General features: G+C 37.5%; 1 protein-coding gene and 1 pseudogene across 3 annotated transcripts; one reads left to right on the top strand and one right to left on the bottom strand.

Moving 5' to 3' along the window:
• Positions 1-16,933: 16,933 nt before the first annotated feature.
• On the bottom strand, positions 16,934-115,839 carry LOC118543178 (zinc finger X-linked protein ZXDB). Of its 3 annotated transcripts, none has more exons than XM_078064442.1 (2): positions 113,319-115,839; positions 16,934-17,288 (listed from the first exon to the last, which is right to left on the bottom strand). In XM_078064442.1, exons 1-2 carry the CDS (start codon positions 115,767-115,769, stop codon positions 17,208-17,210), a joined length of 2,532 nt encoding a protein of 843 aa, XP_077920568.1. In that variant the 5' UTR covers positions 115,770-115,839; the 3' UTR covers positions 16,934-17,207. The 3 variants fall into 3 exon arrangements, with proteins under 3 accessions (XP_077920568.1, XP_077920569.1, XP_035959846.2); XM_078064443.1 differs by lacking the exon at positions 16,934-17,288 and adding an exon at positions 96,942-97,788; XM_036103953.2 differs by lacking the exon at positions 16,934-17,288 and having other exon boundaries at positions 100,596-115,839.
• Positions 40,676-41,915, top strand: LOC118550888 (protein farnesyltransferase/geranylgeranyltransferase type-1 subunit alpha pseudogene; annotated as a pseudogene).
• Positions 115,840-144,179: the final 28,340 nt, after the last annotated feature.

A 144,179-nucleotide genomic window follows, 5' to 3' on the forward strand; every position in this document is an offset into this window, starting at 1 on the left:
AATCTTGTCAATTAAAAACACAGCAACTTGATGGCTTAAAAAGAAGTCTGCTTCTAGGGGTTCTGTTGATCATGTTGATTGTAAATTAAAATATATATTGGCATTGGCATTTTTACAAATTAGTATAATTAATATAACATAATGCTTGAGTAATGGGAGTAAAACATGGGTAGATTATGCAGTTTATTTGTCTCGGTGACCTAAACTCTTCATGTTCTTATCCAGGAAACATATAAGAAGGCAATTTGTCAGCTGAAGTCTCCATTGTATTTATTTCAAATTAACAAATACTTATTAAGCATCATTGTGCAAATACAACATAACATCTTGAGGATTCTATGATAAGAATAATATGCAACTCTGACCTTTAAGGAGATCAGTTTTTGTTTTGTTTTGTTTTGTTTTAAGATTTTATTTATTTGACACAGAGAGAGAGACAGCGAGAGAGGGAACACAAGCAGGGGGAGTGGGTGAGGGAGAATCAGGCTTCCTGCCGAGCAAGGAGCCCGATGCGGGGCTCGATTCCAGGACCTTGGGACCATGACCTAAGCCGAAGGCAGATGCTTAACGACTGAGCCACCCAGGCGCCCCTGAGAGACTGGATTTTTAATTAATTTAAATTTAAAAGCTGAAACAGTTTAAAATAGTTTCCTGTTAAGTATAATCTTATTGTTTTAGTAGGATTAATTTTCACTTTAACCACTGACAATTTTGCAACTGAATTAAGATATCCTGTCAAATACAAACCAGATTTTGAAGGCTTAGTTTAAAAAATTAAAACATTTCATGAGTATGTGTATACTGATTACATATTGAATAATATTTGAATTTATTCAGCTTTATTGAGGTATAATTGACAAAGTTGTAAGATATTTAAAATGTACGTTGTGGTGATATGTATACGTTGTGAAAGGATTCCCACCATCTACTTAACACATCCATCACCTCACATATTTATTTATTTATTTGTAGTGAAAAAATTTTATTTTAAATATATTTGCTCAAAGAAAATGTAATATTAAAATTAATTTTAGAAGTTTATTTTTAATTTTTATTTCTTATTTATTTCTTATTCTTTTTTATTATTATGTTCAATTAGCCAACATATAGTACATCATTAGTTTTTGATGTAGTGTTCAATGATTCATTAGTTGCCTATAACACCCAGTGCTCATCACCACACGTGCTCTCCTTAATACCCTTTAGAGGTGGGGGGCAAAGGGCAGAGGGAGAGGGAGAAAATCTTAAGCAGGTTCCATGCCCGATCTTTGACTTGAGATGTGCTAGAAGTGATCCTAGAGATTTTATACTTTCCTTTCTCATTTTATGAATGAGAAAAAAGTATTAAACCTATACTTTTGTATGTGAAGTTTATTTTCTTATTATAAGAATGAAGGCAAAATTTAATTTTCTGGAATAATAGGGACATTATTTTGAAAATAACTATTATATAGTCACACTAGCTGGAAGGAAGGAGATAGTAATTCATTTCATGTAATATTTGAGGCTGAGACCTAAACATGAAGGAATTTAAAAGTTCACCAGTACACTAGGGTGTGTGTGTGTGTGTGGAAGGGTTGTCCGGATAAATATGCATTTTTATTTCTAGGCAAAAACAGTAGTTTAACACTTTCAGTCTGTTCCAAATTAGCAAAGCTTTCTTTAATGATGAGCAACTTAAGTGTTCAAGATGTAAAACATGGACAAAAATTAACAAAAGCAGGATTTAAATGACATCCTACTTGTAGCATAAATGCAAAAGAATGTCATTTATTTTAAACAAGACTAACCTCCCTCTTCTGTTTATAATATAGAGTGGGGAGATAACTCTAGGGTGAGATTTGGCTCACTGACAGGAGGAAATTGGCCATATGTCTGCTTGGACATTGGCCAGGACAACCCTAGTGGAAATTCCAGTAAATGCAGTAGTAGCAGTTCATCCCAAGCTATTTCAAACTTTAGTTGATGCCACAATGAGTCGTTTCCTGTCCAAAGTGGCTGCATGACTTAGTTAACACGTACTGGAGTCAAACCTTAGTACTTGCTATTTCTAGTAAAATTTAACATGTCACCTTAAATTCACATATGTTGTGGCTTCCTGGAACTAATTATTAATTTTTATGTTATAATTTTGACAATAATTCAGATTCATGCCTTAATAGTAAAAAAAAAATGAATGTCAATATTTAATTATTTGACTCCATTTAAAAAATATTTTGACTAAAATCAAATTTTCTTTTATGTGGAGCATATTTTTCCACATTATTTGAGTATGTCTCAATCATTTTGTAAGCTGCAAGCAATAAAAATTAGAACTCTGTTAAAATAAATATTTAGAATTATAGTCTTAGAATATTGGGAACTTTATGGGGCGCCTGGGTGGCTCAGTTGGTTAAGCGACTGCCTTCGGCTCAGGTCATGATCCTGGAGTCCCTGGATCGAGTCCCGCATCGGGCTCCCTGCTCGGCAGGGAGTCTGCTTCTCCCTCTGACCCTCCCCCCTCTCATGTGCTCTCTCTCAAATAAATAAATAAAATCTTAAAAAAAAAAAAAAAGAATATTGGGAACTTTGAAAATGGAGAAAGTTAGGCGGGCTTCCCTCCATTTACAAATCAGTGATAGAGCTCTTGGAAAAATCTGAGTAAGACATTCAGTGAATCTTGTGGCTAAGATGAACTTTATAGAAAAAAGTCAGTTGATTTTATCATTTTAAATTATCCATTTATATTTATCAAGTTGGCCTCTGAAAATAATCTTACATGCTGTAAGAACATAGAGAATTCTGTTTTTTAAAACGTCATCTAAAATATCAGGTCATTTTTAAATTTTCAAGAAACCTCCATGCTATTTTCCAGAGTGGCTGCACCAGTTTGCATTCCTGCCAACAATATGAGGGTTCCCTTTTCTCTGCATCCACGCCAATACCTGTTGTTCCTTGTGTTCTTAATTTTAGCCATTCTGACTGGTGTGAGGTGATATCTCATTGTTCTTTTGATTTGTTATTTCCATGAAGATGAATGATGTTGAGTATCTTCTGATGTGTATGTTAGCCATCTGTATGTCTTCTTTGGAAACCTGTTGATTCATGTCTTCTGCCCATTTTTTTAACTGGATTCTTTCTCTTAATTTAAATTCAATTAGCCGACATATAGTACATTATTAGTTTCAGATGTAGAGTTCAGTTATTCATCCGTTGCATATTAACACCCAGTGCTCATCACATCATGTGCCCTCCTTAATTAAGCCCAGCACCCTTACTCCATCCCCCCACCTACCACCCCTCCAGCAACCCTCAGTTTGTTTCCTATAGTTAAGAGTCTCTCATGGTTTGTCTCCCTCCCTGATTTCTTCTCATTCAGTTTTCCCTCCCCTTTCCTATGATCCTCTGCACTATTCCTTATATTCCACATATGAGTGAAGCCATATGATAATTGTCTTTCTCTGATTGACTTATTTCACTCAGCATAATACCCACCAGTTCCATCCACGTTGATGTAAATGGTAAGTATTCATCCTTTTTGATGGCTGAGTAATATTCCATTGTGATATACCACATCTTCCTTATCCATTCATCTGTTGATGGACATCTGGGCTCTTTTCACAGTTTGAATATTGTGGACATTGCTGGATTATTTATTTTTTAAGTGTTGATTTTTATAAGTTCTTTATAAATTTTGGATACTAACCCTTTATCAGATACATCATTTGCAAATATATTCTCCCAGTTTGAAGGTTGCCTTTTAGTTTTGTTGATTGTTTCCTTTGCTGTGCAGATTTTTATTTTGATGAAGTCCCAGTAGGGTGTTTTTTTGTTTGTTTGTTTGTTTTTTGCTTTTGTTTCTCTTTTGTTAGGAGACATAACTAGTAAGAATTTACTACAGCAGATGTAAAAAAGGTTGCTGCCTGTGTTCTCCTCTAGGATTTTGATGGTTTTCTGTTTCACATTTAGGTCTTTCATCCATCTGGAATTGATTTTTGTGTATGGTGTAAGAAAGTGGTCCAGGTTCATTCCCTTGTGTGTTTCTGTCCAGTTTTCCCAGAACCATTTGTTGAAGAGACTGTATTTTTTCCATTGGATATTTGTTCTTGCTTTGTCAAAGATTAATTGACCATATAGTTATTGGTTCATTTCTGGCTTTTCTATTCTGTTCCCTTGAACTATGTGTCTATTTTTGTGCCAGTAGTATACTGTCTTGATGACTACAGCATTGTAATGTACCTTGAAGTGAGGAATTGTGATAACTCGAGCTTTGCTTTGCTTTTTCAAGATTGCTTGGGCTACCTAGGGTCTTTTGTGATTCCATACAAATTTTAGGATTGTTTGTTCTAGCTTGTAATACATGCTGGTGGTATTTTGATAGGGATTATATTAAACGTGTACATTGCTTTGGGTAATATAGTCATTTTAGCAATATTTGTTCTTCCAATCCATGAGCATGGAATGTTTTTCCAATTCTTTGTGTCACCTTCAGTTTCTTTTGTAAGTGTTCTGTGGTTTTCAGAGTACAGATCTTTTACCTCTTTGGTTAGGTTTATTCCTAGGTATCTTATGGGTTTTGGTGCAATTGTAAATGGGGTCAATTCCTTGATTTCTTTTTTGCTGCTTCATTATTGGTGTATAGAAATGCAAACAGTTTCTGTACATTGATTTTGTATCAGGCGACTTTACTGAATTCATGTATCAGTTTTATCAAGTTTTTGGTGGAGTCTTTTGGGTTTTCTGTATAGAGTATCATGCCATCACAAGTAGTGAAAGTTTGACTTCTACCTTGCCAGTTTGAATGCTTTTATTTCTTTTTGTTGCTGTTTTATTTCTTATTGCTAAGACTAGGGCTTCCAGTACTATGTTAAATAACAGTGTTGTGAGTGGATATCCCTGTCTTTTTCCTGACTGTAGAGGAAAAACTCTCAGTGTTTCTCCATTGAGAATGATATTAGTTGTGGGGTTTTCATATATGGCCTTTATTATGTTAAGGTATGTTCCCTCTATCCCTACGTTGTTGAGGGTTTTTATAAAGCATGGATGCTAAGGGCATCTGGGTGGCTCAGTCAGTTAAGCATCTGACTCTTGATTTTGGCTCAGGTCATAATCTTGGATTCTTGAGATCGAGCCCCGCATTTGGCTCTGCACTCAGTGAGGAGTCTGCTTGGGATTCTCTCTCTCCCTTTCTCTGCCCCCCCCACTCATGCTCTCTCTCTCTCTCTCTCTCAAATAATAAATAAATAAATTTTTAAAAAATGGATGCTGTATTTTGTCAAATACTTTTTCTGCATCAACTGAGAGAATCATATGGTTCTTATTTTTTCTTTTATTAATGTGGTGTATCACTTGATTGATTTGTGAACATTGAACTACCCTTGCAGCCCAGAAATAAATCCCACTTGATCATGGTGAATGATTCCTTAAATGTATTGTTGGATTTGATAGTATTTTGTTGAGAATTTTTGCATCCGTGTTCATCAGGGATATTGACCTGTAATTCTCCTTTTTATTAAGGTCTTTGGTTGGTTTGGGGATCGATGTAATGCTGGCCTCAGAAAATGAATTTGGAAGTTTTCCTTCCTTTTCTATTTATTGGAACAGTTTGAGAAGAACAGGTATTAACTCTTCTTTAAATGTTTGGTAGAGGGGCGCCTGGGTGGCTCAGTCGTTAAGTGTCTGCCTTCGCTCAGGTTATGATTCCAGGGTCCTGAGATCGAGTCCTGCATCGGACTCCCTGCTCTGCGGGAGGCCTGCTTCTCCCTCTCCTACTCCCCTGCTTGTGTTCCCTCTCTCGCTGTGTCTATCTCTGTCAAATAAATAAAATCTTAAAAATAAATAAATAAATAAATGTTTGGTAGAATTCCCCTGGGAAGCCATCTGGGCCTGAACTTTTATGTTGTCGTTGGGAGATTTTTGATTACTGATTCAATATCTTTGCTGATTATCAATCTGTTCAAGTTTTCTATTTCTTCCTGTTTCAGTTTTGGTACTTTTTATGTTTCTAGGAATTTATCCATTTCTTCCAGATCATTCAGTTTGTTGGCATATAATATTCTCATATAATAGTTTGTATTTTTGTGGTGTTGGTTGTTATTGCTACTCTCTCATTTGTGCTTTTATTTCTTTGGTTTCCGTCTCTTTTCTCTTTGATGAGTCTGGCTACGGATTTATCAATTTTATTAATGTTTTCAAAGAACCAACTCCTGCTTTCATTGACCTGTTCTAATTTTTTCCCTTTATTTTTGATTTTCTTTTGTTTTTAGTTTCTATATCATTTATGTCTACTGTAGTCTTTAGTAATTCCCTTCTTCTGCTGGTTTTAGGCTTCATTTGTTGTTCTTTTTCTAGCTCCTTTAGGTGTAAACTTAAGTTGTTTGAGATTTTTCTTCCTCCTTGAGGTAGGCCTGTATTGCTATATACTTCCCTTTTATGAACAGTTTTGCTGCATCGCTAAAGTTTTAGACAGTGATGTTTTCAGTTTCATTTGATTTCATGTATTTTTTTAAATTTCTTCTTTGATTTCTTTCTTGACCCATTCATTGTTTAGTAGCATGTTTTTTTTAATTTAAATTCAATTAGCCTGGGGCGCCTGGGTGGCTCAGTCAGTTAAGCATCTGCCTTCGGCTCAGATCATGATCCCAGGGTTCTGGGATCGCCCTGCATCCGGCTCTCTGTTCCGCGGGAAGCCTGCTTCTCCCTCTCCTACTCCCCCTGCTTGTGTTCCCTCTCTCGCTGTGTCTCTCTCTGTCAAATAAATAAATAAAATCTTTAAAAAAAGGGCGCCTGGGTGGCTCAGTTGGTTGAGCGACTGCCTTCGCTCAGGTCATGATCCTGGAGTCCCTGGATCGAGTCCGGCATCGGGCTCCGTGCTTGGCAGGGAGTCTGCTTCGCCCTCTGACCCTCCCCCCCTCATGTGCTCTCTCTCTCTCATTCTCTCTCTCTCAAATAAATAAATAAAATCTTTAAAAAAATAAATTCAATTAGCCAACATATAAAATACATCATTAATATTTGAGGGGTGCCTGGGTGGCTCAGTCGTTAAGTGTCTGCCTTCGGCTCAGGTCATGATCCCAGGGTCCTGGGATCGAGCCCCGCATCGGGCTCCCTGCTCGGCCAGGAGCCTGCTTCTCCCTCTCCCACTCCGCCTGCTTGTGTTCCCTCTCTAGCTGTCTCTCTCTCTCTGTGTCACATAAATAAAATAAAATCTTTAAAAAAAAAAATACATCATTAATATTTGATGTAATGTTCAATGATTCATTAGTTGCATATAACACCTAGTGCTCATCACATCATGTGCCCTCCTTAATGTCTATCACCTAGTCACCCCATCCCCCCACCTAATTCCCTTTCCACAACCCTCAGTTTATTTCCCAGAGTCAAGAGTCCCATATGGTTTATCTCCCTGCCTGATTTCCTCCTGTTCAGTTTTCTCTCCCTGTCCCTATGATCTTCTACGTTATTCCTTTTATTCCACATATGACTGAAACCATATGATAATTGTGTTTCTCTGATTGACATATTTCAATTAGCATAATACCCTCCAGTTCCATCCATGTTGATATAAAAGTTGGGTATTCATCCTTTCTGATGGCTGAGTAATATTCCATTGTATATATGAACCACATCTTCTTTATCCATTCATCTGTTGAAGGACATCTCAGTTCCTTCCAGTTTGGGTATTGTGGACATTGCTGCTATGAACTTTGGAGTGAAGGTGCCCCTTCTTTTCATTACATCTATATCTTTGAGGGTAAATACCCAGTAGTGCAGTTGCTGGGTCATAGGGTAGCTCTATTTTTAACATTTAAGGAGCCTCCAAACTGTTTTCCAGAGTGGCTGTACCAGCTTGCATTCCCACCAACAGTGTTGGACGGTTCCCCTTTCTCCACATCCTCACCAAATTTTGTTGTTCATATCTTATTAATTTTGGCCATTCTAACTGGTATAAGGTGGTATCTTATTATGGTTTTGATTTGTATTTCCCTGATGGCAAGTGATGTGGAGCACTTTATCATTTGTCTGTTGACCATTTGTATATCTTCTTTGGAGAAGTGTCTGTTCATGTCTTCTGCCCATTTCCTGACTTGATTATTTGTCTTTTGGGTGTTGAGTTTGAGAAGTTCTTTATGGATAGTGGATACCAGCCCTTTATATATTATGTCATTTGCAAATATCTTCTCCCATTCCAGAGGTTGCCTTTTAATTTTGTTGACTGTATCCTTTGCCGTGCAGAAGCTTTTAATCTTGATGAAGGCCCAAGTGTTCATTTTTGCTTTTGTTTCCCTTGCCTTTACAGATGTGTCTTGCAAGAAGTTGCTGTGGATGAGGTCAAAGAGGTTACTGTCTGTGTTCTCCTCTAGGATTTTGATGGATTCCTGTCTCATATTGAGTTCTTTCATCCATTTTGAGTTTATCTTTGTGTATGGTATAAGAGAATGGTCCAGTTTCATTCTTCTGCATGTGGCTGTCCAATTTTCCCAGCAGCATTTATTGAAGAGACTCTCTTTTTTCCATTGGATATTCTTTCCTGATTTGTGTAATATTAGTTGACCGTAGAGGTGAGAGTCCATTTCTGGGCTCTCTGTTCTGGTCCATTATCTATGTGTCTGTTTTTGTGCCAGTACTATGCTCTCTTGATGACCACAGCTTTGTAATATACCTTGGAGTCAGGCACTGTGAAACTCCCAGCTTTAGTTTTCTTTTTGAATATTCATCTGCAATTCAGGGTCTTTTCTCTTTCCATACAAATTTTAGGATTGTTTGTTCCAGCTCTGAAAAATGTTGATGGTATTTTGATAGGGATTGCATTGAATATGTAGGTTGCTCTAGGCAGCATAGACATTTTCACAATGTTTATTCTTCCAGTCCCTGAACATGGAATGTTTTTCCATCACTTGTGTCTTCCTCAATTACTTTCATAAGTGTTCTGTAGTTTCTAGAGTACAGAACCTTTACCTCTTTGGTTAGGTTTATTCCTAGGTATCTTATGGTTTTTGGTGCAATTGTAAATGGGATGGATTCCTTAATTTCTCTTTATTCTGTCTCGTTGTTGGTGTATAGAAATGCAACTGATTTCTGTGCATTGATTTTATATCCTGCCACACTGTTGAATTTCTGTACAAGTTCTAGCAATTTTGGGGTGGAGTCTTTTGCATCTGTGAAGAGAGTTTGACTTCTTGTTTGCCAGTTTGAATGCCTTTTATTTCTTTTTGTTGTCTGATTGCTGAGACTAGGACTTCTAGTACTATGTTGAACAGTAGTGGTGAGAGTTGGCATTCTTGTCGTGTTCCTGACCTTAAGGGAAAAGCTCTCAGTTTTTACCCCATTGAGAATGATATTCGCTGTGAGCTTTTCATAGGTGGCTTTTTATGATATGGAGGTATGTTCCCTCTATCCCTATACTTGCAGGTGTTTGAATCAAGAAAGTATGTTGTATTTTGTAAAATGCTTTTTCTGCATCAATTGAGAGAATCATGTGGTTCTTCTCTTTACTTTTATTAATGTAATCTATCACATTGATTGAATTTGAATGTTGAACCTCCCTTGCATCCCAGGAATAAATTGCACGTGGTCATGGTGAATAATCGTTTTAATGTTATTGGATCCTATTGGCTAGTATCTTGGTGAGTATTTTGGCATCCATGTTGATCAGGGATATTGGTCTGTAATTCTCCTTTTCGGTGGGGTCTTTGTCTGGTTTGGGGATCAAGGTAATGCTGGCCTCATAGAAAGAGTTTGGAAGTTTTCCTTCCATTTCTATTTTTTTGAAACAGCTTCAGGAGAATGGGTATTAGTTCTTCCTTAAATGTTTGGTAGAATTCCCCCTGGGAAACCAACTGGCCCTGGACTCTTGTTTTTTGGGAGGTTTTTTATTAGTGCTTCAATTTCCTTGCTGGTTATTGGTCTGTTCAGATTGTCTATTTCTTCTTGTTTCAGTGTTGGCACTTTATAAGTATCAGGAATGCATCCATTTCTTCCAGATTCCTTAATTTGTTGACATATTGTTGCTCATAATATGTTCTAACAGTTGTCTGTATTTCCTTGGTATTGGTCATCATCTCTCCCCCTTTCATTCATGATTTTATTAATTTGGGTCCTTTCTCTTTTCTTTTGGATAAGTCTGGCAAGAGGTTCATCGATTTTAATTCTTTCAAAGAACCAGCTTCTAGTTCATTGATCTGTTTAATGTTCTTCTGGTTTTTATTTCATTGATTTGTGCTCTAATCTTTATTATTTCTCTTCTCCTTCTTGGTTTAGGCTTTATTTGCTGTTCTTTCTCCAGCTCCTTTAGGTAGAAGTTAGCTTGTGCATTTGGAATTTTTCTAATTTTTTGAGAGAGGCTTGTATTGCTATGTACTTCCCTCTTAAGATGCCTTTGCTGTATCCCAGAGGTTTTGAATCGATGTGTTTTCATTCTCATTAGTTTCCATGAATTTTTAAGTTCTTCTTAATTTCTTGGTTGACCCATTCATTCTTTAGCAGGATGCTCTTTAACTTCCAAGTGTTTGAGTTCCTTCCAAATTTCTTGTGATTGAGTTCCAGTTTCAAAGCATTGTGGTCTTAAAATATGCAGGGAATAATCTCAGTCTTTTGGTATCTGTTAAGACCTGATTTGTGCCCCAGTGTGTGATATTTTCTAGAGAATGTTCCATGTGCACTCGAGAAGAGTGAGTGTTCTGTTGTTTTAGGATGGAATGTTCTTTTTTTTTTTTCCTTTAAAGATTGTATTTATTTATTTATTTATTTATTTATTTATTTATTTATTTATTTATTTTTCTTGTTTTTTTATTAACATATAATGTATTATTTGTTTCAGGTGTACAGGTCTGTGATTCATCAGTCTTACGCAATACACAGCACTCACCTTAACACATACCCTCCCCAACGTCCATCACCCAACCACCCCATCTCTCCCACCCCCCTCCACTCCAGCAACCTTCAGTTTGTTTCCTGAGATTAAGAGTCTTTTATGGTTTGTCTCCCTCTCTTGTTTTCTCTTGTTTCATTTTTTCCTCTCTTCCCCTATGATCCTCTGCCTTGTTTCTCAAATTCCACATATCAGTGAGATCATATGATAATTGTCTTTCTCTGATTGGCTTATTTCACTTAGCATAATACCCTGTATTTCCATCCACATCATTGCAAATGGCAAGATTTCAATTTTTTGATAGCTGCATAATTTTCCATTGTATATATATATACCACATCTTCTTTATCAATTCATCTGTCGATGAACATGTAGGCTCTTTCCATAGTTTGGCTATTGTGGACATTGCTGCTATAAACTTTGGGGTGCATGTGCCCCTTTGGATTACTACATTTGTATTTTGGGGTAAATACCCAGTAGGGCAATGGCTGGGTCGTAGGGTAGCTCTATTTTCAACTTTTTGAGGAACCTCCATACTGTTTTCCAGAGTGGCTGCACCAGCTTGCATCCCCACCAACAGTGTAGGATGGTTCCCTTTTCTCTGCATCCTTGCCAACATCTGTCGTTTCCTGACTTGTTAATTTTAGCCATCCTGACTGATGTGAGATGGTACCTCATTGTGGTTTTGATTTGTATTTCCCTGATGCCGAGTGATGTTGAGCACTTTTTCATGTGTCTGTTGGCCATTTGTATGTCTTCTTTGCAGAAATGTCTGTTCATGTCTTCTGCCCATTTCCTGATTGGATTATTTGTTCCTTGGGTGTTGAGTTTGATAGGTTATTTATAGATTTTGGGTACTAGCCCTTTATCTGATCTGTCATTTGCAAATATCTTCTCCCATTCTGTTGGTTGTCTTTTTTTTTTTTACATTTTTTAAAAAGATTTTATTTATTTATTTGACAGAGAGAGACACCGTGAGAGAGGGAACACAGCAGGGGGAGTGGGAGAGGGAGAAGCAGCCTTCCCACTGAGCAGGGAGCCCAATGCAGGGCTCAATCTCAGGACCCTGGGATCATGACCCGAGCCGAAGGCAGACGCTTAATGACTGAGCCACCCAGGCCCCTGTTGGTTGTCTTTTGGTTTTGTTGACTGTTTCCTTTGCTGTGCAAAAGCTTTTTATCTTGATGAAGTCCCAATAGTTCAAGCTCTATTACAAAGTTGTAATCATCAAGACAGCGTGGTACTGGCACAAAAAAGGACACATAGATCAATGGAAAAGAATAGAGATCCCAGAAATAGACCCTCAACTCTATGGTCAACTAATCTTTGACAAAGCAGGAAAGAATATCCTGTGGAAAAAAGACAGTCTATTCAATAAATGGTGCTGGGAACATTGGACAGCCACATGCAGAAGAATGAAACTGGACCATTTCTTTACACCATGCACAAAAATAGACTCAAGATGGATGAAAGACCTAAATGTGAGACAGGGATCCATCAAAATCCTTGAGGAGAACACATGCAGCAACCTCTTCAACCTCAGTCGCAGCAACTTCCTCCTAGACACATCGCCAAAGACAAGGGAAGCAATGGCAAAAATTGTGGTTGTCTTCTAGTTTCATTGCGTTGTGGTCAGAAAATATGCATGGTAAGATCTCCATCTTGTTGTACTTGTTGTGGCCTAATTTGTGACCTAGTATGTGATCTATTCTGGAGAATGTCCCCTGTGCACTTGACAAGAATGTATATTCTGCTGCTTTAAGATGAAATGTTCTGAATATATCTGTTAAGTCCATCTGGTCCAGTGTATCATTCAAAGCCAGTGCTTCCTTATTGGTTTTTTGCTTAGGTGATCTGCCTGTTGATGTAAGTGGGGTGTTAAAGTCGTCTACTATTATTGTATTATTATCAATGAGTTCCTTTATATTTGTTATTAATTGTTTTCTATATTTTGGTGCTCCCAACTTGGGGTCATAAGTACTTATAATTGTTAGATTTTCTTGCTGAGTTGTCCCCTTTATTATGATACAGTGACCTTCTTCTTGTCTTATTATAGTCTTTGGTTTAAAATCTAGAGTGTCTTATATATGTATTGCTACTTGGGCTTTCTATTGATGTACATTTGCATGTTATATGTTTCTCTATTCCCTCACTTTCAATCTGCAGGTGTCTTTAGGGTAAAATGAGTCTCTTGTAGGCAACCTACAGATTGTCTTTTTTTTTTTTTTAATCCATTCTGACACCCTATTTCTTTTGATTGGAGCATTTAGTCCATTTATATTCAGAGTAATTATTGATATGTATTTTGTGCCATTTTATTGCTTGTTTTGTCATTGTTATCTAGATATTTTCTCTGTTCCTTTCTAGTCTTTGTTGCTTTTGGTCTTTCTTTCCTATTCAGAGAGTTCCCTTTAATATTTCTTGGAGTGCTGGTTTAGTGGTCATGAACTCCTTTAGGTTTTGTTTGCCTGGGAAACTCTCTTTCTCTTCTGAATGATAGCCTTGCTGGATAGAGTATTCTTCACTGCAGAGTTTTCCCATTCAGCACATTGAATATATCATGTCACTTTCTTCTGGTTTGCCAAGTTTCTGTGGAGAGATCTGCAGTCGAGTTATGGGTCTTCCCTTGTAAGTTAGGAACTTCTTAGACTTGGTGTTTTTAGAATTGTTTTTCTTTATCACTATATTTTGTAAATTTTCATTATAATACGTCTTCTTGTTGGCCTGCTTTTGTTGACTTTAATGGAGGTCTCTGTGACTCCTGAATTTGGATGTCTTTTTCCTTCTTAAGATTGGGGAATTTTTCAGCTATTATTTCCTCAAATATACCTTCTGCCCCCCTTTCCCTCTCTTCTTCTTCTGGGATTCCAATGATACAAATGTTATTATGTATGATGGAGTCACTGAGTTCCCAAAGTATATTCTTGTGGTCCATAATTGTTCTTTCTTTTGTTCAGCCTCATTATTTTCCATTATTCTGTCTTCTGTATCACTTCTTTGTTCCTCTGCTTCTTCCATCCTGTGGTCAATACATCTAGTCTCTTTCAAATCTCAGTTATTGCATTTTTTTCATTTCTGAATTTTTTAAGCTCTTTTTTCTGTATGGTAAGGGCCTCCCTGATGTCTTCCATTCTTTTCTCAAACCTAGCGAGTATTCTTATGATTGTTGCTTTAAAATCTCTATAGGGCATGTTAGTTATATCTCTTTTGGTTAGATCTCTGGCCGTGACTTTTTCTTGTTCTTTCTTCTGGGATGAATTCCTCTATCTTGGCCTTTTGTGTAAGTCTCTGTCTTCTTCTGTGTTTTAGGAAAGTCTGTTGTTTCCTGCTCCTGAGAGTCATGGCTTATCTTTTTTTTCAAACATATTTATTTATTTGAGCGAGGGAGAGAGAGCACATGAGGTTTGGGGGATGGGCAGAGGGAGAAGGAGAGAAACTCAAGCAGACCCTGTGCTGAGCACAGAGCCCAATGTGGGGCTCGATCTCATGGCCCTGAGATCATGACCTGAGCCAAAATCAAGAGTCAGACACTTAGGGTGCCTGGGTGGCTCAGTCGTTAAGCGTCTGCCTTCGGCTCAGGTCACAGTCCCAGGGTCCTGAGATCGAGCCCCGCATCGGGTTCCCTGCTCCGCAGGAAGCTTGCTTCTCCGTCTGCCACTTCTCCTGCTTGTGTTCCCTCTCTCACTGTGTCTCTCTCTGTCAAATAAATGAATAAAATCTTAAAAAAAAAAGAGAGAGACACTTAACCAACTGAGCCACCCAGGCACCCCAAGAGTCACGGCTTTATGAAGAAGAGGTCATAAATTGTCCAGGGCCTGGTGCTTCAGGGATTGTCTCTGCTGTGTGCTGCATGGACTTTGCTGCTATGTTTTGGCTGCTGTATCCTTCAGGCCAGTCATCTGCAGATTCTCTCCTTGCCCGCAGTGAGCAGTGTTTGGAACTTGGCCAGAGTGTGGTGAGTTTTTTCTAGGTGTCCTGTGATCTGCTTATTAAATGAAGCCTGATGCTACTTACACTAGAACTGAAGTCTTGCAGAACTCTCTGTTCCTGAGACATAGTGTGTAAAAGGGTTTCTGCTGGTCTTCTGGGGAAGGGTGTGCTGCACTGAGACTTTGGCACACTTGCTTGAGGAAAGCAGTACCAGAAGAGTGCAGGGGGTCAGGACTTGGTGTCAGTAGGTTAGGGACCCAGTGTAGGTGCTGTGTTATTCACTGAGGCTGGTTTATGCTGAGGGGAGGAAAATGACACCAGCATGCTCCTTCTTCCCTGGAGAGGGGTCTCTGTTCATGCTGCTCTCAGGGAAGCCCTCCCAGAAGAGTGAATAATTTCCACTCATGTGTCCCAGGCATTTTTCAGGGCACTGTTTTCAAGCTGTGTATCTCTGGGTTCCTTGCCTGCCTGGAGCAGTGCACTGCACTTTGTGCTCTATCCCAGCCAAGCCTGCTGACTTTTAAAACTCCAAACATTAGGTATGTACTGTGGTGGCTGACTGTGCTTGGTTAGTGTCTTGCTGCAGTGGGATGGATGCAGGTTTGACCTAGAAGGGCAGTTGCACCAAGAATGCAGGGGCATGGGAATTGGAGCAAGTAGGCTAAACAACCAATGTTTAAGTGAGAAACACTCAGCAGGTTTGTCTGTGCCTATGCTGAAGGGTGGGGAAGGGAAATGGTGCCCACAGGCTCTTTTGTCCCCAGTCATCTCTGTGAAGGCCACTTTTCACAGATGCACTCCTAGAAGAGGGAACAGTCTTTCCCCTGTGCACCTTAGGTGCTCTGGGGTTGTTTGTCTGCCTTCTCTCCAGGATTAGGGCAGCACCCTCAGAGCTCTATCCCAGCCAAGCCCTCTAACCTTTAAAATTCCAGTCTTCAGGGGCACCTGGGTGGCTCCGTCAGTTGAGTGTCTGACTCTTGGTTTTGGCTCAGATCATAATCACAGGGCGGTGGGATAGAGCCCCAGGCGGGTTCCATGCTCAGTGTGGAGTCCGCTTGTCCCTCTCCCTCTGCTCCTCCCCTGCTCTCTCTCTCTCTCACTCTCTCTTTCTTAAATAAATAAATAAAATCTAAAAAAAAAAAAAATCCAGTCTTCGAGCCCTCCTGATTACAAAAAAAAAAAACTCAAGAAAATCACCCCCTCTTGTTATCCCAGCCAATAGCTTTGGGCAAATGTTCTCCTAGTGTGTTTCCCTGTGTGCTCCTCTGTCTCTCACCTTTCTCCATGACCAGGGCTCCCTCCCCTCTGCAGCACTCACAATCCGTTTCTCCCCCAAACCAAGTCTCTTCCTACCTTCCTCGATGTGGCCTCTTCTCTCCCTCTAGTTGTGCAGTTTGTTCTGTCAGTGCCCACATAGATTTCTTGGGTATTCAGAATGATTTGGTATTTATCTACTTGTATTCAAGGGACAAGACAAGCCTAGGGTCCTCCTTCTACACCACCATCTTAGCTCCTCTCAAGGGGAAAACTTGATACAAGTGAGTAGCACTCTCTGTCTTCACTGGGCCTGGAAATCCCTTCCCCCACCTAGAGATACACCCCCACCTAGAGATACAACACAACAAACACCCACCTAGGGAGCATCTCTGCACTGGCTAGAGGAGATGTTGCTCCATTCAGGAATCACTTAATAAAGCTAATTAGATCTTCCAAAGGAAAAAAAAAAATCCACTTGGGAAGAGTTCTTTGCTTCCATGGGCCCAAGAACCACCTTCCTACCTAGATAGACCAGGGGGCCTTACTGTAACAGTAAGGAGAATCCTTCCACAACAAGCAGTTTACCCAGGAAGTGCTCTCTTTGCCCCCACCAAACCAAGGCTCCCTTCCCCCATACAGAGACATCTGGCGTCATTGCACCAGCAGTGGTCTTCATTAAATAAGCAGCTAGGCAGAGCCTACAGGTAATCCCTATCTCATAAACCTGAGACTCCCTTCATAAACTTACAGGAAAAGAGGCAACCCAGGCTGAGGAAGTTCATTCTATTCTCTTAGGAAGTGCAAGCAGGGATTAGTGGGAAACATGATGGCACCAGATATACTAAGCAGAAAGAATAGCATGCCAAAAGCTCTTATTAATTTGTATTCAAAAGTCACTCTACAAAGCATGCCAGAATCTGCATGGTAAACCTAAACAGAGTAATTGTCTTCTAAAACAAAGGATTTAAATAAAACTCAGAATCTTCCAACACCCAAATATCCAGAATAAAATTGAAAATCACCTGTCATACCAAAACCTAAATGACAGAAACAATGAGATTAATCAGATATTGGAATTATCTGACAAAAATTTTAAAGAAGCAATCATAGGGGAGCCTGGGTGGCTCAGTCAGTTAAGCATCCAACTCTTGATTTCAGCTCAGTCATGATCTCAGGATTGTGGGATTGAGCCCTGCATCGGGCTCTGTGCTGGGTGTAGATCCTGCTTAAGCTTCTTGCTCTCCCTCTCTCTCTAAAAAAAAAAAAAAAAAAAAAAAAAGCAATCATAAAAATGCCTCAGAGAGCAATTATTAATCTTCATGAAACAAATAAAAAATGGAAATCTCAGCAAAGACATAGAAGTTGTTTAAAAAGAACCAAATGTAAATTATATAACTGAAAAATACAGTAACAAAAATCTCACAGCACAGGCTCAATGGTATAGTGCAGATAACAGGATAGATAAATAAACTTGAGAACAGATCAATAGAATTTAACCACCCAAACAATAGTGCGAAAATAATTGAAAATAAATGAAGATAGTTCAAGGCTCTGCCCAACAATAACAAAACGTCCTGTGTTAATAATCAGAATCCCAGAAGAGAAAATGAGAGGGGTTGAATGCATATTTGAAGAAATAACAACTGATAATGTCCCAAATTTTGCAAAAGATACCAAACAACAATTTCAAAAATAGTTTTTGAATGTAGGAAATAATACAGAGATTTCCCATATACTTTCACTCAGTTACCCCAGTGGCAAAGTATTACAAAAAAATAGGCCTATATTTCAACTGAAAAATTGACATTGATACAATCCACTAATATTATTTAGATTTCCCTGGTTTACATGAATTTATTGGTGTGTTTATGTGAACTTAGTTCTATGCAATTTTGTAACATATGTAGGTCCATATATCACCCAGTACAGTGAAGATACAGAACAGTTTCATCACCACAAGTATTCACCTCCCCCAGATCCTTAAACCCTGGAAATCACTAATATCTACTCCATTTCTCTAATTTTCTTTTTTCAAGAATGTTTTATAAGTTAAACCATACAGTATACAAACTTTGGGTGTTGGCTTTTTTCACTCAGCATAATTTCCTAGAAATTGATCCAAGTTGTGGCATGTACCAACATTTCATTCCTTATTATTGATGAGTACTATTCCATGGCATTGATGCTCCACAGTTTTTAACCATTTACCCATTGAAAGATGTATGTGTCATTTCTAGTTTTTGGCCAGTATGAATAAAGCTGCTATACACATTTGATTACAAGTTTTTGTATATACATAAGTTTTCATTTCTCTGGGATATATGCTCAAGAATGCAATTGCTGGATTATGTGGTAATTACATGCTTAGTTTTATAAGAAACTGCCGAAATGTTTTCCAGATTGGCTGTACATTTTACATCTTTAACAGCAATGAATGACTTATCAGGTTTTCTACATCCCTGTCAGTGTTTGGTGTTGCAACTTTTTATTTTAGCCATTCTGATGGGTGTGTAATAATATTCCATTTTTATTTTAAATTGTATTTCACTAATTGATGATGATAATAAATATTGTTCAAGTGTTTATTTGCCATCTGTATGTCCTCTCTGAACTGTTTCTTAATATATCTTGTTTATTTTCTAGTTATTTTTGTGGGGTTTTTTTGTTGAATTTTGAATTGTTTCTATATTTTGTATACACCTTGGATAATTAGTCTTTAACACATATGTGGTTTGTTGCCTAAACAGTAATCTGTATGATGTTTGTCTTTTCACCTTCTTTACGGTGTCTTCCAGATAGCAAAAGCTTTTGATTCTGATAAAGTATAATTTATCAATTTTCCCATTTATATATTTTGCTTTTGGTGTCAAGTCAAAGAACTCATCACCTAATCATAGATTCTGAATAGTTTCACTTAACCTTTCTTCCTTAAGTGGTTTATATTTCCAGTTTAGGTCAAGGTTCACAGTTTGTTGAAAGGGCTATCTTCCTCTGCTGAACCACTTTTGCACTTTCTTCAGAAATGAAGAAGAGAGGAAGATGGTGGTGGAGTAGGAAGACACTAGGCTTGTTTCATCCCACCAATACAACTAGATAACTATCAAATCATCCTAAACACACAGGAATTGACCTGAAGACTGACACAACAAACTCCACAACTAAAGGGAGAGAAGATGTGACATTGGAGAAGTTAAGAAGTGTGGAGAGGAGGTTTGGGGTAGAAACAGATCACAGGTGCTACTGAAGGGAGGGAGCTGTGGTTGAGGAGAAGGGTGAGAGAGAGGAGCACACAGGGGAATGCGTAAGGAGGTTTCTCCAAAAGCTATTGGCTTCAAAAACAAGAAGGGCTGATTTTTGTGAGTTGTTGCAACCAGTTGGGCTTAAATCCTGAATTTTTACAGGTCAGTAGGCTTGGCTAGGATGGAGCCTTGAGCACACTGCCCAGTACCCGGAGAGAAGGCAGGTAAACAACCCAGGGACAGACAGCGTGGAAACAGCTATTTGAAGAATGCCTGGAGCACACAGAGGTGAGATTATTCACTCTTCTAGGATCATGTCACTGAGCAGCAGCATTCAGGGAGATGCCTTTCTGGGAACATATACCACCCCAACTGCCTCATAAAAACAGAGACACCTGAGAAAGTATAAGAGCACAGATACTGGCTGTCTAACATGTTTACACCAAGGCACAGCCCCCTGTGCTCTGGCAGGACTGCCCTTCTCACTTAAGCTTGCCTCAGTCACAGCATGGAGAGCCCGTTCCCCAGAAGACCAGTATTCACCTTCTGGTAGAAGTGATGTCAGATTTCATGTCAAAAGGAGGCCAAAGCACACCTAGTTAAAACTCATGACATTCAGGCCTGGAAACACAAACTACCCACAGCAAGCAAGGAAAGCATCTGCATGAAGAAGCCCGAAGGATAGACAGAAAAGAAAAAAAAAAAAAACACAACAGCATAGCACATACACCACACACTGGAGATAATCCCGAAATCACCAGGCTTGGGATACTACATGACCTCTTCTTCATAAGGCCATTACTTTCAGGAGCAAGAGACATAACACTTTTCTAACACATAGAAGGAGGCAGAAACTCGGACAAAATGACAAGATAGAGTAATTTATGACAAATGAAAGAACAAAATGAGGCCATGGCCAAAGATCTAAGTGAAACAGATATAAGTAACATGCCTAATGGAGAATGTAAAGCAAAAATCGTAAGGATATTCAATGGGCTTGAGGAAAGAATAGAAGACATCAGGGAGACCCTTACCACAGAGATAAGAGAGTTAAAAATAAATTGATAAGAGATGGAAAGTGAAATAAATGATGCTGGAAACAGGTTTGATACAATGAAGAGTAGGCTGGAAGAAACAGAAGAACAAATTAGTGACATAAAAGAGAAAGTAATGGAAAATAATAAAGCTGAACAAAGGAGAGAAAGAAGAATTATGGAACATGAGAATGGACTTAGGAAAATCAGTGACTCCATGAAATGTAATAACATTTGTATCATAGGAGTCCAAGAAGAAGGAGAAAGAGAAAAGGGGACAGAAAATTTATTTGAGGAAGTAATAGCTTGTAAACTTCCCTAATCTGGAAAAGGAAACAGACATCCAATTCCAGGAGACACAGAGAACTCCCATCAAAATCAACAAAAGCAGGCCAACACCAAGACATATAGTCATTAAATTTGCAGAATACTGCTATAAAGAAAAATCTTAAAGGTAGCAGGACAAAGGAGTCCTTAACTTACAAAGGAAGACCAATAAGGTTAGTTGCAGTTTTCTCAATAGAAACTTGGCAAGCCAGAAGGGAGTTGCCTGATATATTCACAGTGCTGAATGGTAAAAATCTGCAGCCAAGAATACTTTACTAGCAAGGCTATCTATCAGAATAGAAGGAGAAATAAATAGTTTCCCAGACAAACAAAAACTAAAGGAGTTTTTGACCACTAAACCAGCCCTGCAAGAAATATGAAAGGGGACTCTTTGAGTGGGAAAGAAAGACCAAAAGCAACAAAGACTAGAAAGTAACACAGAAAATCTCTAGAAACACCGACTTTACAGGTAATACAATGGCACTTATTTCATATATATCAATAATCACTCTGTATGTAAATGGACTAAATGATGCAATCAAAAGACATAGGGTGTCAGAATGGATAAAAAAAAAAAACAAGACTCATATATTGCCTACAAGAGACTCATTTTAGACATAAAGTCACCTGCAGATTGATACTGAAGGGATGAAAGAATATTTATCATGCAAATGGACATCAAAAGAAAGCTGGAGTAACAATACTTATATCAGAAAAAAATAGATTTTAAAACAAAGACTGTAACAAGAGATGAAGAAGAGCACTATATCATAATAAAGGGGTCTATCCAACAAGAAGATCTAGCAATTGTCAATATTTATGCCCCCAACTTGGGAGCACCTATACATAAATCAATTAATAACAAGCATAAAGCAACTCATAGATAATAATACAATAATAGTAAGGAAGTTAAAACCCCAGTTACAGCAATGGGCAGATCATCTAAGTAGAAAATCAACAAGGAAACAATGGCTTTCAATGATTCACTGGACCAGAAGGACTTCAGATATGTTTGGAACATTTCACCCCAAATCAGGAGAATACACATTCTTCTTGAGTGCACATGGAACATTCTCCAGAATAGATCACATACTGGGACACAAATCATGCTTCAACAAATACAAAAAGATTGAGATCATATGATGCATATTTTCAGACCACAATGCTATGAAACTTGAATTCAGTCTCAGGAAAAAATTCGGAAAGACCACAAATAAATGGAGGTTAAAGAACATCCTACTAAAAAATGAATGGGTTAACCAGGAAATCAAGGAAGAATTTAAAAAATACATGGAAACAAATGAAAATGAAAACATGGCAGTCTAAAACCTTTGGGATGCAGCAAAAATGGTCCTAAGAGGGAAGCATATAGCAATACAGGCTTACCTCAAGAAGGAAGAAAAGTCTCAAATGCACAACCTAACCTTACATCTATCTCCTTGGCATAGGCCATAGCAGCTTCTTACTTGATATGTCTCTTGAGGCAAGGGAAACACAAACAAAAATAAACCATTGGGACTTCATCAAAGTAAAAAGTGTCTGCACAATGAAGGAAATATCAAGAAAACTAAAAGGCAACAGATGGAATGGGAGAAGATATTTGCAAATGATATATCCAAAATATATAAAGAACTTATAAAACTCAACACCTGCCAAAATGAGTAACCCAATTGAAAATGTGCAGAAGACATGAATTTTCCAAAGATAACAGATAGCCAGTAGACACATGCAAAGATGCTCAACATCACTGATAATCAGGGAAATCTACAATGAGCTATCATCTCACATCTGTCAGAATGGCTAAAATCTACAACACAGGAAACAATGAGGCTAGGACATGGAGAAACAGGAACCCTCCTGCACTGTTCCTGGGAACGCCAACTGGCACAGCCACTCTGGAAAACAGTATGGAGGTTCCTCAACAAGTTAAAAATAGAACTACCCTATGATCCAGCAATTGCACTACTATGTATTTATCCAAAGAATACAAAAATACTAGTTTTAAGGAATACATGCACCCTGATAATTAGAGCAGCATTATTTACAATAGCCAAACTATGGAAACAGTCAATTTGTCCATTGACTGATGAATGGATAAATAGTTGGCATATATATATGGGGATTAAGGAGTGCACTTTTGATGAGGACTGGGTGTTGTATGGAAGCTTTGCGTCACCAAATTTTACATGTGAAACTAATATTACACTGTATGTTAACTACCTGGAATTGAATAAAAACAAACAAACAAATAAAAAACCCAAATGGACCAATTGAATATCTATTTAAAGAGCATTTGGAGCCCCCGTTCCCCTCCTTTCCTCAGCTTGGTAGATGACTGCCATGTATATTCTCACCCCAGCAGAAATATGGGGTGTTTTTTCTGGAGAGTTCTCTGAACTTGAGGATTCCAGGCATGTACCTTAACCTCCAACCCTAACCCCAACAGAAGTCTGGGATTTTATTCTCTGGAGAGGTCTCTGACCTGCAAAATACCAGGCATAAACCCTAGTCCTAACCCCTACCCGAACCAAAAAAAGGAAAAAAAAAGAAAAAAATTGAAGCCCAACCTGGTTATCCTAAAACATACAAAAATTCAAGGGACCTGGATAGCAAAAACAATCTTCAAAAAGAAGAAAATCATAGGAGTCAGAATTCCTTATTATAAAACTAACCATAGAGCTGTAGTAACCAAGACAGTGTGGTACTGGCATAAAGGTAGACATCTGTATTTCAATGGAATAGAACTGAATTAAAAGTCCTGAAATAAACCCTAACATTTATAGTCAATTGATATTTGATAAGGGTGCACAGACAACCTTATGTGGAAATAATAGTCTTTGTAAACAATAATGCTTAGATAAATGTATACCCAGATGTAAAATAATGAATTTGGATCATTTCCTCACACCAGCCACACACAAAAAATTCACAATAAATCATAAACTTAAATATCAGAGCTAAAAGTATAATATTTTTAAAGGAAAACACCAGTGCAAATCTTCGTGACCTTGAAGTAGACAATGATTTCTTATATATGATGAAAAAACACAGCCAACAAAAGAAAAAGTGGATAAATTATATTTCATCAAAATTATAATCTTTTGTGTTTCAAAGGACACCGTGAGTTAAGTGAAGAGACTCCCCATAAATGGAAAAAAACAAACAAACTTTGGTAAATGATGTATTTGTTAAGGGACTAATGTTGAATATATTAAGAAATCTTGCAACTCAGTAATAATAAAACAAATATTCCAATTTAAAAATGGATAAAGGATTTGAATAGACATTTCTCCAAAAGAGATATATAAATGGCTAATAGGAATACTAAAAGATGTTCAACATCATTAACTATCAGAGAAATCAAAATCAAAATCATAATGAGATACCATGTCACACCTACTGGGGTGACTAAAATAAAAAGTACACACAATAACAAGCACTGATGAGGGTATTGAGAAATTACAGCCATCATATATTGCTGACAGGATTATATAATGGTGCATTTTGGAAAGTATAGCCATTTCTTCAAAATGTTAACCATAGAGTTGCCATATGACTGAGCATTACACTCTTAAGTATATACCTAATAAAAATATGTCCATACCAAAAATTGTACATAAATGTTTACAGCACTATTCATAATAGCCCAATTGTATAAATAACCAAAATATCCCTCAACTGATGAGTGGATAAACCAGAAATGGTATAGCCATACAATGGAAAATTATACAAAAATAAAAAGGTATAGATGAAACTCGAAATCATTATACTAAATGAAAAAGCCAGCCACAAAAGACTGCAATATTGTATGATTGTTTTCATATGAAATGTCCAGAGTAGACATATCCAAAGAGACAAGAGATATTTTAACAGTTGGCTAGGGCTGGGTGGTTTTGTTGGAAATAAAGAAAGACTACTGAACTATTCTGTATTTGTTTGAGTACTGCTGAAGATTTTAAGCAACAGACTGATGTGACAGGTTGGGTTTTTTGGCAAGAATACTACATTGACAGCACATAAGCTAAAGTGAAGAGAATTGTGCGGGGATAGTGAAATATGATTGGAAGCTATTGTAATAATTTTGATTACATTTGTTGAGGATCTGCTCTAAATCCTGCTGGTTCAGAAGGAAAATATTTAGGAAGTAACAGTAAATAGAAAATTGATGATAAACTGGAAGTAAGTAGATATGAAGATTCTGGAATGATTCCCAAATTGCTGGATTGAAGAGCAGCACAGAGGTTGGCTTCCTTCACCCAGGTAGAGGTTTGATTAGGAGCAACAAGTTTAAAGTCCAAGTGGCTGAGTGATCTGTAATATTTCCTTCAGTGGTCTTAGTTCCATTTCTTTTTATTTTTTTTCTATTCAATTAAAAGTGTCCAGCTCTACTTGTATCCTTATATTTCTATTTAAAGGTGTACATGATATTTCAAATTGTTCTAGAAGTTCTGGTTAAAGAAATAAAATATGAAATTGACAAAAAAGGAATGACTACTATTGGGTAGTTTTTTTTTTTTTTGGAGGTGAAGGAAACATTCTAAAGTTGATTGTGATGACAGTTGCACAATTCTGTAGATATACAAAAAAAACCCATTAAATTTATACTTTAAATGGTTGAATTACATGTTTTGTGAGTTCTATCTAAATAAAGCTGTTATAAAAAGATTATCAAGGTTTTTTGTCTATTTCAAAATAGCCTACTTACAAATTTTGTGTATTATCTGGTATTAAACAATACCCTTAATATTAAAAGCAATAGTCTGTTATATTAAAGACTTCTACATTTGCTGGAAAGAACATAATAGGCCAGAGAAAATCATAAATCTCATACTATATTATGTTTCACTCCTACCACTCAAGTTTGTCAATTATATCAGAATATAGTATACCAGCTGGTAGAAATGCCAAAACTTCTTTCTGATATATTTAACATAGCACTCTGGAGAGAGATTCTCATTGATATATTTTGAATTGGTACTATTTTAAATAAACTCATGACTAAAGAGTAGCAACAATAAAATGAGATAAATTTAAAATAGAAATCACTGTTTATAAAGACTGATGTCAAATTTATGCCACCAACCACAAGTGTAAGCATTTTTGCCCTCTAATCAACTTTCTGTTTGTAATGTTGTACCTTGAAAGCATGAAGCTATTCTCTGCCATCATGCAAGGAAACAGGATAGAAAAAAATAATTTGAACAAATTGGATAAGAGAAACCTTTTGAGCATTTTGGACAGATAAAAGCTTTATCTTTTTAAAATCATAGACTTCTTTTTAATTGAAGTATAGTTGATGCTCACCACAAGCATAGCACACCACAAGCATAGCTCACCAGAAGCATCTGTCACCATACAATACTGCTAGAAGATCATTGAGAACATTTCCTTATGCTGTGCCTATCCTTTATTCCCATGACTTATTCATTCCATAACTGGAAGACTGTACCTCCCACACGCCTTTACCTATTTTACCCATTACCACCTCGCCTCTGGCAAATAACAGTTTGTTCTCTGTTTTTATATGACTGTTTCTGAGAAGCTTTGTCTTTGAGATGAGTAATATTTGCCCTTTGAATATTCCATAAAGGAGTAGAAAAAGATTATAGCTTATGTTGGTTTTATTAGGAGAAATTGATTTGGGGGTTTACAAAAGGGAAGTAAAAAATGTTTGAAATACTTTTATGTTTAAATAATGTATTTGATACTTGTAACGTGTGTTCACTTCAGCATTCTACATACATATCTATAGGACCAAATTCATAATTGTCTATTTAAGATAATTTGGGCTAGTTGAGCTTGAGTCTAGGCTGTGGGGTAGGTTTACATCTCTTTTTTTCTCTTATCATGGTAGGATCTGCAGCAACCTTACATATATTCTCACAGGGTTGACAAAAATCCAAGAGGGCACAAGCCAAACTCCACAAACCTCTTCTCATGGCATGCCCACTAATATTTCATTGATCAAAGCAAGTCACATAACCAAACCCCACATCAGTGAAGCAGGACAGTATATTCTTCCCATTTCAGGAAGAGCAACAGACTGACAAAGGAGCATACATGTGTAATTTTAAACAGAGTAGGGGTGAGGAATTACAAACACTGAGACAGCCAACTACAGTGTAGCACCATCTAAGCTCAGAAAATAATTTCTTCCTTTTTTCTTTTTTAAAAATTTTAATTCAATTTAATTAATATATATTGTATTATTAATTTCAGAGGTAGAATTCAGTGATTCATCAGTTGCATACAACACCCAGTACTCATTATTTCAAGTGCCCTTCTTAATGTACACACAGACTTCAAAGAACACTCAATGTTATGACTGAAAGACTGCAACATATGGAGAATGGTTGAGGAATATTGGACATGAAAGGGACCTGTTAATCAAGGGAAACAACGGAAAAATATGGAAGAAAATAATATTCACATGGCAAGGTATGAGAATGGACACAAGAATGGAATAAGAAGAAACACAAAAATCCATTAATACGAAATAGAGCAATTATTTATGAATCAGGGATGAATCATGACTGTCAGAATCGAGAGAAAAGAGAGAAACAAAAGAATCTCTTTTCCCTTGTTTTCAGTCACATAGAAATTTCAGTCATTATACAAATCCAGAAGTAATGTAACAAATGTTATTATAGGTCATAGTGCTGAGTTTGTCACAACCACTTCACAGAGATGTTGGGAGGGTCAAATGAGATTAAAAATGTGAATATGTTTAATGAACAGTAAAATATTTTCCATCTAACTCAAGGAGAGTATGAACAATGAGCATTTCAGGGCACAGAGGAGAGTAAAAGTTTTTCTGCCCCATTCCCAGAATTTCTTGGAGCACTAGTCTTCATAGTAGCAACTCAGCCTTTATTTGAATGCAGAGCAAAGATGCCGCCAAACTGGGGTTAAGAAACAGAATGCCTATATATCTGCCAATGACCCCACCCCTGGATTGTCCCTATGGAACTTCCTGAGCAGAGATTATCTTCTCTTATTCCATGGAGGGAAGAAAGAGATTCCTAATTCTTTCCTTTAATCTCATATAAAGTTTATTATCTGCACCAGGAAGAGATTAAATGAACTCAATCTCTCCCCTTTGAGCTGGGGTAATTCCTCAGAATATGGCAGTTGTAATATTTTGTACTATTATAATTATTCCTACATACCTTCCTGTATTTAATGATCTGTTTAAATGTCTATTTGATTCTACAAGCTCTCATAATGAATTTGCTTGTACATTCTGACAATTAGACTCTTAAACTCTCCTAGCACCTTTTCATCTGATTGTCGTTCAAAGTATTTGCTGAATGACTGGCTGGCCAACAGGAAAAGTGGATGGATGAATGAGAGAAATTCTACTAGCTTAGATAAAATTGTGTATGTTAATATTAACCTCCTGGGATGTTAATATTTTTTAAAAATATATTTTTCTTCACATAGAGGGCAAGAGCCTCAGTTAATGTCTGTCCTGCTGATCTAGAGGAGAGGAAGGAGATTATTAGAGGATGGAGATAAAAAGTAAAATTAACATTCATTATCTGAAAATGCAAAGCCTGAGAGACATGACAAACCAAAAGTTTATATTGAAGTCTAGGAAATCTCAACCCATTCCTGGGATCGCCATATGTAGTACAAAATCTAGACATCTGTTTACATTAGCACTCTCAATTACACCCAGGGAAATTTTGTATCCAATATCATAGCTCCTTGGAAACACCCTTCAGGGTCTTTGGAATTAATTCCTAATGCACTGAATGGGACTCTTCGGAGAAGACTGAACAAATGATTGCCAAACAGCCAGGTATTGCCTGCTTTCATTTCAAAATGGCCTTCCAAGGGATTAAGCTTCTGCTTAGCGAGCTTATTCATTAGTATTTGAGGGAGGTGAGATGATGATGATGATACAGAAGGAGAAGAAGAAGAAGAAGAAGAAGAAGAAGAAGAAGAAGAAGAAGAAGAAGAAGAAGAAGAAGAAGAAGAAGAAGGAGGAGGAGGAGGAGGAGGAGGAGGAGGAGGAGGAGGAGGAGAGGAGGAGGAGGAGGAGGAGGAGGAGGAAGAGGGAGAAGGAGGAGGAGGAGGGGAAGGAGGAGGAGGGGAAGGAGGGGAGGAGGGGAGAGGAGGAGGGGAGGAGAAAAACAACCTTTTTGATTATCAGTGATTTTTGATCTTGGTGGATAAATGAAATAGGACTGCTCAAGAGGTAAAGTGCTAACTATATATATATATATATATATATATATATATATATATATATATATATATATTAAAGATTTTATTTATTTATTTGACAGAGAGAGACACAGCGAGAGAGGGAACACAAGCAGGGGGAGTGGGAGAGGGAGAAGCAGGCTTCCCGCTGAGCAGGGAGTCCGATGTGATGTGGGGCTCGATCCCAGGACCCTGGGATCATGACCCGAGCCAAAGGCAGACACTTAACCGACTGAGCCACCCAGGCGCCCCTAAAGTACTAACTATAAATCTAGATTATCTCTGACTTTGGTGAATTGGGTATTTATTATCTCTGTTTCAAATATAAGTAATTTGAGTGACAGAAGACTTAAAAATATGTTCAGTACCACTCAGCTTAGTAAGAAATGGCACCAGGGCAGTACAAGTCTGCCTGAATCCAGAGTTGAATCTGAATCCAGTTTTATTCTTCCGTAATAATTAACTTACTTCCACCCAAGGGCTTTTATAAAATTTCTGTTCCTTCTGCCTGTAATACTCTTGCCCTGTAAATATCATATAAATCATTTCATCACTTAATTCAGATCTCACCTCAAATTAACTTCCTCAGAGAGCACCCCCCACCATATTCACCCACACAAACATGCTCTCATTTTCTTCATCTTGATTTTTCCAAATAGCACTTAACTCTATCCAACAATATATTATGCAATTTTTTACTTTCTATCTTTCGCATCAGAAACTATTTGCCTTTCCTAGGTATTTTCCTTACCATTTTCATTAGAAGGTAGTGCACATTAAGAAGTTAATAAATTTTAAAATGAGGTGGATGAATCTTCCCTAAAGGACATCAAAAGTGAAGATCATGGTGACTGGAAAAGTTGAATTAAATGGATAGTGCACTTCTCATGGGAAAAAATTCAAATCTATCTTTTTTTTCAAGATATATATTTCCATATTTCTAAATAAAATTCTTACACTGCTATTTTTTGAATTTTCAGCCAAACATATTATCTATTGACTTTATACTATGAAAAAGAATAATTTAGCTGTCCTACACCAGCTATCACAGATACTTTAATAAAAAGACTAACCTCATTTTTGATGCTTGACAGCTGACAGGTTTCAGACCTTCACCACTCCTCCTTGACCTCTTGCTCCACATCTGGGATAGTCAATAAGAATGTCTGGGTTCTCTCTCCTTTGGCACTGGTGGGGAAGTTGCAAACCTACACAATCATCCCTGCAGGAACCCTTACTCCAGCCCATCCCTAATCTACTCACCTCTCCCTTCACTTAAGCCATTTCAGATCAGCTTGCTTGCCTTCCTATTCCTTTCAGAAATCTTCAATATGTACATAATACATATTTTCCTACCTTCTTGGTGTATGTGTGTGGCATCATCAGTCTTGACACCCAACCTGATTTTGGATGGGGCAGTGAGTTGCTCTTGCCCTCAGCAAAGCACAACAATTGGCACTGTAAACAGAAGGGTCTAGGAAATGACCATTACCATGTGGGAATCTTATTTTTATTGCTTTTGGCTTGTTAATTGGCTCTGCTGCCTGCTAACTAGCATGCACTTTGAATTGCTTGCTGGTGAGCATGTAATTTGAGCTTTGCCACTTTGTGGTCAATTTGCCAAATTCTCCAGAGCCTCTATTATATATTTAAGTGACCTAAGTCACAAGTTTCAATAACTGGTATTTATTGACAGAAATATATGGTACTGGCACAAAAACAGACATATAGACCAATGGAACAGAATAGAGAACCCAGATATGGACCCTCAACTCTATGGTCAAATAATCTTTGACAAAGCAGGAAAAAACATGCAATGGAAAAAAGACAGTCTCTTCCATAAATGGTGCTGGGAAAATTGGACAGCCACATGCAGAAGAATGAAACTCGACCATTCTCTAACACCATTCACAAAGATAAACTCAAAGTGGATGAAAGACCTCAATGTGAGACAGGAATCCATCAAAATCCTAGAGGAGAACATAGGCAGTAACCTCTTGGACATCGCCCATGGCAACTTCTTTCAAGATACATCTCCAAAAGCTAGTGAAACAAAAGCAAAAAAGAACTTTTGGGACTTCATCAAGATAAAAAGCTTCTGCACAGCAAAGGAAACAGTCAACAAAACAAAGAGGCAACCCACAGAATGGGAGAAGATATTTGCAAATAACACTACAGATAGAGGGCTGGTATCCAAGATCTATAAAGAACTTCTCAAACTCAACACCCAAAAAACAAATAATCAAGTCAAAAAGTGGGCAGAAGTTATGAAAAGACACTTCTCTGAAGAAGACATACAAATGGCTAACAGACACATGAAAAAATGTTCATCATCATTAGCCATCAGGGAAATCCAAATCAAAACCACATTGAGATACCACCTTATGTCAGTTAGAATGGCAAAAATGGACAGGGAAAGAAACAACAGATGTTGGAGAGGTTGTGAAGAAAGGGGAACCCTCTTACACTGTTGGTGGGAATGCAAGTTGGTATAGCCACTTTGGAAAACAGTGTGGAGGTTCCTCAAAAATTTAAAAATAGAGCTACCCTATGACCCAGCAATTGCATTCCTGGGTATTTACCCCAAAGACACAGATGTAGTGAAAAGAAGGGCCATATGCACCCCAATGTTCATAGCAGCAATGTCCGCAATAGCCAAACTGTGGAAAGAGCCGAGATGCCCTTCAACAGATGAATGGATAAAGAAGATGTGGTCCATATATACAATGGAATATTACTCAGCCATCAGAAAGGATGAATACCCAACTTTTACATCAACATGGATGGGACTGGAGATTATGCTAAGTGAAATAAGTCAAGCAGAGAAAGTCAACTATCATATGGTTTCACTTATTTGTGGAACATAAGGAATAGCATGGAGGACATTACGAGAAGGAAGGGAAAAATGAGGGGGGGGGGAATTGGAGGGAGAGATGAACCATGAGAGACTATGGACTCTGAGAAACAAACAGGGTTTTAGAGGGGAGGGGGGGAGGGAGGATTGGTTAGCCTGGTGATGGGTATTAAGGAGGGCACGTACTGCATGGAGCCCTGGGTGTTATACGAAAACAATGGATCGTGGATCACCACATCAAAAACCAATGATGTATTGTATGGTGACTAACATAACATAATAAAATAAAATTAAAAAAAAGAAAAATAGAATTGGGGCCCTTCCTAAAATGGCCCTGTGCTGTATGTCTTGGCTGGGCCTTGTCTGTGTGTCTCAAACTGGATCATGTCTATCAATTCCAGCAAAAGCTGTGACTGACTCTAAGAGAAATGACTTGTACCCTGTGGCCATTGGCTGTGTGTCTCAAGAAGGCATTGATCTTGTTTTGTAGAGTGCTCAGGAGAAATATGATATCCTGTGTAACATACAGACCACATCAGGTGGTTACTCCTGTGAGGAGGAGCCATCAAAGGAATGCTGATGCCCACATTTCTGTAAACAGATGATTTAGTAGGACTCTATGAAATGACTTTGCGGCTATTGCTCATGCCTCTGTTGCCAGTAAACAACTTGATCCTCAGAATTATAGGGCAAAACATCCATAATATCTCACTGAACAGCCACATGATTAGTTATATAAAGATTTAAGCCCAGGGTTCTTAAACCCAATAAGACAACAATCACTATGGGGGATGCCACTAACCCTGACAATATTGATTTGGCACTCTGAAGGAAGAAACATATGAATGAGTAGGGTAGAGAAGAATCCTCCATATCCATTAACACCTCCCTCTCACACACACATAATAGCTTCGTACAGGGGAGGAACTAAAATAAAGGTCTGCAATTTGACCCCTATTAATATAGGACAATATGGATTAAAACAAAGCCTACAGGAATTAAGACTCTTACAAAAGTTACAAAAAAAGACACCATTGTCTACTGTCTTCACTTTTAATAGACAAATTTGGCCAATGTTCAATGTCAATGGAAAATGAATGACACCTAACAGTAAACCACCACAACCTTATTGCCAATGAATGCCTACTTAAACAATATTAAAATTGCTGACTCAATGCAATCAACGTTCAAAAATATTTTGCTATTATAGATTTAGCTAATGTGCTCTATTCAGGTCCTATTTCAAAAAGTTCTCAGCTGCAATTTGTCTTCACCTTCAAAGGCACACAGGTGTCTTTACCTGGCTACACATGAGATGCACGGTCATTGAACAAAATCTTTGCAGACAAGACCTTAACAGCGTCCAGCTTTCTCCAGTAGCATAAGTATGACATCACATTGATGACATCTTCCTCTACGAATATTAATTTGACACATTCACTCAAGTCATCTGAATATTGACAGTGGAACTCACAAAAAAGACTTGGGACATTACCCCACACACATTGAAAGACCCTGACATCTCAATAGAATACTTGGGTTTTATTTGGGCATTTGAGGTATGTCCCACTGCTGACACTGTCAAGAAATAATTGTTGATCTCTGCAGTCACAATATTAAAACAAGTACAACATGTCTTAGGTATTTTTGGGTTCTGGAGGCAACATATTTCTTAATTACAAATTTTACTTAAACCCATTTATGCTGTTATTTTTCAAATCATCCCAATTTGAATAAAGCTGCTCAGAAACAAGTGGCTCTAGAATCTCTCTATATTGCAATACAACAGATACCTCCATTAGTTCCTGTCAGAGATTCCTTTACTATAGAGACTTTAGCAATGTCTTTTAATGCATCATAGATTTTCTGGACCAATAATGATGACCATAAGTTACACTTGGAGCTCTGGTGAGATAACATGCTTGCCACAGCCCTACAGCCCTACATTATTAGAGTGACAACTGCTGCCTGCATACTGTGTCCTTCTGGAAATAGAAGTTCTCACAAGCCCTCAGCCTGTGATTTCTCTATTCCCAGTTCTCCAATGTGCCTTGGGTCAGGAAGGCAGCACTATGTAGGCTTGGCCACACCACAGAAGACTCCTTATTGAAATGAAAATGGTACTTATAAGATAGGGCCAAACTTGGGCATCTGTAGGGTCACCAGAAGAGAAAATATCTTTCCCTGTCCTCCTTTCCTTGCCAAATGTGATGGTGCTGGAGGTCACTTCTATTCCAGACTGACTGACCACCTGGGGAGTTTCTTGGGATCAACTGAGATTATAAACAGTTTATGGATGGCAGCATCACTGTCTCATGTAATAGAGACTGTTGGAGACTGTTGCTGTCTATTCCTTAATTGGAATTTACCTGATTAGGGACAGAACTCAAGGATCAGTAAAACTGGCAGAATTTCAGGCAGTCATCTTAGTGCTAGAGAACTACAATAGTCTCCCCATGTAGTGAGAACTACACACAGTTCCACTATCCATAGTTTCAGTTACCTGTTGTCAACCAAAGTCCTAAAGCAGATGATCCTCCCTCCGACATATTATGAAAAGGTCAAGAGTAGCCTAACACTACATCACAATACCTACATCATTCACGACACTTCATCTCATCACACAGGCATTTTAACTTCTGACATCATCACAAGAAGGGTACATACAGTACTATTTTGGGAATGAGACTACATTCACAAAACTTTTATTGCAGGATATTATTATAATTGTTCTATTTAACTATTAGTTATCATTATTAATCTCTTACTTTGCCTATTTTATAAATTAAACTATCATAGGTATTTATGTATAGGAAAAAAACAATATATATAGGGTTAAGAGCTAACTGCTTTCAGGCATCCACTGGGGGTCTTGGAATGTATCACCTGCAGATAAGGTGGGACTACTGTACCTAGCCACTAATCAACCCTATTTGCACATTTATTTATTTATCTCTCCAAGTTATTTAAATTCCAGTTAGTTAACATACAGTGTAATATTAATTTCACGTGTAGAATTTAGAGATTCATCACTTACATAAAACACCTGATGCTCATCACAAGTGCCCTCCTTAATACACATCACCTATTTAACCCACCTTCCCCACCTTTCCTCCAGTAACCATCAGTTTGGTTACTATAGTTGAGAGTCTGTTTCTTGGTTTGAATCTCTTTTTTCTCCCACTATGTTCATTCGTTTTGTTTCTTAAATTCCACATATGAGTAAAATAATAGGGTATTTACCTTTCTCTGACTGACTTATTTCACTTAGCGTAATAAATACACTCTAGCTCAATACATGTTGCAAATGACAAGATTTCATTCTTTTTTATGGCTAAGTAATATTTCATTATGTGTATATGTATACATACATAACATATTTTCTTTATGCATTCATCAGTTGATGGACATTTGAGTTCTTTCCATAATTTGGCTATTGTTGATAATGCTGCTATAAACATCATGGTGCATGTATCCCTTAGAATTAGAATTTTTGTATTCTTTCAGAAATACTTAGTAGTGCAATTGCTGGATAATGGGGTAATTCTATTTTCAACTTTTTGAGGAATGTCCATACTGTATTCCAGAGGGGCCACACCAGTTTGCATTCCCACCAACAGTGCAAGAGGGTTCCCCTTTCTCCACATCCTCACAAACACCTGTTGTTTCTTGTGTTGCTGATTTAACTATTCTGACAGGTATGAGGTGATAGTGCACTGTAGCTTTGATTTGGATTTCCCTGATGAAGAGTGATGTTGAGCATCTTGTCATATGTCTGTTAGCCATCTTTATGTCTCCTTTGGCAAAACATCTATTCATGTCTTCTGCCCATTTTTAACTGGATTATTTGGTTTTGGGTATTCAGCTTTGTAAGTTTTTATATATTTTGGATACTAAGCCTTCTTCAGATAAGTCATTTGCAAATATCTTCTCCAATTCAATAGATTGACTTTTAGTTTTGTTGATTGTTTCCTTCACTGTGCAGAAGCTTTTTATCTTGACGAAGTCCCAATAGTTTATTTTTTCTATTGTTTTCCTTTCCTCGGGAGACATATCTAGTAAGAAGTTGCTATGGCCAATATCAAAGAGGTTACTGCCTGTGTTTTCCTCTAGGATTTTGATGGCTTCTTGTCTCACATTTAGATCTGTAATTCATTTTGAATTTATTTTTTTCTTCCAATCCATGAGCATGGAATGTTTTTCCATTTCTTTGTATCATCTTCAATTTGTTTCAACAGTGTTTTATAGTTTTCAGAGTACAGATATTTTACCTCTTTGGTTAGGTTTATTCCTAGGTATCTTACCGTTTTTGTTCAATTGTAAATGGGATTAATTCCTTGGTTTCTTCTTCTGCTGCTTCATTATTGGTGTATAGAAATGCAACAGATTCTGCATGTGGATTCTGTATCCTGTGACTTTACTGAATTTGTTTGTCAGTACTAGCAGTTTTTGGGTGGAGTATTTCAGGTTTTCTATATAGAGTATCATGTCATCTACAAATAGTGAAAGTTTGACTTCTTCCTTGCCAATTTGGATGTTTTATTTCTTTCTGTTGTCTAAGAGCTGTGGCTATGACTTCCAACACTATGGAAAATAACAGTGGTGAGAATGGACATCCCTGTCTTGTTCTTTTCATTTTATTTTATTTCATTTATTTTATTTTTTATTATGTTCAGTTAGCCACTGTATAGTACATCATTAGTATTTGATGTAGTGTTCAATGATTCATTAGTTCCGTATAACACCCAGTGCTCATCACAACACGTGCCCTCCTCAATACCCATCACCCGGCTACCCCATCCCCCACCTTCCTCCCTTCTGAAACCCTCAGTTTGTTTCCCGGAGTCCATAGTCTCATGGTTGTTCCTACCCACAGTGCAAAACCTGTCAGTATTTCCCCATTGAGGATGATATTAGCTGTGGGGTTTTTGTATGTGGCCTTTATGATGTTGAGGTATGTTTCCTCTATTCCTACTTTGCTGAGGATTTTTATCATGAATGGATGTTGTTCTTTGTCAAATGCTTCTTCTGCTTCTATTGAGAGGATCATATGTTTCTTATCCTTTCTTTTATTAATGTGGTGTATCATGTTGATTGATTTGTGAATATTGAACCAGACTTGCAGCCCAGGAATAAATCCCACTGACTGTGGTGAATGATTCTTTTAATATACTGTTGTATTTGATTTGCTAGTATTTTCTAGAGAATTTTTTTGCATCCATGCTCATTAGGGATAATGGCCTATAGTTCACATTTTTAGTGGAGTCTTTGTTTTTGGTATCAGGGTAATGCTGGCCTCATAGAATGAATTTGGAAGTTTTCCTTCCATTTCTTTTTTTTTTTTTTTTTAATAGTTTGAGAAGAATAGGTATTAACTCTTCTTTGAATGTTTGGTAGAATTCACGTGTGAAGCCATTTGGTCCTGGACTTTTGTTTGTTAGGAGTTTTGATTACTGATTTAATTTCTTTGTTGAGTATCAGTCTGCTTAAATTTTCTATTCCTTCCTCTTTCAGTTTTGGTAGTTTATATGTTTCTAGGCATTTATCCACTTCTTCAGATTGTCCAATTTGTTGGCATATAATTTTTCATAATATTCTCTTAGAATTGATTGTATTTCTGTGGTGTTGATTGTGATCTTTCTTCTTTCATTCACGATTATATGTATTTGGGTCCTTTCTTTTCTCTTTTTTATAAGTCTGGCTAGAGGTTTATCCATTTTATTAATTTTTTTCAAAGACCAGCTCCTGGTATCATTGATCTGATCATTTATACCTGCTCTAATCTTTATTATTTCCCTTTTTCTGGCTTTAGGCTTCATTTGTTTTTCTTTTTTCTAGCTCCTTCAGGTGTAAAGTTAGGTTGTTTATTTGAGATTTTTCTTGCTCCTTGAAGTAGGCCTTTATTGATATATACTTCCCTCTTATGACCACTTTTGCTACATCCTAAAGGTTTGGAGTCATTGTGTTTTCACTTTCATTTTTTCCTTGTGATTTTTTTCTTATTTCTTCTTTCATTTCCTTGTTGACCTATTCATTATTTAGTAGCAAATTTTTTAAACTCCATGTATTTGTGGCCTTTCCAAATTTTTTCTTGTGGTTGGCTTCAAGTTTGATAGTGTTGTGGTCAGAAAATATGCATAGTATAATATCAATTATTTTTTTTTTTTTTACTTATTGAGGTCTGTCTTGTGATCTAGTATGTGATCTACTCTGAAGAATGTCTCATGTGCACTTTAAAAGAATGTGCATTCTGCTGCTTTAAGATGAAATGTTCTGAATGTAACTGTTAAGACCATCTGGTAGAGTGTGTATTTCAAAGCCATTGGTTCTTTGTTGATTTTCTGCTTAGATCATCTTTCCACGCTATAAGGGGGGGGGGGTATTAAAGTCCCTTACTATTATTGTATTATTATCAGTGAGGTCCTTTATATTTATTATTAATTGTTTTCTATATTTGGGTGCTCTCATGTTGTAGGCAAAAATAGTTACAATAGTTAGACCTTCCTGTTGGATTGTCCCCTTTGTTATGGTATAGTGCCCTTCTTCATCTCCTGTTATGGTCTTTGGTTTAAAATCTAGTTTGTCTAAGTATTGCTACTTGGGCTTTCCTTTGATGCCATTTGCATGATAAATGTTTCTCCATCCCTTCACATTCAATCTGCACGTCTTTAGGTCTAAAATTAGTCTCTTGTAGGCAGCATATAGATGGGTCTTGTTCTTTTTATCCATTCTAACACCCTATGTCTTTTGATTGGAGAATTTAGTACATTTATATTCAATGCAATTATTGATATATATGAATTTAATGCCATTTTATTACTTGTTTTGTCATTGTTTCTGGAGACTTTCTCTGTTCCTTTCTTGTCTTTTTCAGTTTGGTCCTCCCTTTCTTAGTCAAAGAGTTCCCAAAGAAATATTAATATTTATTGCATTGCTGGTTTAGTGGTCACTAACTTTTTTTAGGTTTTGTTTGTCTGGGAAACTTTTTATCTCTCCTATTCTGAATGATATTCTTGCCGGAAAAATATTCTTGGATGCATGTTTTTCTCATTAGCACTTTGAATGGTGTATAGAATGGGACTCTCTTCTGGCTTGTCAAGTTTCTGTTGAGAAATCTCCAGCTAACCTCATGAGTCTTGCCTTATAAGTTAAGGGCTTTGAGGGGGGGCGGTTGGTGCTTTTAAGATTTTTTTATCACTATATTTTGCAAATTTAACTACAAAATGTCTTGGTGTTGGCCTGCTTTAGTTGATCTGGATGGGAGTTCTCTGTGCCTCCCAGATCTGGATGTCTATTTCTTTCCCAGGAGTAGGGAAATTTTCAGGTATTATTCCTTCAAATACATTTTCTTCCCCCTTTTCTCTCTATTCTTCTTCTTCTGGGGCTCCTATAATACAAATGTTATTACGTTTGATGGTCTCACTGAGTTCCCTAAGTCTTCTTGTGTTGCATAATTGTTGTTTCTGTCCTTTGTTCTATGTCATTATTTTCAATTATTTTTACTTCTATGGCACTAATTCATTCTGCTTCTTCCAGCCTGCTGTTCATTGCACCAGGCTTGTTTCCAATCTTGTTTATTGTACTCTTCATCTCGGATTGATTCTTTTTTAACTCTTTTATCTCTGTGGTAAGGATCTCCCTAATGTCTTGTATTCTTTACTCAAGCCCATTGTGTATCCTTATGATTTTTGTTCTAAATTATCCATCAGGCATGTTATTTATGTCTTTTTTGCTTAGATCTCTGGTCATGGCCTTATGTTGTTCTTTCATTTAGGAAGAATACCTCTGTCTGGGTATTTTGTCTAAGTCTCTGCCTTCTTTTTTGTGTTAGAAAAGCCTGTTATGTTTCCTGATCCTGAAAGTAATGGCTTTATGAAGAAGAGGCCATGTACTGTCCAGGGCCTAGTGCTTCAATGAACATTTCTGGTGTGTGTATATGTGTTTTGCTGTTGTGTTTTGGCTGTTCTATCCTTCATGCCTGTCATGTGCAGAGACTTTCCTTGCTTGCTGTGGGTAGTGTTTCATCCCTGGCCTTAATATGGTGAGTTTTAACTAAGTGTGCTCTGGTCTGCTTCTGAAATGAGACCTGATCATAGTTTCACAAGAACAGAGGCCCTGTAGAACACTCTAGTTGGGAGAAGTGGTGTGGGCAGGGGTTTGTGCTGGTTTTGGGGGGAGGCGCCTGCCATGCTGGGACTGAGGCATGTTTGACTGAGAAGGGAAGTCCCACTAGAGCACAGGGGTGTGTGGGTTGCTATAAGCAAGTTAAGTATCCGGTGTGGGTGCTGCAGTGCTTCCCACAGGTGGTTCTGCATTTATGCTGAGGGTGGGGGGAAACATGGCACCAGCCAGCTCCTTTCTTCATGGAGAGGCATCTCTCTGAAGGGTGCCTCTCAGGAAAGAGATCCCAGAAGAGTGAATAATCTCCACCTTGTGTGTCTCAGGCATTCATCAGATTGCTGTCACCACACTGTCTGCCTTTATGTTGTTTGCAGGGCCTTTTCTCTAAGAGCAGGGCGATGCCCTCAGGGTTTTAACACAGCCAAGCCTGCTGACCCCTTCAACAGATGAATGGATAAAGAAGATGTGGTTCATATATACAATGGAATATTACTCAGCCATCAGAAAGGATGAATACTCAGCTTTTACATCAACATGGATGGGACTGGAGGAGATTATGCTAAGTGAAATAAGTCAAGCAGAGAAAGTCAATTATCATATGGTTTCACTTATTTGTGGAACATAAGGAATAGCATAGAGGACATTAGGAGAAGGAAGGGAAAAATGAAGCGGGGTAATTGGAGGGAGAGAGGAACCATGAGAGACTATGGACTCTGAGAAACAAACTGAGGGTTTTAGAGGGGAAGCGGGTATGGGATGGGTTAGCCCGGTGATGGGTATTAAGGAAGGCACATACTGCATGGAGCACTGAGTGTTATACAAAAACAATGAATCGTGGGTCACTACATCAAAAACTAATGATGTATTGTATGGTGACCAACATAACATAAGAAAATAAAATTTAAAAAAACTTCTAAATTTCTAAAAAAAATAAAATAAAATAAGCTCCGTTGCAGACTGAGGCGAGATGGCGGCCACTGAGGGGGTTGGGGAGGCTGCGCAGGGCAGCGAGTCTGGTCAACCAGAGCCGCCACCGCCCCAGCCACACCCTCTGCCGCCCCAGCAGCAGCAGGAAGAAGCTATGGCAGCTGAGCCCGGAGAAGCAGTGGCGTCCCCTATGGAGGACGGGTTCTTGAGCCTGGACTCGCCCACCTAAGTCCTGTATAAGGACAGAGCAGAATGGGCTGATATAGATCCAGTGCCGCAGAATGATGGCCCCAATCCAGTGATCCAGATCATTTATAGTGAAAAATTTAGAGATGTTTATAGTTATTTCCGGGCTGTCCTGCAGCATGATGAAAGAAGTGAACGAGTTTTTAAACTAACCAGAGATGTTATTGAGTTAAATGCAGCCAATTATACAGTGTGGCATTTTCAGAGTTCTCTTAAAGTCACTTCAAAAGGATCTACATGAGGAAATGAACTACATCACTGCAATAATTGAGGAACAGCCCAAAACTATCAAGTTTGGCATCATAGGCAAGTATTAGTGGAATGGCTAAAAGATCCATCTCAGGAGCTTGAGTTTATTGCTGATATTCTTAATCAGGATGCAAAGAATTATCATGCCTGGCAACATCGACAATGGGTTATTCAGGAATTTAAACTTTGGAATAAAGAGTTGCAGTATGTAGACCAACTTCTTAAAGAGGATGTGAGAAATAACTCTGTCTGGAACCAAAGATGCTTCGTAATTTCTAACACCACTGGCTACAATGATCGTGCTATATTGGAGAGAGAAGTCCAGTACATTCTAGAAATGATCAAACTAGTACCACATAATGAAAGTGCATGGAACTGTTTGAAAGGCATTTTACAGGATCGTGGTCTTTCCAAATATCCAAATCTGTTAAATCAGTTACTTGATTTACAACCAAGTCACAGTTTCCCCTACCTAATTGCCTTTCTCGTGGAGATCTATGAAGACGTACTAGAAAACCAACAAGGACATTCTTAATAAAGGATTAGAGTTGTGTGAAATTCTATTTAAAGAAAAGGACACTGTAAGAAAGGAATATTGGAAATATATTGGAAGATCCCTTCAAAGCTAACACAGCACAGAGAGTGACCCACCAACAAATGTACAGCAATAACACCATCTGGAAGAACTCGATGGAATGCTTTTATTTTTTTTAAGAGACTCTAATGCGGGAGTTTAAAACTAAAGCGATCATTCCCTTTGCCTGTGGTGTAAAACGTGCATTGCACAGGTACTGCTTTTTAACAAGAACTAAGTGTGATGCTCCTTGGGTGCTGCTGCTATTCAGACTAGTAATTTGACTCTTTTAAAGCAAAGTAATTTGGGGGGAGGGTGAAGAAACAGATATTCCCATGAAGGAACTTTTGTAGATTTATCATTTACTCTAATCCCTTAGCATCATCTCCTCCCTAAAGGGAATATCCGTCAGGATTTGCAGCATTAATGAACGCTGGTAACTTGTATGTAATGGGTATAAGGTAACAAAAATTTGGGTTCAGGAAGCAGGGAATGCAGTGTTACATTAGAGCTGCTATGCCACACTCACAGTATCTTGCTATCACTGTAACCAACTAATGCCAAAAGAATGGTTTTGTAATAAAATTATAGATGTACCCTAAAAAAATAAAAATAAAAAATAAATAAAATAAATTAAACAGATAAAATTTAAATTTAAATTTAAAAAGTGTAAAAAACAACAATAACAAAAAAAACTCTAGGCATTCAGCTATCTGGTTGCATGAACTCATGAAATTCAGCCCATCTCATTTTCAAAGACAATGGCTTTGGGGAAATGTTTTCGTTATGCTTTCCCCTGTGTGCTCCTCTCTGTCTCACCCTTCCCTTGGACCATGACTCCCTCCCCTCTGTAGCACCTTCTCTCTTTTTTCCCCTAAACCATGTCTCACTTCTTACCTTCTTCACTGTGGCCTCTGCTCTCCCTATAGTTGTGCGGTTTGTTCTGTCAGTCTTCAAGTCGATTTCTCTGGTATTTAGGTTGATTTTATAGTTATCTAGTTGTGTACCCGGGATGAGATGAACCTACAGTACCCTTACTGTGATGCCATCTTCCCTCCTATCTTTCCAGGTTTATTAAAGAATAATTGCCAAATAAAGTTGCATATGCTTAAAATAAACAATACAATTTGATACACATATACATTGTAAAATGTGTGAAATGATTACCAAAATCAAGTTATTTGACCCATCCATCATCTCACATAATTAATTTTTTGTTGTTGTTATAGTGACAAAATTTACCATTACTCCCAGCAAATTTCAAGTACACAAAACTATATTATTAAATGTGGTCACCATGTTGTACATTAGGTACTCAGAAATTATTAATTTTATAACTGATATTTTCTACCTTTTGACCTACATCTCCTGTTTCCCCAACCCTTAAGCCCTGGCAACCATCATTCTACCCTCTGTTTCTGTGAGTTGTTTTTTTTGTTGTTGTTGTTGGTGGTGGTGGTGGTTTTTTGTTTGTTTGTTTGTTTTAGATTCCTTATCTGCATGATACCATTAGATTTTGTTTCAAATTTTTATTTAAATTCTAGTTAACATATAGTGTAATATAGGTATAAGTAGTACAATTTAGTGATTCATCATTTACATATAACACCAAGTGCATATCATAATAAGTCACCTCCTTAATACTCATCATCCATTAAGCTTATCCCCCACCCACCTCTCTTCACCAACCTTCAGCTTGTTCTCCATCATTAAGAGTCTCTTATGGTCTGGTTCCCTCTCTCTTTTGCTTTACTTCCCATATGTTCATCTGTTTTCTGTCTTAAATTCCACATATGAATGAAATCATATGGTATTTGTCTTTCTCTGACTTATTTCACTTAGCATACTACATTCTACCTCCATCCATGGCATTGCAAATGGCAAGATATCATTCTTTTTAATGGCTAAGTAATATGCCATTGTATATATGTACCGCATCTTCTTTATCCACTCATCATGATGGATATTTGGGCTCTTTCCATAGTTTGACTATTGTTGATAATGCCCCTATAAACATTAGTTTTGGATATTAGCCCTTTATCTGATAAGACATTTGCAAATATCTTCTCCCATTCTGTAGGTTTTTTAGTTTTGTTGTTTCCTTTCCTGTGCAAAAGTGTTCTACCTTGGAGTCCCAATAGTTAATTTTTGCTTTCATTCCCCTTGCCTTTGAAGATGTGTCTAGCAAGAACTTGCTGTGGCCGAGGTCAAGAGGTTGCTGCCTATATTCTCCTATAGGATTTTGATGATTTCTTATCTCACATATAGCTCTGTCATTATTTTGAATTTATCATTTTGTATGGTGTAAGAAAGTGGTCCAGTTTCATTCTTCTGCATGTTGCTCTCAAGTTTCCCCTACACCATTGTTGAGGTGACTTTGTTCTATTGGATATTCTTTCCTGCTTTATCAAAGATTACTTGAACATATAGTGTTGGGTCCATTTCTGGGTTTTCTATTCTGTTCCATTGATCTATGTGTCTGTTTTAATGGCAGTACCATACTGTCTTGATGAATACAGCTTTGTAATATGACTTGAAGTCTAGAATTTTGATGCCTCCAGTTTTTCTTTTCTTTATCAGGACTCCTTTGGTGCTTTGGTGTCTTTGTGGGTCCATACAAATTTTGAGATGGTTTGTTCTCACTCTGTGAAAATGCTGTTGGTATTCTAATAGGGATTGCACTAAATGTGCTGATTGCTTTGGATAGTACAAACATTTTAACAACGTTTGTTCTTCCAATCCATGAATATGGAATGCTTTTTCATTTCTTTGTATCCTCTTCAATTCCTTTCAAACATGTTCTATAATTTTTGGATTACAGATCTTTTATCTCATTGGTTAGGTTTATTCCTAGGTATCATTGTTTTTTTGGTACAATTGTAAATTGGATCAATTCCTTGATTTCATTTACTGCTGCTGTGTTATTGGTGTAAAAAATGCAACAGATTTCTGTACATTGATTTTATATCTTGCAACTTTGCTGAATTCATGTGATAGTTCTAACAATTTTTAGGTGGAGCCTTTTGGGTTTGCCACATAGAGTATCATGTCGTCCAGAAATAGGGAAAGTTTGACGTCTTCCTTGCTGATTTGGATGCTTATTATTTCTTTTTGTTGTCTGATTTCTGAGGCTAAGACTTCCAGTAACATGTTAAATACCAATGGTGAGAGTAGTCATCCCTGTCCTGTTCCCAACCATAGAGGAAAAGCTCTCAGTTTTTCCCCATTGAGGATGATATTAGCTGTGGATCTTTTGTATATGGCCTTTATGATGTTGAGGTATGTTCCATCTTTCCCTATTTTGTTGAATGTTTTTATCAACAACAGATGTTGTATTTTCACAGATGCCTTTTCAGCATCTATTGAGAGGATCATATGATTCCTATCCTTTCTTTTACTAATGTAGTGTATAATGTTGATTGATTTGTGAATATTGAACCACCCCTTGCAACCCAGGAATAAATCCCACTTAATCATCGTGAATAATTCTTTTAATGCAGTGTTGGATTCTATTTGCTAATGTTTTATTGAGAATTTTTGCACCTGTGTTCACGATCGATGTTGACCTGTAATTCCCCTTTTTAGTGGAGTCTTTGTCTGGTACTGGAATCAAAGTAATGCTAGTCTCATAAAATGAGTTTGGAAGTTTGCCTTCCATTTCTATTTTGTGGAACAGTTTGTGGATAGGTTTAAACTCTTCTTTAAATGTCTGGTAGAATTCCCTTGGGAATCCAGCTGGCCCTGGACTTTTTTTTTTGTTGGGAGATTTGTGATGACTGATTCCATTTCTTTGCTGGTTATGAGTTTGTTCAAATTTTCTATTTCTTCCTGTTTCACTTTTGGTAGTTTTTATGTTTCTAGGAATTTATCCATTTCTTCCAGGTTGCCCAGTTTGTTGACATATAATTTTTCATATACTTTCTTATTATTTTTATTTCCGTGGTGTTGTTTGGGATCTCTCCTCTTCCATTCGTGATTTTACATAATCGGGTCATTTCTCTTTTCTTTTTGATATATTTGGCTAGGAGTTTATCAATTTTATTAATTCTTTCAAAGAACCAGCTCTTAGATTCATGATCTATTCTACTGGTTTTTTGTCTGTTTGTTTCTGTATTGTTTACTTCTGCTCTAATCTTTATTATTTCCCTTCTGCTGGCTTTATACTTTATTTGCTACTCTTTTTCTAGCTCCTTTAGGTGTAAGTTTAGGTTGTGTATTGGAGACTTCTCTTACTTCTTGAGGTAGGCCTGGATTGCAACATACTTCCCTCTTAGGAATGTGTTTTCTGCATCCCAAAGGTCTTGGGCTGTCATGTTTTCATTTTCATTTGCTTTCATATATATATATATATATATATATATATATATATATATATATATATATATATATTTAATTTCCTGGTTAAAACTGGATACTCTGAGAACCAGGGTAAAGGAGGCAGAAGAGCGAATTAGTGAGATAAAGGATAAAATAATAGAAAGGAGGGAAATCAAGGTAGTATGGAAAAAACAAATTAAAACCCAAGGAATCAAACTGCGAGAGATTAGTGACTCAATGAAACATTCCAATGTCAGAATTATTTGGATCCCTGAGGGGTTGGAGAGAGAGAGAAGACAAGAAGATATATTTGAGCAAATCGTAGCTGAGAACTTCCCTAATCTGGGGAAGGAAACAAGCATTTGTGTCCAAGAGGCAGATAGGACCCCTCCCAAGATCAAGGAAAACAGACCAATGCCAAGACATATAATAGTAAAATTCGCAAATCCTAGAACCAAGGAAACAATCTTGAAGGCAGTGAGGGGGAAGAGATTTCTTACATACAGAAGGAGTAACATCACAATAACATCAGACCTGTCCACAGAGACCTGGAAAGCCAGAAAGGGCTGGCAAGACATATCCAGGGTACTAAATGAGAAGAACATGCAGCCAAAGATACTTTACCTGGCAAGATTATCATTCAGAATGGATGAAGAGACAAGGAGGTTCCAAGACTGGCAGAAACTGAAAGAATATGTACCACCAAGCTGGCCCTGCAAGAAATATTAAGGGGGTTCTATAAAAGGAGAAAGACCACAAGAGTGATATAGAGCAGAAATTTACAGAAAAAAATCTATATAAACAAGAACTTCACAGGCAACATGATGACAATAATATCATATTTTTCAAAAATCACTCTCATGTGAATAGCCTAAATGCTCCCATGACATGGCACAGGGTTGCAGATTGGATAAAAAGACAGGACCCATCCATATGCTGTCTACAAGAGACTCATTTTGAAACTAAAGATACATCCAGACTGAAAGTGAAGGGATGGAGATCCATCTTCCATGCCAGTGGACCACAAAAGAAAGCTTGGGTAACAATTCTCATATCAGACAAATTAGATTTTAAGCTAAAGTCTCTAGTTAGAGACACAGAAGGACACAATATCATTCTTAAAGGGTCTATCCAACAAGATCTAACAATTGTAAATATCTACGCCCCCAACATAGGAGCAGCCATCTACATAAGCGAACTGTTAACCAAAAAAGAGTCATATTGATAATAATACATTAATTGTAGGAGACTTCAATACTCCACTCTCAACAATAGATAGCTCATCTAAGCAGTAAATCAACAAAGAAACAGAGCTTTGAATGATACACTGCACCAGATGGACCTCTTTTAGATATATACAGAACATTCAACCCTAAAACAACAGAATACTCATTCTTCTCAAGCGCACATGGAATTTTCTCCAGAATAGACCACACACTGGGCCACAAATCAGGTCTCAATGGATACCAAAAGACTGAGATTATTCCCTGCATATTTTCAGACCATAATGCTTTAAAACTGGAACTCAATCACAAGAAAAATTTTGGAAGAAATTCAAACACTTGGAAGCTAAAGCCCACTCTGCTCAAGACTGTTTGGGTCAACCAGGAAATCAAAGAAGAACTTAAACAATTCATGGAAACCAATGAGAAAGAAAACACATCAGTCTAAAATCTATGGGATACTGCAAAGGCGGTCCAAAGGGGGAAATACATAGTCATCCAAACCTCACTCAAAAAAATAGAAAAATCCCAAATTCACCAACTACCATTACACCTTAAAGAACTGGAGAAAGAACAACAAATAAAGTGTAAACCACCCATCAGAAGAGAAAAAATTAACATTAGAACAGAGATCAATGAATGAGAAACCAGAAAAACAGTAGATCAGATCAACAAAACTAGAAGCTTGTTCTTTGAAAGAATTAATAAGATCGATAAACCACTGGCTAGACATATCCAAAAGAAAAGAGAAAGGACCCAAATTAATAAAATTATGAATGAAAGGGGAGAGATCACGACTAACACCAAGGAAATAGACAAAATATTAGAAATTATTATCTACAACTATATGCCAATAAATTAAACATCCTGGAAGTAATGGGTGCCTTCCTGGAAAGCTATAAACTGCCGAGACTGAAACAGGAAGAAATTAAAAACCTGAATAAACCAATAACCAGTAATGAGATTGAAGCAGTGATGAAAAACCTCCCCAAAAACAAGAGTCCAGGGCCTGATGGATTCCCTGGGGAATTCTACCAAACATTTAAAAAATAAATAATACCTATTCTTCTGAAGCTGTTTCAAAAAACAGAAACAGAAGGAAAACTTCCAGACTCTTTCTGTGAGGCCAGCACTACCTTGACCCCAAAACAAGGCAAAGACCCCATCAAAAAGGAGAATTTCAGACCGATATCCCTGATGAATATGGATTCCAAAATTCTTAACAAAATCCGAGCTATAGGATCCAGCATTACATTAAAAGGATTATCCATCACAACCAGGTGGCAGTTATCCCTGGGATGCAAGGGTGATTCAATATTAACAAATCAATCAATGTGATAGAACACATAAATAAGAGAAAAGAGAAGAAACACATGGTCCTCTTAATTGATGCAGAAAAAGCATTTGACAAAATACAGCATCCTTTCCTGATTAAAACTCTTCAGAATGTAGGGATAGAGGGAATATTTTTGAATTTCATAAAAACCATCTATGAAAAGCCCACAGTGAATATCATCCTCAATGGGGAAAAAGATGAGAGACTTTTCCTTATGATGAGGAACACGAAAAGGATACCCAGTCTCACCACTATTGTTCAACATAGTACTAGAAGTCCTAGCAACAGCAATCAGACAACAAAAAGAAATTAAAGGTATTCAAATTGGCAAAGAAGAAGTCAAACTCTCTTTTCACAGATGGCATGATACTTTATGTGGAAAACCCAAAAGACTCCACTCCCAAATTCCTAGAACTCATACAGCAATTCAGTAATGTGGCAGGATACAGAATCAATGCACAGAAATCAGTTGCTTTCTTATACACTAGCAATGTAACTGTAGAAAGAGAAATTAGAGAAATGATTCCATTTACAATAGCACCAAAAAAATAAGATACCTTGGAATAAACCTAACCAAAGAGGTAAAGGATCTATACTCTAGAAACTACATAACATTTACGAATGAAATTGAGGAAAAGAATTCCACAAAAAGATGGAAAAATATTCCATGCTCATGGATCGGAAGAATTAACAATGTTAAAATGTCTATGCTGTCCAGACCAATCTATACCTTCAACGCCATCCCGATCAAAATAACAATGACATTTTTCAAAGTTCTGGAGCAAACAATCCTAAAATTTGTATGGAATCAGGAAAGACCCCAAATCACCAAGGAAATGTTGAAAAAGAAAACAAAGCTGGGGGCTATATTACAAAGCTGTGATAACCAAGACACCATGGTACTTGCACAAAAACAGACATATAGACCAATGGAACAGAATAGAGAGCCCAGATATGGACCCTCCACTCTGTGGTCAAATAATCGTCAACAAAGCAGGAAACAATATCCAATGGAAAAAAAGACAGTCTCTTCAATAAATGGTGCTGGGAAAATTTGACAGCTATATACAGAAGAATGAAACTTGGCCATTCTCTTACACCATACACAAAGATTAAATGGATGAAAGACCTCAGTGTGAGACAGGAATCCATCAAAATCCTAGAGGAGAACACTGGCAGTAGCCTCATCAACATCGGCCACAGCAACTTCTTTCAAAACACGTCTCTAAAGGCAAGGGAAACAAAAGCAAAAATGAATTTTTGGGACTTAATCAAAATAAAAAGCTTCTGCACAGCAAAGGAAACAGTCAACAAAACAAAGAGAAAACTCACGGAATTGGAGAAGATATTTGCAAATGACACTACAGACAAAGGGCTGGTATCCAAGATCTATAAAAACTTCTCAACTCAGCACCCAAAAAACAAATAATCAAGTCAAAAACTGGGCAGAAGTCATGATCAGATATTTCTCCAACTTAGACATACAAATGGCTAACAGACACATGAAAAAATGTTCATCATCATTAGCCATCAGGGAAATTTTAATCAAAACCACATTATGGTCCCACTTTACACCAGTTAGAATGGCAAATTTTGACATGGCAAGAAACAACAAATGTTGGAGAGGTTGTGGAGAAAGGGGAACCCTCTTACACTGTTGGTGGGAATGGAAGTTGGTACAGCCACTTTGGAAAACAGTGTGGAGATGCCTCAGAAAATTAAAAATAGAGCTACCCAGCATTTGCACTCCTAGGTATTTATCCCAAAGACACATATGTAGTGAAAAGAAGGGCCATACGCACCCCAATGTGCTTAGCAGCAATGTCCATAATAGTCAAACTGTGGGAAGAGCTGAGATGCCCTTCAACGGATGAATGGATAAAGCAGATGTCCTTATATACAATGGAATATTACTCAGCCATTGGAAAGGATGAATACTCAACTTTTACATCAACATGGATGGGACTGGAGAAGATTATGTTAAGTGAAATTCAAGCAGAGAAAGACAATTGTCATATGGTTTCACTTATCTGTGGAACATAAGGAATAGCATGGAGGACGTTAGGAGAAGGAAGGGGAAAAGGAAGCGGGGTGAAATCAGAAGGGGAGACGAACTATGAGAGATTATGGACTCCCGGAATCAAACTGAGGGTTTTAGAAGGGAGGGGTGTGGGGGGATGGGTGAGCCCGGTGATGGGTATTAAGGTGAGTTGTTTTGGGCAAACAATGAATCATGGAACACTACTTCAAAAACTAATGATGTACTGTATGGTGACTAACACAACATAATAAAAAAAATAATAATTTCCTGGTTAACCTATTCATTCTTTTGTAGTGTGTTCTTTACCTCCCTGTATATGTGATCTTTCCAAATATTTTTATTGTGATTGACTTCAAGTTTCATAGTGCTGTTGTCTGAAAATGTGCATGGCATGATCTCAATCTTTTTATCCTTGTTGAAGCCTGATTTGTGACCCAATATGTGTTCTATTGTGGAGAATATTCCATGTGCACTCAGAAAGAATGTGTATTCTCCTGTTTTGGGATGAAATGCTCCAAATATATCTGTTAAGTCCATCTGATCCAGTGTCATTGAAAGCCATTGTTTCTTTGTTGATTTTCTGCTTAGATGATCTACTGCCATAAGTGAAAGGTTAAGTTCCCTACTATTATTGTATTATTATCCATGGGCTTCTATGTTTGTTATTGATTTACATATTTAGGTGCTACCACGATGGGTGTATAAATATCTACAATTAGATCTTTTTGATGAATAGACCCCTTACTTATGATATAGTGTCCTTCTTCATCTTTTGTTGCAGTATTTGGTTCAAAATCTAATTTGTCTGATATGAGTATGGGTACCCCAGGTTTCTTTTTTTTTTTTTTTATGTTATGTTAGTCACCATACAGTACATCATTAGTTTTTGATGTAGTGTTCCATGATTCATTGTTTTTGTATAACACCCAGTGCTCCATACAATACATGCCCTCCTTAATACCCATCATGGGGCTAACCCATCCCCCACCCCCCTCCCTCTAAAACCCTCAGTTTCTTTCTTGGAATCCATAGTCTCTCATGGTTTGTCTCCCCCTCTGATGCCCCCCCCATTCATTTTTCACATCCGTTAGCATGATAGATGGTTCTTCTTCCCCTCGCTTTCAACCTGCAGGTGTCATTAGGTATAGAATGAGTCTCTTGTAGGCAGCATATACATGGGTTTTGATTTTCTTATCAATTTTGATACCCTATGTCTTTTGATTGGAGCTTTAGTCCATTTGAATTAAGAGTAATTATTGTTAGATATGAATTTAATGTTATTGTGTGACCTTTGAAGTTGGTGTTTCTGGTGATGTTCTCTGTTCCTTTCTAGTCTCTCTTACTTTTGGTCTTTTTTTTCCCACTCAAAGAATCCCCGTCCATATTTCTTAAGGGCTGCTTTAGTGGTCATGATCTCCTTTAGTTTTTGTTTGTTTGGGAAACACTTTATCTCTCCTTCTATTCTGAATGACAGCCTTGCTGGATAACAAATTCTTGGCTGCATTTTTCCCCATTCAGCACGTGAATATATCATGCCACTTTCTTCTAGTCTGTCAAGTTTCTGGCTACAGATCTGCTGTGAATCTATTCTGTCTTCCCTTGTTAATTAAGGACTTTTTCCCTTGCTGCTTTCAGGATTCTTTCCTTGTCTGTGTATTTTGTGAATTTGAATATAATAAGTCTTGATGTTGGCCTGCTTTTATTGAGTTTGATAAGAGTTCTCTGTGCATCTTGGATTTCAATGTCTCTTTCTTTTCCCAGATTAGGGAAGTTTCCAGATATAATATGCTGAAGTAAATCTTCTGCCCTCTTTTCCCTCTCTTCTTCTTCTGGGATCCCTATGATACAAATGTTATTACACTTTAAGGATTCGCTGAGTTCCCTAAGTCTACATTCATGATACAATTCTTTTCTTTCCCTCTTCTTTTCAGTGTCATTATATTCCATTACTTTAGCTTGTATATCACTGATTCATTCCTCCACTTCATTCATCCTCATTGTCATTGCATCCAACTGGTGTTGTATCTTGGTTATAGCATTTTTATTTTGGCCTGACTAGTTTTTGCTGGTCTTCTTGGGGAGTTGTTCTTTCATTTTAAGGGATTCTCTAGGGTCTTCTATGTTTATCTCAAGCCCAGCTAGTATCCTTATGATTGTTGTTTTAAATTATGGTTCACGTGCTTTACTTATATCTGTTTTGATTAAATCCCTGGCTGTGACTTCTTCTTGTTCTTTCTTTTTCGGTGAATTCCTCCATCTTGTCATTTTGTTTTGGTCACTGTTACTTTGTGTGTTCAGAAAACCTGTTATATTCCTCCTCCTAAGAGTAATGGTTATATTAAGAAGAGGTCCTATACTCTTTTGGCCTAGTGCTTCAGGAAGTGTTTCAGTGTTCACTCTGCTGCTGTGTTTTGGCTGCTCCTTCCCTCAGGTCAGTCCTCTACAGAATTTCTCCTTGCCAGCATTGGGGAGTGTTTGGAGTTTGTCCACTCTGTGGCAAGTTTTAATTGTGTATGTTTTGGTCTGCTTGATAAAAGAGGCTACATCTTATTTCCCCTAGAACTGAACCTTTGAAGCACTCTATGATCAGTAGACTTGGTCCTTGTTAAGAGTTTGTGCTGGCCTTCTTGGGGAGGGTTCTGTTGTGCTGGTTCTCAGGTGGACTTGCCTAGGAAAGATGCATCTGCAGGGACATGGGGGCAGGGCTTGGTGTAAGCTGCTCCAGCCTCCACTGTGGGTGCTGTGTTGCTCATTGAAGTTGGTCATCGCTGATGGGTGGGAGTGAAAATGGTGTTGACACACTCTCTCATCTCTGAAAGGGGGAGTTTGTGTCTTCCACTCTTCAGAAATCTCTCACAGAAAAGCAAACAATCTCTTCTCCTGTGTCCCAAGTTTCCATCAGTTCCCTGCTTTCATCCTGTCTGTGTCCGAGCTGTCTGACTACCAGGCAGCACAGTACTCCTGTATTTTGTTATCAGGCACACAGCTGGATTTCAAAACTTTAAATTTTGGGGACACAGCATGGCACATACCCAGACTGATCCTCTAGGGAAGAGTCTCGCCATGCTGTGGCTGGTGCCAGTTTGTCCCAGAAAAGCAGCTGCAAAACTTCACAACAGTTCAGCATTTATGTTAAAGTTTAGCAAAAAGCCAGCACCAAGATCTGCTGCCCTCAGCAGGTGTCTCTGTTTATATGCTAATGAACAGGTCAGTACATTGGTGCCAGTCAGCTCTTTTGTCCCTGGAGAGGCTGTCCCATCTCTCCCAAATGCATTCAAAGAAGGGGAACTGTTTCTCCCCTGTGATCTATGGGATCCTCAGACCATGCTCCCTGCTCCCAGGCCTCCACCCTCCTTCCCCACAGAAGCAGTGCTAAGCCCAGCAGACATGACCCTGGTGATGGCATCCACTTCTAAGACTTTAGTTTTTGAAGTCCACTGCTTATATAAACTTGTGGTACTCAGCCCCTGTCCTTTTCTCATTCAGTGGTTTTGGGGAAGAGTTTTTCTTGTGCAATCCCTTGTGTGCTGCTTTCTGTCTCTCCATCTCTCTGTGTCTTTCACTCCCTCAGTCCTCTCTCTGTGATCAGTGCTCCTTCCCATCTGCAGCACCCACAATTCTCTTTTCCCCCAAATCAACTCTCCACAGCTCATACCTTCCACAATGTGACCATTTTTCTCCCTGTAGATGTGCAGTTTCTTCTCTCAGTCTTCAGATCAATTTCTTCAGTGTTCAGAATGATTTGATATTTATCTGGCTATGTTTGAGGGATGAGGCAAGCATAAAGTCCCCTACTACTCTGCCATCTTAACTCTTCCTCTAAGTGATAACATTTAGTACTTGGTTTTCTCTGTCTATATGTATACAACATTTTTATCCAATCTTCTGTTGATAGACATGTAACTTGTTTCCATATCTTGGCTATTGTGTCATATGCTGCAATGAACCTGCTGATTTCATTTCCTATGGATATATACCCAGAAGTGGGATTGTTGGATGATATAGTAGTTCTATTTTTAACTTTTTGAATAACTTCAAAACTGTTTTCTATAGTGGCCATGATAATTTACATGGCTACCAACAGTGTATAGGACTTCTCTTTTCTCTATGTTCACTAGCATTTTTCTCTTGTCTTTTTGATAGTGGACACCCCAAGAGGTATTGGGTGATATCCCATTGTAGTTTTGATTTGCATTTTGCTGACAATTGGGGATATTGAAATACAGTGATTATTCATATAGAAGTATTTGTATTTCTCAAACTATAAAATTGTATGACTCCATTTATTATGATCCTCAATTAGGTTTTCACCAGTGTTTTGTATTTTGCAAGATCAGCTCTAACAGAGATTTTGATACATTTATATCTAGTCTGGTTTTTTTTCTTTTCAGGAGTGATTGTAAATGGTATGCTTATATATATTTTCTCTTTTTTCATTACTATAATATGGAAATAAGACTGAATTTTCATATAGTAACTTTTTTTTCTGGCAACCTCACTAACTTAATTATTAGTTCTAGCAGTGTTTCTGTGAATTACTTGGGATTTTTTTTCTTTACAATCATGTTATCTATAAATAAATATTTACATCTACTTTTCTTGTCTGTATGCATTTTTTTGGCTTTTAAAATTTATTACCAAGTATAATTGACATATAATGTTATATTAGTTTCTGGAATACAACATGCTGATTTGAAAAGTCTATATATTACTGAATGCTCACAAAGTATAGTCACCATATGACAACATATAATGTTATTACAATATTATTGATTATTCCCTATGTTGTACAATGTATTCTATAACTGGAAATTTATACTCTTAATCTCCTTCATCTATTTTGCTCATTCCCACAACAATCTCTCCTTTGTAATGACCAGATTGTTCTCTGTATTTAAGGCTTTGTTTTCCTGTGGTTGCTTCTGACCACTCCACATTTTGCTAGGGTGCATCTTGCTTGGTCATGGTTGATATTTTGGACTCTGTTCATTTGCCCATCCATCATTCTCTGGACAGAATGACAAAAAGGAGGGACCCACACAAAAAAAGAATCCAAGGCAGTGTTCTTTGCCACAGAGCTAATCAATATGGATATAAGTAAGATGTAAGAGGTAGAATTCAGGATAGCAATCATAAAGTTAATAGCTAGGCTTGAAAAAAGCATAAGTGACAATATACAATCACTAAAGGCAGAAATGTGATCTAATAAGGCCAAACTTAAAAATGCTATGAATGAGATGCAGTCTAAACTGAATACTTAACAGCTAGGATCAATGAGACAGAAGAGAGAAAAAATGATCTAGAAGATAAGCTGATGGAAAGGAAGGAAACCAGAGATAGGCAGCTAGTAGCCCATGAAAAAAATTTTTAGAGAGATTAAGGATGCCATGAAATGTTCCAGTGTCAAAATTATTGGGATCCCTGAGGAGGTGGAGAGAGAGAGGGGGCTAGAAGGTTATATGAGGAAATCGTAACTGAGACCTTCCTTAATCTGGGGAAGGAAACAAGCATTCACATCCAAGAGGAAGAGAGGAACCCTCCCAAAATAATTAAAAATAGATCAACATCCTGACAAATAATAGTGAAGCTTTCAAATCTTACAGCCCAAGAAACAATCCTGAGAGTAATTAGTGAGAGGAGGTTCCTTACCTATAGAGGGAGGAACATCAAATACCATCACACCTATCCACAGAAACCTGGCAGGCCAGAAAGGGCTGGAAGACATATTCAGGGTACTAAATGAGAAGAACATTCATCCAAGAATATTTTATCCAGCAAAGCTGTCATCCAGAACAGATGGAGAGATAAAGAGCTTCCAGAACAGGCAGAAACTGAAAGAATATGTGACCATCAAGCCAGACCTGCAAGAAATATTAAGAGTGATTCTATAAGCAAAGAGAGACCCCAAGAGTAATATAAACCAAAAAGTAACAGACAATCTAAAGAAACAGGGACTTTACATGCAATAAAATGGCACAAAATGCATATCTTTCAATAGTTACTCTCAATGTAAATGGGCTGAATTCTCCCATCAAAAGACACACGGTTCAGATTGGATAAAAAGCAGGACACATCCATATGCTGTCTACAAGAGACACATTTTGAACCTAAAGTCACCTCCAGATTGAACGTGAGGGGATGGAGAACAATTTGCAACACGAAAGGACCTCAAAAGAAAGATGGGGTAGCAATCCTCATATCAGACAAATTAGATTTTAAACCAAAGACTATAGTAAGAGATGTAGAGGGACAATATATCATACTTAAATGGTCTATCCAACAAGAAAATCCAACAAATGTAACTATCTATGCCCCCAACATGGGAGCAGCCAACTATATAATCCAATTAAGAACCAAAATAAAGAACCATATGGATAATAAAACATTAATAGTAGGAGACTTCCACACTCCCCTCATAGCAATGGACAGATGATCTAAGCAGATCAACAAAGAAACATGAGCATTGAATGACACATTGGACCAAATGGACTTCTTAGATATATACAGAACATTCCATCCTAAAACAGCAAAATACTCATTCTTCTCGAGTACACATAGAATTTTCTCCAGAATAGGTCACATACTGGGGCAAAAATCAGGTCTCAACTGATACCAAAGGTTTGAGATTTTTCCCTGCATATTTTCAGACTGCAATGATTTGAATCTGGAACTCAATCACAGGAATAAATTTAGAAGGAACTCAAACAGATGGAGGTAAAAGACCATTCTGCTAAAGAATGAATGGGTCAATCAGGAAATTAAAGAAGGACTTAAACAATTCATTGAAACCAATGAAAATGAAAACACATTGGTTCAAAACCTATGTGATATTTCAAAGTCCTTAGAAGGAAGTACATAGCCATCCAAGCCTCTCTCAAATATTAGAAAAATCCCAAATGCACAAACTAACCTTACATCTAAAGGACCTGGAGAAAGAACAGTGATAAGGCCTATACCAAGCAGGATAAGAGAAATAATAAAGATTAGAGCACAGATCAATGAAATACAAACCAGAAGAAGAGTAGAACACATCAAAAAAAAAAAAAAAAAAAAACCTAGAAGCTGGTTCTTTGAAAGAATTAATAAAATCGATACACCTCTGGCCAGACTTATCCAAAAGAAAAGAGAAAGGACCCAAATTAATAAAATCATGAATGAAAGGGGAGAGATCATGACTAACACCAAGGCAATAGAAACAATTATTAGAAATTATTACCAGCAACAATATGCCAACAAATTAAGGAATTTGGAAGAAATGGATGACTTCCTGGAAACTTATAAACTACCAAGATTGAAACAGGAAGAAATAGACAATCTGAATAGACCAATAACCAGGAATGAAATTGAAGCAATAATCAATAAACACCCAAAACACAAGAGTCCAGGGCCAGATGGCCTCCCAGGGGAATGCTACCAAACATTTAAAGAAGAATTTATACCTATTCCACTCAAGTTGTTCCAAAAAATAGAAACAGAAGGCAAACTTACAAACTCTTTCTATGAGGCCAACATTACTGTGATCCCCAAATCAGGCAAAGACCCCAGCAAAAGCAGAGTTATGGGCCAATCTCCCTGATGAACTTGGATGCCACGATACTCAGCAAGATCCTAACCAAGAGGATCCAACAGTACACTGAAAGGATTATTCTGCACAACAGGTGGGATTTATTTCTGGGATACAAGGGTGGTGGTTCAACATTCACAAATCAATCAACATGATAAAGCACATTAATAAAAGAAAAGATAAGAACCATATGATCCTCTCAATTGATGCAGAAAAAGCATTTGACAAACTACATCATCCTTTCCTGATTAAAATTCTTCAGAGTGTAGGGATAGAGGGAACATACCTCAATATAAATAAAGCCATCTATGAAAAGCCCACAGGGAATATCGTTCTCAATGGGGAAAAACTGAGAGCTTTTCCCTTAAGGTCAGGAATATGACAGGGATGCGAACTCTCACCACTGTTGTTCAACATATTACTAGAAGTCCTAACATCAACAGTCAGAACAAAAAGAAATAAAAGACAGTCAAGTTGGCAAAGAAGAAGTCAAACTCTCTCTCTTCACAGATGACATGATACTTTATGTGGAAAACTCAAAAGACTACACCCCAAAATTTCTAGAACTCACACAGCAATTCAGCAATGTGGCAGGATACAAAATCAATGAACAGAAGTCTGGTGCATTTCCATACATTAACAATTTGAGTGAAAAAAGAGAAATTAAGGAATCAATCCCATTCACAACTGCACCAAAAACCATTAGATACCTAGGAATAAACATAACCAAGGAGGTAAAGGATCAGTACTCTAGAAACTACAGAACACTTATGAAAGAAATTGTGGAAGACACAAAGAGATGGAAAAACATTTCATGCTCATGGATTGGAAGAATAAACATTGTGAAAATATCAATGCTACCCAGCGCAATCTACACATTCAATGCAATCCTTATCAAAATTCTGTTGACAATTTTCACGGAGCTGGAACAAGGAATCCTAAAATTTGTATGGTACTAGAAAAGATCCTGAATTGCCAGATGAATGTGGAAGAAGAAAACCAAAGCTGGTGGCATCAGAATACCTGAATTCAAGCTGTATTGCAAAGCTGTGATCATCAAGACAGCATGGTACCGGCACAAAAACAGACACATAGATCTATGGAACAAAATAGAGAGCCCAGATATGGACCCTCAACTCTATGGTCAACTATTCTTTGACAAAGCAGGAAAAAATATCCAATGGAAAAAAGACAGTCTCTTCAATAAATAGTGCTGGGAAAATTGGACAGCTATATACCGAAGAATGAAACTCGACCATTCCCTTACACCATACACAAAGATAAACTCAAAATGGATGAAAGACTTCAATGTGAGTCAGGAATCCATCAAAATCCTAGAGGAAAACATAGGCAGTAACTTCTTTAACACCAGCCACAGCAACTTTGTTCAAGACACGTCTCCAAAGGGAAGGGAAACAAAAGTAAAAATGAACTTTTGGTACTTTAACAAGATAAAAAGCTTCTGCACAACAAAGAAACAGTAAAAAAAAATAAAAAAAAAACTAAGAGGCAACCCACGGAATGGTAGAAGATATTTGCAAATGACATTACAGATAAAGGGCTAGTATCTAAGATCTATAAAGAATTCTCAAACTCAACACCCCCCAAAAAATAATCTAGTCAAGAAATGGGCAGATGACATGAACAGACACTTCTCCAAAGAAGACATACAAATGGCTTACAGACACATGAAAAAATGTTCAATATCACTTGCCATCAGGGAATTACAAATCAAAACCACAATAAGATACCACCTTACACCAGTTAGAATGGCAAAAATCAACAAGGCAGGAAACAACAAATGTTGGCAAGTATGTGGGGAAAGGACAATCCTCTTTCTCTGTTGGTGGGAATGCAAGCTAATACAGCCACTCTGGAAAACAGTATGGAGTTTCCTCAAGACGTTAAAAATAGAGCTACCCTATAACCCAGCAATTGCATGACTAGGTATTTACCCCAAAGGTACAGATGTAGTGAAAAGAAGGGGTAACTGCACCCCAATGTTCATAGCAGCAATGTCCACAATAGCCAAACTGTGGAAGAAGAGGAGGAGATGCCCTTCCAGATGAATGGATAAAGAAGATGTGGTTCATATATACAATGGACTATTACTCAGTGATCAGAAAGGATGAATATCTACCATTTTCATCGACATGGTTGGAACTGGAGGGTACGCTAAGTCAAATAAGTCAATTGGAGAAAGACAGTTGTCATGGTTTCACTCATGTGGAATATAAGAAATCGCACAGAGGATCATAGGGGAAGGGAGGAAAACCTGAATGGGAAGAATTTAGAAATGGAGCCAAACCATGAGAGACTCTGAACTCCTGGAAACAAACTGAGGGTTACAGAAGGGAGGAGGGTGGGGTATGGGGTAACTGGGCAATGGGTATTGAGGGCACGTGTTATGATGAGCACTGGGTTTTATATGCAACTAATAATTGAACACTACATCAAAAACTAATGACGTCCTATATGTTGGCTAATTGAACATCATCATCATCATCATCATCATCATAACAATAAAAGGGTCTGTTTCTTTTTTTGGGTTTTATATTCCATAAATAAGTGAAATCATATGGTACTTATCTTTCTCTGTTGAACTTATTTCACTTAGCACAGTACCCTCCAGATCCATCCATGTCATTCCAAATGGTAAACTTTTATTAACTTTTTATGCCCGAGTAACATTCCATTGTGTGTGTGTGTGTGCATGTGTGTGCATCACGTGTTTTTTTAAAAAAATTTATTTATCTATCTATCTATCTATCATCTGTCTGTCTGTCTATCTATCATCTTTCATCTACTTACTTATTTATTTACTTTAGAGATGGAGTGGTTGGAGGAACAGAGGGGGAAGGACAAGCAGACTCCTCTCTGAGTGTGGAGCCTGACGTGGGGCTTGATCCCAGGAACCTGTGATCTTGACCTGAGCCAAAATTGAGAGTCAAATGCTCTACCGCCTGAGCCACCCAGGCACCCCTGTCTGTCACATTATTATCCATTCATCTTTTCGTAGATATTTAGGTTGCCCTCATATCTTGGCTATTGTAAATAATGTTGCAATAAACATAAGGGTGTATATATCTTTTTAAATTACTTTTTTCATATTGGGGGGATACCCAAAAGTGGAATTACTGGATCATTAACTTTTGGAGGAACCTCCATAAAGTTTCCAAAGTCGTTGTACTAATTGAATTTCACACCAACAGTATATGATGGTTCCCTTTTCTCCACATCCTCAGCAATCCTTGATATTTCTTTTGTTTTTCATTTTAGTCATTCTGATAGATGCAAAGTAGAATCTTACTGTGGTTTTAATTTGTATTTTTCTGATAATTAGTGATATTCAGCATTTCTTCATGTGTCTGTTGGCCCTTTGAATGCCTTTTTTGGAAAAATATCTATTCAGGTACTCTGCCCAATTTTTAGTTGGATTATTGTTTTTTGTGTGTGTGCTGAGTTGTATAAGTTCTTTATATGTTTTGATATTAACCCCCTATCAAGTATTTCATTTGCAAACATCTCCCATTCATTAGGTTGCTTTTTTGTTTTCTTGATGATTTCTTTTTCTGTACATAAACTTTTGATTTTGGTGTGGATATTATATATTTATTTAATATATCATATATAAATATGTAAAATATATTTTATATATATGAAAATATAAATATATATTTAAATAAGTATATATTTAAGTATTATACATAATACTTATATATTACATTTACATATGTAATGATTTTGCCTTTGGTTCCCTTGCCTGGGGATATATGTGTATTTTATATTTACATATTTTTAAGTTATATTTATATATACAACATGTGTATAAGAATATACAATGGGAACATATATAATTAATATAATATAATATAATTAATATAATATAATACAATACAATACATAATATATATTTTCATTGTATATTCTTGCCTCCTTTGTCATAGATTACCTGACTATATAGTCATGGGTTTATTTCTGAGCTCTCTACCCCATTCCACTGATCTATATGTCTATTTTCTGCCAGTACCATACTGTCTTGATTACTACACCTTTGTGGTATATTTTGAAATCTGGGATTATGATATCTCCTTCTTTGTTCTTTCTCAAAATGTCTTTGATTATTTAAGATCTTTTGTGGTTCCATACAAATTTTAGGATTATTTATTATAGTTCTGTGAAAAATACTATTGGTATTTTAATAGGGATTTCACTGAGTCTGAAGATTGCTTGTGTAGTATGATTATTTTAACAATATTAATTCTTCCAATCTATGAGCATAGAAGATCTTTTCATTTGTGTCATCTTCAATTTCTTAAATCAATGTCACAGTTTTCAGTGTTTAAGTCTGTCACCTCCTTGGTTAAATTTATTCCTGGGTGTTTTATTCTTTTCACTGCAATTGCAAATTTAGCTGTTTAATTTTGCTTTCTGTTACTTTGTTATTACTGTATAGAAATGCAACATATTTCTGTATATTAGATTTCTATCTGGAGACTTTACTGAATTCATTAATCCATTCTAGAGGCTATTGGGTGTACTCTTTAGGACTTTCTCTCTATATTATATTATCTTCCAATGGTGACTGATTTACTTCTTCTTTACTAATTTGGATGCATCATTTATTTTTCTTGTGTAATTACTGTTGCTAAGACTTTCTTTACTATGTTGAATAAAAGTGGTGAGAATGGACAACCTTGTCTTATTCTGATCCTAGAGGAAAAGCTTTTTGTTTTTACCTTTGAGAATATTGTTAGCTGTGGCTTCTCATATGTGGCCTTTATCATGTTCACATATGTTTGGTTTAACCCCCATTGTTAAGAGATTTTATCATGAATGGATGTTGTATTTTGTCAAATGATTTTTCTGAATCTACAGAGATGATTTTATGGTATCTTTTGATCCTCTTGTTAATATGATGTATGATGGTGGTTGATTTATGAATATTTTTTAATTTAATTTAATTTAATTGTGTTATGTTAGTCACCAAACAATACATCATTAGTTTTTGATGTAGTGATTCATGATTCATTGTTTTCATAAAACACCCAATGCTCCATGCAATACTTGCCCTCCTTAATACCCATCACCAGGCTAACCCATCCTCCCACCCCCCTCCCCTGTAAAACCGTCAGTCTGTTTCTCAGAGTCCATAGTCTCTCATGGTTAGTCTCCCCCTACAATTTCCCCCCTTCTTTTTCCCTTCCTTCTCCTAATATCCTCCATGGTATTCTTTATGTTCCACAAAGAAGTGAAAATATGATAATTGACTTTCTCTGCTTTTCTCACTTCACTTAGCATAATCTCCTCCAGTCCCATGCATGTTGATGTAAAAGTAGGGTATTCCTCTTCTCTGATGGCTGAGTAGTATTCCATTGTATATATGGACCATATCTTCTTTATCCTTTCATCTGTGGAAGGGCATCTCAGCTCTTTCCACGTTGGGAAATTGTAGACATTGCTGCTATGAACATTGGGGTGCATATGGCCCTCTTTGTCACTACATCAGTGTCTTTGGGGTAAATACCCAGGAATGCAATTGCTGGGTCATAGGGTAGCCATGTTTTTAATTTTTTGAGTCACCTCCACATTGTTTTCCAAAGTGGCTATACCAACTTGCATTCCCACCAACAGTGTAAGAGGGTTCCCCTTTCTCCACAACCTCTCCAACATTTGTTGTTTCTTGCCTTGTCAATTATTGCCATTCTAACTGGTGTAAAGTGATACTCGATGTGGTTTTGATTTGGATTTCCCTGATGGCTAATGATGATGAACATTTTTTCATGTATCTGTTAGCGATTTGTACATATTCTTTGGAGAAGTGTCTGTTCATGGCTTCTGCCCAGTTTTTGACTTGATTGTTTGTTTTCAGGGTGTTGAGTTTGAGAAATTCTTTATAGATCTTGAAAATTAGCGCTAAGTGTGTAGTGTCATTTGCAAATATCTTCCCCCAATCTGTGGGTTGCCTGTTTGTTTTGTTGTTTCCTTTGCTGTGCAGAAGCTTTTTATCTTGATGAAGTCCCAAAAATTCATTTTTGTTTTTTTTTCACTAGTCTTTGGAGATGTATCTTGAAAGAAGCTGCTGTGGCCGATGTCCAAGAGGTTACTGCTTATGTTCTCCTCTAGGATTTTGATGGATTCCTGTCTCACATTGAGGTCTTTCATCCACTTTGAGTTTATCTTTGTGAATGGTGTTAGAGAATGGTCGAGTTTCATTCTTCTGCATGTGGCTGTCCAATTTTCCCAGCACCATTTACTGAAGAGACTGTCTTTTTTCCATTGCATGTTTTTTCCTGCTTTGTCAAAGATTATTTGACCATAGAGTTGAGAGTCCATATCTGGGCTCTCTATTCTGTTCCATTGGTCTATATGTCGGTTTTTGTGCCAGTACCATGCTGTCTTGGTGATCATTGGTTTGTAATATAACTTGAAATTGGGCAACGTGATGCCCCCAGCTTTGTTTTTCTTTTTCAACATTTCCTTGGTGATTCAGGGTCTTTTCTGTTTCCATACAAATTTTAGGATTGTTTGTTCCAGCACTTTGAAATATGTCATTGGAATTTTGATCAGGATGCCATTGAAGGTATAGATTGCTCTGGGTAGCATAGACATTTCAACAATGTTTATTCTTCTGATCCATGAGCATGGAAAGTTTTTCCATCTTTTTGCGTCTTCTTCACTTGCTTTCATGAGTGTTCTGTAGTTCTTATAGATCCTTTACCTCTTTGCTTAGGTTTATTCTGAGGTATCTTATGTTTTTTGGTGCTATCGTAAATGGAATCATTTCTCTAATTTCTCTTTCTACAGTTGCAGGGTTAGTGTATAATAAAACAACTGAATTCTGTGCATTGATTTTGTATCCTGCCACATTACTGATGCTGTGAGTTCTAGAAATTCGGGGGTGGAGTCTGTTGGATGTTCCACATAAAGTATCATGTCATCTGCGAAAAGAGAGAGTTTGGCTTCTTCTTTGCCAATTTGAATACATTTTATTTCTTTTTGTTGTCTGATTGCTGTTGCTAGGACTTCTGGTATTATGTTGAACAATAGCATGAGAGTGGGCATCCTTGCCGTGTTCCTGATCTTAAGAGAAAGGCTCTCAGCTTTTCCCCAATGAGGATGATATTTGCTGTGGGTTTTTCAAATATGGATTTTATGAATTTGAGGAATGTTCCCTCTATCCCTATACTCTGAAGAGTTTTAATCAGGAAATGATGTCGTATTGTGTCAAATGCTTTTTCTGCATCAATTGAGAGGACCATATGGTTTTTCTCTCTCCTCTTATTAATATGTTCTAGCACATTTCTTTACTGGTTATTGGCCTATTCAGGTTGTCAGTTTCTTCCTGTTTCAGTCTTGGGAGTTTATATGTTTCCAGGAGGGCATCCATTTCATCCAGGTTGCTCAATTTATTGGCATACAGTTGTTGATAATAATTTTTAATATTTTTTTCTATTTCTTTAGTGTTAGTCGTGATCTCTCCCCTTTCATTCATCATTTTATTAATTTGGGTCCTTTCTCTTTTCTTTTGGATAAGTCTGGCCAGTGGTTTATTGATCTTATTAATTCTTTTAAAGAACCAGCTTCTACTTTCCTTGATCTGATCTACTGTTTTTCTGGTTTTTAATTCATTGATCTCTGCTCTAATCTTAATTATTTCTCTTCTAATACATGGCTTAGGCATCATTTGTTGCTTTTTCTCTATCCTTAAGGTGTAGAGTTATTTGGTGGATTTGGGATTTTTCTATTTTTGAGTGAGGCTTGGATGGCTTAGGACCACAGTTGCAGTATCCCATAGGTTTTGGACCAATGTGTTTTCGTTCTCATTGGTTTCCATGATTTTTTAATTTCTTTGATTTCCTGGTTGACCCAAACATTCTTGAGCAGGATGGTCTTTAGTTTCCAAGTGTTTGAATTTCTTCCTAATTTTTTCTTGTGATTGAGTTCCAGTTTTAAAGCATTGTAGTCTGAGAATATGCAGGGAATAATCTCAATCTTTTGGTATCAGTTGAGACCTGATTTGTGACTCAGTATGTCATCTATTCTGGAGAAAGTTCTATGTGCGTTCAAGAAGAATGAGTGTTCTGTTGTTTTAGGGTGGAATATTCTGTATATATCTATGAGGTCCATCTGGTCCAGTGTATCATTCAAAGCTCTTGTTTCTTTTTTGATTTTCCGCTTAAATGATTAGTCAATTGCTGAGAGTGGAGTATTGAGGTTTCCTACAATTAATGTATTGTTATCAATATGACTCTATTTTGGTGAACAGTTGGCTTATGTAGATGGCTGCTCCCATGTTGGGGGCGTAGATATTTACAACTGATAGATCATCTTGTTGGATAGACCCTTTAAGAATGACATACTATTCTTCTGTGTCTCTACACAGTCTTTGGTTTAAATCTAATTTGTCTGATATAAGTATTGCTCCCCCAGCTTTCCTTTGTGGTCCATTGGCATGGAAGATGGATCTCCAAACCTTCACTTTCAGTCTGAATGTATGTTTAGGTTGAAAATGAGTCTCTTGTGGACAAAATATAGATGGGTCCTGTCTTTTTATCCAGTCCTGTGCCATTTTATGGGAGCATTTAGGCTGTTCACGTTGAGAGTGATTATTGAACGATATGGATTAATTGTCATCATGTTGCCTGTGAAGACCATGTTTTTATAGATTGTCCCTGTACATTCCTGTTCTATATTATTCTTGGTATCTTTCTCCTTTTATAGAACCTGCCCTTACTATTTTTTGCAGGGCTGGGTTAGTGGTCACATATTCTTTCAGTTTTTGGAAGGTCTTCATCTCTCCATCCATTCTAAATGATAGCCTTGCCAGATAAAGGATTCTTGGCTGCATGCTCTTCTCGTTTAGTACCCTGAATATGTCTTGTGAGGCCTTCCTGGCTTGCCAGGTCTCTGTGGATAGGTCTGATGTTATTCTGATGTTCCTCCCTCTGTACATAAGGAATCTCTTCCCCCTAACTGCCCTTAATAGGGTTTCCCTGGTTCTAAGATTTGGGAGTTTTACTATTACATGCCGGGATGTTGGCCTGTTTTCCTTGATCTTGGGAGGGGTCTTCTCTGCCTCTAGGACACGAATGTTTGTTTCATTCCCCAGATTAGGGAAGTTCTCAGCTACGATTTGCTCAAATATATCTTCTAGTCCTCTTTCTCTCTCCACCCCTGCAGTGATACCAATAATTCTGACATTGGAACGTTTCACAGTGTCACTTATTTCTCTGATTGTATTTTCATGGATTCTGGGTTGTTTTCCCCTGGCTTCCTCTTTTCCTTTCATGTCTATTAATTGGTCTTCTAAATCACTAGTTCGTTCCTCTGCCTTGTTTACCCTAGCTGTTCGATTATCTAGATTAGATTGGATCTCATTGATACCATATTTAAGTTCTGCCAATTCAGCTTTCATTTCTGTCCTTAGGGACTCTATGTTGCCATTAATCGATTTTTCCATTCTAACTATCGTCCTCACAATTGCTACCTTGAATTCCATCTCCAACATCTTGGTTATATCTGAATCCATTTGTAAATCTGTGGCAGAAGTCACATTCTCTGAGTCTTTCCTTTTTTGGGGGTTCCTCCTCCTAGTCATTCTGTGGAGGGGTGGTTGAGGGAATGTATAGAGTCCAAATTATTGACCACAACCCAAGCAAGTTGCACTTGTTTTATAGGAACCTTAGGGTTGCTGGCCTCTTTTTTTCCCAGCCTGTCTTCTGGGGGAGGGGCTTGCCGCAGTGTTACTCAGGCAAGCCTGTTTGGGCAGAGTTGCCCTCTCCCTGTGGCATGGGATGGGCTCAGTGAAAACTGTTTTATGGGGGGCTTTTGTTCTCTGGCAGCTTTATGTGTCTCTTCCGAGAATCAGGGCTAAAGAGATCGTTTCCAACCCTCTACCTCAGAGCAGAGAGATTGCAGTCTGTTCTTCAGTGAGCTCTCCAGGCCACACTATCTCCATTCTCTGTCTATGCTGCTAAAAACTGCAGCATCCTGGGTTGTGCACTGCTCAGCAGTGCTCCCAGTCCTCACCTCCAGGTTGGGGCATGTCTCTGCCTTTTGTGCTTCTAAAACTGCCAGCAGTCCCCGGTTTGCATGTGCGGCCCTGTGGCTCCGGTTTCCACCCCATTGGCTACCCTTAAGTCCGTTCCCTGCTGCTACCGATCTGCGAGTCTGTGCCCGGTCCCCAGCACGGGAGGCTATTGCTCACTGGAGGTGTAGGGTCCCAATGGCTCAGCTCCCTCCTCTTGTCGTTTATCCTCCAATATCTGCCTGTGGGATCATGTCTCCCTGCTTTGTACCTCAAAACCAACCGCCTCTGATATTCTGTTTGTACAGATCCAGATCTATCTTCTTACGTCTCAGGCTGATTTCGTGGGTGTTCAGTGTGGTCTGGTAGATATCCAGCTCAATTCCAGGTACTGGTTGGAATATGGTCCCCTACTTCTCCATAATCTTTTCCCTCCCTCAGCCAAATCGATCTTGAAAAAGAAAAGCAATGATGGAAGCATCACCATTCTGGACTTCAAGCTACACTACAAACCTGTAGTGATCAAAACAACATGGTACTGTCACAAAAAGCAGACATATAGTTCAACAGAATAGAACAGAAACCCAAAAAAAGCCCACAACTATATGGTCAACTAATCTTTGACAAAGCAGGAAATAAACCCAATGGGAAAAAGACAGTCTCCTCAACAAATAGTGTTGGGAAAACTGGACAGTTAGATGCAAAAGAATGAAACTGGACCACTTTCTTACACCACATAGAAACAGAAATTCAAAATGGATTAAAGACCTAAATGTGAGACTTGAAACATTATAAAATCTTAGAACACAGGCAGTAAGCTCTTTGACAAAGGCCATAACAACTGTTTCCTAGATATGTCTTCTGAAGCAAGGAAAACTAAAGCAAAAATAAACTATTGGGACTACATCAAAATAAAAAGCTCTGCACAGTGAAGGAAACAATCAACAAAATTAAAGGCCACCTACAGAATGGGAGGAGATACTTGCAAAGGATATATTTGATAAAGGGTTAGTATCCAAAATATATGAAGAATTTATAAAACTCAACACCCCCAAAAAACAAACAATCCAATTAAAAATGGGCAGAAGAAGTGAACAGACATTTCTCCAAAGAAGACATCGAGATGGCTGATAGACACATGAGAAGATGTTCATCATCACTTAGCAACAGGGAAATGAAAATCAAAACTACAGTGAGCTATCACATCACACCTGTGAGAATAGCTAATAACAACACAAGAAACAACAGGTGTTGGAAAGGATGTGGAGAAAAAAGAACATTCCTGCAATGTGGGTGGGAATGCACAATGGTATAGCCACTGTGGAAAGCAGTTTGGAGGTTACTCAAAGAGTTACAAAATAGAACTAACCTACAATCCAGCAGTCACACTACTGGATTCTTTATTTACCTAAAGAATACAAAAGCACTAGTTCAAAGAGATGCATGCACCTCTATGTTTATAGCAGCATTATTTATAATAGCAAGGTTGGGAAGCAGCCCAAGTGTCCACCTGTTGATGAATAGATAAAGAGGATATAGTGCATATGTGTGTATATATATATAATAATAATCATTCAGCCATAAAAACAATGAAATCTTGTTATTTGCAATGACATGGATAGAGCTAGACAGAATAATGCTAAGCACAATGTGTTAATCAGAGAAAGACAAATACATGATTTCTCTCATTTGTGGAATTTAAGAAACAAAACAAATGAACTAAGGGAAAAAAGAAAGAGAAACAAACCAAGAAAGAGACTCTTAATTATGGAGAACCAACTGATGAGTACTAGTGGGGAAGGGGATGGGGGATGGGTTAAACAGGTGATAGGGAGAGGAGGAGCAAGATGGTGGAAAAATAGGAGAACTAAACTTCGTCTGGTCCCAGGAATTCAGCTAGATAGGTATCAAACCACTCTGAATACCTACAAACTCAACAGGAGATTGAAGAAAAGAATAGCAGCAACTCTCTGAACAGAAAAACAACCACTTTCTGGAAGGTAGGATGTATGGAGAAGTGAATCCGAGGTGATATTCAGGAAGATAGATGGCCCAGCTACCAGCAAGTGATAGAGCAATGGAGCACAAAATCAGAACTTTTAGAAGTCTGCTCCACTGAGGGAAGTCACTGCAGTGGCTAAGCAGGGGGTGGAACCCTCGCTGGGACAGTGTGGTCTCAGGACCCTCACAGTCACAGATAGACCAGGGGTTCCTGAGTGAGGCAGAGCTCCCAGGTATTGAGCAGGGAAGCCGGCTGCATAGACGAAGCCAAGGAGTGGGTCTCAGCTCAGGGTTGCCATAAACTGTGATCCGCAGCACATTTGGGCCACTACTCCTCCAACAGGGACCCAAAAAGCAGCTGATCCGGAGAGACTCCCTTTCCTTTCCCATGAGGAGCGGTGCGGGAGCACATTGCAGAATCTGTTGGGATTGGAGACTCCAAACAGGGTCGTGTGCAAGAGATAGAAATGCTTGGTGGCAGGCCGGGTGAGCACAGAGAGACTGGGGAGACAGGAGTGATTCACTGATTTTTCTGGGGGGCTCACTGAGGAGTGGGGCCCCGAGTTCTCAGCTTCTCTGGGGTGCAGATTGGAAGGTCGCCATTTTATTTCCCATCCTCCAAAGCTGTAGGGAAAGCTTCCAGGGAACAAAAGCTACCCAGAGCAAACCCGAGCAGATTACTTAGCCCGGCCCCTGGCAAGGGCGGTACAATTTCGCCTCAGGCAAAGACATTTGAGAATCACTGCAACAGCCCCTCCCCTAGAATAACAGCAAAAACAGCCAGCCAAGACCAAGTTTACCGATCAATGAGAACGGCAGAACTCCAGCACTAGAGGAACACAGCAAATAGAATTCATGGCTTTTTTTCCCATGATTCTTTAGATGTTCAGAGTTAATTTTTTTTAATTTTCTTTTTTTTCTTTTTCTATTTTTTTAAATTTTTCTTTTCCCTTTTTCAACAAACATCTTATCAATCCCTTTTTTAAAAATATTTTTTATTTTTCATTTTTAGAGCCATATTCTATCCCTTCATTGTAGTTAACCTTACTTTTTGTATATATATAAGTTGTTCTCTCTTTAAAATTTTGGGATACAGTTTCTTGTAACAGACCAAAATATACCCTAAATCTCTAGTGTATGGCTTTGTTCTAGTTCCCTGCCTGATCACATTCGCTCCATTTTTTTTTTTTAATTTCTCTTCTTTCTTTTCTCAACTAAATTCTTATCAATTCCTTTTATAAAATCTTTTATAAGTTTCATCTTTACAGTCATATTCCATCCCTTCATTGTATTTACCCTTATTTTTGTGCATATATAAGTTTTTCCTTCTTTAAAATTTTGGGAGGCAGTTTCTTCTAACAGACCAAAATATGCCCAAAATGTAGTGTGTGGCACTGATCTATTCATGAGCCCAAACATATTCTTGTTTCTTTCTTTTTTTTTTCTTTTTTTTTTCTTTCCCTTTCTTTTCCCCCTGGTTTTGGATCTTTTCTGTCTTCTTTAATGTATTTTTTCTGAGGTTGTTGTTACCCTGTTAGCATTTTCTTCTCATTCATCTATTCTCCTCTGGACAAAATGACAAGATGGAAAAAATCACCTCAAAAAAAAGAACAAGAGAAGTACCGACTGCCAGGGACCTAATCAATACAGACATTAGGAAAGTGTCAGAGCTAGAGTTCAGAATGATGATTATAAAGATACTAGCTGGGCTGAAAAAAGCATAGAAGATACTAGAGAATCTCCTTCTGGAGAAGTAAAAGAACTAAAATCTAATCAATTTGAAATCAAAAAGGCTAATAATGAGGTGCAATCAAAACTGGAGGCTCTCGGGCACCTGGGTGGCTCAGTTGGTTAAGCAACTGCCTTCGGCTCAGGTCATGATCCTGGAGTCCCGGGATCGAGTCCCGCATCGGGCTCCCTGCTCAGCGGGGAGCCTGCTTCTCCCTCTGACCCTCCCCCCTCTCATGTACTCTCTCTCATTCTCGCTCTCTCAAATAAATAAATAAATCTTTAAAAAAAAAAACTGGAGGCTCTAACTGCTAGGATAAATGAGGCAGAAGAGAGAATTAATGATATAGAAGACCAAATGATGGAGAATAAAGAAGCTGAGAGAAAGAGAGATAAACAACTACTGGATCACGAGAGCAGAATTCGAGAGATTAGTGATATCATAAAGTGAAATAACATCAGAATAATTGGGATCCCAGAAGAAGAAGAAAGAGAGAGAGGGGCAGAAGGTATATTGGAGCAAATTATCCCTAATTTGGGGAAGGAAACAGGCATCAAAATCCAGGAGGCACAGAGAACCCCCCTCAAAATCAATAAAAATAGGTCAGCACTCCGGCATCTAATAGTAAAACTCACAAGTCTCAGGGACAAAAAGAAAATCCTGGAAGCAACTCGAGACAAGAGGTCTGTAACCTACAATGGTAGAAACATTAAATTGGCAGCAGACCTATCCACAGAGGCCTGGCAGGACAAAAAGGACTGGCATGATATATTCAGAGCACTAAACAAAAAAAATATCCTGCAAAGAATACTATATCCAGCTAGGCTATCATTGAAAATAGAAGGAGAGATAAAAAGCTTCCAGGACAAACAAAAACTAAAAGAATTTGCAAACACCAAACAGCCCTACAAGAAATATTGAACGGGATCCTCTAAGCAAAGAGAGAGCCTAAAATAACATCGACCAGAAAGGAACAGAGACAATCTACAGTAATAGTCAGCTTACAGGCAATATAACGGCACTAAATTCATATCTTTCAATAGTTACCCTGAATGGAAATGGGCTAAATGCTTCAATCAAAAGACACAGGGTATAAGATTGGATAAAAAAAGAAGACCCATCGATATGCTGCCTGCAAGAGACTCATTTTAGAACCAAAGACACCTCCAGATTGAAATTGAGGGGTTGGAAAACTATTTACCATGCTAATGCACAACAAAAGAAAGCTGGGGTGGCAATCCTTATATCAGACAAATTAGATTTTAAACCAAAGACTATAATAAGAGATGAGGAAGGACACTATATCATACTTAAAGGGTCTATCCAACAAGAAGATCTAACAATTGTAAATATCTATGTCCCTAATATGGGAGCAGGCAATTATATAAGCCAATTAATAACAAAATCAAAGAAACATATCGACAATACAATAATAGTAGGGGAATTTAACACCCCCTTCACTGAAATGGACAGATCACCTAAGCAAAAGATCAACAAGGAAATAAAGGCTTTAAATGACACACTGGACCAAATGGACTTCACAGATATATTCAGAACATTCCATCCCAAAGCAACAGAATACACATTCTTCTCTACTGCCCATGGAACATTCTCCAAAATAGATCACATCCTAGGTCACAAATCAGGTCTCAACTGGTACCAAAAGACTGGGATCATTCCCTGCATATTTTCAGACCACAATGTTTTGAAACTTGAACTCAGTCATAAGAGGAAATTTGCAAGGAACTAAAAAACTTGGAGGTTAAAGAGCAACCTACTAAATAATGAATGGGTCAACCAGGAAATGAAAGAAGAATTAAAAAAAATTCACGGAAACAAATGAAAATGAAAACACTAAAGTTCAATCTCTTTGGGATGCAGTAAAGGCAGTTGTAAGTGGAAAGTATATAGCAATACAAGACTTTCTCAAGAAACAAGAAAGGTCTCAAATACACAACCTAATCCTACACCTAAAGGAGCTGGAGAAAGAACAGCAAATAAAGCCTAAACCCAGCAGGAGAAGAGAAATAATAAAGAGCAGAGCAGAAATCAATGAAATAGAAACCAAAAGAACAGTAGAACAGATCAACAAAATTAGGAGCTGGTTCTTTGAAAGTAGTAATAGGATTGATAAACCTCTGGCCAGACTTATCAAAAAGAAAAGAGAAATGACCCAAATAATAAAATCATGAATGAAAGAGGAGAGATTACAACCAACACCAAAGAAATACAAACAATTATAAGAACATATTATGAGCAACTATATGCCTGCAAATTAGATAATCTGGAAGAAATGGATGCATTCCTAGAGACATATAAACTACCAAACTGAACCAGGAAGAAATAAAAAACCTGAACAGACCCATAACCAGTAAGGAAATTGAAGCAGTAAACAAAAATCTCCCAACAAACAAGAGCCCAGAGCCAGATAGCTTCCCAGGGGAATTCTACCAAACATTTAACGAAGAATTAATACCTTTTCTTCTGAAAATGTTCCAAAAAATAGAAATGGAAGGAAAACTTTCAAATTAATTTTAAGAGGCCTGCATTACCTTGATCCCAAAACCAGATGAAGATTCCATCAAAAAAGAGAACTACAGACCAATATCCCTGATAAACATGGATGCAAAAATTCTCACGAAATACTAGCCAATAGGATCCAAAAGTACATGAAAAGGATTATTCACCATGACCACTTGGGATTTATTCCTGGGCTGCAAATTTGGTTCAACATCTGCAAATCAATCAGTGTGAAACAATACATTTATAAAAGAAAGAACAAGAACGATATGATCCTCTCAATCAATGAAGAAAAAGCATTTGACAATGTACAGCATCCATTCTTGATTAAACTCTCCACAGTGTAGAGATAGAGCGTACATACCTGAATATCATAAAACCCATCTATGAGAAACCCAGAGCAAATATCATACTCAATGGAGAAAAACTGAAACTTTTACCCTAAGGTCAGGAACATGGAAGGGATGTCCACTATCACCACTGCTATTAAACATAGTACTAGAAGCCCTAACCTCAGCAATCAGACAACAAAAAGAAAGAAATTAAACTCTCAATTTTAGCAGATGATATGCTACTTTATGTAGAAAACCCAAAAGACTTCACGCCAAAACTGCTAGAACTCATACGGGAATTCAGTAAAGTGGCAGTATACAAAATCAATGCACAGAAATCAGTTGCATTTCTATACACCAACAACAAGACAGAAGAAAGAGAAATTAAGGAGTTGATCCCTTTTACAATTGCACCCAAAACCATAAGATACCTAGGAATAAATCTAACCAAAGAGGCAAAGGATCTATACTCAGAAAAGTATAGAATATTCATGAAAGAAATTGAGGAAGACACAAAGAAATGGAAAAACGTTCCATGCTCATGGATTGGAAGAAAAAATATTATGAAAATATCAATGCTACCTAGAGCAATCTACACATTCAATGCAATCCCTATCAAAATACCATCAACTTTTTCAAAGAAATGGAACAAATAATCCTAAAATTTGTATGGAACCAGAAAAGACCCCCAATAGCCAGGAATGCTGAAAAAGAAAAGCAAAGCTGGTGGCATCACAATTCCAGACTTAAGCTCTATTAAAAAGCTGTAATCATCAAGACAGTATGATACTGGCATAAAAACAGACACATAGATCAATGGAACAGAATGGAGAGCCCAGAAATGGACCCTCAACTCTATGGTCAACTCATCTTCAACAAAGCAGGAAAGAATGTCCAATGGAAAAAAGACAGTCTCTTCAACAAATGGTGTTGGAAAAATTGGACAGCCACATGCACAAGAATGAAACTGGACCATTTCCTTACACCACACACAAAATAGACTCAAAATGGATGAAAGTCCTCAATGTGAGACAGGAATCCATCAAAACCCTTGAGGAGAACACAGGCAACAATCTCGTCGACCTCAGCCACAGCAACTTCTTCCTAGAAACATCAGCAAAGGCAAGGGAAGCAAGGGTAAAAATGAATTACTAGGACTTCATCAAGATAAAAAGCTTTTGCACAGCAAAGGAAACAGTCAACAAAACCAAAAGACAAATGACTGAATGGGAGAAGATGTTTGCAAATGACATATCAGATAAAGGCTAGTATCCAAAATCTATAAAGAATGTATCAAACTCAATACCCAAAAACAAATAATCCAATCAAGAAATGGGCAGAAGACATGAACAGACATTTCTGCAAAGAAGACATTCAAATGGCCAACAGACACATGACAAACTGCTCAACATCATTCGGCATCAGGATAATACTAATCAAAACGTCAATGAGATACCACCTCACACCAGTCAGAATAGCTAAAATAACACGTCAGGAAACAACAGATGTTAGCGAGGATGTGGAGAAAGGGGAACCCTCCTACACTTTTGGTGCGAATGCAAGCTGGTGCAGCCACTCTGGAAAACAGTATGGAGGTTCCTCAAAAAGTTCAAAATAGAGCTACCCTATGACCCAGCAACTGCACTACTGGGTATTTACCCCAAAGATACAAATGTAGTGATCCGAAGGGGCATGTGCACCCCAATGTTTATAGCAGCAATGCCCACAATAACCAAACTATGGAAAGAGCCCAGATGTCCATCAACTGATGAATGGATAAAGAAGATGTGGTATATATACACAATGAAATATTTTGCAGCTGTCAATAAAGTGAAATCTTGTCATTTGCAATGACGTGGATTAACTAGAGGTTATTATGCTAAGCGAAAAAAGTCAATCAGAGAAAGACAATTATCATATGATCTCACTGATATGAGGTATTTGAGAAAGAAGACAGAGGATCATAGGGGAAAGGAGGAAAAAATGGAACAAGACAATGCCAGAGGGGGGGGGCAAACCATAAGAGACTCAATCTCAGGAAACAAACTGAAGGTTGTTGGAGTGGAGGTGGGTGGGAGGGATGGGGTGGCTGGGTGATGGACATTGGGGAGGGTATGTGCTATGGTGTCCACTGTGACTTGTGTAAGACTGATGAATCACAGATCTGTACCCCCAAAACAAATAATACATTATGTTAATAAAACATTAATTAATTAATTAAAAAAGAGAAATATGTGCTCCTAGAACTCCAAAAAAATAAAAAGAATAAGTGAATTTAAGAAAGGTCTTTTAAAATTATCCAGAGAGGGAAAATGTGAAAAGGAATGATGGAGGCCCATTGACCTTATAGGACACCATCAATTGAGGAGACATTTTCATTATGGGAATCTCAGAAGAAAAGAAAGAGAAAATGGGTCAGAAAACTTAGTTAAAGAAATAACAGCTGAAAATATCCCAAAAAGATTTCAACATCCAAGTACATTAAGTTCAATGTTCCCAAACAACATTAACCCAAAGAATAGTTTATCAAGGTCCATTATAATAAAACTGTCAAAAGACAAATACAAGAATTTTGAGAGTGGCAAGATAAAAATGGCCTTGTAGGTGAACTACGAAGGAATCCAAATAAGACAAGGAGCCGATTTCTTAGCAGAAAATTTGCCATCCTGTATGGTGTGTTTACTGGCCTTGTTACTGGTTAATGGCCTCTTCAGGTTGTCAATTTCTTCCTGTTTCAGTCTTGGCAGTTTATAGGTTTCCGGGAAGGCATCCATTTCATTCCGGTTGCTTAATTTATTGGCATATAATTGTTGATAACAATTTCTAACTTCCTTGGTTTCTATTTCCTTGGTGTTAGTCGTGATCTCTCCCCTTTCATTCATAATTTTATTAATTTGGGTCCTTTCTCTCTTCTTTTGGATAAGTCTGGCCAGTGGTTTATCGATCTTATTAATTCTTTCAAAGAACCAGCTTCTAGTTTTGTTGATCTGATCTACAGTTTCTGGTTTCTAATTCATTGATCTCTGCTCTAATCTTAATTATTTCTCTTCTAATGCATGGCTTAGGCATCGTTTGCTGCTTTTTCTCTAGTTCTTTAAGGTGAAAAGTTAGTTGGTGAATTCGGGATTTTTCTATTTTTTTGAGTGAGGCTTGAATGCCTATATTTTCCCCTTAGGACTGCCTTTGCAGTATCCCATAGGTTTTGGACCAATGAGTTTTCGTTCTCATTGGTTTCCATGAATTGTTTAAGTTCTTCTTTGATTTCCTGGTTGACCCAAACATTCTCGAGCAGAGAGGTCTTTAGCTTCCAAGTATTTGAAATTTTTCCAAAATTTTTCTTGTGATTGGGTTCCAGTTTTAAAGCATTATGGTCTGAGAATATGCAGGGAATAATTTCAATCTTTTGGTATTGGTTGAGACCTGATTTATGACCCAGTATGTGATCTTTTCTGGAGAAAGTTCCATGTGCGCTCGAGAAGAATGAGTATTCTGTTGTTTTAGGGTGGAATGTTCTGTAAATATCTATGAGGTCCATCTGGTCCAGTGTGTTATTCAAAGCTCTGATTTCTTTGTTGATTTTCTGCTTAGATGATCTGTCTATTGCTGAGAGTGGAGTGTTGAGGTCTCCTTTAATTAACGTATTGTTATCAATATGACTCTTTATTTTGGTGAAGAGTTCACTTATGTAGATGGCTGCTCCTATGTTGAGGGCGTAGATATTTACAATTGTTAGATCTTCTTGTTGAATAGACCCTTTAAGAATGATAGAGTGTCCTTCTGTGTCTCTAACTAAAGACTTTAGCTTAAAATCTAATTTGTCTGATATGAGAATTGCTACCCCAGCTTTCTTTTGAGGTCCATTGGCATGGAAGATGGATCTCCATCCCTTCACTTTCAGTCTGGATGTATCTTTAGGTTCAAATTGAGTGTCTTGTAGACAGCAATTGGATGGGTCCTGTCTTTTTATCCAATCTGCAACTCTGTGCCATTTTATGGGAGCATTTAGACCGTTCACATTGAAAGTGATTATTGAAAGATATGAATGTGTTGTCATCATGTTGCCTCTGAGACCTTGTTTTTATAGATTCTCTCTGTAAGTTTCTGTTCTATATCACTCTTGGTGTCTTTCTCTTTTTATAGACCCCCCCCTTAATATTTCTTGCAGTGCTGGCTTAGTGGTCACATATTCTTTCAGTTTCTGCCAGTCATGGATGCTCTACATCTCTCCATCCATTCTAAATGACAGCTTTGATGGATAAAGTATTCTTGGCTGCATGTTCTTCTCATTTAGTACCCTGAATATGTCTTGGCTCTCCTTTCTGGCTTGCCAGGTCTCTGTGGATAGGTCTGACATTATTTGGATGGTCCTCCCTCAGAACGTAAGGAATCTCTTCTCCCTAACTGCCATTAAGATGGTTTCCTTGGTTCTAAGACTTGCGAGTTTTACTATTACATGTTGGGGCATTGCCTGCTTTCCTTGATCTTGGGAGGGGTCCTCTCTGCCTCTAGGACACGAATGTTTGTATTATTCCCCAGATTAGGGAAGTTATCAGCTATGCTCTGCTCAAATATATCTTCCAGTCCTCTCTCTCTCTCTCTAACCACTCAGGGATCCCAGTAATTCTGACATTGGAATATTTCATGGTGTCACTTATTTCTCTGTTTCTATTTTCATGGATTTTGAGTTGTTTTTCCATTGCCTCCTCTTTTTCCTTTTTATCTATTAAATTGTCTTCCAGGTCACTGATCATTCTGCCTCAGTGACCCTAGCTGTTAGATTATCTAGTTTAGATTGGATCTCATTGATAGCATTTTTAAGTTTGGCCAGTTCAGCTTTTATTTCTGCCCTTAGGGACTCCTTGTGGTTATATCTGTATCCATTTGTAATCCTCTGGTGGAAGTTACAGTCTCTGAGTCTTTCTTATTTTGGGGGTTCCTCCTTCTTGTCATTCTGTTGAGGGGTGGTTGAGGGATTATACACGGTCCAAATTATTGAACACAACCAAAGCAAGATGCACCTGTTTTATAGGGACCTTACAGTTGCTGGCCTCTTGTTCTCTCATCCTGTCTTCTGGGGGAGGAGCCTGCCACTCTGTTACTCAGGCAACCCTGTTTGTGCAGAGTTCCCCTGCCCCCTGTGGGGGTGGTGGGCTCAGTGGAAGCCAGTTTTTGGGGCTTTTGTTCTCTGGCCTCTTTGCTTGGTGGTTTTCTGCATCTCTTCTGAGAGCCAGAGCAGAAGAGATCGTTTCCATCCCTCTGCCTCAGAACAGAGAGATCGCAGTCTGTTCTTTAGTGAGGTCTCCAGGCCACACTATCTCTGTTTCTGTCTGTGCTGCTATAAACTGAAGTGTCCTGGGATGTTAGCCCCTCAGCAGGGCTCCCTGTCCTTGTCTCCAAGTCAGGGCATGTCTCTGTCCTTTGTGCTTCTAAAACTGCCAGCTGCCCCCAGTTCACACACGTGGCCCTGCTGCTCTGTGTTTCACTCCTGGGGGCTGCCCTAAAGTCCTTTCCCCATTGCTGCCGATCTTTGAGTCTGTGCCCAGTCTCTATCACAGGAGGCTATCACTCACCAGTGGTGCTGGATCCCCATGGCTACCTCCCCCTTCCTTTTATATTTGGATATGTGCCCACAGAATCACGGCTCACTTCTTCATACCTCAAAAGCAACCACCTGCAATATTCTGTTTGTAGAGATCCAGATCTATCTTCTTACATCTCAGGCTGATTTGGTGGGTGTTCTGAGTGGTCTGGTAGATATCCAACCTAAATCCAGGGACTGATTGGAATAGGGTCCCCTACTACTCTGCCATCTTTTCCTCCAGAATACATATTCTTTTAGAGTGCACATCTAATATTCTCCAGAATAGATCACACATTGGGTCACAAATCAGCCCTCAGCAAATACGAAAATATCACGATCATACCATGCATATTTTCAGACCACCATGATGTGAAATTTGAAGTCAACCACAACCTTCCAAGAAATTTGGAAGGACCACAAATACATGGAGGTTAAAGAACATGCTACTAAAGAATGATGGGTCAAGCAGGATATTTAAGAAGAAATTTAAAAAAATACATGTAAATAAATGAAAATGGAAACACAATGGTCCAAAGCCTTTGGATGCAGGAAAAGCAATCATAAGAGGGACGTATTGTGCAATACAGGCCTACCTCAAGAAGCAAGGAAAATCTCGAACAACTTAACCTTACATCTAAAGGAGCTAGAAATGGAACAAAAAATGAAGCCTAGCACCAGCAGAAGAAGGGAAATAAAAAGGATTAGAGCAGAAATAAATGAATAAAACTAGGAACTTGTTCCTTACAAAAAATAACAAAATTGTTAAAACCCTACTCAGACTTATAAAAATGAAAAGAGAAAGGACCTAAATAAATAAAATCACAAACGAAAGAGGAGAAATAACACCCCGAACCTCAGAAATACAATTATATGAGAATATTATGAAAAATTATATGACACCAAATTGGAAAACCTGAAAGAAATGGAAAAATTCCTAGAAACATATAAACTACCAAAACTTAAACAGGAAAAAATAGAAAACTTGAACAGACTGATAACCAGCAAAGAAACTGTATCAGTAATAAAAACTTTCCCAAGAAACAAAACTTCAGGGCCAGATGGTTTCACAGGTGAATTCTCCCAAACAATTAAAGAAGAGTTAATACCTATTCTTCTCAAACCATTTCAAAAATAGAAATGGAAGGACAACTTCAAAACTCCTTCTTTGAAGCCAACATTACCCTAATTCTAAAACAAGACAAAGACTTCACTAAAAAAGAAAACTACAGGACAATATTCCTGATGAACATGGGTGCAAAAATTCTCAACAAAATACTACAAATTGAATCCAACAGTATATTAAGAGAATCATGCTCCACAATCAAGTGGGAAATATTCCTGGTCTACAAGGGTGGTTCAATATTCACAAATCAATCAATAATCTTCTCAGTAGATACAGAAAAATTATTTGACAAAGTACAGCATCCATTCATGACAAAAACCCTCAACAACATAGGGATAGAGGGAACATACCTCAACATAATAAAGGCCATATACAAAAAATACACAGCTAATATCATCCTCAATTGGGAAAAAGAGAGATTTTCCTCTAGGGTCAGGAACAAGAAAGGGATATTCACTTTCACCACTGTTGTTTAACATAGTACTGGAAGTCCAAGCATCAGCAATCAGACAACAAAAATAAATAAAAGGCATCCAAATTAACAAGGAAGAAGTCAAACTTTCACTATTTGCAGATAACATGATTCTCTATGTAGAAAAGACCTGAGAGACTCTACCAAAAAATTGCTAGAACTGATACATGAATTCAGTAAATTGGTAGAATAGAAAATCAATGTACAGAAATCTGTTGCATTTCTATACACTAATAATGAAGCAGCAGAAAGAGAAATCAAGGAATCTTTCCCATTTACAATTGCATCAAAAACCTTAAGATACCCAGGAATAAACATAACCAAAAAAGTAAAAGGTCTATACTCTATAACAATAAAATACTGATGAAAGAAATGGAAGATGACACAAGAAATGGAAAAACATTCCATGCTCATGGATTGGAAGAGCAAATATTGTTAAAATGTCTATACTACCCAAAGCAATCTACACATTAATTCAATCTGCATCTAAATACCAACAGCATTTTTCACAGAAATAAAACAATCCTAAAATTTGTATGGAACCACAAAAGACCCTGAATAGCCAAAGCCACCTTGAATAAGAAAAGCAAAGTTGGAGGCATCACATTTGTGGAATTCAAGTTATATGACAAAGTTTTAGTGATCAACACAGTATGGTACTGGCACAAAAACACACATCGATCAATGGAACAGAATCGACAACCCAGAAATGGACCCACAACTGTATGGTGAATTAATCTTCAATGAAGCAGGAAAGAATATCCAATGAGAAAAAGTATCTTCAACAAATGGTATTGGGGAAACTGGACAGCAACATGCAAAAGAGAGAAACTGGACTGCTTTCTTACACCAAACACAAAAAGGAACTCAAATGGATCAAGGACCTAACTGTGAGATCTGAAGCCATAAAAATCCTAGAGGAGAACATAGGCAGTAACCTATTTGATTTTGGCCACAGCAATTTCTTATTAGATTCATCTCCTGAGGCAAGGGAAACAAAAGCAAAAATGAACAATTGGGGCCTCATCAAGATAAAAAGTTTCTACACAGGGGCGCCTGCATGGCTCAGTCAGTTAAGCAGTTGACTCCTGATTTCGGTTCAGGTCATGGTGTCAGGATCCTGGGATCAAGCCCCACATTAGGCTCTGTGCTCAGCAGGAAGTCTGCTTGAGGATTCTCTCTCTCCCTCTCTTTCTGCCCCTGCCCAGCTCACTCTCTCTCTCAAAATAAATAAACAAAATCTTTTTTTTTAAAGGCTTGCACACAGTGGAGACAATCAACAAAAATAAAAGGCAACTTTTAGAATGTAAGAAGATATTTGCAAATGATATATCTGATAGAGGTTAGTATCTAAAGTATAAAGAAGTGGGAAAAGGAAAGATGGTGGAGGAGTAGGGGACACTATTTCAACTCGTCCCCAGAATTGAGCTGGATATGTACCATACCACTCTGAGCACCCACGAAACCAGCCTGAGATGTAAGAAGATCTGGATCTCTACAAACAGAATATCGCAGGCGGTTGGTTTTGAGGTAGGAAGCGGGGATCCCTGATTCCCTGGGCAAATATCGGAGGATAAACAGCAGCGGGAGGGAGCCTGTCCATGGGGATCCTACACCTCCAGTGAGCGAAAGCCTCCCACGCTGGGGACGGGGCACAGACTCGCAGACCGGTAGTGGCAGGGAAAGGACTTTAGGGCAGCCCCCGGGGCAGAAACCCAGAGCGGCAGTGTCACGCGTGTGAACTGGGAGCAGCTGGCGGTTTTAGAACCACAAAGGGCAGAGACGTGCTACAACCTGGAAGCAGGACTGGGAGCACTGCAGAGGGGCACACAACCCAGGGCGCTGCAGTTTATAGCAGCACAGACAGAAATGGAGACAGTGTGGCCTGGAGAGCTCACTGAAGAACAGACTGCGGTCTCTCTGCTCTGAGGCAGAGGGTTGGAAATGGTCTCTTCTGCTCTGACTTGTGGAAGAGATGGGGAAAGCCACCAGGGAAAGCCGCCAGAGAACAAAAGCCCCCAAAACCAATACCCACTGAGCCCAGCCCCCGCCACAAGGTTGCCTGAATAACAGCATGGCAAGTCACTCCCCCAGAAGACAGGCTGGGAAAACAAGAGGCCAGCAACCCTAAGGTCCCAAGAAAACAGGTGCATCTTGCTTGGGTTCTGGTCAATAATTTGGACTCTATACATGCCCTCAAACACCCATCCACAGAATGACTAGGAGGAGGAATCCCCCAAATAGAAAAGACTCAGAGATTATGACTTTTGCAGCAGATTTACAAATGGATGCAAATATAACCAAGATGTCGGAGATGGAATTCAGGCTAGCAATTCTGAAGACAACACCTAAAATGGAGAAATCAATTAATGGCAACAGAGAGTCTCTAAGGGCAGAAATGAAAGCTGAATTAGCAGAACTTAAAAATGCTATCAATGAGAGCCAAACCAACCTAGATAATCTAATAGCTAGGGTAACTGAGGCAGAAGAACGAATAAGCGACATGGAAGACAATATAATAGATAAAAAGGGAAAATAGGAGGCCAGGGAAAAGCAACTCAGAATCCATGAAAATAGAATCAGAGAAATAAGTGACACCATGAAGCATTCCAATGTCAGAATAATTGGAATCCCGGAGACAGTGGAGAGACAGAGAGGACTAGAAGATGTATTTGAGCAAATAGTAGCTGAGAACTTCCCTAATCTGGGGAATGAAACAAACATTTGTGTCTTTGCGTCCTAGAGGCAGAGAGGACCCCTCCCAAGATCAAGGAAAACAGGCCAACACCCTGGCATGTAATAGTAAAACTCCCAAATCTTAGAACCAAGGAAACTATCTTAAGGGCAGTTAGGGGGAAGATATTCCTTATGTACAGAGGGAAGAATATCAGAATAACATCAGACCTATCCACAGAGACCTGGCAAGCCAGAAATGCCTGGCCAGACATATTCAGGGTACTAAATGAGAAGAACATGCAGCCAAGAATACTTTATCCATCAAAGCTGTCATTTAGAAGGGATGGAGAGATGCAGAGCTTCCAAGACTGGCAGAAACTGAAAGAATATGTGACCACTAAGCCGGCCCTGCAAGAAATATTAAGGGGGGTTCTATAAAAGGAGAAAGACCCCAAGAGTCATATACAATAGAAATTTACAGGAACAATCTATAAAAACAATGTCTTCACAGGCAACATGTTGACAATTAATTCATATCTTTCAATAATCACTCTCAATGTGAATGGCCTAAACGCTCCCATAAAATGGCACAGGGTTGCAGATTGGATAAAAAGACAGGACCCATCCATATGCTGTCTACAAGAGACTCGTTTCGAACCTAAAGATACATCCAGACTGAAAGTGAAGGGATACAGATCCATCTTCCATGCCAGCGGACCTCAAAAGAAAGCTGCAGTAGCAATTCTCTTATCAGAGAAATTAGATTTTAAACTAAAGTCTCTAGTTAGAGACACAGAAGGACACTATGTCATTCTTAAAGGGTCTATCCAACAAGATGATCTAACAATTGTAAATATCTATGCCCCCAACACGGAAGCAGCCATCTACATAAGCCAACTGTTCACCAAAATAAAGAATCATATTGATAACAATACGTTAATTGCAGGAGACCTCAATACTCCACTCTCAGCAATGGACAGATCATCTAAGCAGAAAATCAACAAGGAAACCAGAGCTTTGAATGATACATTGGACCAGATGGACCTCATAGATATTTACAGAACATTCCACCCTAAAACAACACAATACTCATTCTTCTCAAGTGCACATGGAACTTTCTCCAGAATAGACCACATACTGGGTCACAAACCAAGTCTCAAAAGATTGAGATTACTCTCTGCATATTCTCAGACCACAATGCTTTAAAACTAGAACTCAATCACAAGAAAAAAATTGGCAGAAATTCAAACACTTGGAAGCTAAAGACCACTCTGCTCAAGAATGTTTGGGTCAACCAGGAAATCAAAGAAGAACTTAAACAATTCATGGAAATCAATGAGAACGGAAAGACCTTTGTCAAAAACCTATGGGACACTGCAAAGGCAGTCCTAAGGGGGGAAATACATAGCCATCCAAGCCTCACTCAAAAAAAAATACAAAAATCCCAAATTCACCAACTAACTCTACACCTTAAAGAACTAGAGAAAAAGCAGCAAACGATATCTAAGCCATGCATTAGAAGAGAAATAATTAAAATTAGAGCAGAAATCAATGAATTAGAAACCAGAAACACAAATCAGATGAACGAAACTAGAAGTTGGATCTTTGAAAGAATTAATAAAATCGATAAAACACTGGCCAGACTTATCCAAGAGAAAAGAGAAAGGACCCAAATTAATAAAATTATGGATGAAAGGGGAGAGATCACGACTAACACCAAGGAAATAGAAACAATTATTAAAAATTATTATCAACAACTATATACCAATAAACTGAGCAATCTGGAAGACATGGATGCCTTCCTGGAAATGTATAAGCTGCCAAGACTGAAACAGGAAGAAATTGACAACCTGAATAGGCCAATAACCACTAATGAGATTAAAGCAGTGATCCAAAACCTCCCAAAAAACAAGAGTCCAAGGCCTGATGGATTCCTGGGTGAATTCTACCAAACATTCAAAGAAGAAATAATGCCTATTCTCCTGAAGCTGTTTCAAAAAATAGAAACAGAAGGAAAACTTCCAAACTCATTCTATGAGGCCAGCATTACCTTAATCCCCAAACCAGGCAAAGACCCCATCAAAAAGGAGAATTTCAGACCGATATCCCTGATGAATATGGATTGCAAAATCCTCAACGAAATCCTAGCTAATAGGATCAAAGAGTACATCAAAAGGATCATCCACCACGACCAAGTGGGATTTATCCCCGGGATGCAAGGGTGGTTCAACATTCGAAAATCAATCAATGTGATAGAACACATTAATAAGAGGAGGGAGAAGAACCATATGTTCCTCTCAATTGATGCAGAAAAAGCATTTGACAAAATACAACATCCTTTCCTGACTAAAACTCTTCAGAGTATAGGGATAGAGGGAACATTCCTCAAGCTCATAAAATCCATCTATGAAAAACCCACAGCGAATATCATCCTCAATGGGGAAAAGCTGAGAGACTTTCCCTTAAGATCAGGAACACGTCAAAGGTGCCCACTCTCGCCACTATTGTTCAACATAGTACTAGAAGTCCTAGCAACAGCCATCGGACAACAAAATGAAATAAAAGTATTCAAATTGGCAAAGAAGTCAAACTCTCTCTTTTCGCAGACGACATGATACTTTATGTGGAAAACCCAAAAGACTGCACCCCCAAATTACTAGAATTCATCCAGCAATTCAGTTATGTAGCAGGATACAAAATCAATACACAGAAATCAGTTGCTTTCTCATACATTAACAACGCAACTGTAGAAAGAGAAATTAGAGAAACTATTCCATTTGCAATAGCACCAAAAACCATAAGATACCTCGGAATAAACCTAACCAAAGAGGTAAAGGATCTATACTCTAGGAACTACAGAACACTCATGAAAGAAATTGAAGAAGACACAAAAAGATGAAAAATATTCCATGCTCATGGATCGGAAGAATAAACTTTGTTAAAATGTCTATGCTACCCAGAGCAATCTATACCTTCAATGCCATCCTGATCAAAATTCCAATGACATTTTTCAAAGTGCTGGAACAGACAATCCTAAAATTTGTATGGAATCAGAAAAGACCCCGAATCACCAAGGAGATGTTGAAAAAGAAAAACAAAGCTGGGGGCATCACGTTGCCCGATTTCAAGCTATATTACAAAGCTGTGATCACCAAGACAGCATGGTACTGGCACAAAAACAGACATATAGACCAATGGAAGAGAATAGAAAACCCAGACATGGACCCTCAACTCTATGGTCAAATAATCTTTGACAAAGCAGGAAAAAAGATGCAATGGAAAAAAAGACAGTCTCTTCAATAAATGGTGCTGGGAAAATTGGACAGCCACATGCAGAAGAATGAAACTCGACCATTCTCTAACACCATTCACAATGATAAAGTCAAAGTGGATGAAAGACCTCAATGTGAGACAGGAATCCATCAAAATCCTAGAGGAGAACATAGGCAGTAACCTCTTTAACATCGGCCACAGCAACTTCTTTCAAGATACATCTCCAACAGCTAGTGAAAGAAAAGCAAAAATGAACTTTTGGGACTTCATCAAGATAAAAAGCTTCTGCACAGGGAAGGAAACAGTGAACAAAACAAACAGGCAACCCACAGAATGGGAGAAGATATTTGTAAATGACACTACAGATAAAGGGCTGGTATCCAAGATCTATAAAGAACTTCTCAAACTCAACACCCAAAAAACAAATAATCAAGTCAAAAAGTGGGCAGAAGAGATGAACAGACACTTCTCTGAAGAAGACATACAAATGGCTAACAGACACATGAAAAAATGTTCATCATCATTCGCCATCAGGGAAATTCAAATCAAAACTTCATTGAGATACCACCTTACACCGGATAGAATGGCAAAAATGGACAGGGAAAGAAACAACAAATGTTGGAGAGGTTGTGGAGAAAGGGGAACCCTCTTACACTGTTGGTGCAAATGCAAGTTGGTACAGCCACTTTGGAAAACAGTGTGGAGGTGCCTCAAAAATTTAAAAATAGAGCTACCCTATGACCCAGCAATTGCACTTCTGGTTATTTACCCCAAAGACACAGATGTAGTGAAAAGAAGGGCCATATGCACCCCAATGTTCATAGCAGCAATGTCTGCAATAGCCAAACCGTGGAAAGAGCTGAGATGCCCTTCAACAGATGAATGGATAAAGAAGATGTGGTCCATATATACAATGGAATATTACTCAGCCATCAGAAAGGATGAATACCCAACTTTTACATCAACATGGATGGGACTGGAGGAGATTTTGCTAAGTGAAATATGCAGAGAAAGTAAATTATCATATGGTTTCACTTATTTGTGGAACATAAGGCATTGCATGGAGGACATTAGGAGAAGGAAGGGAAAAATGGGGCGGGGGAGAATTGGAGGGAGAGATGAACCATGAGAGACTATGGACTCTGAGAGGCAAACAAGGTTTTAGATGGCAGAGGGGAGGGGGGATTTGTTAGCCCAGTGATGAGTATTAAGGCGGGCACGTACTGCAGGGAGCACTGGGTGTTATATGAAAACAATGGATCGTGGATCACCACATCAAAAACTAATGATGTATTGTATGGTGACTAACATATCATAATGAAATAAAAAAAAAAAATGAACGAACACACCAAAAAATAAAGTATAAGGAACTTATAAAATTCAACTACTGATAAACAAATACTCCAATTATTAATGGGAAGAAGAGATGAACAGACATTTCTCTAAAGAAGACATACAGATGGCCAACACACACATGAAAAAATGCTCAACCTCACCTATCATCAGGGATATGAAAATTGAAACTGCAATGAGATATCATGTCACACCAGTTAGAATGGCTAAAATTAACAACAGAGGAAAAAGAGTTGTTGTTGAGGATGGGAAGAAAGGGGAACCCTCTTGCAATTTTGGTGGGAATGCAAACTGTTGCATCCACTCTGGGAAACAGTATGGGAAGGTGGATGTGTTAAATATTTGATGGGGATTAAGGAGAGAATTTGTGAGTGCACTGGGTGATGTATGGAATTGTCAAATCACTATATTTTACAACTGAAACTAATATAATACTGTATATTAATTATGCTGTAATAAAAAATTAAAAAGCAAAGGAAAAGGAGTATATAACCAGCAATCAAAACTAGGGCTGTGAGATTGTTCTGTGAGTTGAGTGAAGGAATCACATAGATTTTGAGATTCTTGCAGGGAGAAAGAAATCATTAAATGGAGAACAGCTTGGAGTGAAAAATATATAATATGAAATAAGTCTTATCACGGATGCCTACAGTTGCAATAGAGTAAGTTCTGTGGATAGCAAAGTTGATGCTGGGGGAAATTGAGGAGAAGTATACAGCAAAGAAAGATAATATAAATGGTGAGGATGGAAGTAGTGCTCCAATGTCTTGGGGAGAAACTATCTCACCATGCCATCTGCTTGACCTGAAGTTCTTCAGAAAACTGTCTACCTCATGGTGCCTTCTTCTTCCGAGGGCTTTTCCAAGAACCACAGTTTAATGTGTTCAATTTAGGTGACTTTCATTCAGAGTAGCTTTTTTACTTTTTTTTAGTTGAGAGACATGAATTCACCATTGACTCCTTTGAGGTTTGGTAGCAATGTCAGTGGTAGGTGGGATGATGTGAGGCACTTTCAATGGGGTTCAAGATTAGTTCTCTGGTGATGTAATTTCCTGAGAATTACACCTTGAGGAAAAGCAGCTTCAGTTTGTTGATAACTGTGGGTATAATTAATGAGTCCCTTAAAGTATTTTAAAATTAATTAATTGGCTGGGTCATAATCTTCAAGAGTCCAGGAAAAAATATGCCATTCTTAGTCATTATATCATATGGGATGGTTAGTATGTCACAATAGAAGAGGACTAATGCTAAATTCCTGGGCCATGAGAGATTGAGGTATTATTTTTGTTTTGGTTTAGCAAATTTTAGTTTTAATAGTTTTCTCTATTATTTAAGGTTACTTTGTATAAAAAGGACAACATAATTTGGGTATAAAGAAAGAACTGGATTCCAGGGAAGATGGCGGAAGAATAGAGGACCTGTGTTTCATCTAGTCCCAAGAATTCAGGTAGTTATCTATCAAAACATTCTGAACACCTGTGAATTCAACCTGATATCTAAGAAAATATTTGTTGCAATTCTACAAATAGAAAAGTGACCACTTCTTGCAAGCAGCACAAAAATCCCTCAGGGAACAAAAACCACAAGGAGCAATCTGCAGCAGCTTACACTGAGTCAGGAACCCTGGCAAGGGGTGATGCAACTCCGCCCAGGCAAAGACGCCTGAGAATCAGTGGTCCAGAAGACCAGCAGGAAAATCAATCGAATACCAAGTTTATGGATCACTCAGAACTGAAAAACACCTGTGCTAGGTGAAAACAGTATATAGAATTCGAGGTTGATTCTCAGGAGTCTTTAGTCTTTCAGTTTAAATTTTTCTTTTTCTCTTTTCTTTTTTTTTTTTCCTTTTCAACTAGTTTCTTATTTTATCAACCCTTTATTTTTAAGTCTTTTTTAATTTTTATTTTTATATTTACATTTTGTAAATATACTCTTCATTTTCTGCTTCCTTTCACTGTATTCAATTTTATTTTTTAATACATAGAAGTTTTTTTTCTTTACAATTTTGGGATTTAATGTCTTCTAACAAACAGACCAAAATATATCCAGGAAAAAGTGGATCACCCTGTTTTGTCCACCAGTGAGATTATGTCCTCTTTTTTTCCCGTTTCTTTTTCTTTTCTTTTTTGGTTTCTGATCTCTTGAGATTAGTCTAGTGTGTATTTTGCTGGGGTCATTGTTGATATTTTTGGTTTTGTTCTCTCATTCATCTATTCTTCACTGGACAAAATGACTAGAAGGAGAAATTCAGAACAAAAGAAAGAACCAGAGGTAATACTCTCTTCCATAGATCTAATTAATATGTATATAAGTAAAATGTTGGAGCTGGAATTCAGGATAACAATGATAATGTTACTAGCTGGGCTTGAAAAAAGCATAAAAGACACTGGAGAATATCTTAGTGCAGAAATGAAATCTAATCAGGCAGAGATTAAAAATGCTTTAACTGAGATGCAGTCTAAAATGGATGTTCGAATAGCTATGGTAAATGAAGCAGAAGGGAGAGTCACTGACACAGAAGACAAAATGATGGAAAAGAAGAAAGCTGAAGAAAAGAGAGAAAAACAACTAATGGACAATGAGGGGAGGCTTCGAGAAATCAGGGATTCCAAAAAGCAAAACACTAATAGAATTATTGGAGTCAGAAGAAGAAAGAGTGAGAGGGACAGAAGGTATATTTGAGCAAATCATAGCTGAGAAGTTCCCTAATCTGGGGAAGGAAATGGGCATTCAAGTACAAGAGGTAGAGAACAGCCTTCAAAATCAATAAATATAGAACAACACCATAACACATAATAAAGAAGATTTCAAATTTCATAGATGAAGAGAAAATCCTGAAAGCAGCTTGAGACAAGAGGTCCTTAAACTACAGGGGTAGGAACATTAGACTGGTAGGAGACCTATCCACAGAGACCTGGCAGGGCAGAAAGGGCTGGCATGATATATTCAGGGTACTAAATGAGAAAAACATGCTGCAAGAATACTTTATCCAGCAACGGTGTCACTCAAAATGGAAGGAGAGATAAAGAGCTCCCAGGACAAAAGGAAACTAAAAGAATTTGTGATCACTAAGCCAGTCCTGCAAGAAATATTAAAGGGGATACTGTAAGCAAAGAGAGAGCCCAAAAGTAACATAGACCAGGAAAAAACAGAGACAATATATAGAAACAGGGACTTTATACATAATACAATGGCACTAAATTCATATCTTTAAATAGTTACTCTGAATGTAATTGGGCTAAATGCTGCAACCAAAAGATGCAGGGTAACAGATTAGATAAAAAAGCAAGACCCATCCATATGCTGTCTACAAGAGGCTCATTTTAGACCCAAAGAAACATCCACATTGAAAGTGAGGGGGTCGAGAATAATTTATCAGGCTAATGGACATCAAAACAAAGTTGGGGTAGCAATCCTTATATCAGACAAATTAGATTTTAAACCAAAGACAGTAGTAAGGGATGAAGAGGGACACTATATCATAGTTAAAGGGTCTGTCCAACAAGAAGAGCTAACAATTATAAATATTTATGCTCCTAACTTGGGAGCAGCCAATTATATAAACCAATTAATAAGCAAATAAAAGAAACACATTGATAATAATACAATAATAGTAGGGGACTTTAACACCCCACTCATGGCAATGGACAGATCATTTAAGCAAAAGATCAACCAGGAAACAAGGGCTTTGACTGACAAAACAGACCACATGGACTTCACAGATATATACAGAACATTCCATCCTAAAGCAATAGAAAACGCATTCTTCTCGAGTGCACATGGAACATTCTCCATAATAGATCATAGGCTGAGGCACAAACCAGGTCTCGACTGGTACCAAAAGATAGGGATTATTCCTTGCATATTTTGAGATTGCAATGAATTGAAACTTTAACTCAATCACAAGAGGACATTTGGAAGGAACTAAAATATTTGGTGGTTAAAGAGCATCCTACTAAAGAATGAATGTGTCAACCATGAAAAAAAAAAAAGAACTTTAAAGAATCATGGAAACAAATCAAAATGAAAACACAACAGTACAAAATTGTTGGGATGTAGCAAAGGTGGCCCTAAGAGTGAAGTTACATAGCAATATAAGTCTTTCTCAAGAAACAAGAAGTCTCAAATACAAAAGCTAACGTTACACCAAAAGGAGATGGAGAAAGAACAGCAAATGAAACCCAAACAAAACAGGAGAAGAGAAATAATAAAGATTAGAGCAGAAATTAAGGAAACAGAAGCCAAAAGAACAAAAGGACAGATCAATGAAATTAGAAGCTGGTTCCTTAAAAGAATTAATAAAATTGATATACCCCTATCCAACCTTATCAAAAAGAAAAGAGAAAGGACCCAAATTAATAAAATCATTAATGAAAGAAGAGAGATCATGACCAACGCCAAGGAAATACAAACTAAGAATATATTATGAACAAGTATATGACAGCAAATTAGACAATCTGGAAGAAATGGATGCATTCCTGGAAACTTATAAAATACCAAAACTGGAACAGGAAGAAATAGAAAACCTGAACAGATCAATAAACAGTAAGGAAATTGAAGCAGTAATCAAAAATCTCCCAGCAAACTAGAGTCCAGGGCCGGATAGTTCCCAGGGGAATTCTAACAAATATTTAAAGAAGGATTAATACCTATTCTACCGAAGCTGTTTCAAAAAATAGAAATGGAAGGAAAACTTCCAAACTCTTTCTACGAGGTCAGCATTACCTTGATCCCAAAACCAGACAAAGACCCCACCGAAAAGAATTACACACCAGTATCCCTGATGGACATGGATGCTAAAATACTCAAGGAGATCCTAGCCAATAGGATCCAACAGTACATTAAATGGATTATTCACCACGACCAGGTGGGATTTATTCCTCTGCTGCATGGGCGGTTCAACATTCGCAAATCAATTAATGTGATAGATCGCATTAAAAAAAGAAAAGACAAAAACCATATGATCCTCTCAATTGATGCAGAAAAAAGCATTTGACAAAATCCAGCATCCTCTTTGATTAAAACTCTTCAAAGTGTAGGGATAAAGGGAACATACCTCAATATCATAAAAGCCATCTACATAAAGCCTACAGTGAATACCATTCTCAAAGGGGAAAAACTGAGAGCTTTTCCCCTAAGGTCAGGAACATGACAGGGATGCCCACTCTCACCACTATTGTTCAGCATAGTACTAGAAGTCCTACCCTTAGCAATCAGACAACAAAAATAATTAAAAGGCATTCAAATTAGTAAAGAGGAAGTCAAATTCTCACTCTTTGCAGATGACATGATACTTTATGTGGAAAACTCAAGACTCCGCCCCAAAATTACTAGAACTCATACAGCAATTCAGCAACATGGCAGGATACAAAATCAACACACAGAAGTCAGTTGCAATTCTATACACTAACAATGTGACTGAAAAAAGAGAAATTAAGGAATTAATCCCATTCACAACTGCACCAAAAACCATAAGATACCTAGGAATAAACCTAACCAAAGAGTTAAAGGATCTGTACTCTAGAAACTACAGAATACTTACGTAAGAAATTGAGGAAGACACAAGAGATGGAAAAACATTCCATGCTCATGGATTGAAAGAATAAACATTGTGAAAATGTCTATGCTGTCCAGAGCAATCTACATATTCAGTGCAATCCCTATCAAAATACCATCGACATTTTTTCACAGAGCTGGAACAAACAATCCTAAAATTTGTATGGAACCAGAAAAGACCCCAAATCGCCAGGAGAATGTTGAAAAAGAAAACCAAATCTGACAACAGTGCCTGACTTGAAGCTGTATTACAAAGCTGTCATCATCAAGACAGTATGGTACTGGCACAAAAACCGACACACAGATCAATGGAACAGAATAGAAAACCCAGAAATGGACCCTCAACTCTATAGTCAACTAATCTTAGACAAAGAAGCAAAGTATATTCAATGGATAAAGGACAGTCTCTTCAACATATGGTTTTGGGAAGATTGGACAACCACATGTAGAAGAATGAGAGTGGGCCATTTTCTCACACCATACAGAAATATAAACGCAAAATGGATGAAAAACCTAAAGGTGAGGCAGGAATCAATCAAAATCCTAGAGAACACAGACAGCAACCTCTTCAACCTCGGCCACAGTAACTTCTTGTTAGACACCTCTCCAAAGGCAGGAGAAACAAAAACAGAAATGAACTGCTGGGACTTCATCAAGATAAGACCTTCTGCACTTCAAAGGAAATAATCAAGAAAACTAAAAGGCAACCTATGGAATGGCAGAAGATATTTGAAAATGACCTATCAGATAAAAGGCTGGTATCCGATCCATAAAGAACTTATCAAACTCAACACCTAAAAAACAAAGAATCCTATCAAGAAATGTGCAGAAGACATGAACAGACATTTCTCCAGGATGACATACAAATGGCCAACAGACACGTGAAAAAATGTGCCACATCACTTGGCATCAGGGAAACACAAATCAAAACCACAATGAGATACCACTTCACACCAGTCAGAATGGATAAAATTAACAAGACAGGGAACAACAAATGTTGGCGAGGATGTGGAGAAAGGGGAACTCTTCTACAATGTTGGTGGGAATGCAAACTGGTACAGCTACTCTGGAAAACAGTATGGAGTTTCCTCAAAATTTAAAAATAGAGCTACCCTAGGACCCAGAAATTGCACTATTGGGTATTTACCCCAAAGATACAGATGTTTTGGTCTGAAGGGGCACCTGTACCCCACCCCAATGTTTATTGCATCAATGTCCACAATAGCCAAACTATGGGAAAAGCCCAGACGTCCATCAACAGATGAACGGATAAGAAGATGTGGTATATAAAATATGTGATCTATATATATGTATGTGTGTGTGGAATTTTACTCAGCCATCAGAAAAGATGAATACTTAACATTTACATCCCTGTGGATGGAACTGGAGGGTATTATGTTGAACGAAATAAGTCGTTCAGAGAAAGATAATTATCATATGGTTTCACTCATATGTAGAATATAAGCAATAGTGCAAAGGATCACAGGGGAAGGGAGGGAAAATTGAATGGGAAGTCATCAGAGAGGGAGAAAAACCATGAAAGACTCAACCATTGGAAATAAACTGAGGGTTGCTGGAGGGGAGGTGGGGGGGGGATGGGATATTTTGGTGATGGACATTAAGGAGAGCATGTGATGTGATGAACACTGGGCATTATACACAACTGATGAATTATTGAACTCTACATCTGAAACTAATGATGTGCTTACTATATGTTACTCAACTGAATTTAAATTTAAGAAATAAAAATTAAAAAAATAAATAACTTACTGAATTTCTTTGATGAGTTTCCCTTTGAGATGAGTCCCTTGGTTACTCAAAAGAGCCAAGGGAATTTTTCATGTGGAGAACACATGTTCTGATAAACCTTTAGCAACAATTGTGGCCATGGCACTTTTATAAGACAAAATTTCAAGCCAGTGAGAAAACATGTAAGAACATATTATAACCATGAGATTTAGGGAGTGGATATATAATCTGATTGCAAATGAAGAAAGGCTCTCAAACATCTGTATATTAAGACTCCATAGGTACATGTTGTGAATCTTCAATTGAAAACCACTGCCCCAGAATATATTGGATTTAAGTCAAAGAAATACAGTTGTGACCAAGTAACAATTTTAAAAAGTAATTGACATTATGACTCATAACATTGTTGTCTAACATAAGTCAAAAACATCACCATGACTGGTATGAACAGAAACATGTCATGAACATTGAAAACTTTTTAGGAAGTTTACATATTTTTAAAAATATTCATGTTAACATTCTACCCATACAAATTTAATCTGGGAAAGGTTAAGCATTTATTTGGCAAAGTTCCTCATGCAACTTACATGATATAAAATAAATTTAATTATTTTTAGCACTTTTATTTTTACAAGATGAAAAAACAAATACTTTATAATTTTCTAAAGGTTGTCTAAGAAACTCCAATGACAAATTGAGATTAAAATACATCATTTAGGGGTGCCTGGGTGGCTCAGTTGGTTGAGCGACTGCCTTCGGCTCAGGTCATGATCCTGGAGTCCCTGGATCGGGTCCCGCATCGGGCTCCCTGCTCGGCAGGGAGTCTGCTTCTCCCTCTGACCCTCCCCCTCTCATGTGCTTGCTCTCTCTCATTCTCTCTCTCTCAAATAAATAAATAAAAAATCTTTAAAAAAAAATACATCATTTAGGGGGCACCTGTGTGGCTCAGTTGATTGTGCGTCTGACTCTTGATTTTGGCTCAGGTCATGATCTCAGTGTTATAAGACTGAGCTGGGCATGGAACCTGCTTAAGATTCTCTCTCTCCCACTCTCTCTGCTGCCCCCCCAGTCACGTGCACACACTCTCTCTCTCTCTAAAAAACAAAAACAAAAACAAAACAAAACAAACATCATTCAGGATTTGATTTTGGGAAGACGATATATCAAAATTTGTTAGGAGGTGGCAACAGAGATTTAAATAAGATCATAGGTCATTATGAGAAAAAATATTTGGCTACCTAATTAAACAAGTGACAATAAAATATTTTATAAGTATGTCAGGTAACATAATTGTAAAAAAACACAAAAGAACACAAAAACTTTAGCTTTTAAAAGTGCAAAGACTTGGTTCTCTTAAAGAATCAAAGACCTGATAAAGTTAACACAAAGCACAGAAAATTATTCTGATAGGACATAGAATTGTTGCCCTCTAAGCAGATCACTCAGAAAGTAAAGGAAAAACTTTTATAACATCTTATTAAAAATAAACTAATAATCTATATGTTGGCTAACTGAACATAATAATAATTAAAAAAAAAAGAATTTGAAGACTGCATTGCCAAAAGGCTTGTCAAATAAAGGATTAAGTTCCTGGCTTCAAGCAAACAAACAAACAATAATCCAAGAAAAATGTATAATTTTAACAGACAGAAAACCAAATTTTGGCTTTGGAATAGTATACTATTTGATAACAAAAGTTACTTTTTTTTTGCTTTTAATCTTATAAACAAACCCATCAAATTATATACAGTTTGAACCATGAGTACTAAAATTACTTTTTTATGAAACTTCTACTTTCCATACCATTCAGTTTCTGTTCCTCATTTTCCTCCTTCTTGTTGTGGAACAATAAGTCATTTTACTTTAGGACAAAATTACTCTCCTTTTCTTTAATAAAAGCACATCTTTGGGGCGCCTCAGTGGCTCAGTCAGTTAAGCATCATACTCTTGGTTTTGACTCAGATCATGATCTTGGGGTCCTGGGATAGAGCCCTGCATCAGGATCCACACTCAGTGGGGAGTCTGTTTGAGATTCTTTCTCTCCCTCTCCCTTTGCCCCACCCCTGCTCGCTCTCTCTCTCTAAAATAAATAAATAAATCCTTTTAAATCACATCTTGTATAACCTACATATTTAAATTAGCATAAGACTAAGGTTTAAGTTACCAGAAATATCTTGGAAACTGTCCTTAAGCTTATATATTTTTTCTAATTAGTCAATTGTACCTCTTTACTATACCAAATATAGTAAAGATCGGAAAAATGTGTAAGAAATAAAGGAAGAATAGGTGAAGATTATTTTTTAATTTTTATATTTTATTGAGGTATAATTGACATACACTGTTATATTAGTTTCAACTAATGAATCAACAATACTATGTATTACTCGGGTCATCAAGAAAATGTACCCTTTTTTTAATTTTAGATACAAGTACTCTTAATCCATTCTATCTATTTCACCCATCCCTCCACCTACCTCCTCTCTGGCAAAAAAAAACCAGTTTATTCTCTGTATTTAAAAGTCTCTGTCTTTTGTTTGTCCTTTTTATATGTTCATTTGTTTGTTTCTTAAATTCCACATGAATGAAATCACATGGTATTTGTCTTTCTCTGACTGACTTATTTCACTTAACATTATACACTCTAGTCTCATCCATGTTGTTGTAAATGATAAGAGATCTCATCCTTTTTTTTTTTTTATGGCTGAGTATCACAAGCCCAGATTTCAAGACATACTACAAAGCTGTAGTAATCAAAACAGAGTAGAAAACCAAGAAACAGACTCTTAACTATAGAGAACAAACTGATGGTTACCAGAAGAGAGGTGGGTGGGGGATGGGTTAAGTAGATGATGGGGATTAAGGAGTGCACTTGTTGTGATGAGCACCAGGTATTGTATGGAGTGTTGAATCACTCTATCGCATACCAGAAACTAATATTGCACTGTATGTTAACTAACTGGAATTTAAATAAAAACATAAAAAAATCAGTATGGTACTGGCACAAAAATAGACACAAAGATCAATGAAACAGAATAGAGAGCCCAGAAGTAAACTCACACTTATAGGGCCAATTAATCTATGACAAAAATTGCAAGAATATACAATGGAGCTAAGACACCATCTTCAATAAATGGTGCTTAGAAAACTGAATAGCTACATTTCAAATGATGAAACTAGACCACCTTTTAACACAATACACAAAAATAAACTCAAAATGGATTACAGACCTAAATGTAAAACCTGAAACCATTAAATTCTTAGAAGAAAACATGAAGTAAGTTCTTTGCCATCAGCTGTAAAAACATTTTTCTAGATATGCCTCCTCAGGCAAAGGGAAACAAAAGGAAAATTAAACTACTGGGACACCAAAATAAAAAGCTTTTGCACAGCAAAGGAATCCATCAACAAAACGAAAGGGCAACATACTGAATGGGAGAAGTTATTTGCAAATGATATATCTAGTAAGGGGTTAATATCCTAAATATCTAGAGAACTTACACAATTCAACACACACACACACCTCAAGCAATCAAATAATCCAATTAAAATGGGCATGGAACCTGAATAGACAGTTTTCGAAGATGGACATACAAATGCCCATCAGACACATGAAAAGATACTCACCATCACTAATAAGGAAATGCAAATCAAAACCACAATGAGATATCACTTGACACCTGTCAGAATGGCTAAAATAAGAAATGCAAGAACTAAATGTTGATGAGGATGTGTTGAGAAAAGAAGCCTTGTGCACTGTTGGTGGGAATGCAAATTAGTGCAACAATTGTGGAAAACAGATTGGAAGTTCCTCAAAAAATTAAAAATAGAACTACCACATATCCAGTAATTCTAGTACTGGGTGTTTGCCCAAAGAAAATAAAAACACAAATTCAAAAAGATATATGTACTCTTATGTTTATTGCAGTATTATTTACAATAGCCCAAATTTGGAAGAAACCCTAGTATTCATCAATAGATAAGTGGGTAAAAAAGATGTGGTATATAAATATATATACAGGTGAGGCTTATGTTTAAAAATAAGTTGACATAAAGCATAATTACTGTTGAATAAAGTTTTCAGAATAATGAGACAATTTTGTATAAATGCACAGTTACATAAATAATATTAAACATCTAATAGATATGATGCCAGCTTATCTAATCAGTAAATCTACATAAGCTCAAGAAGTACACACTCAAGTAAATAAAATTGCATTATTGTATTATACTTAAACTTGATAACTCAGAAGACATAGATATTTTTATAAAACAACATTATCAGTCTTTTTTTTTGCCAAAGATTTACATAAATCACATGAACCAGCAAACTTAAAAGATCAGCAACTTAATGTAGACTGCTATATGCAGACGAAGTTATATACAAACCTAATGGTAACAATATATCACAACCCACTAATAAACGTGCAAAGAAAAGAGAGAAAGAAATCCAAATATATCACTAAAGAAAATCAGCAGTGAAAGAAAGATAAGAAAGGATCAGAAAAAATCTTCAGAAACGAGCACAAAAAACTAAAATGATAAAATAAATACATATCTTTCAATAATTACTTTGAATGTAAATGGATTAAATGCTCCAGTCAAAGAATATAGGATGAGGGTGCCTGGGTGGCTCCAGCTGGTTAAGCGACTGCCTTTGGCTCGGGTCATGATCCCGGGATCTTGGGATCGAGTCCCGCATCGGGCTCCCCCTGCTCTGCGGGAAGCCTGCTTCTCCCTCTGCCTCTGCCTGCGACTCCTCCTGCCTATGTACTCTCTCTCAGTCAAATAAATAAATAAAATCTTTTTAAAAAAAATATAGGGTGACAGAATGGATTAAAAAAAAAAAAAAAAAAACAAGACTCATCTCTATGCTGCCTACAACTCATTTCAGACCTAAAGATACCTGCAGATTGAAAGTGAGGGGATGGAGAAACACCTGTCATGCAAATGGATGTTAAAAGAAAGCTGAGTAGCAAACTAGTATCAAACAAAGTAGACTTTATTTTTTAAGTTTTTATTTGAATTCCAGTTAGTTAACATACAATGTAATATTAGTTTCAGGTGTACAATATAGTGATTCAACACTTCCATACAACATTCTGTGATCATCACAACAAGTGCACTCTTTAATCCTGATCACCTATTGAACCTATCTCCCCACCCACCTCCCATCTGGTCACCATCAATTTGCTTTCTAAAGTTAAGAGTATGTTTCTTTGTTTGCCTCTCTCTTTTTGTCCCTTTGCTCATTTGTTTTGTTTCTTAATTGCCACATATCAGTGAAATCATATGGTATTTGTCTTTCTCTGACTGACTTATTTCACTTAGCATAACAGTTTCTAGCTCCATTCATGTACTTGCAAATAGCAAAATTTCATTTTTTATATGGCTGAGTAATATTCCATCATATATATATACCACATCTTTATCCATTCATCATTCCATGGACACCTGGGCTGTTTCCATAATTTGGCTATTGGAGATAATGCTGCTATAAATATTGGGGTGCATATATCCCTTTGAATTAGTATTTTTGTATTCTTTGAGGAAAATTCCAAGTAGTGCAGTTACTGGATTATAGGGTAGTTCTATTGTTAACTTTTTGAGGAACCTCCATACTATTTACCACAGTGGCTACACCATTTTGCATTCTCACCAGCATTGCAAGAGGGTTTCCCTTTGTCCACTTCCTCACCAACATTGGTTGTTTCTTGTGCTGTTGATTTTAGCCATTTTGACAGGTGTGAGGTGATATGTCCTTGTAGTTTTGATTTGCACTTCCCTGATGATAAGGGGTGTTGAGCATCTTTTCTTGTGTCTGTTGGCCATCTGTAGGTCTTCTTTGGAGAAATGCCTGTTGATGTCTTCTGCCCATTTCTTAATTGGGTTATTTGTTTTTTTGGGTGTTGAGTTTTCTAAATTCTTTATATGTTGTAGATACTAGTCCTTTCTTGGATTTGTCATTTGCAAATATCTTTCTGCATCCCATAGGACTGTTTCCAGGATTTAAGCCTCACTGGGTGCAAAAACTCACAAAATTCAGCTCCTCTCATTTTCCCAGCCAATGGCTATGGGGAAATGTTCTCCTTGTGCATTCCCCTGTGTGCTCCCTCCTCATTCTCTCACCCTTCATTGTGACCACAGCTCCCTCCTCTTTGCAGCATCCACAATCCTTTTCTCAACTAAACCATGTCTCCAAACTTTCTACCTTCTTTGATATGGCCTCTTCTCTCCCTGTGGTTGTTCTGTTATGCTTCAGGTTGATTTCTGGGGTATTTAGGATGACTGATAGTAATCTAGTTGTATTATTGGGACCAGGTGAGCCTAGGGTTCTATTCCACCACCATCTTCTTGGGTCAAAGAAAGCAGACCTTAAAACAAAGACTATGAGAAGAGACAAAAAAGGACACTATATAATAATAAAGGGGACAATCCAACAAGAAGATATAACAATTGTAAATATTTACACACCCTACATAGGAGCACCAAAATACATAAAACAGTTATAACAAACATAAAGGATCTAATTGATAATTATACAATAATAACAGGGGACTTTAACACCCCACTTACATCAATGGACAGATCATTTAAACAGAAAATCAAGAAGGAAACAATAGCTTTGAATGGCACACTGGACCAGATGGATTTAGCAGATATATTCAGAACATGCCATCCTAAAGCAGCAGAATACACATTCTTTTCAAGTGCATACGGAACATTCTCCAGAACAGATCACATAGTAGCCTACAAAACAAGCCTCAACAAATTCAAGAAAATCATACCACACATCTCCTCTAACCATAAAGCTATGAAACTAGAAGTCAACTACAAGAAAAAGATTGGAAAGAGCACAAATATATGGAGGTTAAAGAACATGCTACTAAACAATGAATGCATCAACCAGAAAGTCAAAGAAGTAATAAAAAAGTACAAAGAAACAAATGAAAATGAAAACACAATGGTCCAAAACCTCTGGGATGCAGCAAAGGTGGTCCTAAGAGGGAAGTATATAGCAATACAGGCCTATCTCAAGATACAAGAAAAATCTCAAATGAACAACCTACCCTTACACCTAAGGGAATTAGAAAAAGAACAACAAACAAAAGTTAAAACCAGCAGAAGGAAGTAAAAAATAAAGATTAGAGCAGAAATAAATGACATAGACAAGAAAAAAAAAAACCTAATAGAACAGATCAATGGAACTAGGAGCTAGTTTTTTGAAAAAATTAATAAAATTGATAAACCCCTACCCATATTTATCAAAAAGAGAAAGGATTCAGATAAAATCACAAATGAGAGATGAGAAATAACCAACACCACAGAAATACAAACAATTATAAGAGAAATATTATGACAACAAATTGGACCACCTGGAAGAAATTGATAAATTCCTAGAAACATATAAACTACCAAAACTGAAACAGAAAGAAATAGAAAACTTGAACAGACCTATAACTGGCAACAAAATTGTATCCGTAATAAAAACAAAAACAAAAAAAACCTTGCAACAAACAAAAGTCCAGGGCCAGATGGCTTCACAGGTGAATTATACCAAACATTTAAAGAAGAGTTAATACCTATTCTTCTCAAACTATCCCAAAAAACTGAAAAGGAAGGGAAACTTACAAATTCATTCTATGAAGCCAGCATTACCCTGAAACCAAAACCAGATAAACACAACACTAAAAAAGAGAACTACAGGCCAATATCCCAGATGAACATAGATGCAAAAATTATCAATAACATAATAGCAAACTGAATCCAAGAACACATTAAAAAAATCATTCATCACAATGAAGTGGGATTTATTCCTGGTCTGCAAATTCAATATTCACAAATCAATCAACATGATACATACATTAATAAAGGAAAGGATAAGAACCATATGATCATTTCAATAGATGCAGAAAAAGTATTTGACAAAGTTCAACATCCATTCATGTTAAAAACCCTCATCACAGTGGGATTAGAGGGCACATACCTCAACATAATAAGAGCCATGGAAAACCCATGGCTAATATCATCCTCAATGGGGAAAAACTGAGTGTTTCCCCTATAGTCAGGAACAAAACAAGGATGTCCACCCTCACTACTTTTATTTAACGTAGTACTGTAAGTCCTAGCCTCAGCAATCAGACAACAAAAAGAAGTAAAAGGCATCCAAGTTGGCAAGGAAGAAGTAAAACTTTCCCTATTTGCAAATGACATGACACTCTATATAGAAAACCTGAAAGATTCCAACAAAAAAAACCCCAAAAAACAAAAAACAAAAAACAACTGGTAGAACTGATAAATTCAGTAAAGTTGCAGGATACAAAATCAACATACAGAAATCTGTTGCATTTCTATATACCAATAATGAAGCAGCAGAAAGAGAAACTAAAGAATCAATCCCATTTACAATCACACCAAAAACAATAAGATACCTAAGAATAATCCTAACCAAAGAGATGGAAGACCTGTACTCTGAAAATTATTTTCCAGTGGGGGAAAAATTATAAAACACTGATGAAAGAAACTGAAGATGAAGGATAGAAATGGAAAGACATTCCATGCTCATGGATTGGAAGAACAAACATTGTTAAAATGTCTATACTATCCAAGGCAATCTACACATTTAATGTAATCCCTATCAAAATACCAACAGCATTTTTCACAGACCTATAACAAACCATCCCAAATTTGTATGAAACCACAAAAGACCTCAAGTAGCCAAAGCAACCTTGAAAAAGAAAAAGAAAAGCTGGAGGCATCACAATTCTGGACTTCAAGTTATACTACAAAGCCATAGTACTCAAAATAGTATGGTACTGGCACAAAAACAGACATATATATCAATGGAATAGAACAGAAAATACAGAAATGAACCCACAACTGCATGGTCAATTAATCTTCAACAAATCACTGAAGAATATCCAGTGGGAAAAAGACATTTTCCTCAAATAAGTGGTGTTGGGAAACCTGGACAGCAACATACAAAAGAATGAAACTGGACCACTTTCTTACACCATCAAAAAGATAAACTAAATATGGATTAAAATCTGAATGTGAGACCTTAAACCATAAAAATCCTAGAAGAGAACACAGGAAATAACTTCTTTAACATAGTCAATAGCAACTTCTTTCTAGGTTTCCCTAAGGCAAGGGAAGCAAAAGTAAATATAAACTAGTGGGACTTCATCAAAATTAAAAGCTTCTGCACAGCAAAGGAAATAATCAACAAAACTAAAATGCAACCTATGGCATGGGAGAAGGTATTTGCAAATGATGTATCTGATAAAGGGTTAGTATTCAAAATATATAAGAAAAACTTACAAAACTGAACACCCTAAAAACTAAAAATCCTTTAAAGGATATTTGAAGTAGAAATAGTTAAAAACACCAACTACCAAGATTATCTGCCATGTTAAATAATCAATGACATCTATTTTGAGCACATTTTGGCATTTCATAGGTCTAAATTTGGAAAACTTTTTACTTTTTACTATCTTCATGAAACTTCTGAAAGCCAGATGGTATTAGATAGATGACCAATGTTGTAATAACATCTATTTGAAATTTTTATATTACTAACTGTAATTGGAAAATACTAGGCGTGTTTCAAAATTGCCATTGTGCTTTCATCCAGACGTTGTCAACCAAAGACACTTAGGAAAAACCAAAACACTTGGCTATAAAACAAAATTAACTTCTTTCTCTGTTGTTTCAATTTTATTTTCTTATTTCCATTTTTGGGAAGAATCCTCAATGATTTTTGTAAATCCAGGTACCACTTTATCTTTGAGGAATTTTTGCCCCAAAAGAGATCTAAACTCTTGAAGGGCAATCAGGATCACTTTGCAAAAAAAAAATCCTGTGAGCAGCGAGTTTTTACAATACTCAGTAGATTTAAGCAGTGAAAAGGACTATCCAATGCCTACTATAAAAATTGAATAAAATATAAGTCAACCAAATTTTTAGGGTCTCATCTAAAAACTCAGTGTTGTAGACAGTCTTCTAAAAATGCTATAATATGCTCTAAAATACATAAGATTAATCAGCAAGATTACATAAACAACAGTGACATACCCAAGTGGGAAAGTGAGTCCTCTAATAACAAAAAGAGAAAAATAAGTTTTACTTAATCAACAACACTTTGAAAAGTGAGACAATAAAAAAATCTATGACATCTCTTTTTTCTTACATCATGGCATCTGATACAATTTTTATTGATACTATTGATAATTAAAAATAAAATAATAATTAGCTCTAAGAAGAACAGGAACATAAGGTAATTTTACGGGGAAAAATACTAAATTTCTTAGAAACACCAAGTGCTAAATTTAGTATTAACTAGAATGCCAACATGAATTGAGAGGAAAAAAGTACTCACTCCATCCAGCAGCACATAATCTAAAATTGGAACTAGCCTAGAATAAACTGCTGCTCTATTAACTGAGTCATTGCCTGTGGAATTTCCATTTCAGCTCTCTATTTTGGCTGATTTCCTCATAAACAAACATGTGACCAGCTACTTTCTTCCACATCCAGTGTAATGTAGTCTCACACTGACTGCAGCATAAACAGGAAAGGGAAATAGGTACTGATAAAGATTAATAATTTCTTGGTTTTATCCCAAAGTTAGAACGCTTGAAGAGTTGAAATGTCTGTTTTTGCTACCATTTGTAGTTATTTTGCATCTTGAAAACAGCGTTGCTTTTCACTAGAGTTTTATTTTGCTATGGTGCACTTTGTTCCCCTTTCCAAATGTATTAAGCTACCTATATTTAATTCAGAATCTTAAATGCTTGCTTGATGATTACCCTGACACTTACCACATGATTGGTGAATTCTCAGGATTCTCCATGCAGAATTCCAGTTCTCAGTCCTAAATATCACATTAAATTTATATACCCTTCTTTTCAACTAGTGTACTTGCATGAAATAATTACTTTCTAATTAAAGTCTGTGGTTTTTTTTTTTTCAGAAAATTAAGTCTTCTTTTGTGTCTAATATGAGGAAATTTTATTTAGCTTAATGCCATTTATTTGCATGCTAATTCATTTGAAAATATACAATTTCAAAATATCACTTTCAGATATATGTATGCATGTATGTGTATGTGTACATTGATGAACACTGACTATATCCAGAATTCTAATCTAGAATAACTAAAAATAAAGCAAAATTTAAAATTTATTTCCCAGAGGATTTTGCTGTAATTATTTGAGCTACCATTCAAAGTTCTGTGCAAATTTTAATTTAGGATAGTTTACCCTAATTGCTGCATCCCAGATTAAATTTTAGATTCTCCAAATTTTTTGAAACAGTTTTTGATAATATGTGCTTTGAGTTTTTCCTCATTGCTATAATCCACATTCTGAGAATGGCAACTGCTATTCTATTTAAATCTGTATTATTCCAAAATGTAAACATTTAGAACTTGATTATATATTATTTTCATTACCTAATTGTCTATATCTTAATGTGTATGAGCACAAAGACAGAATTTGTCAAATATGTGCTCAAAAATACTTGTTTAAATGAATTGATTAAATAGACTTTTGTGTTATAATTTATAGTGTTTCACACAGAGTAAGGACTCAGTAATTGTCAGCTGCTTAATAAGCTGGTAACAAGAGATATTCCCAAGGGATTCACATCCTACTAGTGTTCTTAAGAATCATTGACTACCGTCCATGGTTAGGATTATTTCAACTAGTTTTTAAATGGTTTATTCATTCTCTCCTTATTCACCTTTATTAATATTTGCTTATGTTGAAAACAAAAAACATGGAAGAAAGAAATCCAACAAAATGTGAACAATGTGATAGGAAACTATGTGGAGGCTTACTTTTTATGATGGAAATATTTTAAAATATAACTTATTTACTCTCAGTTTTTCTTTGGACTCCATTCCTTCTGAGTTATCACCAAGAGTGGTAAGGGTAACAATAAAAAGGACAAAATATTTTGGGATAACAGAGGATGTTATCCTGTGACTGAGTTCTCACATCATATCAGTCAATGACATTGGGGGTTATTAGGAAAGAGCCCCAAAGATCACATGGAAGTTAGTTTTAGACAATCCTAGTCCTGTCTCTTCCAGTCTGAGAAAAATGCAGGTAAAACTTAATCTAACAAGGTTTATATTGAGGAAATATTGAAATGGATGACTAAACAGCATCTCCCAAATTATAGAGAAATGATTTATTATATTACTAAATACCATAAAGTATCTGTGGAATATCCAAAGTAGGGAAGCGATTATTGTATAATCCACAATATGTATAGTTTACAGTAGAGTAGGTAACTATAATTTATCACTTCCCAATGAATTAAACATGCCTTAATCATCTTTCCATAGGTACTCCTGAAAAGATTTCAATACCCTTCTTGTTCATGAAAATGAAATGTAATTTTTACAGTCTCCAAGAAATCCCTAGTCATTTCTGATCTTGCTTTCTTTTATAAGATTTATTTTTTTATTTTAGAGAGTGAGAGAGTACAAGCAGGGAGGAGGGTAGATGGAGAGGGAGAGAGAAAATCTCCAGCACACTCCCTGCTGAGCACGCGGAACCTGACGTGGGGCTCGATCTCATGACACCGAGATCATGACCTGAAGAAAATCAAGAGTCGGTCAGTTAACCAACTGAGCTACCCAAGCACCCATCTTGCTTTCTTTTTCTGATGGATGTCTCATATATTCAATGAGTCACCAAGTTATATTTGTTTCCTCAATTTGGGAATATCCCTAATTAATCTTTCACTTCCTGCCATGATTTCTCTTCAGGTCCTCATCACAGCACCCTGAAATTATTTTACAATAGACTCCTAAATGATTTTATCTCCCCCCTCCATCAAATCTACATTATGTATTTCTACTATATTAAACTTTCTATTTATTTATCACTTGACTTTCTTTCTTAAGTATCTTCACTGGGTCTTAACCATGTCCATAATAAAGTCCTATCCACTATGACTGATTTTCATAGCTCTTTAGAGTTAGGCTCCCTACCAGCAGTCTAACCCTAACACCCAGAACTTACCAAACCTGAGCCCTGAACTAGATTGTCTTTCCCAGTGTTGTGTGGCCTATTCCATTTCAAATTCTTTCTTGTGCTTTTCTCCCTGGCTAGAATTCATCTACTCTCTTTTCAACATAACTAAATCTAACCATCCATTAAAGCATAGATACTGCCCCTCCTTTTCCTCCAAGCCATTAACTTGGTGTCTGAAATCATGTGTCCTGGTATTGTTTAGTTGTGAAATATTTAATATGTGAATTCCTATGTCCTTTCCAAAATTGAGATGTGGCTTACATTTTACTCCTCTTATCTATATTCCTAGTACTCTACCTTGTATTTTTTATGTACTCAGTAAATTAACTTGAAATATACTGTGAGGTTCCTAGCTTAAAAACTGTTACCAAAGGCCCAGATCTGACAAATATAAAAATTCATTTGTAGTATGTGCTTTGCTCTTTAGATGTAGTTGTGTTCTGACAAAGAGTTTAGATAATCTGTTCTCTAAGTCCCCAACACATTTTATTTTAATTGCCAAGAAAATCTTTTGTTCAAAAGCAATATATACACAAATTTCAGTTCAGCCGTATATTTTAATTAGCACATATTTTGAGTGAACTGCATCTAAATTATCATCAAGTGGATCTGTTTGGTATCAATAATTACTAAGGGATTATAAGTATTCCCAAAAAGGGAGTTAATCAATGTTTAATCTGGAATCAAAGAATAGTCATGAATACCCTGTTATACCAAGTCTTCTTTTAATCCACAAAGAAAAGTGATCCTCATATTCTATCAAGTTTCACTTCTACTGAAGACTTTGAATTATGCAATACTATAATGAAATAATGATAAAAATGTCAAGATTAACATATTTTAACTCATGATGAACATGTTCAACAGAGTTCCCTGGATGCAAACCTTTCTGCAAAGCATTTTGTTACTGTTTTCAATTGGCAAAATCTTCATAAACCAAGGATTTAAGAGGCATCGTGAGGCAAATGAGAAAACATTGAGTCATGTCCCATTATTTTTTTTAAAATGGCATATTTATGCCAACACTAACAGAAATGTAGCCATTACGTTTGTAGTCACACTTCTGACTGTAATGTCACGCCATTTTCGCCATCATACTGGGAAAATGGTATTGGAAAAGAAATTTTTTGAACAAATTGATTGAAAGAAACTGTGTGAGACCACAAAAAATTATAAGATATTTTAGCTTCAAGAAAGTAAATTTTGTCCATTGAAAATTCCACAGAGCGGCTCCTGGTGGCTCAGTGGGTTTAAGCATCTGCCTTCAGCTCAGGTCATGATCTCCAGGTCCTGGGATGGAGCCCTGTGTTGGGCTTCCTGCTCAGCAGGAAGTCTGCTCCTCTCCCTCTCTTTTTTTTTCTCTCTCTCCCTCTGCCCTTCCCCACTACTTGTTCCCTCTCTCAAATAAATAAATAAAATATTTAAAAAAAAAGAAAATTCCACAGAATATAATAGATCTAATGGTAAGACAGAGGATCGAGGGATTAAAGAAACAAAGTGAAATAATTTTAAAATATTCTTATGGTTATATATATTAACAGATGCCTATAACCTGCATGTTTACCTCAGGCCTCATATTCCTATCTGTAGGAAAAGAAAAAAAAATCTATTTAAGAGGACTTAACTAATGACAACACATTTCCAAAATGGGCTTAAAATTTTTCCGAAGTGCTGAGAGAGAACTGTTAAATGGTTAGAAACAATCATACTCCGACCACTTTTTTGAGTTACAAATTTATGTATATACTTCTTGCTTTTTCACTGAATGAGCACAACCAATTTAAAAACCAGAAAGATAGTACAGTTGCATTTCAAAGTGGCAAATTATAAAGTGCACTACCAAAGTGCTGTAACTGTCATCCACAAACATCTACATGCAAGCAGTAATGGGTTAGAATGTTTCAGAGCAACTAAGAGTGTTTGCTAGCAGAACAACATGGTGAAAAAATTTAGAAAAGTAAAAGAACATGTCTTATGAAAACCTTACATAAAAATATCCCCATTATCATTTGATTTATATGGAAATACACTGACATCTAAATTCAGAAAATAATTTTGTACTGCATACTCAGACTTGCAGTAAATACTGTGACTAAAAAATGGGCCATAAGGGGAATGGCTGAGAGATGGTGACCATGAAAATGACCTGTCTAATTAAAATTTAAAAAGAAGAGATCATGACATAGACTGAAACGCACATGTTAGAGAACTGGTTGGAGAAAGAGCAGAGCAGGCAGAAGGGAACAAAAACATCAATTACAGTGGAACAGAAAAAGTGGTTATAAATAAAAGTAATCATGAAACTCAGAAGAATAAAATGGGAATTGATATATATATATATGTATATATATAATAAATATAAAATTCATTTATAATATGAGTTAGGTAAATTTTAATTTTTAATATAAGTTATAGTTAAAATTTTGCCGCAACTATCTCACAATATTGTGAGGCTCAAATATAAGTTGTGAAAGTGCTACATAAACTATAAAATGCTATACTCATGTAAGACAAACAATATTTACTCAAAATGCAAATGAAACCTCTCATTCCAACTCAGGGAGAAGGCAAGCAATGAGCTCTCTGGGACACAGAGGGTGAAAATGTCACTCTGATCCATTCTCAGATTTTCTTGGAATCACAGGCTCTATATATTCACTCTATGGGCTGGCTTTGAATGCAGAGCAAAGATAATATAATTCGGACTAATGGACCTGGGGGCAATGTTACAGACGAATTGTATGGAGAAAAATCCTTCTTAATTTGTGGAAGAAAGATATTCCCTTCCTCCTTCTTAACGTTCATAAATCTTTTTGCCTGCACAAACGTCATATTTAATTATGCTGATTTCTCCTCTTTGAGGAAGGAATGAGAGGGGCAGGAGAGGTGATAAAAATTCACTAAAACATGCCAAAACACGTAACATTCTATGCCCAAAACTAACTCCTAGGATAGAGAAATAAGTCTACAATACACCAAATGAACTGAAGCTTACTGATGCTAAATGACTTATATAAGGCCACTTATTCACCACCAAATCAATATTTCTGGGTCTGAGTCATATCAAAGCTCTGGCATGTTCTACAACACAGCCTTCCATTAAAAAAAAGAAGAAGCTAGAAAGATAAGGAGGTAAGCAGAACTAACCCATATTTTTAGCTTTCTTTTTTTAAGCTCTAACACTAGATTTTAGAAATATTTTGACATTCTGTAAAATTTCCATTATAATTTTAAAGTTAAACACCAGTTCCACATTCTCTGATCATTAACTCTCAATGCATTTTCATTACAATAGAAGCGCATGCAATAGTTAATCATGGTAAGATTTCCTAAAATTTTCAAGAAAGAGCACAAAATCATTAAATACAGAGTTAAAAGACCTTAGAAATAATCTATTCAAACCACCTCATTTTATAAATAAGGAAATTAAGGCTCAGATAGGTTAAGTGACTTGCTCAGGGTCACACAACTTGACAGTTCCAGAGTCAAGATCATAAATTAAACATTTAGTCCAGAATAGCCTAAAAATTGAGTGTAATTCATAAGAATAAGCCACGTGGCAAGGAATTAATAGTTCATACCAAAAATGAGCTGCCAGTCACTGTGATAAGATCTGTTTCTTTCTGAGAACCATGGTTTCCTGCTGGATTGGAGAATCCAAACTGGGTTTCTTCCTCCTGTCCAAAGAAGTCAGAGTCAGGATGTACATTCCATTCTGCTTTGGTTGGCGGCAGTAGTTCTGAGACACTGTTTTCACAAAGGGTGCTTGAAGGAGTCAGAGCATCTGTGTCCACTGTTAGCTTACTGCTGGGGGTCAAAGCTTGGGGCTCTTGACTTGAGTTTTTCATAGCCAAAGAGCCCAGAGATGCCAATGGCCCCACACTTAGACTTGGGACATCATCCATATCTAAGGGACTCTGCTGAAAACCAGAGGCTGTCGTTCCAAAAAAGAGAGAGGTATCCAGACTTTGAGGAAGGTCACTGGTGGCCATCAAGGCCCGAGGGTCCACAGCCTGCCCTAAGGAATTATTACTATTAGCAGGGAGGCTCCCTGCCAGAGTTGAACTCACAGAAGCCACATCAATAGTCAAGATTCCAGAGTTCACCAATGCTGTGTCCAGCACTGCAGCAGAACTACTGCCAGGCACATCCGAGAAGAGAGACACTAGCTCTGCATCACTGAGATCACTCTGTCCCTGGCTGGTAAGTTCACTGCTGGGCGTAAGAGAATTCGCAGCTTCTAGCTGAGCTAAGAGATCCTGGCCGAGGTTGTGCCTTTTGGTCATGTGGGTCTTCATGCTGTGCTTGGATGTGAAGAGTTTATTACAAGTAGAGACTGGGCAACGGCTTTTCCAAGTGTCCACGTCCTGTAAGTGTTTCTTGGAGTGAATGTAGAGACTACTGCGAGCAGAGAACCTGGCACAGCAGCCTTCCACAGGGCACACAAAAGGCTTTGTGCCCAGGTGGGTTATGCTGTGGCCTTTCAGATGCTCAGCCCTTGTGAAAGATTTCCCACAGCCTTCCACAGGGCACATGAACCTCCGGTCATCCTCGTGCTTCCTTTTGTGCCTTAAGAGTTTGGACATGCTGGTGAAGTTCCAGCCACAGCCGTCAAAGTCACAAAGGAAAGGTCTCTCACCGGTGTGGCTCCGCAGGTGAATTTTCAGGCGACAAGCCTTGTCGTACTGTTTGCTGCAGCCAGGAAAAGAGCAGGAAAAGAGTTCCTGTTCCCTGAAATGGGCACGGTTATGGGAAAACAGGGCACTCACTGTGATAAACGTCTTCTTGCAGCCAGAAAACGCGCACTGGTATGGCCTCTCAGGCTCGAAATGGCTGCGCTGGTGGGCGCTGAGTTTGGCCTGAGTAGGGAAGCTCTCTTCGCACACCTCGCATTTGAACGAGTTCTCCTGCTCATGGCCCTTCATGTGCGCCTTGAGGTTATACACCGTGGTGAAGCTCTTGCCACAGCCCTCCGCAGGGCAGCCAAAGGGCCGCAGTTTGTCGTGCGACTGCAGGTGCCTCTTGAGCTTGTAGGAGGTGGTGAAAGTCCAGCCACAGCCGCCCAGGGGGCACTTGAAGGGCCGCTGGCCCTGGCTGCTGCTGTGAGTCAGCAGGTGCACCTTCAGCTGGTGCTTCTTGGCGAAGGTTTGTCCGCACTGCGCCTCGGGACACAGGTACAGCACCACGCCCGGGCCTGGGCCCAGCGGCCTGCGGGGACTCTCGGCTGCGGCTCGGCCCTCTGCCTCCTCCTCAGGCGCGGGGGCGGGCGCCGGTTCAGCCGGCTCGGCCAGCAGGAGGTCGGGCGGCAGCTCGGGGCAGTCGCTGGGCTGCGCGGCGTGCGGGACCCCCGCTTGCGGAGCCATCAGACCCCCAGGCTGAGGGGCAGGCGCGACCCCAGGCCCCCAGGCTGGCGGCGGGGGCGTGGCCAGGGTGAGGACACCGTTCTCGAAGCGCAACAGCAGGTTTTGGTTGTGGACGGTGACGGTGCCCGTGAAGGCCGCAGCGGGTCCCAGGCCTGGGGCGGGGATCGGGTTTTCAGCCGGGGATGGGGCGGGGACTGCGGACAGGCAGCGGGGGCCTAGCGCCTGGCGGCCCGCGGGATTCGCGCCATTCTCACCCTGCTGGAGCTGTGGGACCGACTCGGCCTCCTCCCTCCATACAGGCCCTGCGGCCTGGCCGGCGCCCGTGGTCTCCACATCGCCACCCGCCGGGTCCAGCAACACCAGGAAGAAGTCATCGCTGTCGCCGTCGCCGTCGCCGCCGCCGCCGCCGCCGCCGCCGCCGCCTCCGCCAGCGTGATCCGACCTCGGCGCCAACGGGCTCGGGCCCGGGCCCCGTGAGGCCGCTCGGGCCTCCTCGTGCCGCCTCCCGGGCCCGCCATCTTGGGGGCCCCGGAGCAGCAGGAGGCGGCGCGCGGGGACCTGGCCAGCCCGCGGGTCAGGGCCGCCGTGGAACCGGCTGGCGCCCGCGGGGCTGCCAGCACCGCCGCTCTGTCGTGTCCCTCGAGGCGGGAGCAGCCTCGGGCTTTCCATCTCCGCGTCGGTGAGGCTCCACTGGAACCAGAGCCACGGAGGAGGCGCGACCCCGCCCCCTGCCGCGGGCCTGAACACGTTCCTGAAAGGAAAAAAAAAAAAAAAAAAAAAAATGTGCAATGCGCAGAAACTGGCCCTATCAGATATTAAAACGTGTTTAACGACACAGTGATTTAAATATTCTGGTACTGGGTCTCTGGGACAGAATAGAAAGCCCAGAGGCAGAGCCTGGTATGCACAAATAAGTTCTACATTCAATATTTGTAGGAAATCAAGGACGTCTTCCCAGATAATGGGGAAATGAAAGTTCACCTGGCAAATGGTGCTGGAATACCTAGCAATCTATCTGCTAAATGCAACTTAAATCTGTACATCACTGTATATACCAAAATAAACACCCTCACCCCCTCCCAGTGGTAAGCATGGTGATTTTTAATTGTTTACTGGATGGCTGCCTGGCTGGATTTATCAATCCAGTGAGAGAAAATTCCTGGGACAATACACTATGTGTCAACATTAAACTACCATAGTGCTAGCAAATTATGCTGAAAATGATTTTTTTTTTTTTTTTCTGGACAACTTCCATATCCAGAACTGTCTTGAGCAAGGTCCTCAGGAAGATTTGTTTTATAGTTATTTATTTATTTATTTATTTATTTATTTATTTATTTATTTATATTTTTTGCCTGCTGATACAGAAATTAGAATGAGTAAGAGGTGGGGCCAAAACAGATTACCACTGTTCAGCCTAGAAGTGCAAAGCCTGGAAGATGAAACAATTTATATTGAATCCTGGAAAACCCACCCCACCCCTGGGTTCTTCTAAGACGGTGCACAACCTAAACCAACTCTTTGCCATTACGCCATGGTCAATTTCATGTCCAGTCCCACAGCATTCCTTAGCTAATTCTAGATTCTCCAGCACATGGAGGTCTCTGGACAGGAGTACCAGTTAAATGTGATAAGATTAAACCCTAAGTCACTGTTATGGACTCTGCTGAGAAAAATACACATATGACCGTGTTCAATAGTCCTGGTGTGCCGCCTTGCATTTCAGTGTGGTGGCCCAATCTCACTGTAATGGATTTGGCCTGTGATGCCTAATGATTGTATTAATGATGATGATGATCTTCTGACTTGTCTGTCATCTGTGATTTGGGAAATGATATAAATAGAGGGTGAAATATCTAGCAAGGGAAAGGTTTAGGGTAATGACTAGATTATGGGGTGCATATAGTTTAAATAATCCCCACTCCCCCCTTTTTAGTGATAATGTATACTTGCGGAACACTTGATAGAAAGAAAAAGTTTTTCATCCCTAATACTCTAAACCTCATCAGAATTTTTACTTCACATATTTTCCTTCCATTACATTTTTTTGCAGGAAGCCATATTTAAAATCTGAGGTATAGAGGAGTGCATAAAACATATCTGCCAGGTTTAGATAATTTGTAAAAACAAACACCCGTGTAACTAGGACCCAGGTCAAGAAATAGACCATTGCCAGCTTTCCAGAATACAGACACTGTGTTCCTCCCAATCACAACCCACACCCTTTCTTAGAGATATAGTCATTATCCTGACATTGTGAGTATTTCAGTGTTTTTCTTTATAGCTTTACCACTTGTGTACACATCCCTAAATAATACCATTTATATGAATTTATATAAATAAATCATACTGCATGCTTCCTCTGATGGCTTGCTTCTCTCACTTGTATCACTTATTTGAGAGATTCATCCATGTTTTTCAGAGTAGCTATAGATTCTTTGTCTCCATTGTTCACTAGCCTTCCAGTGTGTAATTTTAGTGACGCAATCATGAATTGATTGAACATCCAATTCTACAGTGGATGGGCACTATGGTTGTTTCTAGTTTGGGACTATTAGTATTAACAATGCTGCAGTGAACATTCTTGGACATTTCCCATGGAATACATGTGTAAAAGTCTCTTGGGTCTACCTCCAAAAATAGAATCACTAGGGTATGAATATCCTCAACTTTTCTAGATGATGCCAAATTGATTTCTGTAGTAGTTGTGCCAATTTACAGTCTCACCAGTAGCATAGAGAGTTCCTGCTGCTACACTTCTTCACCTACACCAAGGATTGTCAGAATTTACTTTTTTTACTATTACTATTAAGCTTTTGCATATTCTCATATTTATGAGCCTTTTGGATTTTCTCTTCTGTGAAAGGACTGTTTAAGTTTAATTCTGTCAGCCATTCTTCTATTTTCCATCTACACTTATTCATTTATTGAGTCTTTACATATTTTAAATACTAGTCCATTGATTATATGTGTGGTCAAAATATTCCCTTGCTTTGTTGCTTGAATTTTCACTTGATTTATGCTACGCTTTGCGATCATATGCTATACAGTCAAATTTATCTTTCTTTTCATTATTATTAGTGCTTGTCTGTTTTTAGAAATCTGTCTCTTCCTTGGGGCTATGAACATATTCTCTGTATTGTCTTCTAAAATATTTACAGTTTTACCTTTCACAGGTAAGTCTTTATCCCCCTACAAGTGATGTTTATGTATGGTGTTGAGTAGGGTTCTGGTTTCCTGCCCCCCCGCTTTGGATATCTGATTGTCTCAGTAAACCATGTTTGAAAAGTCTGCTTTTTTCCAACTTATTTACAGCAACACGTGTCATAAATCAAGTGTCTATGTATATATGGGCTAGTTTCTATACACTCTAGTAAATACCATGGCTCTTTTTATTTATTTGAAATACCACATATCAGTATTAATTGCTACAGATCTGAAGTCAATCTTGTTATTTGGATAAGGCCAGTCCATTCTACTTTGTTCTTTGAAGGTGTTTTGTTATTTTTAGCCTGTTTTGACTCCATTTAGATGATCAATTCATTAGAATTTCAACCAAAATCTTGTTTGAGATTTTAATTAAGATTGTGTTGAACTTTTAGATTTGACGTCTTTTCAATATTGAGTGTTTGTTTTTTGTTCTCTCTTTTAATGATTAAAGCAGCAGGACTGTCCATTTCAGTACTCAAAGATAGAAAAATTTGGAGTGGGGGTGGCCCTCTCAAAGGCTGGAGTTCACACCTCACTGGAGAAAGTATAGGAGAACCTAGTGGATGGCAGAGAAATTTGCTGGTTTGTGGGCACCAGAGCTGGTTTGCAGAACCAGAGCTGGGCTACAGTTGCAGGGTGAGCAGGAAGTAACACTTTGGAACACATCAGTGTAGACAAGTGACTAGTGGCCAGTGTGTGGGCATGTAGTAGGAATAAGGATGCTGGTGGAGTTGGAGGCCTGGAGCTAAAAATGTCCTGCATGCAGGATTAGAAGGGCTTTGGTGTTGGGAGGGCTACAGCACTGGCAGAACTACAGATGATAAACCTGTTGTTGGGCGGGGTCGGTGGGGGGCAGTAAAGAAAGCAAGCAGAGAGAATCAGTGGGCAGGTGGTTTGGAGCACAGGATGTCTCTGTGAAGAAAGTCATAGCAAGCCAATTAGCAGGCCACACCAGGATTGTACATTCAATGAGGAGTTGTTCTTGGCTCATGCTTGGGGCAGAGCACTGAGGATATCCTCACACACACACCTCTGAGAACCAGAAATAACAGGAGAGGCATTTTCTTCAATGTCCCTCCAGTGTCTTCTCCTGAGAAAATATAACATTGTGTCACTTTGAAGGAGAGATACTTAAAAATTGTGTCTATTATCAGAGAGCATGTTTTGATGGGTGAATTTAGAGTAGAGAGGCAATACTTTAATAATTGGCTTCAGGGGCGCCTGGGTGGCTCAGTCTGTTAAGTGTCTGCCTTCAGCTCAGGTCATGATCTCAGGGTCCTGAGATCAAGCCCTGCATCTGGCTCCCTGCTCAGTGGGGAGTCTGCTTCTCCTTCACCCTCTGCCCCTCCCCCTGCTCATGCTCACTCTCTCTGTCTCAGTCTCTCTATCTCAAATAAATAAGATCTTTAAAAAATTAAAAAAAAAATAATTGGCTTCATGTCCTTTATCAGTTTAAGGGATTCACTTCTATTCTTAGTGTGCATGAATAGCAGGCAACTTACCTGCCACGGTTATTATTAGCTCACCCAAGAAATAGTATCATTCTGTTATTTCTCTGGTAAATTAATGATTAAAGCAGCAGGACTGTCCATTTCAGGAGGTTTAATAGATTGCTTAGGATTCTTGGTGGACCCAGGCTTCCCTGGCCTGAACTGAGCTTTGCTGCAAAACCCAGGCTTTGGCACAAGGGGTTGTCATGGAGCTAGGGCAGAGAGCCTGTGAACCCTGAATTCTAGTCCTACCCTGGGCTTGTCTGCTTCACCTGTAAGGAGAATATAGTAAGGTGAGATTGCCTTGAGAATAGAGTACTTTATACCTTAAATGCTGCTCTGCATTCCTGGTAGCTGCACTTAAACTAAACAAGGAGAGAAGGTGCTTGGATTTCATTTAAAATCATACCCAGGGGCGCCTGGGTGCCTCAGTCGTTAAGGGTCTGCCTTCAGCTCAGGTCATGATCCCGGGGTCCTGGGATTGAGTTCCACATCGAGCCCTTGCTCAGCCGGGAGTCTGTTTCTCCCTCTCCCTCTGCTTGCTGCTCCCCATGCTTGTGCTTGCTCTCACTCTCTCTCCTTGTCAAATAAATAAATAAAATCTTTAAAATCATGCCCAACAGAGCCCTGTCCTTGGAGAAGCAGGACAGAAGATTCCTGTGTTAGACTTACAAAGTGTATATATTTACCATTGTTTATAATGTGTGTGGTTCCACTGTACTTATCTCAACTGGTTTTAGGCTCTAAAGTGGACAAAAATTGATGGGAGAAAATGGCACATATTTTTACCATTCTTAAGTGGTAAGCAATCCATTCTGTAGTGATTGACTTGTAACTTATATTGAAGAGAAACATTTTAATTTTTTAAAAAAGCTGTTTATTTCTGTGTGCCTATATTTAATAGAATTAGATAACACTAAATCAGGAGAAAAATATTTTAAATGTTGCTCATTCCTGCACTCTTGTACTCTCTTCCTAATACTACCAGTGTGTTAAACATATTCACCTCTTGGGCTCAGAAGCCACACAAGACAAATCAGCCCACAGCTTTCTTTTCACACATATGACTGAATTCACTTCTTATTCCAGGCACCCTGAGACCTTGTACATGAGGACCTGTGTGTGAACGGGGAGTTTGTCCTGTAAATGCTGGTTGGAACTGCTGCCTGGTCCAGCTCTCTTAACTGCCACTCTGGCAATGGTGAGATACAAATGTAAATCTGAAACTTTTAAAAAAGTTTTTAGTTATTTAATATACAGGGTTAGATTAGTTTCAGATATAAAGTATAGTGATTCAACGATTCCATATATTACCTGGTGCTCATTAGGACAAGTGCACTCCTTAATCCCCATCACTTATTTAACCCATCCCCATACCGCCTCCTCACTGGTAACCATCAGTTTGTCCTCTATAATTAAAGTCTCTTTCTTGATAAGTCTTCCTTTCTCTGTTTTTCCCCTTTGCTCCTTTGTTTTGTTTCTTAAATTCTACATATGAATGAAATCATAGGTATTTGTCTTTGTCTGACTTATTTCACTTAGGATTATACGCTCTAGCTCCATCCATGCTGTTACAAATGGCAAGATTTCATTCTTTTTTATGGCTTCATAATATTCCATTGTATATATATACACCACATCTTATTTATCCATTCATCATTTGAAGGACACTTGAGCTGCTTCCATAATTTGGCTATTTTAAATAATGTTGCTATAAACATAGGGATGCATGTATCCCTTTGAATTAGTGTTTTTGTATTCTTGGGGTAAATACCCAGTAGTGTGATTGCTGGATCATGGGGTAGTTATATTTTTAACTTTGAGACAGTCCTTCATACCATTTTCCACAGTGATGTTGAACATCTTTTCATGCATCTATTTGCCATCTGGATATCTTCTTTAGAGAAATGTCTGTTTATGTCTTCTGCTCATTTTTAATTGGATTATTTGATTTTTTTTGGTGTTGAGTTATATAAATTCTTTGTATATTTTTTATACTAACCCTTTATCAGATATATCATTTGCAAATATCTTCTCCCATTCATTAGGTTGCCTTTCATTTTGTTGTTTCCTTTGCTGTGCTTTTTATTTTGATGTAGTCCCAATAGTTTATTTTTGTTTTTGTTTCTCTTGCCTCAGGAGGCATATCTAGAAAAATGTTGCTATGGTGGATATCAGAAAAATTAATGCCTTTACTGTCTACTAGATGTTTCCAGTTTTTGACTGTTACAAATAAAGCTGCTATGAATAGTCATGTGCAAGACTTTGTGTGGACATATGCTTTCATTTCTTTTAGATAAAAGCTTAAGAGCAGTGATAATGATAAGTATATGTTTATCATTTTAAGAAATTGCACAACTGTTTCCAAATATCCATAACCACATGTATTCACATTATGTAGTCATGGAGCCCTAGTATTTTCAGTCTTTTTAATTTGAGCCATTCTAATAGGTGTTTGTGGCATATCATTTTAGTTTTAACTAGCATTTTCCTAATTATAATGTTGAGCATCTTTTCATGTGCTTAATTGCCATCCATTTATCTTATTTGTCTGTTCTAATATTTGCCCATTATAATTGTGTTGTTTGCTTACCACATATTGATTTTTAAGGGTTCTTTATATATTCAAATTACAAGCCCTGTGATGGTTACATGTTCCACATATATTTTCTCCTGTTCTGTGTTTTAATTTTAATTTTTCTAATAGTGTCCTTAGTAGAACAAAGTATGTTAATTTGGATGAAGTCCAATTTATTGATTTTGTCTATTATACTTCACATTTTTAGCAACCTATTTAAGATACTTTTACCAAATCCACATTCACTTAAATTTTGTCCTATTTTTTTCTTCTAAAAATACTGTAATCTTAGCTTTTACATTTAAGTCTAATATCAATTAATACTTAATTCTGTATACTGTGTAAAGTAAGGATTGACAATCATTTATTTTAACTTATGGCTATCCATAGGACATCCCTGATAACACTATATTTCCTCCACTGAATTAGCTTTGCACCTTTGTTGACAATCAGTTGACTATATCCATATGGGTTTATTTCTGGATTCTCTCTTCTGCTAAACTGATCTATGTGCCTACCTTTATGCCAATCCTATACTTTTTTCAATGCTATTGCTTTATAATAAGTCTTAGAAACTAGCAGTGTAAGGCCTTCAGCATGGTTATTCTTTTTCAAAATACTTTTGGATGTTATAAATCCTATGCATTTCCATACGAATCTTAGAAATCGCTTCTCATTGTTCAGAGACAATTCTTTACAGGTCTCATATTTCTACTTGAATTCTGATTAGAGACATTAACAGCTTTTTTTCCAAACTATTTTTCAATGCTAATTGTATAAAAAACAGCCTTGGAAGAAAGTAGAAATAGTATTTCCCTCTGGGACAGAGGGCATATTTATGTGCTATTCAGGAACATAAAGATAGTACTCTGAGGATGTTTGCTAAATGTTTCTATTTATTTATTTATTTATTTATTTATTTATATTATGTTCAGTTAGCCAGCATATAGTACATCATAAGTTTTTGTTGTAGTGTTCAACGATTCATTAGTTGCATATAACACCCAGTGCTCATCCCAACACATGCCCTCCTTAATACCCATCACCCGGTGGAATATTACTCAATCATCAGAAAGGATGAATACCCACCATTTGCATCAACATGGATGGAACTGGAGGGGATTATGCTAATTGAAATAAGTCAAGCAGAGGAAGACAATTATCATATGGTTTCACTCATATGTGGAACATAAGGAATAGAGCTAAAAGTTCATTTAAAAAGCCCATTTAAAATAATGGAGTTTCCTACGTTGTAATGCAAACCCATTGTCTGCATATCATACATCTGCAGTGCTTCTTATCACTAGCATGAGACTTGGGGACTGAGGGTAACCACTGCAAAGAAGTTCATGCTGCCTGCTGTGGCATGAGTAATAAACCATCCTTTTTATATCTGACTCAGGTGTCTTGTATCTTCTTCTAGCATCTATAAAACTGCCAGATCAAATTGTTAGTTTACAAGTAGGGTAAAAACTTACACCTTTCATAGTTCTTGACACACAGTTCCCAAAAAAGGTATTGTCCAAAGTAAATGCTAACGACATCTCCAAATCCTAACTGTAGTGGATAGACACAACCAATGCATGTTTAGATGTCCTGTTCTCAGAGAGTTACTAGCCAACCTGGGGATATTGCTCTTATGTGACATGGATGATTTTTTGATTCATTGGGAAAACCAGTATTTGTTAGAGTATTTGTCTCTTTCATGCTCCCAATAAACACATATACTCCTTCAAACATTATTTCCTTTTCACTGGCTTATATGCTATTTTGGGGTCCAAGAGCCCACAAAAGAGCTTTCTTATTTTTGTTTTCATTTTGTTTTTACACAAAAGTAACCAGTCATGGAGTGCCTGGGTGGCTCAGTTGGTTAAGTGTCTAACTCTTGATTTCAGCTCAGGTCATGATCTCAGGGTTGTGAGATGGAGCCCGGCGTTGGTCTCCATGGGAAGATGGACCACGGCGTTGGTCTCCATGGTCTTCAATGGGAAGTCTGTTTCTCTCTCTCTCTCTTTCTCTCTCTTTCCCTCTGCCCCTCCTCCTGCACACACACTCTCTCTAAAATAAATAAATAAATATTTTTTAAAGTAACCAGTCACACACAACTGTTTGTTGCACTTTTTAGAACCTTTTTAAAAATGCCTATATTTACATTTATTTATATATTTAAAAGTTTACATCTCTCTGATATAAAATTTATAATAAAAATTGAGAGACTGGTCATATACAGCAGCTAGTCTTATACAGTGATAAAACAGATATTAATGCTGGTTGTTAGTTAATATTTCTTCCAAAAAATACCTTCTGATGAAGGACTATTTCAGGTTAGAATTCCAAAATTTCCTCAAAGATGATGTAATACTTGAATGGTAAACCAGATGGCATTCATTTCATTATTTAAATTACTTAGTTACTATACATTTGATTTCATCTTGTAGTACCAGTCAACTGGAGTTGGTTCTGTCTGTTTCTCTGCCACATTTCAGAGAACCCTTTCTAAGCAGCAAAAATAAAATTACTATTCCTGCTAGTATTACTGCTGATGTAATCATAAAACTGCCCTGAATTACCGTCTGGGACACACGTTGCTAAAACAAGTGATGATGTCTGTTTGGATAATGGATTGATAATGATTGTATTTCCTGTGAGAGATCATTTTCTTTCTTAATATACACTTCAGATGAATCAGAGCTATTTTTACAAAGTACCGAAGAAAATTCCATGAGTACTTTATAAGTTCTATATTTCTGTTGTTAGATTCCAGGATCTTGCAATGGACTGTAAGGTCCTCAACAGTCAATGTGCAATTTAGTGTTGGATATGGAAGAGGCTCAATCACTTACAGAATGAACTTGATATTATCTTTAATGCTTGGAGGTTCAATTTCATACTCATCTTCATCTGATGATGCTAGATTGAAAAAGGTAAGGTTACCTGATGTCATATCTAAATGAACCTTATCTACAAAAGGTGGGAAAGTTTTGGCCTTAGAATTTTCTTCCCATTCTATGACATTCACCTTTATTTTTTTTTCCACATAATCTTTTTAAAGGGTCCCTGTAAGTCAAATTTGAAAGGCAAATGACAAATTATTATACTGGATAAAAATTGTTTTACCATCATTCAATAATTCCTTATCTTGGTCTCTCAATATGTGTAGTTTTGAAGGTATTTATTAATATATTTAAGATAGTTATATTACACAGATTCAAATACGAACCAGAACACCAAAGTTGTTCTAACAAATACATATGTATCCACAATAAACATAGATAAACTTGTATTATTTTTCACATGTACTTCCACTAATTTTTATAAGCCAGTTGCTTCATTTAACATTATTTCTATTACTTCTAATAGCTCTCCCATGATGTCATCTCTATATTTCAGAAATGCTTCAAAAAAAGATTTCCTAGATGCTGGTGGACTTTTTGACAAATAATGGTCTTTACTTTTTGACAAATAATGGTCCTGCTTTTTGACAAATAATGGTCATGAAGACTTTATTTAGTCTTTACAATAACAACAATAAATTTATTTTTTATTTATTTTTATTTTATTTTTTATTATGTTCAGTTAGCCAACATATAACACATCATTAGTTTTTGATGCAGTGTTCAACGATTCATTAGTTGCATGTAACACCCAGTGCTCATCACATATTCCCTCCTTAAACAACAATAAATTTAAAACACCTACAATGAAGTGGAGTTTTCAGAGAGTCTAGAACAATTTTATTTAAAAATTTAATGAAAATTTAAGAGGCATAAATGTTTGCTTTAAACAAACCAATTTATACTAAAAAATACATTCTCCAAAACTGGGCTGCCATGTTTTATGAAATTTTAATTTCCTAGATTAAATACCCAAAATACTAAGTGAAATGGTGTAAGAAAGATGCTGTTTGTTCATTGAAGGCAGAGCATAGGGCCTATAAATTTGTGGTCCTTTAAACCAAACTGTCCCCACTACTGATATTGACTGCAACATAACACAAAAATAAAAAACACCAGCTCATTCAGGGAATTAATTGCCCCATCCCAAGGTGATGGATATATCCAACATATGTTATCCATAATTAAGACAAATCCTGGGGCTATGAAACAGTGCTTGCCTTCAGACCTGTCTGACCCAGAGACTCCAACTCTAGCTGCTGAGCCATATGACTTAAATATGTAAACTGCTCTTCTATTCCCTCTCTCCCAAGAGTTGCCTTTCCCTCTTCCCCTTCTGGGTGGTAGCTGAAAGATTCCCAAATTTGTGTGAAAGACATCTACATACCAAGAAGACCATTGTACTCCAAGTAAGATAAACTCTATTCGTAATAATAATAAATGTTGAAATATTAATAAATGTTGAAAAAATGTTGAAAGCCAAAGGCAGAGATTCCCATAAACAGCTATACATAAGCAATTCATCATGTATGAGGTATTTTTAAGAAAAATATGTCAGTGTATTTAAGATTTATTTATTTATTTGAGAGAGAGAGAGCTCATGGGGGAAAGGGCAGACGGAGATGGAGAGAGAGAATCTCAAGCAGACTCCAAGCTGAGTGTGGAGCCTGATCCAGGGCTCCATCTCACAACCCTTAGATTATGACCTGAGCCATAATTGAGAGTCAGATGCCTAATTGACTGAATCAACGAGGAGCCCCCCAAAATGTCAGTGTCTTTTTCAGCATAAAACTTGGTGCCCAGAAGTCAGTAGAATGATATATTCAAAGTACTGAAAAAAAAAAAAAACTGTCAACTGTATTCAATAAAAGCGTCCTTCAAAAGTGTGGGAGAGGGGTGCCAGGGTGACTCAGTTGGCTGAGCATCAAACTCTTGGTTTTGGCTGGGGTTGTGATTTCACGGTCATGTGATCAAGGCCTGCATTGAGCTCTGCAATTTGTGCAGATTCTGCTTGAGATTGTCTCTTCCTCCCTCTGTCCCTCCACATGCTCTCTCTCTCTCTAAAATAAGTAAATAAAAGCTTTTTTTAAAAAGTGTGGGAGAAATAGATACTCCCAAATAAACAAAACCTAAGGGATTTTACTACCACTAGAACTGCTCCATAATAAATGCTAAAAGGAGTCCTTTAGATTGAAATCAAACGATTCAATAGAATAACTCATGACTATGTGAGGATAAAAAGATCTCTGGTAAAGGTTGAAAAAAACACAGTAATTTGTAATTTTGGTTTATATATACAATTTTTTAAATTTTATTTTATTTTATTATGTTATGTTAGTCACCATGCAATACATTGTTAGTTTTTGATGTAGTGATCCACGATTCATTGTTTTCGTATAACACCCAGTGCTCCATGCAGCACATGCCCTCCTTAATACCCATCACCAGGCTAACCCATCCCTCCACCACCCACCCCTCCAAAACCCTCAGTGTGTTTCTCAGAGTCCATAGTCTCTCATGGTTCATCTCTTCCTCCAATTCCCCCCCTTCATTTTTCCCTTCCTTCTCCTAATATCCTCCATGCTAGTCTTTACGTTCCACAAATAAGTGAAACCATATGATAATTCACTTTCTCTGCTTGACTTATTTCACTTAGCATAATCTCCTCCAGTCCCACCCATGTTCATGTAAAAGTTGGGTATTCATTCTTTCTGATGGCTGAGTAATATTCTATTGTATATATGGACCACATATTCTTTATCCATTCATCTGTTGAAGAGCATCTCAGCTCTTTCCACAGTTTAGCTATTGTGGACATTGCTGCTATGAACAATGGGGTGCATATGGCTCTTCTTTACACTACATCTGTGTCTTCGGGGTAAATACCCAGCAGTGCAATTGCTGGGTCATTGGGTAGCTCTATTTTTAATTTTTTGAGGTACCTCCACACTATTTTCCAAAGTAGCTATAACAACTTGCATTCCTATCAACAGTGTAAAAGGGTTCCCCTTTCTTCACAACCTCTCCAACATTTGTTGTTTCTTGCCTTGTCAATTTTTACCATTCTAACTGGTGTAGGTGGTACCTCAATGTGGTTTTGATTTGGATTTCCCTGATGGCTACACAGAAGGACTCTATATCATTCTTAAAGGGTCTATCCAACAAGAAGATCTAACAATTGTAAATATCTACACCCCCAATATGGGAGCAGCCATCTACATAAGCCAACTGTTTACCAAAACAGAGTCATATTGATAACAATACATTAATTGTAGGAGACCTCAGTACTCCACTCTCAGCAATAGACAGATCATCTAAGCAGAAAATCAACAAAGAAACAAGAACTTTGAATAACACACTGGACCAGATGGACCTCATAGATATATACAGAACATTCCACCCTAAAACAACAGAATACTCATTCTTTTCAAGCGCACATGGAACTTTCTCCAGAATAGACCACATACTGGGTCACAAATCAGGTCTCAGCTGATACCAAAAGATTGAGATTATTCCTGCATATTCTCAGATCATAATGCTTTAAAACTGGAACTCAAGCAAAAGAAAAAAATTTGGCGGAAATTCAAACACTTAAGTTAAAGACCACTCTGCTCAAGAATGTTTGGGTCAACCAGGAAATCAAAGAAGAACTTAAACAATTCATGGAAACCAATGAGAATGAAAACACATCGGTCCAAAACCTATGGCATACTGCAAAGGCGGTTCTAAGGGAGAAATACATAGGCATCCAAGCCTCACTCAAAAAAATAGAAAAATCCCGAATTCACCAACTAACATTAACCTTAAAGAACTAGAGAAAAAACAACAAATGATTCCTAAGCCATGCATTAGAAGAGAAATAATTCAGATTAGAGCAGAGATCAATGAATTAGAAACCAGAAACCCAGTAGATCAGATCAACAAAACTAGAAGCTAGTTCTCTGAATGAATTAGTAAGATAAAAAAACCACTGGCCAAACTTATCCAAAAGAAAAGAGAATTAATCCAAATTAATAAAATTATGAATGAAAGGGGAGAGATCACAACTAACACCAAGGAAATAGAAACAATTATTAGAAATTATTATCAACAACTATATGCCAATAAATTGAGCAACCTGGATGAAATGGATGCCTTCCTAGAAACCTATAAACTCCCAAGACTGAAACAGGAAGAAATTGTTACATATCCAATTTTTATCATCTGCGAGATTTAAAAGACAAATGCATTAAAAAAGTATAAATCTATGCTAATGTCATCAAATATTAATAGTATAAGTGGGGGAGGATTGAGCTATAAAGTAGTAGAGGTTTGTTTTGCAACTGAAGTTAAGTTGGGCTTAATTAAAAATAGAATGTTTTTCTTCTCTTTTTTGAAGATTATATTTATTTATTTGACAGAGAAAGACACAGTGAAAGAGGGAACACAAGCAGGGGGTGTGGGAGAGGGAGAAGCAGGCTTCCCATGGAGCAGGGGGCCCAATGCAGGACTCAATCCCAGGACTCCGGGATCATGAGCCAAAGGCAGATGCTTAATGACTGAGCCACTCAGGCGCCCCTGTTTTTCTTTTCTTTTTTTAAAAAATAAGAGGTTGTTATATAATCTCTCTGGTAACCATAAAGTATAAAGCAAATATATAGATGTAGTAAAAAGAAGGGGCACATGCACCCCAATGTTCATAGCAACAATGTCCACAATAGCCAAACTGTGGAAGGAAACAAGATGCCCTACAACAGATGAATGGATAAAGAAGATGTGGTACAGGGGCGCCTGGGTGGCTCAGTCGTTAAGTGTCTGCCTTTGGCTCAGGTCACAATCCCCGTGTCCTGGGATCGAGCCCCACACTAGGCTCCTTGCTCCGTGGGAAGCCTGCTTCTCCCTCTCCCACTCCCCCTGCTTGTGTTCCCTCTCTTGCTGTCTCTCTCTCTCTGTCAAATAAATAAATAAAATCTTAAAAAAATAAGCAGATGTGGTATATATACAATGGAATATCACTCACCCATCAAAAAGGATGAATAACCACCATTTGCTTCACCATGGATGGAACTGGAGAGGATTATGCTAAGTGAAATAAGTCAAGCAGAGAAAGACAATTATCATATGGTTTCACTCATAAGTGGAACGTAAAGAATAGTGCAGAGGACCACAGGGGAAGGGAGGGAAAACTGAATGGGAAGAAATCAGAGAGGGAGACAAACCATGGGAGACTCTGGAATCCAGGAAACAAATTTAGGGTTACAGAAGGGAGGTGGGTGGGGGGGATGGGGTAACTGGGTAATGGGAGAACCCCTTACTACAGAGATAAAAGAACTAAAATATATCTGGCCAAAATTAAAAAAGCTATAACTGAGATACAATCCACTGTGGATGCCATAAAAATGAGGGTGGATGAAGCAGAGGAGTGAATCAGTGATACAGAAGATAAAATTATGGAAAATAATGAAGCTAAAGAGTGAAAGAAAGGTAATAGACCATGAAAGACGACTTAGGGAACTTAGCCAATTATTAAAATGGAATAACATTCATAACATAGGAGCCCCAGAAGATGAAGAGAGAGAAAAAGAGGCCAAAGGTTTATTCAAACAAATTATAGCTGAAAACAACCCTAATCTGGGGAAGGACACAGACATCAAAATCCAAGAAGTACAGAGAACTCCCATTAAATTTAACAAAGTCCAACCATTGACAAGGCATATCAAAATCAAACTCACTAAATACAAAGACGAGGAAAGAATCCCAAAAGCAGCAAGGAGGGGGAAAAAGTCCTTAACCTACAAAGGGAAGACAAATCAAGTTTGCAGCAGAGCTATCCACAGAAACTTGGCAGGCCAGAAGACAGTAGCATGATTTATTCAATGTGTTAAATGAAAAAAATATGCAGCCACGAATTCTTTATCTAGCAAGGATACCATTCAGAAAATAAGGAGAGATAAAGAGTTTTCCAGACAAACAAAAGCTAAAGGTGTTTGTGAAACACTAAGCCAGCCCTGCAAGATATTTTAAGGGGGACACTTTGAGTGGAGAAAAAATGAACAAAAGCAACAAAGACTAGAAAGGACCAGAGAACATCACCAGAAACACGAAAACTATAAGTAACACAATGGCACTAAATTCATATCTTCCAATAATCACTCTAAATGTAAATGGACTAAATGCTCCAATCAAAGGACATAGGGTATCAGAATAGCAAAAAAACCCAAGATGCATCTACATACTGCCTATAAAATACTCATTTTAGACCTAAAGATACCTGCAGATAGAAAGTGAAAGAATGCAGAACCACCTCTCATGCTAATAGATGTCAAAAAAAAGCCAGAGTACACATACTTATATCAGACAAACTACATTTTAAAACAAAGACTGTTTGGGATGGCATTGAAGGTATAGATTGCTCTGGGTAGCATAGACATTTTAACAATATTTATTCTTATGATCCATGAGCATGGAATGTTTTTCCATCTTTTTGTGTCTTCTTCAATTTCTTTCATGAGTGTTCTGTAGTTCCTAGAGTATAGATCTTTTACCTCTTTGGTTAGGTTTATTCCAAGGTATCTTATGGTTTTTGGTGCTATTGCAAATGGAATCGTTTCTCTAATTTCTCTTTCTACAGTTACATTGCTAGTGTATAAGAAAGCAACTGATTTCTGTGCATTGATTTTGTATCCTGCCACATTACTGAATTGCTGTATGAGTTCTAGTAATCTGGGGGTGGAGTCTTTTGGGTTTTCCACACAAAGTATCATGTCATCTGCAAAAAGAGAGAGTCTGACTTCTTCTTTGCCAATTTGAATACCTTTTATTTCTTTCTGTTGTCTGACTGCTGTTGCTAGGACTTCTAGTACTATGTTGAACAATAGTGGCGAGAGTGGGCGTCCTTGAAGCATTCCTGATCTTAAGGGAAAGGTTCTCAGCTTATCCCCATTGAGGATAATATTCAATGGATGAATGGATAAAGAAGATGTGGTCCATATATACAATGGAATATTACTCAGCCATCAGAAAGGATGAATACCCAACTTTTACATCAACATGGATGGGACTGGAGGAGATTATGCTAAGTGAAATAAGTCAAGCAGAGAAAGTCAATTATCATACGGTTTCACTTATTTGTGGAACATAAGGAATAGCATGGAGGACATTAGGAGAAGGAAGGGAAAAATGAAGGGGGGAATCGGAGGGGGAGATGAACCATGAAAGACTATAGACTCTAAGAAACACACTGAGGGATTGAGGGGGAGGGGTTGTGGGGATGGGTTAGCCTGGTGATGGGTATTAAAGAGGGCATGTACTGCACGGAGCACTGGGTGTTATAGGAAAACAATGAATCATGGAACACTACATCAAAAACCAATGATGTATTGTATGGTGACTAACATAACATAATAAAATTAAATTAAAAAAATTAAAAAAAATAAAACAAAGATTGTAACAAGAGATGAAGAAGTGCATTATATCATAATTAAGGGGTCTCTCTATTAAAAATATCTAACAATTGTAAATATTTAGGCACCCAGTGTGGGATCACCTAAATATATAAATCGATTAATAACAAAATTAAAAGAACACATTGATCATAATATAGTAATAGTAGGGGACTTTAACATGCCACTTACATTAAGGGACCCATCATCTAAGCAGAAAATCAACAAGGAAACAATGGCTTTGATTGACACAATGGGCCAGATGGACTTAACAGATATATTCAGAACATTTCATTCTAAAGCAGCAGAATACAAATTCTTATTCAGTACACATGGAAGATTCCCCAGACTAGACCACATCCTGGGTCACTAATCAGGACTCAACCAGTACAAAAAGATTAAGATCATACTATGCATAATTTCAGACAACAATGCTATGAAACTTGAAGTCAAACACAAGAAAAAATTTGGAAAGAATACAAATACATGGAGGTTAAAGACCATCCTATTAAAGAATGAATGGTTTAACCAGGAATTAAAGAAGAAATAGAAACAAATATACTGAATCAAATGAAAATGAAACCACAGAAGTCCAAAACCTTTGGAATGCAGCAAAGGCAGATGTAAGAAGGAAGTATTTACAATACAGTCCTACCTCAAGAAGCAAGAAAAGTCTCAAATATACAACCTAACTTTACACCTAAGAAAGCTAGAAATGGAACAGTAAAGCCTAAGGCCAGTAGAAGAAGGGGAATAATAAAGATTTGAGAAGAAAGAAACAATATAGAAACAAACAAGCCCAGTAGAACAGATGAATGAAACTAAGAGCTGGATCTTTGAAACAATAAAATTGATAAATCCCTAGCCAGACTTATCAAAAAGAAAAGAGAATGGACCCAAGTAGATAAAATCATGAATGAAAGAGATCACAACCAACACCAATGAAATACAGTTATAAGAGAATTCTATACCTGACTTCAAGCTACATTATAAAGCTGTGATCATCAAGACAGTATGGTATGGCACAAAAACAGACACATAGGTCAATGGAACAGAATAGAGAGTCCAGAAATACACCCTCAACTCTATGGTCAACTAATCTTCAACAAAGCAAGAAAGAATATTCAATGGAAAAAGGGCAGTCTCTTCAATAAATGGTGCTGGGGAAATTGGACAGCCACATGTAGAGGAATGAAACTGGACAATTCTCTTACACCATACACAAAGATAAACTCAAAATGGATGAAAGATCTAAATGTGAGAGAGGAAACCATCAAAATCCTTGAGGAGAACACAGGCAGCAACCTCTTTGACCTTGGACAAAGCAACTTTTAGCAAGACACGTCGTAAAGGCAAAGGAAACAAAAGCAAAAATGAACTTTTGGGACTTCATCAAGATAAAAAGCTTTTGCACAAAAAAGGATACAGTCAACAAAACTAAAAGGCAACCCACAGAATGGGAGAAGATATTTGCAAATGACATAACAGATAAAGGGTTGGTATCCAAATCTATAAAGAACTTAAAAACACAACACCCAAAAAACAAATAACCCAGCCAAGAAATGGGCAGAAGACATGAACAGACACTTCTCCAAAGAAGACATACAAATGGCCAATAGACACATGAAAAAATGCTCAACATCACTTCCCATCAGGGAAACACAAATCAAAACCATAATGAGATATAACCTTACACTAGTTAGAATGGCCAAAATTAACAAGATATGAACAACCAAAGTTGGTGAGGATGTGGAGACAGGGGAACCCACTTACATTATTGGTGGGAATGCAAGCTAGTACAGCCACTCTGGAAAACAGTGTGGAGATTCCTCAGGATATTAAAAATAGAGCTACCTTATGACCCAGAAACTGCACTACTGGGTATTTACACCAAAGATAGAGATGTAGTGAAAAGAAGGGGCACCTTCACTCCAATGTTCATAGCAGCAATGTCCACAATAGGCAAACTGTGGAAGGAGCCAAGAAGTCTTTCAACAGATGAATGGATAAAGAAGATGTGGTTCATATATACAATGGAATATTATGCAGCCATCAGAAAAGATGAATATCTACCATTTACATCAACATGGATGGGACTGGAGGGTATTATGCTAAGTTAAATAAGTCAATCATAGAAAGATAATTATCTTATGGTTTCACTCATATGTGGAACATAAGGAATAGTGCAGAGGACAATAGGAGAAGGGAGGAAAACAAACCATGAGACTCTTGACTCCAGGAAACAAACTGAGGGTTGGGGAAAGGGAGGTGGGTGGGGGGATGGGGTAACTGGGTGATCAGCATCTAAGAGGGCACGTGATATGTTAAGCATTGGGTGTTATATTCAACTAATGAATCATTAAACATTATACCAAAAACTAATGATACAATTGCACACAAAACCATAAGATACCTAGGAATATATCTAACCAAAGAGGTAAAGAATCTGTACTCAGAAAACTATGGAATACTCATGAAAGAAATTGAGGAAGACACAAAGAAATGGAAAATCGCTCCATGCTCATGGATTGGAAGAACAAATATTGTGAAAATGTCTATGCTACCTAAGGCAATCTACACATTTAATGCCATCCCTATCAAAATACCATCCACTTTTTTTCAAAGAAATGGAACAAATAATCCTAAAATTTGTATAGAACCAGAAAAGACCCAGAATAACCAGAAGAATGTTGAAAAAGAAAAGCAAAGCTGGTGGCATCACAATTCCGGACTTTAATCTCTATTACAAAGCTGTAATCATCAAGACAGTACGGTACTGGCAAAAAACAGACACATAGATCAATGGAACAGAATAGAGAGCCCAGAAATGGACCCTCAACTCTATGGTCAACTCATCTTCGACAAAGCAAGAAAGAATGTCCAGTGGAAAAAAGACAGTCTCTTCAACAAATGGTGTTGGGAAAATTGGACAGCCACATGCAGAAGAATGAAACTGGACCATTTCCTTACACCACACACAAAAATAGACTCAAAATGGATGAAAGTCCTCAATATGAGACAGGAATCCATCAAAATCCTTGAGGAGAACACAGGCAGCAACCTCTTCGACCTTAGCCGCAGCAAATTCTTCCTAGAAACATCACCAAAGGCAAGGGAAGCAAGGGTAAAAATGAACTGTTGGGACTTCATCAAGATAAAAAGCTTTTGCACAGCAAAGGAAACAGTCAACAAAACCAAAGACACCCAACAGAATGGGCAAAGATATTTGCAAATGACATATCAGATAAAGGCTAGTATCCAAAATCTATACAGAACTTATCAAACTCAACACCCAAAACCAAATAATCCAATCAAGAAATGGGCAGAAAACATGAACAGACATTTTCCAAAGAAGACATCCAAATGGCCAATAGACACATGAAAAAGTGCTCAACATCACTCGGCATCAGGGAAATCAAAATCAAAACCTCAATGAGAGACCACCTCACACCAGTCAGAATGACTAAAATTAACAAGTCAGGAAATGACAGATGTTGGCGTGAATGCAGAGAAAAGGGAACCTTCCTACACCGTTGGTGGGAATGGAAGCTTTTGCAACCACTCTGGAAAACAGCATGGAGGTTCCTCAAAAAGTTGAAAATAGAGCTACCGTACAACCCAGCATTTGCACTACTGGGTATTTACCCCAAAGATACAAATGTAGTTATCCAAAGGGGCATGTGTACCCCAGAGTTAATAGCAGCAATGTCCACAATATCCAAACTATGGAAAGAGCCTAGATGTCCATCAACAGATGAATGAATAAAGAAGATGTGGTATATATATACACAGTGGAATATTATGCAGCCATCAAAAAAATCCCTAAATCTTGCCATTTGTAACAACGTGGATGGAACTAGAATGTATTATGCTAAATGAAATAAGTCAATCAAAGAAAGACAATTATCATATGATCTCACTGAATGGGAATTTGAGAAACAAGACAGAGGATCATAGGGGAAGGGTGGGAAAAATGAAACAAGGTGAAACCAGAGGGGAGACAAACCATAAGAGACTCTTAATCTCAGGAAGCAAACTGAGGGTTGCTGGAGTGGAAGGAGGTGGGAGGGATTGGGTGGCTGGGTGATGGATATTGGGGAGGGTATGTGCTATGGTGAGTGCTGTGAATTGTGTAAGACTGATGGATCACAGACCTGTATACCTGAAACAAATAATACATTATATGTTAATTAAAAAAAAAAAAGAAATAGGTGATGGGGATTATGGAGGGCACTTGATGTGATGATAACCGGGTGTTGTATGTAAATATTGAATCACTAAATTGTACACCTGAAACTAATATTGCACTGTATGTTAACTAACTGGAATTTAAATTAAAACTTTAAAAAAAATTGTTAACTTTATTATTGGGTACTATGATAAGTACTACAAAATAAATAAAAATGAGTAAGTATGAAAAAAACTAATGATGTAATATACATTGGCTAATTGAATTAAATTTAAAAGTAACAAAAAGCAATAAAAAAGAGAGAGAGAATACTATAAAAAATTAGATGCCAGCAACCTCCTGAACCTAAAAGATATGAAGAAATTCCTAGAAACCTACAAACTACAACTAAAACAGCAAGAAACAGAAAACTTGAACAGATCCATATCCAGCAAATAAATCAAATCAGTAATCAAAAAATCTCCCAAAAAACAAAAGTCCAGGGAATTCAAAGAAGAGTTAATACCTATTGTCTCAAACTGTTCCAAAAAAAAAAAAAAAAAGATAGAAATGGAAGGGAAACTTCCAAACTCATTCTATGAAGCCAGCATTACCTTGATTTGAAAATTAGACAAAGAACCCACTAAAAGGAGAATTACAGGCCAATATCCTTAATGAACATGGATGGGAAAATTCTCAATAAAATACAAGCAAATTGAATCCAATAGTACATTAAAAGAATTATTCACCATAATCTAGTGGGATTTGTTCCTGGGCTGCAGGGGTAGTTCAATATGCACAAATCAATCAGTGTGATACACCACATTAATAAAAGAAAAGATAAGAATCATATGATCCTCTCAAAAGATGCAGAAAAGCATTTGACAAAATACAGTATCCTTTCGTGATAAAAACCCTCAACAAAATAGGGATAGATGGGACATATATCAATATCATAAAGCCCATTTATGAAAAATCCACAGGTAATATCCTCAATGGAGAAAAGCTGAGAGCCTTTCACTACAGTCAGGAACAAGAATGTCTACTCTCACCATTAATATTTAACATGGTACTGGAAGTCTTAGCCTCAGCAATCAGACAACAAAAAGAAATAAAAGGCATCTAAATCAACAAGGAGGAAGTCAAACTTTCACTATTTGCAGACGAAATGATATTCCATGTAGAAAACCTGACTCCATCAAAAATTTGCTAGGACTAACACATGAATTCAATAAAGTTGCAGGATATAAAATCAATGCACAAAAATCATTTGCATTTTTGTATACCAATAACGAAGAAACAGAAGAAAGAGAAAACAAAGAATCAGTCCCACTTGCAGTTGCACCAGAAGCAATAAGATACCTAGGAATAAACCTATGTAAGAGGTAAAATATATATAGTCTGAAAACTATAGAACTTTTATGAAAGAAATTAAAGAGGACACAAAGAAATGGAAAAGCAGGGCGCCTGGGTGGCTCAGTCAGTTAAGTGGCTGCCTTCAGCTCAGGTCATGATCCCAGGGTCCTGGGATTGAGCCCCACTTCGGGCTCCCTGCCCGCTGAGCAGGGAGCCTGCTTCTCCCTCTCCCACTCCCCCTGATTGTGTTCCCTCTCTTGCTGTCTCTGTCTCTCTGTCAAATAAATAAATAAAAAATCTTTAAAAATAAAAAATTAAAAAAAAAGAAATGGAAAAGTATTCCATGCTCATGGATTGGAAGAACAACCATTGTTAAAATGTCTATACTACCCAAAACAATTTACACTTTTAATGCAACCTATATCTAAAAAACAGCAGCATTTCTCACAGAGCTAGAACAAACAATCCTACAATTTGTATGGAACCACAAAAGACTCCGAATAGCCAAAGCAATTTTGAAGAAAAAAAAAGAAAACTGAAGGCATCACGATTCTGGATTTCAAGCTACATTACAAAGCTCAAGTCATCAACACAGTAGGGTACTGGCACAAAAACAGACACATAGATCAATGGAACAGAATAGAGAACCCAATGGGCGGCTGGTGGCTCAGCTGGTTAAGCGTCCAACTCTTGGTTTTGGCTCAGGTCATGATCTCACAGTTGTGAGATTGAGCCCCAAGTCAGGCTCCATTCTCAGTGCAGAGTCTGTTTCATATTCTCTCTCCCTTCCCTTCTTCCCCTCTCCCCTCTTGCCACTCACACATGCACTCTCTCTGTAAAATAAATAAATAAAATCTTAAAAAAAGAATAGAGAACCCAGAAATGAACCTGCAACTATATGGTCAACTAGTCTTTGACAAAGAAAGAAGGAATATCCAATGGAAAAAAGATAATCTCTTCCACAAATGGTCTTGGAAAAATTTGACAGCACACGAATGAAACTGGACCATTTTCTTAAACCATACACAAAAATTAATTCAAAATGGATGAAAAACTTAAATGTGAGACAGGAAAGCATCAAAATCCTAGAGAAGAACACATGCAGAAATCTCTGACCTCGGCTGTAGCAACTTCTTACTAGACACATCACCAGAGGCATGGGAAACAAAAGCAAAAATGAACTCCTGGGACTTCATCAAGATAAAATCTTCTGCACAGAACAGGAAACAATAAATAAAACTAAACAGCAGCCTGTGGAATGGGAGAAGATATTTGCAAACAGCACATCTGATAAAGGGTTAGTATCCAAAATCTATAAAGAACTTATCAAACCCAACACTGAAAAATCAAATAATCCAGTTAATAAATGGGCAGAAAACATGAATACCACTTTTCCAAAGAAAATATTCAGATGTCTTAAAGACACATGAAAAGATCCTCAACAGCATTCATCATCAGGGAAATACAAATGAAAACCAAGGTGAGATACCACCTCACATGTGTCAGAATGGCTAAAATTAACAACACAAGAAAAAACAGGTGTTGGTAAGGAAGCAGAGAAAGAGAAACCCTTTTGCACTGTTGGTTGGAATGCAAATTGGTGCAGCCACTCTGGAGAACAGTTTGGAGCTTCCTCAAAAAGTTAAAAAAAAGAACTACCCTCTGATCTGGCAATTGCACTACTAGGTATTTAACCAAAGGATACAAAAATACAGATTTGAAGGGATACATACACCCCAATGTTTATAGCAGCATTATCAACAATAGCCAAACTATGGAGGGAGCCCAAATGTCCATCAGTTGATGAATGGATAAAGAAGATGTGGTATATAAATACAGTGGAATATTACTCAGCCATCAAAAAAAATGAAATATTGCCATTTGCATTGACATGGATAGAGCTAGAGTGTATTATGCTAAATGAAATAAGTCAGTCAGAGAAAGACAAATACCATGTGATCTCACTCATATGTGGAATTTACAAAAAAAAAAAAACAGATGTATATATGGGGGGAAGAAAAAAAAGAGAGAGAGAAAGGGGAAAAAGCCATAAGAGACTCTTAAAGATAGAGAACAAACTGAAGGTTGATGGAGGGAGGTGGGTGGGGGATGGGCTAGTTGGGTGATGAGTATTAAAAGAGGGATTTGTGATGAGCACTGGGTGTTATATGTAAGTGATGAATCACTGAATTCTACTCCTCCAGAAACCAACATTGCACAGTATGTTAACCAGGTAAAATTAATAAATAAATAAATAAAAAGATGCTTTCTTTAAAAAATACATGAATAAAATAAAGAATAAAAAAAGAGAAAATAAATGAAGCAAAAACTTTGCTCTTTGAAAAGATAACAAAACTGACCAATCTTTTTGTTGGATTGACTATAACAATGAAAAAGACTCAAATTGATAAAATCAGAAATTAAAGTGGGTCATTTCTCCAGTTTTGCATGAATAGAAAGAGTGTAGAGTAGTATAAACAACAAGTAGTATGCTAACAAATTGGATAACCTAGATGAAATGGACAAATTCTTAGAAATACAGAACCCATGAACACTGAATTATGAAGATACAGAAAGTCTGAATGAATTTATAATAAGTAGATTGAATCAGTAATCCAGAATCTCTGAACAACATTAAGCCCTGGACCAGGTGGCTTCCCTGTGAATTCATCCAAACATGTAAAGAATTAACATGAATCTTTCTCAAAACTATCACAAGAAATTGAAGAGGCAGGAATACTTCCTAACTCATTCTATGATGCCCCCATTACCCTGATACCAAATCCAAAGGCTCACAGAAAAAGCACTACAGACCAATATCACTGACAGATATTGATGCAAAAATGCTCAACAAAATATTAGCAATTAGAATTAAACAAGATATAAAAAGGATTAGATACCATGACCAAGTGTGATTTATTCCTGCAACACAAGGATGATTCAACATATATAAATTACTCAATGGAATATACCACTTTAAGAGAATGAAGGGAAAAGACCAACATCACCACCTCAATTGATAAATAAAGCATTTGACAAAATTCAACAAGTTTTCAAGATAAAAACCCTCAGCACATTAGGAATAGAAGGAAACTTTCTCAACATAATAAAGACCATATATGAGAAACTAATAAGTAACATCATACTCATTTGTGAAATAATGAAGTATTTTTCTCTAAGGTCAAAAACAAGAGAAACATCCCACTCTTCCCACTTCTAATAAACACAGTATCATAACTGCTAGCCAGAGCATTTAGGCAAGAAAAAAAAGCATCCAAATTGTAAGAAAATATATAAAATTATCTCTGTTTGCTGTTGACATTATCTTATATGCAGAAAACCCTAATGATTACACACACAAACACAGAAAAGGGCTAATAGATGAATTCAGCAAAGTTTGCAGGGTACAAAGTCAATACACAAACAAATCATTTTTGATTCTACATAATAACAATAGATGGTTTACAAAGGACATTAAGTAAGCAATGTCATTAATACTTGCTTCAAAAAGAATAAAGTACTTAAGAATACACTTAACCAATTGGATGAAAGACTTGCATACTGAAAACTACAAAACATTGCTGAAAGAAAACAAAGAAGACATAAACCAATGGAAAGACAACCTGGGTTCATGAATTGGAAGATTTAATATTGTTAAGATGTCAATACTACCCAAATCCATCTTAAGATTCAATGATATCCCTAACAAATTCCAATGATGTGAGTGTATGTGTGTGCATGTGTGTATGTGTAAATAGAAAAATCCATTCTAAAATTCATGGATCCTCAAGCTATCCCAAATAGCCAAAACACACTTCAAAAAGAAAAGAAAGTTTGAGGATTCATGCTTCCTGATATAAAAACTTACTACAAAGCCACAATAATCAAAACCTGTGGTACTGGCATAAGGACAGGCCAATAGAGTGGAATAGAAAGAACAGAAAAAAAAAAACTTCACATATATGGTCAAATGAATTTTTATAAGAGTATCAAAATCATTTAATGGGAACAAAGTTTTTTCAACAAATTATGCTTGGAAAATTGAATACGTACAAGAATGAAGTTAAACATTTTCCTTACAATAATATACAAAAATCAACTTAAAATGGATCAAAGACCTGTTAGTGCTGAAACTATAAAATGATTAAAACAAAACATAGATAAGAGGGAAATAGTGATGTAGAACCAAGTCTACCCATCTCCCCACAAAAGTCAACAATTGGGTAGCTCTCCACAAACAAAAACAGCCTTAGGAGACTTCTAAAATGCAGTTAGGAAGGTATAGCAATACAGCAGAACAACAACAACAACAAAAACCTGACAACAACCACACAAGAAGAGAAGGAAGACAACTTCATTTTGCCTGTATCATCGCCCCCCCCCCCCCAAGTAAGTATTGTTCAGCATCAAGAAGAAACTTCCTAGCTAGAAACAGTTCCTCTCACCTGGAAAATATTTACAGCATTTCTTTCTTTCTTTCAAGTCCCTGATTTTTATTTTTCATATCAAAATACATTCAGATGTATTTTTCTTCCATCAATGTTTAGTCAATGATATATTTTTCAACATTTCCCAATTTAGCTATTCTGTTTTTTTTAATTTAAATTCAATTAGCCAACGTATAGTAAGTACATCATTAGTTTTTGATATAATGTTCAATGATTCATTAGTTGCATATAACCCCCAGTGCTCATCACATCACGTGCCCTCCTTAATGCCCATCACCCAGTTACCCCATCCCCCCACCCACCTCCCCTCTGCAACCCTCAGTTTGTTTCCTGGAGTCAAGAGTCTCATATGGTTTGTCTCCCTCTCTGATTTCTTCCCATCAGTTTTCCCTCCCTTCCCTGTGGTCCTCTGTACTGTTCCTCATGTTCCACATATGAGTAAAACCATATGATAATTGTCTTTCTCTGACTGGCTTATTTCACTTAACATAATACCCTCCAGTTCCATCCATGTTGATGTAAGTGGTAGATATTCATCTTTTCTGATGGCTGAGTAATATTCCATTGTATATATACCATATCTTCTTTATCCATTCATCTGTTGAAGGATATCTCCACTCTTTCTTTTTTTAATTTAAATTCAATTAGCCAACATATAGCACATCATTAGTTTCAGACGCAGTGTTCAATGATTCATCAGTTGTGTATAACACACAGTGCTCACCACATCATGTGCCCTCCTTAACGCCCATTACCCAGTCATCCTATCCCCCCACCCACCTCCCCTTCTGCAACTTTCAGTTTGTTTCCCAGTTACCCTCCAGTTCCAACCACATCAATGTAAATAGTAAAATTTCATCCTTTCTGATGGCTGAGTAATATTCCATTGTATATATAAACCGCATCTTCTTTATCCATTTGTCTGTTGAAGGGCATCTTGGCTCCTTCCACAGTTTGGATATTGTGGACATTGCTGCTATGAACATTGGGGTGCAGGTGCCCCTTCCTTTTACTACATCTGTATCTTTGGGGTAAATACCCAGTAGTGCAACTGCTGGGTCATAAGGTAGCTGTATTTTTAAGTTCTTGAGGAACCTCCATACTATTTTCCAGAGTGGCTGTGCTAGCTTTCATTCCCACCAACGGTGTAAGAGGGTTCTCCACATGCCCTTTGTCCACATGCTCACCAACATTTGTTTTTTCCTGTCTTGTTAATTTTAGACATTCTAACTAGTGTAAGATAGCATCTCATTGTGGTTTTGATTTGTGTTTCCCTGGGAACTTTGTTCTTAAGTTCAGGGACGTGACAGGGATTCCTATTCTCACCACTGTTGCAAAGTGACCTTTAAATGTCTGATAGAATTCCCCTGGGAAGCCATCTGGCCCTGGACTTTTGTTTTTTGGGAGATTTTTGATTACTGATTCAATTTCTTTGCTGGTTATCAGTTTGTTCAAATATTCTCTTTCTTCCTGTTTCAGTTTTGGTAGTTTATATATTTCTAGGAATTTATCCA

Source organism: Halichoerus grypus, chromosome X, assembly GCF_964656455.1.
Source record: "Halichoerus grypus chromosome X, mHalGry1.hap1.1, whole genome shotgun sequence".
Classification (NCBI taxonomy): Eukaryota; Metazoa; Chordata; class Mammalia; order Carnivora; family Phocidae; genus Halichoerus; species Halichoerus grypus.

Coding starts and splice junctions, on each gene's coding strand:
- LOC118543178 (XM_078064442.1), bottom strand. CDS start 115,769: ATGGAAAGCCCGAGGCTGCTCCCGCCTCGAGGGACACGACAGAGCGGC. Junction 17,289..113,318: donor TGACTGGCAGCTCATTTTTG/GTATGAACTATT, acceptor TTTTTTTTTTAG/AGAGAGAGGGAGAGCAAGAA.